Source organism: Myiozetetes cayanensis, unplaced genomic scaffold, assembly GCF_022539395.1.
Source record: "Myiozetetes cayanensis isolate MyiCay16 unplaced genomic scaffold, myiCay2020 scf7, whole genome shotgun sequence".
NCBI lineage: Eukaryota > Metazoa > Chordata > Aves > Passeriformes > Tyrannidae > Myiozetetes > Myiozetetes cayanensis.
The window spans coordinates 44298391-44436369 of NW_026087964.1; the positions used below are offsets into that span (position 1 = coordinate 44298391).

At 39.0% G+C, this 137979-nt stretch overlaps 5 protein-coding genes across 10 annotated transcripts; 1 reads left to right on the top strand and 4 right to left on the bottom strand.

Moving 5' to 3' along the window:
- Positions 1–10214: 10214 nt before the first annotated feature.
- On the bottom strand, positions 10215–67970 carry EGF (epidermal growth factor). 2 transcript variants are annotated; one of them, XM_050337646.1, is made up of 25 exons: positions 67344–67970; positions 58327–58458; positions 55151–55350; positions 53992–54173; positions 50517–50747; positions 48719–48921; positions 45377–45502; positions 44244–44366; positions 42499–42621; positions 41195–41320; positions 40142–40278; positions 38070–38218; positions 36391–36495; positions 34451–34674; positions 31287–31454; positions 30409–30558; positions 29851–29997; positions 29077–29193; positions 27959–28084; positions 25921–26040; positions 24017–24167; positions 21141–21305; positions 17491–17593; positions 14427–14529; positions 10215–12935 (listed from the first exon to the last, which is right to left on the bottom strand). In XM_050337646.1, the coding sequence occupies exons 1-25, from the start codon at positions 67468–67470 to the stop codon at positions 12712–12714; spliced, it is 3762 nt and encodes a 1253-aa protein (XP_050193603.1). In that variant the 5' UTR covers positions 67471–67970; the 3' UTR covers positions 10215–12711. The 2 variants fall into 2 exon arrangements, with proteins under 2 accessions (XP_050193603.1, XP_050193604.1); XM_050337647.1 differs by lacking the exon at positions 14427–14529 and having other exon boundaries at positions 12776–12935.
- A 17872-nt stretch (positions 67971–85842) lies between these two features.
- Positions 85843–98040, bottom strand: LRIT3 (leucine rich repeat, Ig-like and transmembrane domains 3). Its single transcript, XM_050338544.1, has 4 exons — positions 97925–98040; positions 96233–96711; positions 87977–88282; positions 85843–86919 (listed from the first exon to the last, which is right to left on the bottom strand). Exons 1-4 carry the CDS (start codon positions 98038–98040, stop codon positions 85850–85852), a joined length of 1971 nt encoding a protein of 656 aa, XP_050194501.1. The 3' UTR covers positions 85843–85849.
- A 1279-nt stretch (positions 98041–99319) lies between these two features.
- Positions 99320–111064, bottom strand: RRH (retinal pigment epithelium-derived rhodopsin homolog). Its single transcript, XM_050338267.1, has 7 exons — positions 110864–111064; positions 105864–106054; positions 104143–104242; positions 103259–103412; positions 102723–102891; positions 100462–100640; positions 99320–99570 (listed from the first exon to the last, which is right to left on the bottom strand). The coding sequence occupies exons 1-7, from the start codon at positions 110967–110969 to the stop codon at positions 99465–99467; spliced, it is 1005 nt and encodes a 334-aa protein (XP_050194224.1). The 5' UTR covers positions 110970–111064; the 3' UTR covers positions 99320–99464.
- A 3648-nt stretch (positions 111065–114712) lies between these two features.
- GAR1 (GAR1 ribonucleoprotein) lies at positions 114713–122972 on the bottom strand. Of its 4 annotated transcripts, none has more exons than XM_050337866.1 (7): positions 122269–122972; positions 121262–121455; positions 121027–121181; positions 119512–119571; positions 118966–119101; positions 117470–117586; positions 114713–117118 (listed from the first exon to the last, which is right to left on the bottom strand). In XM_050337866.1, exons 2-7 carry the CDS (start codon positions 121440–121442, stop codon positions 117105–117107), a joined length of 663 nt encoding a protein of 220 aa, XP_050193823.1. In that variant the 5' UTR covers positions 121443–121455; positions 122269–122972; the 3' UTR covers positions 114713–117104. The 4 variants fall into 4 exon arrangements, with proteins under 4 accessions (XP_050193823.1, XP_050193825.1, XP_050193824.1 ...); XM_050337868.1 differs by lacking the exon at positions 122269–122972 and adding an exon at positions 122159–122243; XM_050337867.1 differs by lacking the exon at positions 122269–122972 and adding an exon at positions 121656–122033.
- On the top strand, positions 122785–137700 carry CFI (complement factor I). Of its 2 annotated transcripts, none has more exons than XM_050337862.1 (12): positions 122785–122951; positions 124566–124884; positions 126169–126313; positions 127531–127709; positions 128688–128798; positions 130364–130495; positions 131702–131740; positions 132240–132343; positions 132964–133079; positions 133833–134110; positions 135229–135330; positions 137254–137700. In XM_050337862.1, the coding sequence occupies exons 1-12, from the start codon at positions 122892–122894 to the stop codon at positions 137469–137471; spliced, it is 1803 nt and encodes a 600-aa protein (XP_050193819.1). In that variant the 5' UTR covers positions 122785–122891; the 3' UTR covers positions 137472–137700. The 2 variants fall into 2 exon arrangements, with proteins under 2 accessions (XP_050193819.1, XP_050193820.1); XM_050337863.1 differs by having other exon boundaries at positions 130364–130480.
- The last annotated feature ends 279 nt before the right edge of the window (positions 137701–137979 follow it).

The window sequence follows — 137979 nt, forward strand, 5'->3', positions numbered from 1 at the left end:
CTCAGAATGCCATCACTTTCTACTGCTGAGAGCAATGATTTGACAGCCTATATACTAATAAAAATATGTTGGACCTGACACTCACTGAATTATATTAATGTCTAACATTAGAATTTGCAAAATGACTACTGAGCTGGTGCAAATCATCATGCAGAAAAGTAATTTTTGTAGGTCTTTCAGTGGTACACTTTTTCCCTACCAAGAACATATCTGCCACTTTCAGCAGAAGATGAGTTGAAAAAACCCCACGTTCTACTTTCTACATAGACACTAGTGCTACATCCTACAGCAATACTGTACCTTGTATTTTTATTATTACTATTTGTGCATCATTGTGGGCATTATTAAGCCACACCATGCTGCAGCAGCATCCAGACTCTTCTGCTCTGCTTCCAGCCCAGCAATGGCATCATCCAGCCTCATGCCCAGCCTGCCAGAATAAATGAGTGATCTTGCTCTGGCCCTGACTTGAGTAGACACGGGCAAGTCTCTGGGCACAAGACTGCAGGGCATGGCATAAGCAGGCTTTGCAAGTAGGGATGTCTCATGTGTCCAAAGAGCTGATTGTCTGTCTCAAGAGATACAAAGCAGAGACACAGAAATAAAGCACCGCACTGACCAGCCTCAAAGAGCAGTTAAGTGGTGAAGCTTGAATCAGAACAAAAAGTTGCTACATTGCATTGATTCATGCAGTCCCTCAGGTCATATTTAATCTGAAAAGATCAAAGTCAGAAAGAGTCTGACTGAACATGAAGATCCTCTCCTTGAGGTTCTTCTCTAACCAGAACCCCAGCTTGATACCTGGATGCAGGACCCTCAAAGAGCCAAGAGTGGTACATGTTTAAGGTAATGAAAAAGGGCTGCTTTAAGTTACTAGGAAGAGAGATTCAATAGCCCTGGAGACTTGGCAAAATTAATGAGATGGGGGAGCAATGATTTTTTTTTTTTCAATTAAAAAGAGAAAAAGAAGGAGAGAGACCAATCCTTGGAATTTCAGCATGTGAGAAGAGATCATTTGCAAGAGTCACATTCAATCTCTGTGCCTAGCTGAAGGGGATTTGTGGTTTCATTTCAGGCCCTTTTGGACTGTTTTTCATGTCAAAATTACATATTTGCTATATTTTGTCGCTCTTTCAGGATTTACTGAAACAAAGGAAACATTTGAATGAGATTTGAGACAACTTCTTTCTCACCCGTCAGGAAGGTAATCCCCAACCTTCAGATAAATGCAGGCATGTGGTTTCCAGTATTCTCACTCCATACATCTTCACAAACACCAAATAGATCTAAAGTAAAAGGACGTGTTTTTCCCCATAGATCAGAAGGTTATAGTGATGGACCTTGCTCAGGATGATCCAGACTTTCATCCATATAATGCCTTCATTTGCACTCCCTGTGGAAATACAGACACCCTGGCACAGAAATCAGGAGAAAGATTGAAGATACCAACCCATTCGAGCACTACCAATCTCAGCCATACCAGCAGTAACTGGAACAAAAACATAATGCCTTTTTAGGAATTGCTCTTCACAGGTGAACCACTGCAACAATTTGACCACTGTAACTGTGAAATGAGGTAAACACTCCATGGTGGTGTTTTGTCCTGACTCTCATTCCTAAAGAAAAATGCTGTTTAATGTTTTGTGACAGCTCTTTTCCTCCAATATTTTGGAGGAAGCACTGTAGAAAAAAACACTGTAGCTCTAATATCTGCTACTTAATGAAACCTTTTGTGTTTGAAATCTGCCTTCTTGGGTTCATGTTCATGCTGGATTTGGGGAAATATCAATGAAAGCAGAGGGAGTGAATCCAGCAAAAGAGAAAAAAAACCAAAGGTGAACATAGAAAGCCAGCACCACACCACACCTCCAACCCCATTAAAGGACAGTTTAATCTGTGTATATGCATTCACATGAGGAATTTTTGTTAGTACAGCTGTTTCAGACACAAATCACACCTCAGTATTCTGGCCTCTGTCTGTACAGTAGGTCCAAACCTTGCCTTACTCCAGAGGCAACAGTTTCCTCTGCTATAAAATGTAATATAGGGTGAAAACTTGGGGCACCAAGCTCGAGTAGACGTAACACCGACCAAAGCCTCCTTATTTCCTATATGAGCTATTGGGTCTGGCACTGTCATGAACGGGTCTGTGGTACTGGTACTAACAAATCAGGCAGGGGAAACAACAACTGGAATGACAGCTGCCCACTTGGCTCCACCACTTACTGGCCCAGGAGAGCCAGTACTTTTGCTTTTCTTGCTACATGGCTGGATACCTTCCCAGGGCAAAGAGTCAGAGAGGGGCAGGAGGGGGGAAGAAAGGGAAAAAAATGCTTTACATGGGATTTTTCCAATGGAGAAGGATGTGGATGTGCAATTAATTCTTTCCAGGAACGCAAACATTGAGCTAGACAAGATTATCTTCGAAATCCCATTGACACACCAATACATTTAGTATGTAATATAGGAAAGTCTGTATGACACACTGTGATGTTTCTTTCTGACATAAATGGACAGAAGTTATGCATAATGCAAAGCCCTAAATGCTCACAGACATTTGCAAGAATGTTTACATTTATTTTTCATAGCCTCAAGAAATCGATCTGTAAAGACCTCCCATGAGAGACTGCATTTGGCCCTGAAATATTGTCCTGAGAGACTGTGTTTCTATCTTCCATCTGACAGATTTTACAGAGGGTATCAGCATATGGATTTGCACCTCAGCTGTGTCATGAGCAAAGAATTGCTATTGTTTTATTATACTATGCTGGGACATTTAAACATTGATATTGTGAGGTACTACTTTACAATTCCCATTAGATTTGTTGTAAAGCACACATTTATGAAACAAAATATTGCTGTATTCACCCATAAAACTCTGTGTTATAACAGTGCTGAGCATCTGGTTTTAATCAGAAGTCAGGAAATTCACTGTTCTAGCTGGAACTCCATCCTTTCCTAAACTCACTGAGTTTAACTTCTGCATGCATCTCAGATGTGAACAGGTTTCATTAAAGTCTTGCTGCCCCTACTGAAAGATAAGCACAACAGGTATGTGGGTTTGGAGTTAAGTGACATCATCAGGGGCATTTCAACTTTTTGAGTCTTTCTGATGGAACAGCTTGAACATGAACAGTAGTAGTGAAGTAGGACAAAGAGACAACACAAAACATCATTGCTAATAGTCTATACAATGGTGTTAGTGCTGTGAACCAGGCACGTTTGAACACAACTTTCAAATTTAAGCTCTATCTGAAAATGATTCAATACTTTGGGGATTCTGTTTAAATGAATTTAATGCTTCCTCTCTCTAAAACCACATTAGGGATTTTGCCAACAAACTACAATCAGGATTGAGCACCAGAATTATTTTTTTAGTGTAAATCTTTTCTAAATAATTTTGTTCTTGATTAAAGCAGAAATCCATAGGAGGAAAGAAAATAAATGAGTGTAATGCACATAAACAAAGTGCTTGAATTAATGTTGTACAAACAGTTTTGAATATACTATTTAATAATTTTCAATTGGTCAGCTTTGCTAGTAAATAAGTGGATTTTCATTTATGGAGGTTTTGTAGGAGTTCTACAATATATCTAGTATTCTCTTGTTCATTTCAACCTTTGTTTTTGAGGTTTTTCTCTGCTTCTCCAGCTAAGTCATGCCCTCAGCTACAAGTCTGATCAAAAATTGGGCCCCAAAGCCCTTCCCAAGAAAATAAGTGGAGTATGAAAATATAAGAAGGAAGCTGAATGAATGCAAACATTCTTAAAATCTAAAAACAAATTGAGAGTTCTACAATACCAGGTGCTCCAGCAGCATTCACCAGATAGGTGAAAGGTTCCTTTCACCTGTGATCCTGTACATTCACATGACTCCTCTGAAGCTTATGCAAACTCTTGTGATCTGCAAAGTTCTGCAAGAAAAAAACAGAAAGGCTTGAAGGGAAAAAAACCCCCACAAAAAAATAAATAAAAAAAACACATTAAAACAAACAGTCCCCAAACAAACAAAACAACAACAAAACCAAAACTAAAACAAACAAAAACCCAAAACACCAAAACAAACACAAACAAACAAAACCAAAAAAACAAAAACAAAACCGAAACAAACCCAAACAACTTACCACACAAAAAAACCCCAAACCTAAATATCTCATGACCTGCAGGATTTAAGCTGTGATGGGACATCTTGCAGGGAATTATCCAGCCTCTCCGTTTTCTCAACACTGATTATAGATGTTCATCAGTAGGGAGATGCTACCTCAAGCTCACAATTCCTTTTTTATCCGGCAACCAAGAAGGCAAATCATACGCTCACAGTTATATTTACCTCTTAGATTTTTAAAGAAAAATATGCCATACTGCTCAGAGTATCAGTAGATGGATGTCACTTTCATCCAACATCTGAAACACTGAAGCAATTCACTGTTGTGTCCCTTTCACCTGACAGAACGGAAAATTTTAAGCTACACATTTCCAGGAATATCTAAATTCCTTTTTGATGAAGTGTCAATGGACATTGCTTCTTAGCTGTGGTGGTGAAGAAGACAAATGGTTTTCCTGCACAAATCCGTGTGTTTCAATGGGGCTAGGTGGTCACTCAGTAAGACACACAGTGTGTGATAAGTCAATAGTTCAGTGAGGTAATCAACAAAATGGTGTTGGTATTTGATCCAGATTCCTTTTAGCTTGAGTGCAACAGTGGGTATGTATGTAAAGCACAATCCAGTGTGAATAGATGTTGCAGATTAGCTCTATCACCTCTCCACCCAGAACCTCACCCACAGAGGTAGCTCAGACCTCATTCATCCACAGGCTGGGGCAAAAGCGAGGCTTTGTACCCTTGGAAAGAGTTTTGTTCCTCTGAACACTGCATTCAGCTTTGAGGTATTCCTTTTGTATACTCATTGTTCATTAGTTTAATAACATAATCTCTTCTATTAGATTTTAATTCAAAATATGCTAGTGTAAAGATGGAAACACAGCAACATGCATACAGAAGAGCCTCAAAACACTGCACTAGAAATGGTAGTTTCACATGTGGAAGTAATAGGAGGAGAAATGCGTGAGGAAGACCTTACATTAATTTATGTCATATGAGCCATGATCTAAATTTGTCTTCAGGAAAGGCTATTCTGATGAACCATTGCCTTTAACCACTGTTTCTTCATTCCCTCTGTCTCTTCTAGACCATTTACAGGATAAATAAACTCCCATTTCATCTTTATGATGAGGAGATTCAAAATGTGCCAGCCATTTCTTAAATCATCATTTAAGATGCTTCCTGTCCTTGTGGGCATTTGTTTGGCTTTTATGTATTTGAAGAAGCAGACTGTGGATGCTTGTTAGCTATGCACAGCATGCAGGATAAATGCAAATGCTTGATGGTGTACCAAATATGGCCCTTTGATTTTGCAGATGTGAAGCAGAGGGATACTACCCAGGTTACAAAGCTTTCTAAATGTAAGGCTGAATGACCTGTAATAGAACAATAGATGGGGGGGAAAAAAGTAGCCAAAATGAAACCAGAAATAAAAATACACATTAAACTGGGAAAAGGTGAAATGTGAAATCTATCCCTTTTCTATAAACACATGTGGAAAGAATAACACCTAGGCTTTTTATTGTTGGCTTCCCCCCTTCCACCTCCTTTACATTCCAAGAGAAGATCTGCCAACTTTTGGCTGTATCCGTTTCTCTTCTGTTGTTTGCCAGTATTAGTGCTCTCTAGCACGCATTCTTTCCTAAGACTTCAAAACGAGTCATTTGTTAGGTCTAAGTGTTTAAAGAACCCTTCCCTCCTTTGCCTGGAGCCAGCTGGGTGGTACACAGCGCATTCGCACACCCCAGCTCACACACCACCAGCTTGGCTGAAATCTTTAATTGCAAAGGCTCTTGAACCAGACTTCACACTGCATGCCCTGTGTTATTGTAGATCAGAAGACCCCACACCAATACATTCTAGTGCTTTTAACACTCCCTTTGTCCTAAAACACACAGTGAAACAAATATACCTATGTTTTGCTTGTTGAAGCTGCTGATGCAGAGCTTCAGTACCTCTGGCCTGTAAAGCATTTCTAAAATCTTAGATCTGGGTCTGCTTATCCTTACACATATAAACAGAGGGAGAATTCACCTCTGCACAAAAAGATTAGCACAGTTTAACTGTTTTAAGATTTAAGATGGACTCTATGGTGAAGAGGTTCTAGACAAAGGGCTGAGTTTTACAAAACGAAAGATGAATTAACATAATTAAAAATTAAATATTGAATAATTTAGGGTGTACAATACTCACTTTTTGAGTACAATAATGTGATAATGGGGTAAGATTCAGATCTGATGTAAAATACGCCAACACGTTGCTAAAGCTGCATCCACTTCAAACAGGTCTTAGTCTGTCTCTGGAGCAGAAAGAAATATAAATCTCAATCAGCTTGATTCCAAGTCCACTGATTTTAATGTTAGCTTTGTTCGTAAGAGTAACCCTTCTATGTTTATTTCTTTCAAAGATCAAAAAAACCCGGTCACGCCAAGAGCTATTAGAATATATGTAACAATTCTACACCCTGCTCCCTCTTTCCCTGTCTCTATTTCTTTCCTTCTCTTTTTTTCCTCTTGTGGAGAGAGTGGAAAAGCTTGCAAGGCCCTGCTGAGTTATTTGCCTTATGTAATCCTGTGAGTAGTGGAGTGAGGAAGCTCCTGAGTGCTCGCTACCACTCTCTAAGGTAACAGCGTCCTCAGCCACAACGCCCTGAAACTGCATTTTGGGTAAATGTTATATGGGATGCAGAAGAAGAGTAGTGAACCACTGGCTGGCTGTGAAGACTTTAGGTTTGGTTTATTATTATATTCAGCCACAAGGTAGGTCAGATCCAGATCCAACTGCCTTAACATTTGATAGTGTTCAGTTCTAGGATCACGGTCACCTCTCTATTACAAAATTGGTCTCACAATGTGTTTTGATACACTTCCTACAATTCATACAGATTAGCAGGTATGAGAAAAGGGAAAAGTACTACTGTGATTACAACATATAGTAAGCAGTAGTGGGTGCCATACATCTGTCTTCTGAAGGTGGTGTTAAGCACATCTCTGCATTCAGGCAAACAAAACTTTCTTAGAGGTCAAAAATCATTGTACAATGATTAAAGATACTGACAAAGCCAAAAAACGGGCATTTAATACCATGTTTAGGCTCTCATTTAGGAGATTTTGTGGAGAAGAGTGTTACTTAAAACTAACTGCTGTTGACCATTGGAGAAATGAGGAAAGATAATATAATCTTAAGCAATCCCAGTTTTGGTCTGTTCCCTTGACCTGGATTAACCTTTTTCCTTTTATCTGTATTTTAATTCCAAACACCTCGCTTGAATGCGACTGTATCCAGGTCTCTGCTAAAAGCTTTAATGAGCAACACTAAGGTCAGAGGAAATGTTTGAACTTTATTATTATTTCATACAAATGCTGTAGGGATCCTTGAATCTCCCATAATTATTAGTGGTTTTGGTCTCCAGTGAGATGTTCAGCATCTGGCTGTATTAGTTTATTGATTTCTTTTTTAAATGGTTATCTTTCAAGAGCCATTTAAAATACATGTTTCTTCTTAACTTGCTATTTACAGGCACACACACTGAACAAAGGCTGCACAGAGCTGGGTCCAACTTTCTTTTGCAAACAAGAAGTAAACAGTAAAATGGCCTTTATAATCTTAATGTAAATATTTCTATTTCTTTCTTGAGTGAAAAAATGATAATTTTATACATAGCACACTTTCACTACTCTTACTATATTGTGGTTAACTACTGTTAATAGACCAAGGAAAAATCAACTAGGCATTCTTTCCATTTATTACATTACAATAAAATGTATTGTTTTGTGCAATTAATATTAACAAAACTCATGTCTATTTAAATGTGCACATTACTGTAGTCAGTGTAGACTGAATAGAGCACATAAAACTTGTTGGCTTTAATCAATAGAAAGCCTAGAGCAGCTAATTATTTTATAAATTATTAAGTATTCTTTTCATTGTTTGCATCCTATTAATACCTCGGGAACTTATTAATGGACCAGGACTCCAGCTATTCTGTTTCCAGTAGCTGCTCACAAAAAAGTGAGTAATTCCCTTACATGGTGTCTCTGATTTACTTGTAAAACCAGTCCAAATTGGTTTGGATAAAGACCACATGGGTGAGGCCAATATTGCTACATGGACTGAAAATTGACAGGATCCCAAAACCTTTAATGAGCGTATGGTGGGGGTCAGCCTGATAGGGACAGATTAGGGGCAACATGGACAGTACTATCTGTGAACTGAAGCTCCTGGAATGTATGTGGTATAATACTGGATACTGGAAAGGTAACAGTGTCATGCAGCAGTGAGTGCAAGCAAAAAAACACGGGTCTAGGACTCAGGCATTCTTAAAGTTAAACTTGAGATTACATCCTAACTTCTTACCTGGAAAACAGACAGCTGCCAGACTACGAGTTCTTGATCTATGAAGTGTAGAAATTCCTTCTCAGCTTTGGTTTAGCTTCAGCTTGCCTCTTATAGAACGGAAGAGCCATAAACATCCCCTCCAAAAAGAAAGTGGGCAGGGAGAAGACATTTTGGTTGTAAAACCTAGGCTTGAGGAGGAAGATGTGATTGTGGCCAGAGTCCTGGTACAAAAGGGCTTCTGCATCTTTATACATGACTATTGCAGCAGTTTCCTCAAAAGTCAAGTTCCAAAGTCTTGAAATTGCAGGATATTAAGGATCCCTAAGGCTGGTAAAAAGGGACTAAGGCTTTTCACTGGCCTGAATCCAGTCCACCTTAGTACTGAGGAGTGCCTGAAAGTTAATCCCATGATGAATGGTCTTCACAAAGTTGGCTGGTTCTGGTCCACATCAAAATTGGCATTAAACAGCAGTCTCAGTAAAAGATCAGAGCCAACTTAGGCTATCACCCTTGCAGATTGTGTTTGGGGTGCATTCCTGAGGCTCTGGGGGAGGCTTCTAGTGCCACTAACTTCTTTCCTTTTCACATGCACAGAGATAAAGATGGCAAGTTATCAGAGAATGAAGCAATAACACCAAGTGTGTCCTGAAGACTAATGAAACAGTGTAAGCATCACCCTGAAAAAACATGAGATAAAATTACTCTCAATAAGGCAAAACCACAATATATATTAAGAAAGCATGGGCTTCTCCCAATTAATCCCATTCTGAATAACTTTTTTTTTCCATAAATTTTTTTAATTTTTTTGATTCTGAGAGAGGTTACCTAGATGAAAAATTTTTGCCTGAACCAATAAACCTCTTCAAAGTTGCAAGTTTCTGCAAAAGGGACTTAAAATTAGATATATCATGCAGTTTTATGACTAGAGAACATTGCATCACCTGTGTCCATTATGAATTCGCATGAATCATTCCTCACTTGCTTACAATAAAAATATGGCTTTAGAGAATTGAAATGTGAACTTCAATAAAGTCAAGATTTACTAAGCTAAACAAACTCATAGTTGCCCATAGTTTTCTTACTTTGGACTTGTCAAGCTTTTCTCCCACTATGTTTCTAAATTCCTTTTACAGCTTAATACAACACAAATTAATTTAATTTTTAGAAGTCAGAGTACACCAGTTTAAGGTCAATATTAAGTTTGATACATATCCAGAAATTCTAATAATTTTAAAACATTTTGGAGAAGAAAGTTTAGCCTAAAAAACCTCAAGGATTCAACTACTTTACTTCAACAGACCTGCATGTAAAGCCTGAGAATGACATCTTGGCATCCAATTTAAAAACATGTTGAAGCCATGGTTAATATTTCTATACAAACAAGCAACAACCTTCATAACAGTCATTTAAATGTGCACATTTAAATGCACACAAAAAGGAGTATGTGGCTTTTACTTGTTTATGGGAATGTATAACTAAAAGAATACATAAAAACTTACCATATTCGAGCTTGGATCTATCTGTGAGCTACAGCAGATAATCCTCATTAGAATAGATTCTGTGAGTGGAGAATGGGAACCCCATGATATCTGCAATGCTGCACCAACACCTTATACACTGTGGCTTCATGAAACCAGTGAATCTATCAACATTCATGGCATGGGTTACCTGAAACCAGAACTGTGCATTCTCTTCTCTTAAAAAAAAAGAGGGACACCAGGGATTTTTTTGTTTGTTTGTTTTATTTTATAAATCAATAGCTTTATAAACATACAAATAAACCAAATATATTATATTTGTGTTGAAATATCATTTCAAGGTTTTAGACTAAAGATTATTTTGAAGTTTAGAGCTCAGTTTAGGAAACACTGTAAAAGTCCAAACACTGTAATTAACAAAAAATAGGTTTCCCTATCTTATTCTTTAAAGAATACTATCTAACTTAAAATTAGATCCTTGGACTGAAGGAAAGCAAAGTAAACAAAAACCCTGGATAGAATAGTAAACTAATTTTTAAGGAATCTGAAACATCTTTATTTAGCCAAGGTTCAAAGTTACAAATCTTTATTTCCTTTGATCAGGGAGAACTTCCACCTAAATGTTGACTGTCATTCAACACACTACTTGGATTTTAAGCTCACAAACATACTTCACCAGAGAAACTCAAAGTGCAGGGATCAAAGTCTTTTTACTGTGTAGCTCTTATGGAAAAAAAATGCTTTTCTGAATTGGGGCCTTTACAGCAGGACTCTCTTCCCATCAAAATACACAAGATCAGTAATGAACTGAAGGACCAGGGAATCCAAACTAGATGCTTTTAACAATGCTAATTAAATTAAACTATACTGAACTTAAAATCAAATCTGCCGAATACTAATGATTCAACAAAGTGGTTGCCTGCTCCTGAACACAGTTTAGTATGCCAACACTTCTATACCACTTCTCTTTCTGTGAAAGTACCCTTGTTGCTATTCACACAGGAGAATGAGTCTTCATAGCTGTTAGTTCCAATTAACGACTGGAAATGCTTATTTTACAGATTTATTCTGAATTCAGAATGAATGTGATTAGGAAACAGACTCAACAATTCAAAACCACCTGCAAAAACCACTTTAGAAGATAAATGACAACCATCTACACAACAGAGCATTATAATTTTTGTAATTCTGACACCTTAGACTCAATCTTCTTACTGTTTACACCAACAAAAATCAGAACTGACTTCACAAAGTTACTCAAGTGTGTAACTGTTATAGATAAGGGGTAAGAGCCTTTCAATACTCTTTCCCATATTGGCCTACAGAGCTGGTAGAAAAATTACAACATTCCATACCTTTCTGGTAGGATTCAAAAAAACCAAGAAAAGCAGGATAGCAAACACACAAATTATTAACATTTTACACAATTATCCAGCTAATGAATTACAAGGTAACACTAGTGGTAGGCACTGTAGTAGAGTTTAAAGGAGGTGTCCCATAGTTACAGTAGTAGTCGTCAAAGACAGAGGACTGAGAGATCCCCTACAAATAATAAAAACATGATTAGTAATTTAGCTGATTTCCTGATATCTTCCAAAATGTTCTGAAAATGGCACTAGGAAGTCAAGATAAGTGCTGAAAATCACTCAACATCACAGTATGTGATATTCTGAGTTGGAAAGGACTTACAATGATCATAGAGTCCAACTTTTATGTGAATGGCCCGTAACGGGATCAAAACCACAACCTTGGCATTCTTAGCACCATCCTCTGACCAACTGAGCTAATCTTATGTTAAACAATTAAGCTACAACTCTGTATACAACAGAGCTTTATAAGAGAGTTAGTAAATAACTGGAAGGGAACTGTAGCTGTTAGAAAGCCAGTTACAAGAAAAATTGGTTTAGTTTTCCAATCGTTCCCTTGAATTTAACAGATAGCAAAAAGTCGTATATAATGGACCAGGTTTTGGTGCCAGACACGCTTCTTTGAGGCCAGGACAGCTCCAGGACATTCCTCTTCACAGGGCTGAAAGCGGCCACAGGCCCACCTCCTCAGGCCAGAGATAATCCTGTTATGCTCTGAAGGACCACCATATACATGGAAATAAAATGGAAGAATCACCTTTTCCCTCAAATGTCACCCACCATTAATAACATATGCCCACAAATCATCCTTCAGCACACCAAACTTGAGGAATGCAAGATCCCATTTGGTGCTTGCTCACGGAAGCAGATACAAGAACATCTCCAGTGAAGTCCAAGAAGTTACACTGGCCTGTCAGCTGCACTGGGGAGAGGCATATAGTGTCCACATATTTTAATAAAATATTTTAATAAAAACAATATTTTAATAAAAACATTCATTCTGAACTAATTTTTCTGCATCATCTTCCATTCTTGTTTCTCTGCAGTTGTCCTTGTGACCCATTTTCTAGGCAGTTTCTAGGCTCTGTGTATGTAAAGACCACTACTCACAACAAGCTCCATTTGAAAATATTTATCACTCATAAATCACCCACTTGTCTATTTCCCCTCAGCGTCCTTTCAGCAGGCAGTTAATGAAGTTAGCAGCAGTGATATTTATAGAGTACTCATGGCCAACACGTTGCTCATAGTAACTCTTCCAAGCAAAGATGACAGGGAAGGAGTGGCAAGGACTTCTCTGGTTTGTTTTGATTTGTGGGGTTTTTTCCAAAGCAAATTTTAATGAAAAAATGAGTGTTGTTTCAGTGTTTTGTGAGTTCCCATTCTCTGCTGACTTCCTTCTTTTCCCACTCACATCCAGGCTGCTTCTAGTCTGGTTGCATCAGCAGACTGGCTGGGGCAAGACTGTAGCACTCCCTTTCCAGCAGGGGCTTGGGATGGATGCTCCAGGGAACCTGGGGAGGGCCCTTCGTCGCTCCCAGGGACTGGCACAATTTCTCACCAACAGGAAGCTCTTTCTGATGTCCTTGTTCTTTCTTCTCTTCTGTCAAAGTCTCTGCTGCTTTGTCGTATGTTATAGGCTGTTCTTCCGCTGGAGAAAAAACGGATATGTGTTACTGAAAGCCATTTGAGAAGATTCACCACAATTAAGCTAAAAGAAAAGTAGTAGCAGCTTTGGGAGAAGAAAGCTATGAAAGAAAGCACAGAATCAGGTTCAGAAAATTGCAATACCAACTCATGTCAAAGTACAAAAAAAATGGGCAAAGTCGAGAATTTGCTTCAGATTTTAAGAAATTACTTGTCCCAGGAAAATTTCCTGGTTTTCTCTTTTAGTATATAAGAGGGAAAAGCATGCCCATAACAGGGAGACTACCCACCTGGCACAATTAAAGTCCCCACTTCAAAGTCAAAAGATCTTAGAATTATTCTCTGGCATGGTATAAGAACCTTCTTTAGCATGTTAGAAAAAATATCAGATTATTCACCAGTCTATTTGTCTAAGATGGTTGAACCACCTTTGCTAAAATTTTCAGGTAAAAATCAGACACCTGTCATGGGAAATTTCTGTTCCAATAGCTGCATGTGATAAAACTGTAAATGAAAACATTCCCTAAAGGGAAACATCAGTCTTCCTGTGCTGGACAGTACAGTTATAAACATGTTCACAACATTAGTCCAACTAAGTAAATGTGACGCGTATTTTCTACTGATGAATAAAGTGACTACCCAATGTTTAAGGACGGGACTGGGAATTTTGAAAATCTTGCAAGATACCTGCCCATTCCAGTATCCTCAAACATTTGTCTTTGCGTATTTCTAAGTGACTGAGGCAAACTGGCTTCTCTGGTAACTTCTGCACTTAGGAGGTGCATATGGTAAATAAGACAAATGGTTAAGGATATCAGTCTTTCTCCATCAGTTCTCACCATTTGAACATTAAGTGATTCAGTTGCCATCTATAAGGCAATATTTCCTAAAATTCAGAATGGTCCAGCTGGTAACTTGTGGGCCATGGAAGCCTGTTGGGTGCTTCATGCTACCTGCTGTCTCTGAATCAGGGATGGGAGGCACATCTTGTTCATTCATCTCATCTTTGTTTAAGCACCAAACACACCCCAAGCAGTCAAACATCTGTTTAACACAAGAAGCAGAACTGCAGTTGCTGCCACAGGAGTCAACCTGGACTCCTCATACATTTTCAGTTATCCTCTTTGAATGAATAAGGACTGTCAAAGTATACTGTTGCACAGATATACATTACCCAACAGCAAAATGGGCATAACTTCACTTGCAAACCTGTGAAGGTCTATATAGATGAAAAAATCCAATATTATTCTATCAAAAGAAGCATCTGGCTTCTTCTGAGTGTGAAAGCACTATTGTAGTGTAGTTTCTCATGACTAATCTGCAAAGTGAAGGACTGAATGGTCTCTTAGCAACAATAGAAACATGGCATCTGCTGTGCACAGCAGCTTTAAACAGGCCAGAAATAAAATTTTGATTTCTCCATCTCCTTTGTCAACCACTGCTCCTGCTGGTACAAGGTGAGGAGAGATCTAATAAGGTAGGTAATCCTACTCACCAGATTCTGAAGGACAGGCAGGATGAGGATCTGCTGTCTCACACTCAATTAGATCAACCCCTTTAGTCTCCAGAGAACTGTTACACTCCTTAACAACCGCAAACTGCAAATACATACAATATGCACAAAATACGCAGAGCCCAAATTAATATAAGATGACTTGGTTTTCTGAAACCCAAGAGGCAAACTGGAAGGGCCACACACTCCAGCCACAGAACAGGGAAAAAGGTCATCCTGGCTTCAGGGATGGCCCTTCCCCTGCAGATAATTAAACATTTGAGTTGATGACAGCCCATCTTTCTTTGGAGAACACACAGTCCCAGTCCAGTAAAGAACTATCAACTCTCTTGCCTTGCAAATCAACATTTCCAGGTACAAGAAGAAAAGTTACCAAAAATCAACACTCTCCATAGTACTGAGGGCCATTTTTAAAGTGTTAAAGAGATCCACAGGAATCCAGACAGCAGGAAACCATCAAACAGAGGGAAAGAAGTGAATCTCCCTTTCTGGCTCTCAGCACCACCTCAGGTGGTTCCATCACCCCACAGTGACAGTGAAGTCAGAAGATGAGACCCTCTGGTGAAATGTGCTGAAAAGACCACGTGGGAAACAGGAAAAATAGAGGTAGAGGAAAGCCATGTGAAGCTCTGTGCTGAAATTGTACAGGGTAAAAGAGGGAAATCCAGTAAAGGGGTGCAGTTTAAAGAGCAGAGACAGGAAAGAAGAGAAAATGTCTGTAAATAAGATGTTCCAACAGAAGGACTGACAGATTTGGGGGTTCTGATGGATAACTGGTGGATTTATGTGGATAGAGCACAGATGTAGTAGGTATGCCTGTTTAGGCATCAGTTAATTTACATAAAATCTGTAGGCTTACAGCTGCTAACCCACACATGACAGACCCCCAGAGGAGATTCAGCTACACTGAGATCTGCAAAATATCTTTGGCTGTGCAAAGCAAAGGATGAAAAGTCTCAGAATAGCCAAAATCCAGGCACATGCTGAAGTTTACCGAGGTTTACATATCAGTAGGACTACCCTGACTTGTGGAACTTTAATATGAACGTGGAAAATATATGTAGGCATACTCCTAGCTAAATGTACTCTCAGCTGGCAGAACAGAAGTGAATGGAAAAGTGAATGACACTTGGACAATTTATAGGCATAGTTTCAGTATCATGGTACCGAACACTTGATGTGTGTGATAGCACGAAAGTTTGTTATGGTCTACATTAACCTAGATGGGCAAGAACAAGAAAGTCTTTGCACTCTCTCTCACCAGTCTCACAAAGGAGCAGTAGCACTGTGGAGTACCAAATGAGTGAAATTCATGAGTTCTTTACAATTACTGCATACACATCATCCAGTCCCAGTATGAAGTCCTCTGTTAAGATCATTAATGTTGAGTAGATCAACAGCACCCAAAAAACTGTTCCAGCACCTTAAGAGTTGAGGAGATACAGAGTTTTCTGTCTCCAGTGTAGTATAATCTCTTTTTTTTACATAAAGCTCTCCAATAATCCACTTGAAGTGAACATTAGAAATGGACAACTTCCCTGCTTCCACTGCTTTTTGGCAAATCTACAGTTTCTAACCTGAGTGCATTCATGCATGAAGCCCTGGTGAACTTAACAATTAATGGCAACATCAGCACAGAGAAAATCACATGCATGAAACCAGAGGAATCCATTACTGTGTAAGCAGGAATAATCAGCAAAGGGTCAGTGATTTCCTCTTCCAATCTGACACAAGCCATTTGCAATAAATTACTTTATTAATGGATTTGATATCTCCCAGTGCATGCTGAAATATAACACGAGTGTGTAATAGATGAGTAGGTTGGATTTGTTTTTGTTGATTCAGTCCATTGCTTAGCTGTTTAATTACCCCTATATTCAGCAAAAATGTCATTGGCAACTTGGATTAACTATAGGGTCAACAGCAGGTGGCAACAGAGCTGATGGGCAGCAGGCCTCCTAAAGCATGGCTCCTAGGCAATGAGCTGTTCTCAGAGCCAGCAAATGTTTCTGATTTTCCCAACCTTATGTATTTTGCAAGCTGTGGATATTGCCTCTGCTGTGAACAAATGATGACATTGCCATGATTCAGCACATTTGCTATCCAGTACCTGGAGGAAAAATACTGATAATAAAAGGTCCACCAGGGTATACAGTTGACCAGCTAAAGAACATTATGTCATAATCAGGGTCAACTCAATTCAGCACTCCCAACATATGTTGTTGGTACCACAGTGTATATGTTGAATACCACGGTGTCTTTCAGTGACTACCCAATCACAGTTCCTGCCAGACACTACCTAAACCATTTGTGAGGCCATTCTGAGAAACAAGTCTCAGACTGGGCACAGAAGTGGCCACAGATGCCAGTTATGTCACTTGTCAACTTCAAGTTCCAGTTGCAATCACCCAGAAGCGTAATGTCATTCTAATGCCAGTGAGAATCAGGTCCTTAGACCAGATTTTATGGGGCCAAATGCAGCTGAAAAAATGACAAAAGAAAAGGCCTGTACAACCAGAGCATGGTGGCATTTTTACCTACACCAGTGTAAAATTAGTATTTCATATATCCTCCCAAACTACCCGGTAAAATCCCGGTTGTTTTTCTCTACAAGGCAGCAGCTTCTAATACAGAACATTTGATTTCATCAACCCCCAAAATAAAGTTCAACATCTCAGGAAGCACAAACAATACTTGGCTTCCAAGAAGCCTTTTTTACGGAGGGCATACTTTCCTGTGAAAATAACTCTGTGATATGCCATGTCATCACATTGCCATTTCCTTAATTTAGAACACAGTTCCCCAACTGTTGTATTCAAAGCTAACAATAACACTGGCTAATGGTTGCAATACATCCAGGCAGCTGTGAACTTTGAGGGATAACAATGAGGTAAGATGAACTAGGGTTCACAGCAAAGCACTTGATGACTCTAGCAGTTATTTAATGTATTTAAGATGTGAATTATTTGATGGATAATCTCAAGTGGATCCCTAACACTCTTTGATCCTTCCTGATTCCCTTTCCACTCCACATTAATATAGTTACCAGAGACTTGTTGCTAGTAGGTGTCACGTTCTCATTGTCAGCACGGCTGTTGGCATCTCTTATCGCTTCTGCATAGAGATTCTTCTTATACAAATTTTGACTTCTGCAACAGAACAAAAGATGAAACAAATTGTTTTGCTTTAGGAGGAACAGATGATGCTTTTTGTCACCTGTTATCCTATCAGTATTTACAGAAGGGACATATATTTTGTTTTCTTTTATTAGTTTAAAGAGTGCATTACTCTTACCACAATTTCAAGTATCACACAGTGGTTAAAACAAACAGCTTGTCAAAAACAAAAGTCAGCAAGAAGTGAACAAATACTTGTTCTTTTGTGCCATTTGTAAAGGATCATTCATTAGAATGAACAATAGGCTTCATAATTTTAACTAAACCCTTCAATTTTCTTATATTATTCTATTTATAATACATTCTTATCATAAAGATTTGTTTCAGTCAATACAATGAAGAGCATTTGTGGGCGAAGCTCAGAAATAAAAGACTGACTGTATTTTTGTACACTAATGGTAGTTACAGTTATGAAAGTTGCTTCTGTATTCATCTGCACCATTTATGAAAAGCAACAGTTTCAGATGTTACTGTGAAATAAACAAATTGAAAGTCTTGAAGTTTGGGACTAAAACCTTCCAGGAAAAATGCATGACCAACAGAATTAGAGCAAAGGAAAGCATGAGTAAAATTTGGAGTTGGAAAGGCTGAGAATAATCAGCTCTAAGTGGCTAGTTCCATAAATTCAAAAATTTTTATTTTTCCGGTTAAATAGCAATCACTTATAAGGTGGTATTGAAAGCCTCATATAGGCCCAAAAGTAAAATTTTGGTTTACACTGCTTGAGATCCAAATCACTACATCGTTACTCAGTTTGCAAACAGGTTTTTTATCCTCCTAAGAATCAACTACAAAAATGAATGTTACACTCTTCAGACTCTGGAAGTCTTAGGTTATAACATCCTAACTTGGTCTATTTTAAATAAAATTTCATAGACATGTACCAAAGAAAATAGGAATTTTCCTTTTCTTTAGGAATTTTCCTTTTCTGTCTACTTAACTTTCGTATACTAACTGGGAAAGGCCATATGTCATAATCATCATATGTTGCTCCCTTCCTGAAAATACCATGTAAATACATTTTGCTTTTTTACTGGGAATATGAAAGGCCTGTGTTTCCACCCTTGATATTCTCCCAGATTCTCTATAACATATTTCTGTGTATTCAAACATTAAAAAAAAAGGTAACTGTCTCCAGTAGAGGATAAGACAGGGACTGTTAATATGAAATCAAACAGGTGTCAGAGCTGAGGGTGTATCTACAGAGCAGAATGCTGAGAAATAAGGCAAATTAGTCCATTTTGACTTTTCCTGACATCCTGAACATGCTGCTCATATTTTAGCTCTTGGATTCTGCATTGCAGCTCGCAGTGCTTACAAATCTTGAGCCTGTTACTCAAGAGCTGTAAAATCCATTGCACAGAGCTCACACACAGGCACAGTCCTTGGCAGGGTGCTAGGCTCAAGAGGATCACTAATTCTGCATCCTACTGTAGTGTCCAGAGTAATAGATGCCAGATAGACTTGGTGGGCAGGGGTGTCTTTGGGTTCAACTGAGCACAAGCAGATGGGGCAGTGAAATCTAGTTGACTGAGCATTGGCAAGAGGCAGAGAACTTCTCAGTCCTAATCCCAGTCCTACTGCTGATTTTTGTGTGGCCCTGGCCAACTGAGGTGGAGAGATTGTCAGTGTTAAATCTGTGATTCAGAGTGGGGGTTTTTGGTTTTGTTTGGTTTTTTTGGTGGTTTTGGTTTTGTTTCTGATTTTGGTTTTTGTTTTGTTTGTTTGCGGGTTTTTTGGTGGAAAAGGGTTGTTTCCTTGCTTCCCAAAGAAGATAAGAAACTTAGCATATTAAGAATAACACAATGCTGTTCTGCAGACAATAGTCATTGAACAAACCAACACAATACTTCAGTAATGTTCAGCCTTCAGTTCACACATTTTTCAGATTGGCAGGTGCAGACCTCCGGCTTCATTTCCTTCAATTAAAAGGAGATAGGCATCTCCATTTTACAGGGGAAGGAACAGGACTATTACAGACTTAATCAGCACATTTCAAAATACAGTAGATTATGTCAAAAAAAGTGGTATAGCAATTTCAACCCAAATACTGGTTTCCAGACTCCAGTTAAATAGGGATTTTAGATCAGCGGTCTAATTACGATCTAGTTATGCTAGTAATAGCTGCAGTTCAAATTCAGTCGAGCGTGTAATTAAAAAGTTGTTGCTGTGGTAAATAGTTATATTGATCAAAAGCATTTGGCAAGAAAGAGACATAAATCAGGGAGAAAGGACAAAAGAGAGAGGAAGGAAGAAATTTAATATCCTCACACCTTAAAATGAGTCATATTCTGGCTATTTTTCATGATGGAATATACGAAATATATGGGAAATATTAGAATCTCACAATTTTTCTGTTCGGTATATATCCACTGATTAAAATGTTGAATCCCAGGTTATGAGAACCAACCAGGCTGCACTTAGCTTTAATTCTGGACCTCTATCACTAGTTAATAGCAAATAAGAAACATTGGCAGCTTCTCTACTTTTATGGACTAAATATGCCAAGAAGCATTAAATAAGAACAAAAATATTAGCTTCCATAGTTAACTTCTTTTGTCACTTAACTTTTTATGTCTAGGAAAGTCTAATTTTAAAATTGATCTAAACCACAAACAAAAGTCCTGCAATGGATGGCAGGTCAGCATGCAGCAGGAGACTCTTGATTTGGTTGTTGTCTGGCTTTTTGTGTGTTTACTTTTAAATATAAATATGCATTTAAACAAGCCTCAGAGAACAGCTGTCTGCCAAGGTCATGGTCAAAAGACTGTAACTTATTAGATACTTAATACTTTCCAGTCTAAGGGACATCGATGACATTTAATTTCACATCAGACTGCGTTCTTAAATAGTGACTGTAGGGATTCTTTTATCAGAAGAAGAATCCCAAACCTGCACAATTCATTAGAGTCATGGAAAATGCCAGGGAGTACTTTTACAACAGATGTGTTTAGGCTCTCATCCCTGATTTTACTCTTTCTACTGCCAGGAAAACTGCTTTCATGTTCATTGGTGGAATCATCATTGGTGGAAGTTTGCTTTGCAAGCTTAATAAGCTATTTTTCTCAATGGCAGGAAACTTTCAGGTGCCACTCTACACTGAAAATGAAACAAAAGCACAGTAATGGCATAGGTAACAGTTAAGAGCCAAACCCTATCATGACAGTTTCAGAAATCTGGAGCTCTTAAGGGAAATGAAGGAAGAAGCAAATTGCATGCTCCTGAACTCTCTCATCAATGTAAGTTACAGCTCCTCTGCAAACATAAGGTCTATTCCTCTTCCCTCAAGACACATGTTGCTCACTAACATCAATGTGGGTTCTGCAGGAAAGGGACACGCCAGAAATTTCTGCATTATTCATACAACCAGTAACTGCAAAGCAAAATAATAGCAAGGATGATATGGTGATTTCCACCAGCCAAGGAACAGCTCACGTTCTTCACCACGAGCACTCTGTGAAAGTCAGCAGCAACTCAGCCCCTGTGCTGCACAGTCACAGCACACGTTTGGAAGCACTACCTGTGGCAGTAGGCAGCCAGGAACCCCAGCAGGAGCAGAAGGACCAGCACTGCTACACACACTGTGATGGTGATATTCCGCATCTTCACCCGCTCGGCATGCTGCTGCTCCCACCACTCCAGGTCACTGAACTGGCACCGCTCCCCAACGTAGCCTGTCACACAGCTGCCAAAGGAAATGAGCACAGTCTGTAACTGGTGGCAGTGGAAAAACTCCACGCCATCCCTTCAGTCACCTTGCATATTGATTTACCATTAGTAACTGCTACAGAAATATCCAGCTGAATTCAGTAGTGGAAAAGACAAAAAGACACTGAAGGAAGGATGTCAAAACCAGTATAATTCAATACTAAAGGTATTTTTCTTTTTTTTCTTTTACTGTTATTGAATCACCTACAGAATTATACAGAGAAATTACAATTTCCAGATTCCAATGGATAAAAAAAAAAAAAAAAGAAAAAAAATCATTTTCTCTTAAATCCTGACGCGTGGATAGCTTTTCCCTAAGATTTTCCATTTCACTGCTTCCAGCATCAAGCTCTCTTCTCTTTCAAGTAGGTAATATAGGAATTACTCATATTTTCAGAGTGATGTGGTTAAGGGAATCGAATTTTAATCTGAATCTTTAAAATGAAAGACGAATTAAAGTGTTTTCAAAAACCCCTCATATGGGTTAGAAATATCCTTGAAATTTAGTTTTACTACAAGATTCTTCTGTGGGCAGTTTTTGTTTATTTGTTTGGTTTTAACATTGTAAAACGCAACATAGAAGTGGCTTATCAATGCATGAAACCCTCGAATCAAAATTACTATAAAGTAGAAATACATCAAAAAGAATTCCAACCTAGGTTTACTATGGAAGATGAGACAATAAATAATAAATGCAAAAACAATGAAAAGTCTACTAAATTCATAACAATCTCTCAGCAACATGAGCTCAACTCCTTCTCACGATTCTTACTGGTCTTGTTTTGCTTAAGTCCAAGGGCTAGTCAAACAAGCAAAAGAAGCAGGATTTGACCAGCATCAGATTTTACCTAATGTTCTGAAATCATTGTATCTACATTCATTATTAAATCAGGCACAAGTACTCTAATTCTGTCACAATTTAGAACACATACATGCTGGAAGGCAGAAAAAATGCTAAGTTTTAACATTAGATCACAGTGAATTTCAAATATGTAGGAAGATCTACTTGCTAGTGTAAGATCTTTTATTAATTAAAATACAAATCACATTTGGTATGTGATTTCTGCTAGATATTTTACTAGATAACATTTTTCCATTACTTCCTTTTGCTAGTTAATATATTGGAGCCTACACGTATGAATGCTGCCATCTAGTGAGAATTCAGCAAGGTCAGAAGCCAGAAAGGTCCACATACAAAGCCTTGCCCCCAAGAGTGTGGCTAAGCATGGTTGCTCCTTAATTTTTTTAACCACTTCTACTTCTAGAACTGAATAATATGTGCATTTGGATTCTTATTATGAACTAGTACCTAACAAATAAAAGAAAAAAAAATGTGATCCAGTTTGAAAGTCCTGTGGGTTTGGACTCCTTAGTCTCAGTAGGAGAAATGAGGTGAAAAAAAGAAATCGTTTTCAATGCCTCTAAAATTTACACTAAAAACTCACAACAGATACTAGCAATGACCATGAGTCCATCTCATGTAATGTCTTTGGTAAGCTTAGGAAATCCATGGCACAAAACATCTACTTCATTCCCTTGTATGCATATGAGATATATTCTTCTCATATTTTTGAAGATACTGTTTGTAGGCAGGGGAGACTACTCATATTTAAAAATAGGAAATCCTAGGATGTCACACTGCTTGCAGGAATGGACTGGCACAGGGGTTCCCGCAGAGCAGTACAAGGAAGACCCAGGGGAACAGTGGGTCAAAGAAACCCTTCAGCACAAAGCTTGCTCTCCTCGCTCCAGAGTTATACCGGGACCACCTGAATTACTGAGACACAGAGGGAGATTTGCCTACTATGGAACAGCATCCATCCCCTGAGTAGGTCCTCACTTACCAGCTGAGAGCTGAGGGGAGGAGGCAGGCATTGGATTTGTCCCACTGTAAACAGGTTTATGCTTGATTTTGAAGAAAGATAACAGCACAGATTCAAATATAGTCAAGTTACAGACATGAATACCAGCATTAAAGGTTTTGAATAAATTATTAGCCAGTAGGACCAGGCTGCCACATGGAACAGGCCGAGGCTGATTTCTGGAGAGATGAGATGATTCTCCTTGCTTTTATCAGTACCTGCAGTTGGGGAACCCAGACTTAGGCTTCACAAAAATATTGAGGGAAGAAGTGGGTCTCATTTTTGAGGCCTCATTGCTACTCTCCCTGATTTTAAGAGGGTTGTTATGTTGTATGCTTTCTGCCAAGGGCCAAGACTCTTCAAACTGTAAGGGAAGATGCTGACACCACTTCTGGTCCCTGATCTCAATCAGAGAAGACAAGACAGAGATGTCCTCTTCCACCCCACCAAATGCTACACATGAACAGCAAGACCAACACGGAGGTACAAGCCAGCACAATATGTACAGGAGAGACAGCAAGCACCTCTTTTATAAGACCATGAGTATCAAGTCATTTAACAGCTTACCTCCCATTTCCAAAGCAAAGAATCAAGTCCTTAGGGAACAAATCCAATCCTACTGTTAATTGCAATGGGTGTGAACAGAATGGCCCCATACTGAAACTCACAGTGATCACTTACAGAAAAGAGGAGAGTCTAATTCTAATTGCTAGAATGGGTGATGAACAAATAATATGGACAATCTCTTCACTGTCTGCACTTAATTAAGGGTAGCACAGTAAGGGTGCCATTCATTAGAACAGAAAACACAAATATCTGTACTTACTTGCAGGCATAGTCTTGTAGATCAGAAACATAATTGCACACTCCACCATGAAGGCAATATGACTCGTACGAAGGAGGGCATCCTACAATATCACCTTGCACGGCGTGTGTAGAGTATTCATTGCTGACAACAGTTGGGGGAACGGTAGATTCTGAAACAGAGGATTTCACAAGGATGTTTCAAGCTTTTGGCCACATTGGCAATGTGATCTTACAAAAGAGTTCCAGAACTTCAAGGTGCAAATGTAGGTAAAAATATCTAATTTCAAGTAATTACTTGTGTCTTAACTATTTGCTTATGTTGTTATCAAATTTAGGCACATGGAAATTGAGATCAAATTACTAAATATGTTTGGTTTTAGATTTGCAATGAAAGAGCCACAGACTGAATTCTGTCTATTTAGGTGTGTGAGTCCAGCTCTGAGGAGAAATTGCATCAACTTGTCTAGGTGCTTTTACTTAAGTGATTTTTACTACTTACGCAGCTGTGGGGTATGGTAAATCTCCACCATGCATAAAGTACCAGTCAGAGGGCTAGCTCAGCTACAGATAGCGATATCACTGGGGAAGCAGGGAGCCCTAGGGACCCAGTTCTCCAAAGGGTTCTGTCGCCTGCTCTGAATCACAAATGCTGTCACCTACACAGCTATCCAAAATAACTGGTTTGAAAAGTAGCACTAAGATCTCTGCACAGCATGACCTACAGTGCAGACATACTCTTACAGAAAAGTAGTGTTTTCTTGCCTACACTGATAATACATCGAATCTATAGGTCAGAACAAAACAGTCACATGGCAAAGAATTTCTGTCGGTATGGCTTAGAAGAAACATGCCTAATGGCTTTCATACTATTATGGGATCAGTTTTATGCCACACACTGTTTTTATTGCAACATGACCTTCAATGACATTTGTTTTTTAAAATTTAATTTGCAGGGGAACTGCCATGGAAAAGAGCCTGAATAGAAAAGGGATGAGTAAACCCCAGGTGTGTGTGGATTCTGCAAAGAAAATTGCATCTTGCTAAAATTTCTAAAAGAGCAAAACCCATGAAGACATGTGATCAGGCTGACAGATGAGGGACCTCGAAAGCATTACTTCCAAGTCATGCATCATTTTAAATCATCATTTTCTGAGTGACACCTGAAACTACTGAAAGCTTAAGTAACTGAAAAGATGTTCTATTTAAGAAAGATATAATTTCCTTCTGTTTTTCTGCAGAAATAGATTTGTGACAACCACACAGTGTCCCTCCATCATCAGACAGTCACTTCATTTGAAGTAAAATTCACCCTGGCTAACAGGGTTAACACAGAGTAAGGCAATGAGTCACTTAGCTCCACATTTCCCAAGAATGCTGCTGCCACACGGAGGCACCGAAATGAGGGTCAGATAGTCACTAGTGCTGAACCTTCAGCAGCTCCCTGCAGCAAATAGGTAATCAGATTTTCTGAAGAGTTTTAGAGCCCTTTTGAAAAATTAGTGACTGGATCTGAAAGACACGCTTTTTCTGAAGAATCAAGTGGGACTTGAATAATATGCAGTTTCTGTGCTAGACTTCTGCGGAGTGAAGGAAGGTACAGGGCATTTGAAAAATGACTCAGAAATTACCTTCAAAAATGTTATTTCCAAGGAATTTCTGCTGTTGATTGTAAAGGCCATTAGATAGATTGGTTGTTACATTCAGACACTGAACGCTAATGTAGATATTTCCAAACTAAACTCAGATCTAGTCTCCTTAGTCCACCTCAAAACAGCCTCCTAAAGCAATGCTAGATGCATTCACCATCTGATTGGTACATCACTATACATGGATACCCTTAGTTTCCAGGTAGAACAATGTATCCACAAACACAGTTCTTAATGTAGGGCCATTTCATTTTATTTGCTCACTCCATTTACTCACTGCAGCTGATGCCAGTTCCAGAAGCAGGATCAGCACACGAGCAAGTGAAGTTTCCTTCTGTATTTATGCAGGTCATGTTCTCTCCACAGGTGTGGGACCCCGTCTTGCACTCATCAATATCTGTCACCCAAACAGTCTGCAGTTAGAAGAATGAAATGACTCAGAGCATCAGTTAAAGGGGCAGCAGAAGGGTCTGGGAGTGGGGAGCTGCCCACCCCTGTACCATCCACTTAGTTCAGCCTAAACAAAAAGTTTAGGCAGAAGGAAAGGGTCTAGAAACCTACAGGTTTATTCAGTTTGTGTAAACACTTCAATGAGTGAGGATCTGAATTACTGTGAAAAGGCTCACTGATTACAAGACTCAGGCTCAGACCCAGTGTTAGGCTCATATATACCTCTCACCTCCATCCTACTGCACACCCTCACCCTGCCTCCATGCCTTCTCTAGCAAAGCCCATGGCAGTAGCTCCTGCCAGGCTGCCACCTGCATGTTCCTAAGTGCCTAAGCACGCCCCTCAAAGGTGGGACCTTTGAAAGGGTTCACATACCAGAGTCTGGCAGCCTCAGATTCATTTTATGAACTGTCAGCAGAATACATGTGCCAGATCTACTTCGGGGAATCACAGATCTACCAGCCCAGTTTTTGTGAAATGATTGCTTAAACCACTGGGACTTTTTCTACAGTAAAATTAACGGGATATGGCTAAAAACAGTATAGAAATGGAACGTAGGAATGCAGGAATGCACTGAGAATGCAGGAAAGCATCTAAAAGTACCAAGCCACTTAACAGTTTCTGGGTTTCATAGTACATTTCAAGTCATCAAACACAAAATAAGTTCCAGTTCTGCTTACATCATAATAATATTGTATCTTTTATAAAATGCTGTGAATTTTACTATTTTCTGGATTTAAAGACTTCAGGAAGATAATAGATTGTTTTTCAATAATAGTGGAAGGTAACACAATCCTTCTAGCTGTGCTACTATACCACAGACAGAAAGGGTCCAGGGCTGCCTGAGGGCATGCCTTCTATAGGATGCTGGGACAGAAAGAGGAGTTTGTCTCTTCTGTGTACACTTTCATCTCCACTTCCAAACATCCTCAAAGACATGACCTCTGTCTCTGACCATTGTAGGCAAAAGACCTTCTCGAATCTTCTGCCTCTGATACTTTCCAAACCCTGCCCATAATAATGATATTGTTCCTAATTTTTTAGCCATCCTAACCAGTGTCGAAGAACCAAAGTCCAGTAAAGATTATATAAGAATTGGTTCAAATTTAATGGTTTTGAATTAGGCCATAAGGGAAAAAAGGAAAAAGGAAAGGACAGAAGAGAAGCCAAGACTCTCATAAAGCTCTGAACAAACTGTGTGCTAATCAAATACTGGAGTGATAAAGCTTCCTGTTCATATTTACTGCTAAAATGGATTAAGAATTTAAGAGATGTAAAGGAATGAACTAGAGATCTGGCATTAGAGCTGGATGGGAAAATCAGTGGGTCTGATTATTAACAAGACTCTAAATGTACTCAAGTTGTCAGTGTCACACCTTGAACCTCATGCCTATTAAACAGACCTGGAATTATTTGATGAGTATTATGACACACTCAATACCTGCTTTCGTTTATATTCATGGCAACGATTTCCAATAAAGCTCTACTGCTTCACCTCCACTTCCCTCCTCCCCTTCACTCTTCCTCTCTCTCTCCTTCTATAGCTACTAAAAAGAGTGCAAACAATGAGAGAAGATATTCACTGACAACTACAGGCTTTGCATATTGATCAGTTGCTGAGGTTACCACACTTCAAACAGGGAGGAAAAAAATCAAAAAGGCAGAAATGATAAATGTCAGCTGTCTAAAGAAGCCACTGTTAGTATCCATGCCCCTACCAGATTATTCAAAATGAACCAGAACAGCTCAGACGACAAGCTTCACAGCTTGTTGGAAGGCTAGCCCTTATCATAAGATAACACCTCTTGCTCACTCATCCTGTCCCAGCCTTCCAGACACAGCAGAGCCCTCACACATGCCCATACCGTAGCAATGGATTCCATCCCCAGTGTAGCCCTCCAGGCATTTACAGACATAGCTCCCTTCCGTATTGATGCAGCCCGACACGTTTCGATCGCAGCGGTCCATATTTACAGCACACTCATCAACATCTGTGAGACAAAACAAGGGGGCAGGACACGTGGGTCATGAAACCATCAAGGAAATCAATTAAAAGAAACATCTGCATCATGAATCTCCCTCAGACTCTGCTGTCGCTTGTCGTTTATGCATCTGAGGCAAAATCAAAAGAGAATGACTTTGTGGTCTTTTTTGGTATGAAATTTGAGGGGTATGTTCTAAAGAACCTAAGACAGTCAACTGGAGACCTAGAGGCCCCACAAATACCACTTTCTTAAAAAAAAAAAACTATTTGAAGGAAATGAACCAATTCAAAACAAAGTCTTACATTAAAGAATCCTTTACAATGAAAAAGACATGTAAGATCACTGAGAAACTTTGTTTTGTGAAAGAACACATAAGCTTACATTTTTTTTCCTTTCTATAGCAACATAAATGCCTTTTGTCTTCATGCTTAGCCACCAAGTGGGTTTTTTTTTTTCCCTTCCCAATACCTTCTTCTCCTGCCCTTTATGAGAGGACTAAGTTCTTTCATTTATGTTGCATGCAAGTCCCAAAATTTAAAGACCACCCTAAGCAATGTGTTGTATGGTTGTTAATCCCTTTCTAGTGCTAGAAAAAAAAAAAAAAGGGCAGCACTTTTATATAAACATTACATCAGGAATACTAATTTTATAAGAGATTCCTTAATACAAACTTCTAAATTGTACATCATCTATCATGTCTATGGAGTGAGCTTTTATAATTGCGTAATTTTTACAAATGAATACATGATGTTTTTATTCCTATTATCCCCATTATTTCGTGTTAATATCATTAGGATTAACTTCCATGACTCAGGGGAAAACCAGGCATGTGGCAATTAGCCATTTCAACTCATGCTCTCTGCTCATCATCCCTTTCCATACTATTGACCTTTCTGTCATGGCTCACACAGCAGAGCTGCCAATGTGAAAGAAGATAGATTTTCTTCCTCTCCCACAGCCGACAGTTTTCCAAAAGTTATATTAATGTCTTTTGTTACCATAGCATGAGTTCCCCTTCCTGGTAAATCCTTTCAAACACTGGCACACAGCACCATCTTCCAGCAAAACGCACTCTGCATTGACGTAACATTCTAGTGCAGTGCAGTCATCTTGATCTATAGCATAAACAAAGAAAAAAAAAAAGGCACTAGATCAAAATAGGTACTGTATATATATCAAAGAAAACCAAAAACAACCTCCCCCCCAACTAAACAAACAAAAACCTAAGAAAACCAGAACATACAATCAAAGTTTGAAACTTAGCTCTCCAGGATTATTGATGACAAGCCAATACAATCATTAGGGCTGTTCTCTTTGTCTAGATGGAGTTGATGTATCATTTAGTATAAGGATTTCTGAATAACGTATTCAAAACCCAGCAAGTTTAATGATCTAGTGTCATCAAACGTAGGTAGAATTCAATGGTTTTACTTCAGTTTTGTTCAGAGGTGCTTAATAGACTTTAAAAATCTAAGGGAGAGACTTTCCCAAGTGTTCCAAATTAGAAATGTTTGTTCTCTAGACAGGATAGTATTATCCTTTTTTTTTTTTTTTGACATAGCAAAGGAACATGGAGACAAACAAACAAAAAAAGCAGTCCTACCTGGCATAGCTGCATAGACCCAACTTCTTGTAAGAAGGTTAAGAGGCATGAATGCCACCAGTCTTGACACTGAGCTTTTCTTCATTTAAGGTCTATGATTTCTTTCTATTCTATAAAACTGTTCAGAGCCTCACAGTAAATATAAGGAAGGCAGTCAATCAGACTCTACCTGATACCATGATTTCAGCCATCAAAAAAATGGTTTCCTGCTTTTGCCCACTGTCCATATCCTTAAAAATCCCATTACTCTGTGTGTTCTGGAGCGTGATCTCTGGTGGTAGCATTGGAACTACCTCCTTGTGCACAGAGACACTTCCTGAAAAGGACAAGAAAAAAATCACACAGACTATTTAAATCTACTGAACTAACCTTCTGGTTTTCTAACCTCCTGTCTACTTTCCAATAATCATGGTGGTTTCCTTTTAAAATAAACATCTGTATCCTCTCAGACTAGCCTGTTTCTGACCTCAAGTAATTCCTGAAACCACTCACTGGTGGGTTTCCTCAAATACAAAAGAGAAGGAACATGACATACCGCTCACAACAGCTGTCAGCACTCCACACTTCTCTTTCACTGCTAAAATACCAAGGGTAAAAATTACCATGGTCAGACGTGTCCCAGGACAACACCCCACCATTCCTTATGTTAGAGCAAGGTGAATTTTTTCAGTGCTATCTGTCAGGATCCTCAAAGATTTGAGGAGGGTCTTTTTGGAACTTTTTGTACCTTCCGTTGAGTTGGAAGAATCCAGAGCATGACAGGCTTTTCCGTCTTGACTTTTCCCAAATCCTGGATGGCACTTGCAATGCACAATTCCAAAATTGTTTTCACAGATCTGATCACAGCCTCCGTTCTGATAAAGGCAAGGATTCGCACCTAATGCAGAAAAACAGGAAACCTAAGAATCTACTTCTCTAGTCAGCATCTCCATTTAGTGCAAAGCTGGGAAAAGGACTAAGGACTGACAAAAACTAGAACACTTTTTAAAATTCTTTATTTAACAACAGATGCATATAGTAAAGCATAGATATTATCAGCCTCTGGCAGGAAATCAGATTCATATACTCTGTATCTAATATATGTGCCACATTTTTTATTATTTTATTCACTTTATTATTTCTCCTTTAATATTTAGAGTCCTAACATTCCCTGAAAGAACATTACAAGAGCATAGGGAACCTGTGATTACCTTCTCTAAATCCTGGTCTACTAAACTACTTTTTTCGCTTACAGGGGAATTGTTCCAAACAGAAAATCAAATTATTTGATCCAAAACTAATAGATCTTACAAAATCTTTCTCCATGTCGTTTGTTATTATTTGTGTGTGAGAGGAGTGCTAATAAACTAGGACAAATAGGAATTTAAAGACTGTGTAGCCTCGTGGCAATTGACCAGCATCTATTCTTGAGCATGAACACAAACTTATAAAATCCATCAGCATTCCTGGGACACGTGCCCAGATGATGCTTTCAGTAAGTGCCAGTCTGGCCATGCAAGGCTGATTTCTGAGAAGACAGTCATCTCCCCAAGGACATCTATTCTACTGACATCAGTGAACAAGAGGAGGCTGGAAGGGAATGACTGCTTAGCTTTTGCAGTGTACCTGGTTTCGCCAAAGGTTGCACTACAACCATTGATGAGGGTCTCAGCATGCTGCCTCGAAGACGTACCCTGTTTTGGCCGGTCTTCTTATCCACCCTCATTAGTGATGGCCTAGCCCAGTCAGAAAACCAAAGGTGGTCCTCAAACACTGCTACAGCAAAAGGGTGGCCTACAAAGACATTAGATTTATCATTTCCACATTTGCAGAACATAAACAAGAAACCGTGTAAACAAAAGTACTGTCTGCATACAGGTCGGCTTATAACACAGGGGAATAGCCACAGTAGTTCTTCACTTTGTTTGCCCTTGGGCAGGGATAAGTGTCTGTGAATGATGGACCATGGGCACATGTTACTTATGCTCTTAGCAAAGGAGGTTATGACAATTGCCTGGCTCAGTACAGTCTCTATACTTCTGGTGACCTCCAGTAAGATCAAGTTCACAAAATCCTTCTACCTCAGACACCATCATTTCTTGAGGCAGCATTGGACCAGCCTTTCACAATTGAAGTAACTCCCTCCTCTGCCAGTAAGTGGCCCAGCACAGCTGCTGAGGTACAGAGCTCCTTTTTCAATCTTCACACAACAAGGAGAGGAATTCACGTCATCTGTCATCTTGCATAAGTGTACTCATACAGGGCAGCCTGGGAGCCACAGACACTGTATCCACAGACCCACAGTTGGACCCCAAACCCAGTGTGTGGTCTCTGCAAGTGCCAAAAGCACACACAAGTGCAACACAGTGGGCCACATGTGCATGTAGCCAGCTAACAAACAGAAACAGCTAACACAAACCACAGGAGGCAATGGATCATCCAAGTAGCTTCCTCTCTTTTCACTGATGACAACAGGATGCTAAACAACAGCTCCAACCAGGCATCTAACACGACTAGCAGTAGGTGTGAGAAATTCCACCCCAAGTTCAGAGTATAGGATCTTTTCCTTGGTAGCACATTATCTGCACTAGGAAAACTCAAATCCCCAATTTGACTTCCAGAGATAAGTTCAGCAATTCAGAATCCAAAGGACACTTTCATGTATAAGGGCAGACACAAAGACCTTTACAAAATGATTCTGACTCTTTTTAATGTCTCTCTCATGATAGGAAATTGTCATTAGTCCATATGGGACTATACACTCTTTCTGTACACTTAGAAATCTCCAGTTTTCAGATTAGCCTTTGGGGAAGCTTTTTGCAATGGAAGGTAAGAGCATATACTATTCTTCCATGGATATCCACTAGGTTTCAGTGGGTGCTTCCTGGCTTAAGCAGGTTTGATTTGTGCTGGCCCTTCCTCACAGCTTGCATGTGCACCACACCATAGTGTTGCAGTCTGAGCCCCCTGAAAGGTATGTATTTGTAGGCACGTGATTTTTATGATCTGTGTTTTTGCTTTTTGATGTAGACCTCAACTAGGTGATGTTTAATTTCAGTAATGAAACTGGGACCCCAAAATGTATTAGTTTAAAAAAAATAAAAAGGCAAAATCAAAGCTAAGCAAACAGGAAAACAAAACAAAAGATAAATTAGAACCTTGGAAAAGGAGTATGTGTTGGTATATCTTAAAAACACCTTGCAAATAAACTGAAAAAAACCACTCTTATATAAAAAAAAATCTCTAAGACACTGTTTAAGTGTTCTTATGTGTTAAGTTGAAGAGCATACTGTTGGCACTTCATTACCTCCACGGAACCATGCCTAATCACTGGTCTTGGTTCTTAGCTTTTCTTTCCATTAAATTTGAGCAACTAGCCCAAGACCTAGATACTGTCCCCACCCAAATATTTGCTCATAGTTTCAGGATCTATACCTTGCACTTTCCACAAACAGCACTGTGCTTTGATCAGCAATTCCTTAACCTCTTAATTTACAAATACATTAAAGATTAAAATTAGAAGCATGGTGTCAATCGACAGAGATAGCAAGAACAAAAAAACAAACAAACAAAAACCCCAAAAAACAAACAAACAAACAAACCAAAAACAAAAACAAAACCAAAAAAAAAAAAATCTCATGAACCTTTTCCAGAGCAGTGCAAACCCAAATTGTTGCATAAACAAAAGGAATGGTTGTATTGTTTGTTGCCTTGGGCAGGTGCTTACAGGCTGTTTTACTTACAGCTGAAAACGGCGTTAGCAGAAGAGCAGAACTAATTTACCTATTTTGCATCCCGCAGTGCTGAATGAGCTCTCAGTACCGGAGCACTAGAGGGAGCTGCTGTAATAAAAATTCGCATTACAGCAGAAACGCCTATGAAGAGGTGCCACCTTCCCATCCTCCAGTGTATAGCCGTCCAAGAACAAAAGTTGAATTCTAGTCTCACTAAAAGCATTATCAAAAATTCCTTTTCTCCCACCTCAAAACCAGCTGTATCACTGCTCCAAGCCTATCTCTTTTGTCACAGTCCATGTTTCTACAGTGCTCCTAACTCTCCTTCTCTCTTTTCTCCTTGTGGAGGAATGAAGTGAAACTTCGTTGAGGCTTCAAAGCCCTTCTTTGCAGATCAGTTGCAAGGCAGAGCACACAGCAGACCATGCGCAGCAGAGGAAAGAGAGGAAGGCTGTAAAGTCACTCTGCTGAGGCCTTTTGAGGTCTTCTGAACTGAAGAACAGTGATTCGTCCAAGACCTCACTCTGCTCAAGCCATAACAACTACCAGCAAACTGTATTAATCATTTTTCCATTTGATATCTATTTTGTGTTTAGAATCTTTCCAGTGTTCAACATTGCAGATGCAGGTTTGCTGCTCTAGAACCTTAAAAATAATGATTAATTATCTTTCAGTTGATGTCAAAATAAATAACTCACTGATACAATAAACACAGCAAAACCTAAATTAAACTAAGCAGCCATGCATGAAACAAGCAAACCACATTTTTAACTTTTTTCCTTATTTTCATTTTTCTGTGAAGGCACAGAAATCCTCTGCGCAATGCAAAGCAACTGATTAGTAAAAGCAGAGAGTGTTAGAAAGACATACTTTTGCTAAAATGGATAGAAGTCAGCTGGGTAACAGAATGAAGAACAAAAGTGAGGCCATAAACCTCAACACAGAGTTGTATGGGAAATACAGCACAGCTTCTGGCCTATAATTTGCATGCACATATGCAGGTACACACATAGACTGACAAGCAGCAGTAGGTAATTATCAATGCCAAAACCTCACCTACATCATTCTGTGCAAGAATTTGACGACCAGAACCATCCAGATTTGCGCTCTCAACCACTGACTGCTTAGCATCACACCAGTACACTTTGCCTGCTAAGTAGTCAAGAGCTATTCCACTGGGCCACACCAGACCAGTGCTGGCTATAACCCGACGATCGATGCCTTCTAATGAAGAGCTGTCAATCCGGGGATTGACCCCCATGTCAGTCCAGTATAATCTCCTTTGGAAAACAAAATGAATACGGGAAGTCAGTAAGCAAATGTTTGTCCTCCTCTCCATGGAGTTCTTTCAAAGCAGAAAGGTCAGATCAGAGCAACGCAGCCCTGAGTCACAGGAGGAAAAGTGCGCGCATCAAGCAAACATATTGGCTTCTGGTCATTTCACACTTGCCATGAGACTCCAGGTGATTACATTGGGACTTATGCAGAATCCTCTGTTCACTGGCACAAAACCTTTGAAAAACAACACCCACCTATGCTAATTGCCAGATCTTTATAGCTGCTTTTTGATTTTCCACATGACAGCTGATAGTGGTTTAGCAAACCCAGACAATAGAAGACAATGCATTAGCCAGCATCTTGTCTAAACAATGGTGTAATAATACACAAATGCAACCAAAATTATCCACTACCCGTGGAAAACAAGCAAGAGTACACCAGTTATTTTGGTTTTAAAAAATAAACCACTATATTTTCTTCTTTTAATAAAATCATGACTGTCAGAATCTCCCTCTAAAGTCCTGTGTGTTACTCACTGAGTGCTTACTGTTTTTCAACAAACAGAGAGTGCTAGATGGCAACTTAAAAATGGGGATACCAAAACTGCAAATTACTTCTGAAGTTTGAGCTCTAGTCTTCCCAGGCATAAGTTGCCTCTGTCGGGTTTACTGAAATAACCCACAGATTCATTCAGCTTTACTTAACAAAGTAGTTTCACTGTAGCCAACACAGGTATCAGTATTTTCAATAGTCTTAATTATGTTTCAGATCTCTCTTCAATATTTACAACTATTGACATTGGCATAATTTCTGTTCATCCTTTCACCATTAACTTTCTAAAAATGAAGATTTTAGTGATGTTTCTTCTTCCCTTTCCCCTTGTACCCTTTGCATCTACCAATAATTCTAATAAACAATCCCCCAGAACCTACTCATTCTACAAAGTTTTCCTGCAAAATGTCTCTATCATGTTCAACCTCTATCAAAAAATTCTTTCAGGTCTTTTATGTCCAAAGGAAAACTAACAAAACACCCTCTCCAACTTTGCTTCATTCCTTGATTTGTGGGTACTTAGTTATAGCAGGACATGAACATTAAAAAAAAAAAATTTTAAAAAAATCTACAGATTTAAAATGCTCCTACTACAGACAAATGGAGTGAAATCCATGGACTTTGCCATTGATTAAAATGGATGGAATTTCATCAAGAGTTTAAACAGCCAAATCTCCTGTGATCAGCTCAACATTAGTTAAGAAGATATAAGGTGCATTTAAATCAACAAACCTCCACAACAGTAGATAAGGTTTAGTTTCCTAAGAAACTGAACTGTGGCCAAAAAACTACTTTGTAAGTACTACTGGTTAAAAGTGACTACCTTCTTTGCACTAATTGATGTGGAACCATCAAAGTTTGTAGTGTGGTGCTTACAAACTGTCAGAGTGACTCCAGTTGCTCATGCAACTTTAGCTTAAACTGCATACAATATCATTAAAGCTTCTGTTTTTTTCTTTTAAATCTGTATGAGCAATGAACATGTCCCAGCTCAGAAAAAGAAATCCAGCAATGAAACAATGCAGTTCACAGAACTCTGCAAGGCAATGACTAACCTAGCAGGAGACTAATGCACGTCTTGACTGCCAAAAGGGCAAGACTGGCATGGTCATTTTTAAAAACCCTCCCCAAGTATTACATGATTAACTGCATTTTTCATTCCTTACTTAGCAAATGGGTGAATGGCAATCCCTCGGGGCTGGGAGATATCCTCCCAGATGATCATTTTTCTCTGCATTCCATTCAGATTGCTCCTTTCGATGAGTGCCTTCCTGCAATACACAGGGCATGGTTAAGTCCTCCCTGCTATCTTTTTAATTACCTTCTCAGGCAGAATGTACTGAGATTTTGCATCACTTTAGTTTAGCTGTAATAAATAAATTTACAATGACAGAAAATAATCCTGCTGATAGGGGGAGTGCACTTGTTTTATCAACCAGTAATTTAAGTTACAGACTCATTATTTGGTCCAGGGTATGATAAAATACCTGCTGTTCTGCAGGAGACATTAAGTTCTCCTTCTCTGGGCAAATAATGAGTTGGAAGTATGATCACTAATAGATAAATGTTAGTTCTAAAGGGAGCCAGGAGGAAAACCAGCTCCTAACCAAATGCCATTATCAAATGTATAAAGAATTTTTTTAAATGCAGCATTTTTCATCCAGAAATCCCCAATCATTTCACATCTATTTTGCAGGAAAGAATGAGGCTAAGGTTCTTAAGATCACTTCGTAAAATCCATGGTCAAGTATAGAATCTATTTTGCTGGTCTTCCAACTCACCCTTTTTCCAGAAAACTGATTTTATTGCTGCAACCTTCACTTTGCCAGACAAATACCAACCTCTACCTGAAAGCAAGCCTACAGCCTTCCGTGCCTATCTAAAGCTTCAAAGAAAGGCCACACAGAGATGGAAGGAGAAATATATTCCTTCAAATATGCAATACAAACAGGTAAATGCAGTGAGTGAAAAGGAAGCTACCAATTCCATTTCTCAGATTCCCCCTGGACTGTTGTCTTACAGAGACAAACACTATAAATTTCTATTTCACAAGAAATATTGGCATATTTCTACAGGAACACAGTCATGTAGACAAGACTGCACCTATTAGCAAGGAAGTGGACTAGCAGCATATTTATAAGGGAGGAGGAGGGTGATCTGAACATTCAAAATTACTTTCTATTGACTAATGAATTATGGATCATACTGAAACATCATGACTGCTCTTCAAGGAGTCTTCATTGTGTGTTTTGATCCGGCACTGCCTTTTCAGCAAAGGTCAGTTTTGTTTCTCTCGGCATACAATTTTAGGTGTCAGCTGAAATTAAAGTCATACTGTCATTCCTCTTTTAGCAGAGATAATTGACAAAGACTCTCCAATAGCTTAAAGGGGCATGATTCTAGCTGCCAGTAACACTGACTTCTGCCCAAGACATACTTGATACAGTAATATTCTTTTTTATATATAAAGATATACCTATATATGCACACACACATACACAGAGTGTATATATATAAATAAGACTGTAAACATATATTCACATGCACATGTGCACATACATATATGTATATATGCAGTACATGCTTTAGATTCCTTGCAACTGAATCCAAACCCTTGCTTCTTGGAAAGACAAAGATAAAAATACAATAGCAGACTCAAAGGGAACTTCCAGCATTTCAGTTTTAAAGAACCTTCCAACTGTATATACTTGAGATTAAAACTACCCAGTCAGAATGTGAAGCACTACTGAATTAGAGTGATATCTCAGCTATTTCTGTATCACCAGTCATTTATTCCAAATATTTTATGGCATGCTTCAACATAAATGCACTGTGGAGCGTGTACCCTCTGTCTGTCCAATACAATTTACGGTTAATCCAGTCCACAGCAAGGCCTTCGGGTGTGTCTATAGCTTCATGAACAACTTTTTCACGGTTTGAGCCATCCAGATTAGCTCGTTCTATCCATTTCAAGGCGGTGTGAGCAAAGTAAATCTGTAAATAAAAAACAGGTGAGGTGTTATTAGTTTCCATCTCACTTTCTACTCTACTCCCCTTGTCTAGTAGTTCCACTTCTAAAACAACTTCTTCATCTTGAAAGCTTCCTAAACTGTTTATTCACAAAAAGCTGCACAGGTAACCTGTGATCCCTGACCGAATAAAAAGGCATTTGTCCTTCAACCAGAATGACTTCTACAGGCAGCTTGTGCTTAGCTGTAAATCCTAGCTGCCCTATATACAGCCCTCTGAATAGCCTGTGGGTTTGTTTCAGCAAGGAGCTACCTCACATGAAGCACAGCTGAGGAAGCAAAAAGAAATGTGTTGTTATTTCCCTGGCTGCTCATGTTGAAAAGGGAGAAGCAGAGAGAAGGTAGTAACAGTCTATATGTGTCAAGGAGCTGGGAAGGGGAAAAGGAGTTATATAATTTGCTTCTATTTTTTTATCTCTTTCAGCCTGCAGCTACTTTAATTTTTTACCAGGTGTCTATTCTGTAAGGCTCTAAAATTTCCAGAAGAGGCTTCTTAGTTTTGGGTTGAAAGAAAGGTTCTCTGCTGGTGGGGAAACCAGGCTTGTGGTTTCCAAGGATGAGGAAAGAAAATTTGTCTTGTATTCAATACCCAGAGGGAGTTATACACTGTATGGCAGAACCATATTAAAAAACAATGCTGAGGCTTTCCTTGGAAATGGTAACAGCAAAACAAATAACTTTGTTTTGATGCTAATTACAAGGTCAAACAAAACAGGAAGGAGCCTCTAGCATTAAACCAGCTAGTTTAATACCATGGGAGCACAAAGGGATGCTTCCTTGCTGCTCTGCTCTTCACTGACCAGACCAGGCTGCTGCAGCCTGGCAGCCCCCCTGCATGTCCCCTCACCTCTGTACTGCCCACCCCAATGCCACGCTGAGCTCCCCACAGGAGGAGAACACGGGTGCACACCCAGTGTCACCGGGGCAGCTGATTTACATTTGGCACAGCACAGAACAACTGCCAGTGCTCCAGCAGGGCCCTATTTCAGGAACAAGTGGCGATGTTCCAGAAGTGCCTGAAAGGCTCCTCCTGTAAATGCAGATCTGGTAACATTTACATTTGTTTAGTTGTGTCCATCTGGGCCTTGAGATGCTTCCAACAACTTATCAGAGCTCATCATCAACTTTCACTGTACCAAGCAGTATTTCTTTGCAACACTTTTACATGTAAATAAATCTTATCACAGGCAAATATAACTATCTGCCAGAGAAGGTTTAGCAAAGCCCAGCTGAACTCTTGTTATTCCCAACTCCAAAGGCAAGGAGTAGGGTGGAAAGGTACAGCCACACAGACAAACAGCTCTTTCTGCAGGGAAGAGTCCTGTTTCCCAACAATATCTTTCAGCAATATCTTACACATGAGGAGTATATTTTGTAAGAGCAATAAACTCAGTGAGCATACAGTAGTTTTGCTGAATAATGTCAGGACATGGGAAGTAATTTGCGTTAAGATTACTCCTACATTTAGTAGGGATCAAGGTATTTACCTGTACAGAAAAAAAGATACTATTGCTTTTACCGCTACACAGCAAAAAAAATCCCACAATGTATTTCCAGAAAACAACACTGCAATCTTAATGGAGAGAACTTATCAATCACACAGTAGTTCTTTGAAGTTGAAATCTTGCCCAAAGCGAATTTAGAAATCCAAATTCTCTGTGAATTATCATTGTCAATGTACAAAGCACATTCAATAAGTGTGTAAAAGATGAAATTGTTCAGCTAGTGTTTGGCAGCTTGTACCAATTGTGCTCCTAGACAGGCAACAGAACAACTAGCAGTGCAACGTGTAATCCAGATCACTGACAGCAGAAAGGTTAAGGCACATAAAAGCTCAATCCATTTGTCCTTGCAACACTTCAAAATCCTCTCATTTTTAATGCCTTACCTTATTTTCCACTGGGTCAGAGTCCAGTGCTAAGACTATTCCCATCTGCCAGTCAAGTAAACTTGTATAATCTGTTCCATCAAAACTGATCTGGCGGATATCTTGGCCATTTGCGAATAACAAAAATGGCTTAGGACCTGTTGATGAAAATTTGCCAGTATGTTAATTGCACTAGTTTCAAAGTAATGGTAAAAAACAAAATGAGGAACTGAATCACAAAGAAATTATGGCAATTTTCTTCCATTCCACTTGCCTCAGAAATTGAAGATAAATGTGAATATAAATTTTCAGCATCAGCCTCAAAATTTTTGATAAAGGCAGTCACTAGCCCCACTGTGTTTCACACTGAGTGACTAAGCCTCAAAATCATCTCTCTGCATTTCACATCATCACCATAAATGCCAGAACACTTGACTTTTGCACATGGGAATCTTTCCCACTAAAAGCAAGAAAAATGCTGTCCTCCAAAATATAAAGCTCTTCCCTTATTCCTGAAACAAATCACAAACTTCTTTTTCCTCCTCTCTCTTGGACAATTGCTTATACCTTGCTGCTCACCAGGTTCTTAGAAGGAACAGAAGGGTCTGAAACCCAAATGTGCACAGCAAATACCTGGGCTTCCTGGGGCTAGTGGAGGAGAAATATCCTTGTAGGAAAAGTCCTTCAGCAGACTATTTCCCATCCTCTTTTCCAAATGTAGGGACCTCAGCCCGAGTTCTGTAAAACTTGGCAGAAACTATGCCCATATTTATTTAAAGGCACAAAAATCTGCACATTCAGGATGGACCTCTGCTGTAAGGGGGCCCACAGCGAAATGCTGAAGCTTGATCATAGATTGAACCTTTTGTAAGGGAGACTGAACCATATACTGGCGCTTACTCTGCTTTATTTCCAAAACAGGTTATCTTTCCTAAAAACTAATACTTCCCAAGTTTCACAAAGTAACCTAAAACCAGTGTAAAAAGGGATCCTTGTTTTGCCATCTGCTTTAAAGGACTCAAAAATGGGTTTGCTTTTATTGGTAGAAATATGCAGGCACACCGAGACACCAACCTATAGCTGTGCAGTGCTTTCTGTCTCGCTGAAGCTTATATCCAGGAAAACAAGCACACTCCCGGGAGAATGGGCTTAAAGAAGAGCATATCTGACTGCAGCCACCATTATCTGGAGATGTACAACCTTAAACAGAGCATTTGTAAAATTTTACTGTGCCGTTCTAAAAAAAAATAAAATACAACACAATCAGAGGTATAAGAGAATGAGTCACTCTGCTCAGGATTTCTACAGTCCAAATCATCTATCTCAGTGACTGGTGGATTTACCAAAAGGCCTCCTGCTGAAAGCAGAAGTCCAGTGAGGTGAAAACAAATTAGTAGTAACTTGTCACTGAGTTTTTCCTGAAAATTTACAACACAAGATAGGGGATGGGAGGGTGGAACACATGAAGACATCTTCCATGTGTTCATTGTTTCATTCTTCTCCCATGCAAATCTCATCCCATCTACAGCAGAGTAATAAATTTTATCAGACTGGGCACTGCATGCAAAGAAACAGCAAATTAATGAAATTCTCTCCCTGGCAGTTAATTAGGCTAGAATGGAAAACTGATACTTTCTGATACAGTAAACCAAGATTTCGAATAAAAAGAAACTATTTCTTTCTTATTTTTTTCTATTATATTCTCAATGCCAACCTGAGCTTACTCAGCAGAGTGTCCCTAGCAAAACAGCAATAATGACTGAAACTTTGCATATAGAACTGTCCATGTATGAAAGGGATTAAAGGGGAAAGAGAGGTTTTTTTCTAGGCTGGAGGCTGGCAGTAATAGAACCATCCTGATCCCTAAGACTAAAAAGATACAATTGAAAAGCTACAGTCCCCTGAATTTGGAAAATTGCTGGAATGGGGAATGACAGATTAGTGAACATAGCAGCTTCAAGTATTCTGACTACAAAAATTCCATTTTTGGGTGACTGTGAACCTGGGCTGCGTGATTTCAAAAAGTCATCTTCAGATTTCACCCAAGCCTTTATTTTGTACATATATTTCCCTTCAAATATAAATTTTAGATGTCTCTTGCAATAATAATCTGTAACATGCCTTGATCTGTGCTGACAACAAAGGAATTTGGCCTGCAAACACTGGATGTTGCTGCTAATAAAAATCTATTAAAAAATGAAGATTAATATTGTTCATCTCAGCACTCAGAGCACCTGACATTCTATTGCCTCCTATCTTGTACAATCATTTTCAGCTGTGCAAAATGAATGTAAAATGCCTTCATTCACTTCTGGCTCTCAGTGCTAAGAATAAACAGAGTCTGGCAGTCACTCCAGCTAGAAAAAAGTGTTACTTACCCGTGCATGCTTTGCCATCCGCTTTGAGTACAGATCCTTCCGGACAAAAGCAAACGGGGCCTTTAGACGTTTGAAGGCAACCGTGGCTACATTCAGTGTCATTACTGGTACAGGAAATTAGCTCTACAGTAATTTAAAGAGGGGAAAAAAAATCTAAAATTATGATAAAAATTTTTACTAAGCCCCCAAAGAGGGATATTAACTCTTTCTTAAATAACAAAAGGGGGGGGGGGGAACTAAATAAATAAAAGTGTTGTGTTGTGAGTACAACACCTCTGTGGTGTTTCTGAGGTTTGTTTTCCTTCGTTTCTCTTTTTTTCCAATATTTTTTTCCACACTGTCTCCTAATTATAGCACAGGAGAAAGCCAAAATTGCTGAGTCCTGAAGCCATTATACTTATCAGCCTTACATTTTCCAAAATTCTGTGATGAGGTGTTATCAAAATAGAAGTAATTTTGAAAACTTCCTTTCTTACATTTCATCAAAAATAGATCAGGTTTCGAAAACTACAAGGAATTTATACTGAAAGAATAAGTATAAAACACAAAGAAATGAGGACAAACTACTTTTCTACTACTCCAGGTGAAACAGAGCTAGAATCAATGAAAACAGAAGATGAACCTTCCTGAAACAAAACTCTGTTCCTCAGTGTCAATTTTAGAAGCTGTAAGGGCAAAACCATCTGAGGACCTGGCAATAGCTTTTCTTTACTTTCCATTAGAATTGTTGCAGTGCCAACATTTTTTTGAGTATTTCTTCCATGCAATTTCACAGGATATGCTCCTTCCACCTTCTATATTGCAGTGCTCCATCTCATTATTCCAGTTCTGGTGCCATATGGCAACACCCACTGGAAGACTGGAACTAATGAAAGTTTCCCACAGCTGCTTCTTTGAACCAGTTGCTTACACTGGCTTCAGTGGTGCATAACTGTTGCAAATACTGCTTCTCCAGGGCAACTTCAATCTGGACTGGACTATTGTAACTGCTTAAGCACAGAGAATATGGTCAAGAAATTATCTTGGGTTTCTTTTTGACCAGAGCTTGTGGCTTCTGCTATGGTCCAGAATGAACTCACTGGTGTGCACTGGCACTCCTACTTGGAGCTTATACCAGTATTTTATTTCCAAGGAAACAAGGTAGAAGGACCTTTGTCCGTGCATAAGTTTCACTTCAAAAGTGACTGGGAATATCCCAAGACCTCAAAACTTGGATGCTTTTCACACTTGGTGTTCTAGACTTAATTTAGAAAGGCTTAATTCATTTGTAGGCTGAGTATATGCATTTAATTCCACTAATGTCATACACATTAGCAATGCTATTGGCCCTGAGCTGCAAAGAAAAAAACTGATGATACAAGCTGCTCATGCAGAGAGCGGGAAAATTCTCATGCAGGATAACCACAGTGAGTCAAATTCGGATACCACATTTAAAAGGATATAACTGCTTATGCACCTGGAATGTGTCACAGAGCCTAACATGAGCAAAGAGATCTCTCTGGAGATATGACTTTTTATTTCCCCTCCCCCCCCCCGAGGAGGCCTATATGATTACTCACGTGTAACTTATACTTCCTTAAACATGACATCTGAAACTGGTTCACCCAGTTTAAGCTGATCCTACTTTACATAATAAGGGATCAGGAGTGAGCAACACAACCCACAAAACTTTCAGCAGTTCCAGTGTTAAATGAGGACTCTCTCTAGTGTGATGCTTCGAGTGTTTACATATTATGGCTCCTTACCGTGACATGTTTTCCTGTCAGGCAGCAGAACAAAACCTCTCGGGCAGGTGCAGTAATAGGAACCAGGGACGTTCACACAGCCCAAAGTACAGCCATGATTCCAGAAGCCACATTCATTAATATCTGCCAAAAGAAACACTTGTTGCATCCAAGTAACACCAAGCTGTGTCAGGGAGTCGATTAATGAAACAAAGAAACAGTCTGCAAGAAGTACCTCTTTTTTTTTGCATTCATTTTCCAAAGTATGTTTTTCTTTATATATTACAACGAAGCAAGTTTGCAGACCTCATTCAAATCAGCATTAAAAAACTTCTAGCAAAACTTACTCAGGCTGCACGTGTCCAGCATAGGTGCCTAGAAAACTTTCAAAAGTTCTGCCTTTCCATACAGATTTTAGTGCCATTTAAATCCTGTGGTGCATCCAAAAAAATTACATTAGGTACCTTCTTCAGACAAAAATTCTTTTAAGAAATTGGGCTTAAATATGACTTTAGTAGAAATCTCAAAACACAGAAGTGTATTAGAAGTCAAAATTCAGAAAGCAATCCTGGTGAATTTCCTGAGAACTGGAATGCTGCTGCTCAGGTAGGTTTGTAAATCCTGTAAGCTAGGAATTTTGATGCCTTTGTGTCTTATTAAATCTGGTCACGTAGTGAAAAAGATGCTTCCATAAGTATTATTTTGTCTACTATAAATAGTAAATTTAGATTTTTAATAATACAATCCAGATTAAAACATTGAGAAGTATGTTAAGAATTTCTGTCCTTTTTGGAAGTCGTAATAATCTTGTTGCAGGATTGTTCAATGTTTCACCTTTGGTGATATATTTGTTTTCATTTTTATTTAAAAATTAAATTAGCACACAGAAGCACATCTACTTATCTGAAGCTGTTTTACCTACTCAGGCTAAGATCAAAGTTTCTCAAAAGAATGGCACCTGTGACACATTCATAAGTTTCTTTTTCGACTATTTAAGAACCTGGAAGGACACAAAACTTAAATGATGAACTGAAATTTTTAAAATCTTGTAGTGTTTTTTCATACTCAAGACAAAGTAAAAGAACAGAAGAATTTTCTTTCATCATAAACCCATGACATGACGGAATAAAGCTGATGAGAGAATCACATATTACCTTCACAAAACTGTTTATTTCTACTTAAAATAAAGCCACTAGGGCATTTACACCGATGAGTCCTTGAGTCTGGCCTGCAGATTCTTCTTCTGCACTTTTCTTTATTCAAATCACAGGTTCCTCTTTCTGGAAGAACAAATACAGTGTAAGCATAATGGAGTTCTTACCATACCAACCTTCAAGTAGAAGGATGATCATAGATGTATTTTCTTCTCAACATCTGCTTGCTCAACCCGAGGAACTTCTTATTAACAGGCCAAAAAAATCACCGTAAAAAAGAAAGTACTTGGAAGACTAAGAGTAGGTCTGTGCACATGATCATTTCCAGCTCTACATCAGCACAAGCAGATCTAGACAGAGCCTGAAGTAAGGAATGGTTTGGTTTGGGTGCATACCTATGGTGACTGTGAAAAGGAAAACTGTGTAGCAGGTTTCATGGACCACCTATTCCTGCACAGTAGTATATTATTACTCCGTAAAACACTCAGAAATTAGAGAATGACAGAGAGAGCACCCACATGCAAAAGAAAAGAGAGAGGAGATAGATATAGCATATAACAAAGATATAGCATATGAAGACTGAGAATTATTACCACATCATTTAACAAAAAGAATAGCTGGACAGATCATAATGGCCATATGTTTCATGTGGACAAAAAATAATAGCATGGTCTAGAGAATCTTTGTACTGGAATGGATCTGTGAGAAATACAAGTGTTATAAATGTTGAGTTCAGATTTTAAACTCAGAATCCTTCTGATTTCCAAGAAGATATGTTCAAAGTTTCTTCAAAGAAAGCAGAAAAAAGTGCCCAATAGATCCCCCATAAGCTCCCTACTCCTGCTTCACAAAAAAAGCTGCTCAAGTATCCTTTTTCATGGGAAGGAAGTGTACTGAATATCATTAATTTGTTAGAAAAGATACTTAAAAGAATTCCAGAGGCAGTCTTTGAGATTTTGAGGCAATTAAGATATTTTATTAGTCATTAATAAAAATGTGATGCTGCCATACCAAAGTTGTTCTGTGGGGTTACAGCAAACCCATAGCTCAATTCATGCTCTTCTCTGTACTTATCAGCCCTGACCAATCCAGGGAAATCATTTGAAATAGAAAGGGAAGAGGATACATGAGGAATTTAGGTACCAAAGTAAATAATTCAAATTGAAGTAAAAAAAAAATCACATCATGTCATTTGCACACTTCTCATCAGTTCCCTTTTCATCTGAAGGAACACACTAGTCATCTGCTTTAAAGAAGTCTTGATAATTCACAGCAGACGCTACATTTCAACATACATTTTCTTAGCTTGTACAGAGCATCCAATTAGTCTAGGTATGCTTTTATCTCCAGGTTTCTCTGTTGTAAGATCAGCTATAAATCTCATTTGAACTCCAGGCTCATTAGTCCTCCTTTCATCCCCGTTCTTGCGCTGGATAAGCCAAGCAACGTACATGCAAAGTCCAAAAGGTTCATCTGGATTCAGCCTGTTAAGCTTCTTTCTACTCCATCACTTTTCAAACATTTTTACAAGAAGTTATTTGGAATTTAAAGAAAGGTCTACTGTCGACAACGCTTACTGTTGCACAAAAATTTACTGAACATTGGAAATATAGGGGTATCTACTGCAAGGCATTTGAAAACACTGGTATATATTTTATATATATGTATATATATGTGGTTTATATATAAATAAAAGTGGGGAAAGCCTTTTTGCAGTGGAAAGATAAACATCAGACCGCAGAATGCTCTGGTGGAAGAAGTGGAGTTAATCTTCTGAGAGAAGAATAGAAGCTAAGTGCCCACAGTCAGTGAAAACTTTCAATGAAATTATGCTGCACATTCTTGTGGAGAGGACACGTAACACAACCAACAGTCCATGAGGTTCAAGAGACCACTACCAAGAACTACCTTTCTTGGTCGTGGTTTCTTCCTCTCTATCTTCCTGCACAGGGAAACATTGTGTTAGACACCCAAAGAGACCTCATAAGACCTTCTGAATCTCAGTGTGACAACCCTGAGATGTGTGGAGATGCTCCTGTCTGCACCACAAACATATCCTGCCCTAGTTACTCTGTATGAGAGCCCCAAATGTCAAGTGTCAAAGAAAGTGCTTCCATTTGCCAGGATGACCATTTTCCTCAAAGTAAGCACATAACAGATATTGTCTCTGAATAGATGCTCCCTGTGCTTACAAGTGTAAGCTTGATTTCCAGCAATACTTTATCTTCTGCATCTCAACAGCTCTTTGCACTGAAAACAAAGCATTTGAAAGGGAAAATTCCTTTAGAGAATTTGATTTTTCTGCTCAGATCAGTCTTCAAAATGAGAGATGGCATGGTACCATATGAAGTTGTTGGTTGGCATGCAAAAAGACAAAGCCTATTTTATAGTAGATATTCAAAAATAGTTCAAGAGAAATATTTACAGTTTCATTTTTGCTCATACAAACAGAAACAAACACTACATTCTCCTCATGTCTTTATATCACTTAAGCCTCTGGGAACCCCTGGAAACCTCTATGCCTCTATGCTGTTTTCTTGTCTTTCTTATCCAAGCAAACTGGTGACAAAAGCTATTCCATTAAAGCAAGAATGCTCTGTCTGCTTTCCAGAGACCAGACAACAAGACATTATTTCCCCTGGACATCCCTCACTTCTTACTGTCTTAGCAGGAATCCTCAAGGAAGGTGAGCTCTTGATAGTCAACTACCTCCATTTTTGGATCCACAATGGAAGGCAGCAAGACAACCAACTCATACTGCCATCGATATCAATTAAAGAGACTTGAGACTCTTATTCTAGAGTTATTATAGCAACTTCAAGTCTTTCTAAGACAGGCTGACTCTTAATTGAGCCATTTCACAGCCAAGCTGAGACATCCACAGTATCACCTATAGGACATTCTTAGTTCTTAAAATCCTTCAACCTCATAATAATAAGAGGTGTTTAAATGCACACTAGACTAAAACTTCCAGAATTAAGCAGACATTTGATGAAGATAATGTAGGTGGAGGATTAAAAAGCTGTACGCTTTGTGCATCTAGCAGGACAGTATAAAAACACCTTTGTGCAAACAAAGGGGTGAGAAGGAGAAAGTCACTTTATCTGCTTATGTATTTAGAATAATGAAATGAGCAGTTCATGCTTGGCACACCTCCAGCCTGGTACTCAGCTGGATTTGCACACACCAAGCGGAACTGTGGACCACTGAAGTTAAAGGAAACTTTTTCCTTTACTTCACTGAAGCATGGAATTTTGCCAAAGAAAATTATTACTGTAGAGAATCAGAGTGTATGACATTATTATTCTCATGCGTACAACTGTACCATTTCATTTTACTTACCCAAATCCTGAGAATCAGTTCTTGCACCTGGCTGTTTAAAAGGATGTACTATTTTTATCTCCACTGGTGGAAAAAATGATGGCTTCAGGCCAATTGTGACTACAACTTTTCCAGTATATTTGTTGGCTCTCCATATCATGCCAGATTTCAACTCTGAGTAATAGAGGTGCTCAGCGAAGAGAGACATTCCAAGCAATTGATGTCTACAACAAGAGAAGATAACATAAAGTGGCACATTACCTATATATTTACTCATTCCAACATTTTCTGAGCATCTAGTTCAGTCTAATTCACTGTAAATAACCTTTCTCTGTATTCTTACATATATATAATATATTGTATTATGGTCTACATATGAGAATCAGATGAGGTGTGGAGACATTCCCAAAATAATTCAGCACTCATAATCCTGTAAATTTGCAAAAAAATAAACCACAAAATGGATAATCTGCATTTCTCACAGGTTTTATGAGCTATTGTTCAGGACTGACTCAATTGGAAGAGAAAGTTTAGGTATCACCCCACTTCTGGTGAATCCAGCAACTAAAATAGACACCTGCTTTGTTGAAGAATGTAGGTCAGATAAGTTCCACCATTTCCCAATACCCAGGGCCTGCTCTGACAATTCTGACTGTCCAAGGAAATCAAGGTGGAGATGGAGAGGTAAGATTAGGGTGTTCTGAAATCCATCTCCTGCTGCTTTTCCTATTGCAGGAATGTAGTTTCCACTCACTGGTCAGTTATAGCAGCTAGCAGGAACCACAAAAGGGCCCAGTTTTAAATAAGAGAGAGAGCAGAAAAGATACTTAAAGAAGTAATTCTGTCTTCCACTTTCCAACACATAATCCAGGTTGAAAACTGAGAATCCATATCATCCAGGCTAAAGGGAAAGTGTCGGTGCCCTAGTGAACAACAACCAATTCGAGGAAGAAAAGGGAAGAGGGTAAGGAAAAATCCAGTGTGATTGCTGGCAGTGTAGGGAGAAACCAGCTGTGTGTTCCTCATACATAGAGTGCTGCATATTTAAATCAGCTGGCAGTGAAACCATGTATTTTTCTCATTCTGCTGTTGGCAATCCCTCTTACACGTGTGCCTGTTACACCCAGCGGTACAGACAGATACCGCAGTGACACAGGGTAACCTTTCCCGAGCACCTCACTGACCAGCACAGGTCACCTGTACCCCTCCATGCACAGCATGAAGCTCAAAAGCACATGGTCTAAAAGCCCCCTCAGCTGTTAGACCCAGTTCCTTAGCCTTGGCATTGGGGAACAGAGGGGGACAATTCTCTTGCACAGGACAGTTTTCAACACATCTGCTGATGCTTGCTGGAGAGTCTGAGCACAGAGCTGAGCCTCCCCACCCAGCAGCTAAGGACAACAACAGGCTCAGAGGAGGGAGAGAAAGACCTGAACTAGTTCAGTTTCTTGAGCACAGCTCAGACACCTGAGCTCACCCACTGTGACCTTGGATAAATCATTTAATCTCTCCTTTTGGCTCTCCTATCTGCAGAAAAAGGCCACTAATAAACACTTAGAGAGGATTTCTAAGGATTAAGTAGTTATCATTTGCAGAAAGCTTGGAAGATAGAGAGTACTGAGTGGCAGTGTTGTCCTTACAACTGCGACATTTTTCATTTTCCTATCATTAGTTTTATATTTATAGTTACAGGCCATCTGCACTACACTTCATACTCCTCATGTTATGAACTGACACAATAAAAGGGAGAAAAAGGAAGATAATTTAACAACACCCCTGAAATGAGTGTTTTATTTCTGACAAGCTGAGGAAAACTCACCGAACAGAACTTTTGAGCAAACGAACAGCTCCGCCCTCATAGTCGCATGATCCAATATGGGAAATCTCTTTCCGGTGGTCGTGTTGGATCCAGTAGAGCCTTGTGTCAACCAAATCTAGTGAGATGGCCTTTATTTTTTCTGTGGTTCTTAAAACATTTATCCTATCATTTCCACTGAGGGACACTCTGTGTATGCTGGAAACTGTACCATCTGAAGACCAAAATAACAGCCTGCAGGCAAGACAGGCATGTTAAGAAAACAAAAAACAAAACCACAAAACCCCACAACAAACAAACCTACATTTGCACAACCACATCACTGCTACACATTCCTTGTTTAGCTGCTCCTGTGTACAAAATTTCTCAGTGTGGTACTACAACTACTAGTGCTGCTAGAGATACTAGAATTCTCTCATGTAGGTCAAGCAGGAATCAGCCCAGCTTAACCACTATTGTCTGTCTCTCTGCTTTGTTCAGCCATGCAGTCAGACAAGGAAACTGGAATAACCTCTCAAGTCCATGGGGAACACCTGCAAACTTGAGGACAGGGAGTTCTTTGAGGTAGATCTGCATTGCCCTCTGCCCCAGGGAAGGAATCTACCTCTGGAATTTCTAGTTGAACACACCACTTAAGTGCTTAACTCAAAACCAATTTCTATTATTGTTCTTATTTCTGTCTTCCTGCTGGTTATAGCAGACAGACTATGCTCTTATTAAATGCAGACACAGTCAAAATACAGCTCCAATACTCAAACCAGTTATGCACTGAAGCTAATTGTATGTCAAGATATTCATAGATCAGAACTTAGATTTATTGATGAGATTAAGGGTAACAGTAGTTCTTCCAAAATAGCAACTTATCCCTAATTCATGTTTATTTTATTTTTTCATGTTTGGATTTAGATTCTTTCCTTGCGTTTCTTGTGGACAAAAATTCCAAGAAACATCATTGGTTTGACCTATCCTCATAAAATTCCAGGATTTATATGTACAAAACCATGTAGTATAAAACTATCTTTACTGTGTTCATGTTAATGGTTTGTTAAGGACCCCAAATGTATTAGATCTGGCAAAGAACTATACTAAACCAGTAGAAAGAGTTAATCTCTGCCTCACAGCTTTTCCTCACTGTCACATAGTCTATAGTAATGACAGGTATCGGTGTATAAGCAAAAACACTTTTCCAGAAAGACAGCCCAATTTTATTCTGCCATTTTTAAACAGTTTTTCTAGCACCTGTCATTTAAGAAATGTCACTACTCTGACACAAATGTGAGGATTCACTTTTTATAGATAAGAAACTAAGAAACAAAGGAAGTTAAAGTCTCTGCACACAGCTTTTGCAAAGCAGTGTAGGGATAGGATATGCTAAGAACAAATAGACAGGAGAAAAACTGAGATTAGAAATCAACTTGAGTAGTTGCCAGCCTTTATTGCATTTGCCCTCTATTTTTCTTTAGACTTAATTCTTATTTTTTGGCATTTCTAAACACCATTAAAAATGTAAAACAATCTACAGCAATAATTGTATTATTGCTTCTAAAAAAAATCCTATCACTGCTAAAATCCAGACACATATTTTAAGAAAAATTCTGTTATTAGGGTATCACATTGACCTTCATTACTTGAGAGTTGCACATGTTTGGAGAAAGACATTGCTAATGTAAGATTTAGTCCATGTTTAGGCCTGTGCATGTAAACATACTGGGGGTTTTCTTTCACTTCTTAATAAAAACAGAGTCCTCAATAGTTTTCATACAAGCAAATTGCCATAGGGCATAAAAATTATGTTAGACTTCTTGGAGTCTACTTTCTTTACAGTTTGTTACTGTCTCAGTGGCCTCCCTGTTTGTACATGAGGACAACTTTTATGCACAGTGAATCACACCTAGGTGAATATCCACACTTGAGTCTCCCCAAACTTCCACATACATTCAGCAAATACATCCCTGTAATTCCATTTGCAACATGTGTTTCAGTGGTGTTTGAGAGTGGGTGTGAGGACTTGTGAATATTTCCAACACTGATAAATGCTATGTTGAAAAGTAAATCGGGGGTGGGGGTGAAATACACAGGCTGATGTCCAGGCCTTAAATCCCACTCAAATAGCAAGACTCTGAAGAATATAGGCAATGCTGTCACCATGGGTGCACACCTGCAGGGCTGTGATATTGGCATCACAGAGATATGGTGGGATGGCTCCTGTGACTGGAGCATTGGAATGCAAGGATACAGGACCTTTAGGAAGGACAGGCAGGGGAGACATACTCTGTGTCAGTGAGTAGCTGGAGCACATGGAGCTAGAACTGGGGATGGATGAGGAACCAATGCAGAGCTTACGGGTCAGGATTTAAAGGCGTAGAGAGTCAGGTGACATTACAGCTACAAGCTACCTGACTGGGAAGGCTGAGTGGATGTGGTCCTCTCTAAGCAAATAGGGGCAGCCTCACATTCACAAGCCCTGGTCCTCACAGGGGACTTCAGCCACCCTGATATCTGTTGGACAATGTCGGTGTAATGGACAGTGGGATTGAGTGCACCCTCAGACAGTTTGCTGACAACACCAAGCTGTGCGGTGCAGTTGGCATGCAGGAGGGAACGGATACCATCCAGAGGGACCTTGACAGTCTTGAGAGGTGGGCTTGTGTGAACCTGATGAAGTTGAACAAGGCCAAGTGCAAGGTCTTACACCTGTGTCAGGGCAATCCCAAGCACAAATACAGTTTGGGTGGAGAATGTGTAGAGAGCAGCCCTGAGGAGAAGGACTTGGGATGCTGGCGGATGAGAAGCTTGACAAGACTTGGTAATGTGCACTTACAACCCTGAAAGCCAACCGTGTCCTGGGCTGTATGAAAAGAAGTGTGACCAGGAGGTCGAGTGACATCATTTTCCCCCTCTACTCTGGTATTTTGAGACCCCACCTAAGAAGAACATAGATCTGTTGCACTGATCCCAGAGGAGGGCCACAAAGATGATCAGAGGGATGATCAGAGGTCTCTTATGCGAAAAGGCTGCGAGATTTTGGGTTGTTCAGCCTGGAAAAGAGAAGGCTCAAGGCAAACCTTGTAGCATCCTTCCAGTACCTAAAGGGGGTTTACAGGCAAGATAGAGAGGGACTTTTAGCAGGGACATGTTGTGACAGGACAAGAGAGAGTGGCTTTAAACTGAAAGAGGTTGGGTTTAGATTGAATATTAGGAAGAGGTTATTTACTGAGAGGGTGGCAAGGCACTGGAACATGTTGTCCGGAGAACCTGTGGATGCTCATTCCTGGAAGTGTTCCAAGATCAGGCTGTATGGGACTTTGAGCAACCTGGTCTAGTGAAGGGTTTCTCATGGCAGAGGGGTTGAACTAGATGATCACATGATCTTTTTGTCCCCTTACAATCCATTTCTGCAATTCCATGAAACTGCAATCACAGTACTTTACATATTTGGAATCTATTTTGATGAAATTACTAATCCATTTAAAATTACCTTTGTTCAGCATCAATGATAATCCTTGTGGGATGACCAACATCTCTTAAAAGAACTCGGCGCTTCTTCCCATTCATGTCTGTCACTTCTATGGTTCCTTTCTGTCTGTTGGCCCAGAGAATGTCTTGATTTATCCAGTCAATAGCAAATCCTGAAATGCCTTTGTCTATGTAGCATAGTCTCTGTAAACAACAACAACAAAAAAAGAGTTGACAACAAGAGTCATCCTAAGGACTACTCCAAACTTGGCTATCATTATAGGGAATAAAATGCCAGACTGAAACTTTCATTCCCTTGCTTGCTTCATTTTCTTTCAGACCTGTAGCTATTTCTCTTTCTTATTCTTTCATCACTTTCATTAGGTCTTTGTACTAAAATACACCCCCTCTGAACAGAGCTACCCCCTGCAAAAGGAGAAACTGTCCTGCCCAAGAAATACACTGGAATAATCTTTTTGCTACAACTTATTGCATTTGGCACATTATGGAGCACCCAGACCTGTACTGTTACAGATGGAAGACTTCCTAACACACTGTTGCTGGTTTCTGGTCCTTGAAAGTCAGTGAAAATATATCAATGAAGACTCCACATGGGTACACGAACACTGGCAATCTCTCTCAAACAAAGGAAGGCCCTTACAGCATTAAAGTTCAGCCACAACAGCTTGTCTGCCCTTCTTAATCAGATGCAATGAACTGCACAGCTTTTTCTGAACAAAGGATGAAGTGCCAAAAGAAGTATTTATGCAACCATAGTAACCAATGAAAGGTTTGAGAAAAAAATGACCAGGAATTGAAGCACATTCTTCTCATAGCATTTGTGTCAGCTTTGTTACAATAATCTGGAAGACAAAGTTCTGTAATGCCAGAGATTAATTTAAAACTGATAGAAACATTAACGTCTACAAAGCCTTAGTTTGTCTGAATTTTCTTTCCTTCATTTTTAACTGTCCTTCACTTGATCCACAGAAAATACTGAATGCACTAAGTGTGAATGCCAGTAAAACAGCCTAGACTCAGGAGCAGAACTACTGCAACAGGAAAAATAAAGTGCTAATCAGTGAACAGCAAAGGTAGAATTGTACCTAAAGAGTAGGTAGTTTCCATAGAGGGTTTTACGCCCATTAACTCCGAGAATTCCAGAGAACTGAGTACTCTACCTCTCGTTTTGTGCCATTCAGGTGAATTCTTTCAAGTAGTCTCCTTTCAGAGTCTACCCAATACACTTTCTCTTCTATATAATGAAAATCCATAAGTGTTGATGGACCAGTATCAGCAACCAATCTTTCGTGATTGGTCCCTTCAGTGTCAATTCTAAAGATGGCATTTCCATGGCTAAAAAGTAGGAATGGTGCAGGGTCTGGTGTGGAGAAAACAAAAAGAGACCAATTAATTAATAAGAATTGCAATTTTGCTGCATTAAGTTCTCATCAGTAATATACTAGTCAAAGAGAAAGTTCAGGATCTACCTATCTCATATTTTAATAACAGTTTTCTAGGCCTATCACAGAGAACCAATAAGATATAAATGTAATGATCTTTTCATATGTAATACTGAAATTAGGTCAAAAATCTGAGTTAGGAAACTGAAACTGCAATGGTTGTTACCACTAATCCCAAACCCTACAGCCTAGTCAGATGTCAGAACAATCACTGCATGCTTGCCAGCTGAGGTTGGAAGAATTTTGCCATGCATGTGTCTCCAAGTGGAAGACCACTTCAAGTTATTGTGCTATAGCAAGAATTCATGACATAGAGGTGGCCTGGAGTCTCACTTTTACCTATCCAAGAAGGGAAATTAAAGATTCCAAGACAGGGAAAAGGAAGAAGCTAAAGACTGTAGATGTTTCTTATGCTGCAGAGGGCTGAAGGAAAGCAAGAGACCTATACTCAAAACTCAACAGCATCAACTCCTTCCACACAAAAACTGTATTCATACTGAGTGAAGGGTAACTTAAAATACATTAAAACCAAACCAACTAGGATGGTCACTATACCCTTGACACATCCTTAAACCAGGTGATATGTATAGAAATACAACTAATAGTGCGTAATGATTGGGGCTGCTGATTACACCACTCCAAGTTTTGTCAAGTCCTTTCTTATTTTTAGTGTATCACCACAGAGCACCATATCAGCAAGACTGCCCTATCACCAGCTTTCTTGCACATAAATTTTTGAAAATGAAATTGGTTTTATCGACCAGGTTCACATCTTTTTTAACTAAATATCTTTACTGTTAGCATGAAACCCGATGCTTTAAACTCAACAAGCAGCACTTTACAAATATTAGACAGATGCTCCACCTTCATCATAGTTGCAAGGTTGTTTGACTCAACTCCTTTCAAAGCAGAAGAATTAGACCGATTTTGATTTCTTCAAGTGAACTAAGTTCTGATGAGCACCCAAGATGTAATTTTCTTTTTTGTTTCCAAAGGGGAACCCAGGGAAGATAATCAGCACATTGTTTCTGTACTAACAGTGGTTTGTATCTCAAGTTTAAAGCTATCACCCAATTATAGCAGCTGCTCCTAGGATTTTAATGACTCCCTTTTTCTGCTGCTATTTACATTGAGAAACCCTATGTGAGCATATCTGAATTATGAAGATTTGCTTCATGTAAATGGTAAATGAACTGTGAAGTGTAGTGAGGCTGATTTATCTAAGGAATTTAGCAGCGGCAGTACCTGCATTTTTGCCAATTAGTTGATCAAGAGCATTCATACACTCCAGTTTTGTCCTTTCCATTCTCTGAATTTCCTATCAGGTGCCTATGAATGAGGGCTATAAGTGGAATGGGAACTGAAACAAATTTTTTTTATTGCAGAGGCAGCAGTCAGATTTGGAACCTAATTTTATCAGGGGTTTAATGATCAGGTAAACAATATCTGCACCAAAGAGTTTCCTATCTTTAAAACATGACAGTATTTCACTTGGTGCATCCCCCAGAAGGGTTTATAGCTAGCATAAGGGCTCCTTATCCATCACCATATTTCTATCAGTTACTTTCTATTGTTGCTATGAATATTAGTAATAATGTGTTGAAAAGTTGAAGTCCTCCAATATGAAGGTAGGATTGTTCTTTGAAAGATATCTGTGCACAAATAGTGCAGTTAAGTAACATATTTGCTTTCACTTCAGTTCAGAAGTGAAGAGTTCATGAAAGAGCTGATTTTTAAAAATAGGAAAAATCTATTTAAGGGACCAGAGATGTTTAGGCAGGACTATAAAAAATCCAGTTTTGGTTTTTGCAAGTCAGATGTAGCTGATAATTATGAAGATTCTAGACGTAACTGAAGTAATTGCATTGGTGGCAATTTGGGAGCTATATGGAATACTTTTGGTTATGTTCATGGTCCCAAAGGCTACAGGCATAGAGACTCAAGTCTATCTTCTACTTCTTGGGTCAGAAACGTGCCTTATCATATCCCATCTCTGCATTAGCAGGAGTCCCAGGTAAATATTAGTCAAAAAAACCCAAAACCCTGAGGTTCTGGATCAGAAGGGAGCTTGTGGCGTATCGCAGACATGAATCAAAGCCAGGCGTTCAGGAAACCAAAGTGGAGAGGTGAGAAGTGTACTCCAGAGCACTCCCACCTCATACTCTAGATGCAAATATAGGGTTAAACCAATCAGTAAAATCCAACTAAATTTTTTTTCCCAGGGTAGCATCAGTTGAGTGCAAAATGAAAGTTATTCAAAGGCCATAACTGTGAATATTTTCCTCTTAGAAGAGCTAAAAACTTTTAAATTAAAATGCATCTCCCACATTTAAAAATAAATTTATTCTTAAATAATTAAGGACAGAGCAAGGGAGAAAAATAACTCAAAGTAGCATTCATGTTTTTTAAGACACTGCTGATGGATGAAACCAAAAATAAGGGCTTCCTGCTTACAGTTTCACAGCACTGTCCCTAAAACCTACACACACTGGAAAGGCATCAACACCACTAGACTGAGAGGCAAAGGCAGCAAAATCTTTTGTACTGCCATGTCTTCCTGGAACTAGTTAGGATGGGCTAAGAGAGTTTACAGCTCTGAGCATGCAGAGAAGGCTAAACAGGAAGTAATTGTTTAGGTTTTTTTGTTTCCATATTTTTATATTTTCATTCCTCTTTTCACCACCATACTTTCCATTCTTCACCATCACTCTTCTGCAGCACCCATTTTGGCCTTGCCACTTACCCACAGAGTAGAAGAGACAGTTTTTATCAGTGAACCAGAGCACCCCCGTCGCTGTCTGGCAGTGACCAGCAGGCTTGGTTCACTTTGAAAAATAAAGCTAACTAAATCTCTAAAGCTCTTTTTCAGTCATCAAAAAAGAAAATGACCTTACCATTCACATAGCAAGACCGTTTGTCAATATCCAAAGAGTAGCCAGGCAAACAGGTGCAGATGTAGGATCCTGGAATATTGATACAGGTTTGGCCGCAGGTTCCCAAACCACCTTCAAGGCACTCATCAATATCTGAAACAGGCGTTTGAAAAAGATTAGGAAAATTCAGCTTGCAAAAGTAGCATGAGCAAGGAGAAAGAGTGCCTTTGACATAGTTATCTAATAATAAATTGGTCACAAAATTTAATATCCCATCATTAAAAAAACAAGATGAGGATGGCTGTATTGCTTCATGCATTGGCTTCTGAGTTATTGTTTTGTCCATCATCATGCTCACAGTGATTCTGGAGGGCGCTGGGGTTTTTTGAGTTTTCTTTGACTGTCTAGGGAAAATACCCTTCTCCCTTGTGTCTGGGAACTCTGGTCTCTAAGTGCCCAAACACAGGGAACAGACTTGTCTTGATTTGTGTTCTTATTTGCTATGCAAATGCTGCTTGCAGCTGCTTCCTTCAATCTTTATCCCTTTATCAACAATAATAATTTTGCCAACAAATTAACAGACTTTGCAAAACAGCAAAGTAGCAGACTGCCACAGCATTGAGTTCAACGTTGAGCTTGTTGTGGTTTCAATCAAATCTCAAACACACGTACAAAACACTAAAACTCCCACTATATTCTGACAGCAACAAGCCAAAACCAAAGCAACAAGGAAACTAATTAGAAAACTGGACTTTTAACTGGCAGATTAGGCTATAGCACTCAGAAATTAAAAGATATTTGGCATATTTTTGGTGTTTTATCAGGGTTGAAGAAGTAACTATTAATTGAGTCCTAAATTAAGGAATTTTTTTTTTTAAAAAAGATATTACTACTGAGGAGCATGGTTTACAGGGGAAAAGAAATTAATTCCTTTGGCAGTACCATGGATAATTGTCCCACAAAATTGAGATAAATTTTAGTGCCTACTGAAAACAGATGCAACTTCCCAAGGTACTTGACATCTGGCAGTACCATATGCTGGCATATTTCTTGTATACTTTCTTCAACTATTGTGAAGGTTGCTATAAGGAGCAGCTTTTTTCTTGCCCAAGTTCTATTAGATGTCAGTGGATTTTGTGCTGGTTATCAGCTGACTTTGCTTATGCAGGAATAAAAGAATCAACAAATTCTGTTTTAAAGAGATGCATTTGATTAAGTCACTAAAAGAGGTGGATTCATAACTCAAACTAGGACTGTGAGTGTTATATGAGAATTTGCTTAGTTTAAAGAAGGGCAGAAATAGCACCTTAACTACAAGGAACAGCAATTTAACCAACTTAGCAAACTTTAAAAGAAACGTCCTCACTAACCTAGAGAGAGCTAAGCAACTAGATCTCTGATATGCCATGGTTATGGGTCCTGTATCCTTTAACTGCTTTAAGAAACTATATGTAGCTGAAGTGCTTAGAGGTTTCTTCTCTGTCAGGTATCAAAGTTATTAAAAAATACCGTAAATTCTTTACGGTCACCTAATGTGTCTGCACAGACTAGGGAAAGTTTCATATTATTTTTAGAGTTTTCCCACAACTTTATGTTCCAGATAGCAGATTAACTAATTTGGCAATGCATGAAATGTTGTCAGAGCACATGCAACTGATTTCTGTTTAACTGATTACAAAGGTAAAGCAGAAACATTTTCAGCAATGTAATTCCACAAAGTACCCTAACTCTAACCCACAATTTTCTTCAAACAATCAGCTTTCAGGAGAATATTTTCCCTCATGTACTAGGATTGTACATTCCATTCTCCACAGTATTAAAGGAGTAACTCCTCCAAATCCCCTCTAGAAAGGTTTGACTGGCTTAGAAGTGTTAATGGGCTACAGAAACCACGAGCTCCAGGTCACCATTTTAAAACCACATACTCCAAGATAACATTGCCTGGATGGCATTAAAACTAAAGGGCTCTCTGATAGCCCACATGGGAGGGCTTTGGTGACCTCAGCTCATTATCCAGCTGCTCTGGGTGTTAGACATGAAGACTGTTTGTCTCTCTCTCCCCGAGCATTGTTTTTCAAACCATGTACCTGACTGATTAAGCCATGGAGTTAACCTGGTCGAGTCACCAGTGCTGCAGTGGGTGCAGGACTGTGTTGATAAAGGCTGTAGTGTAGTTTATGTTAGTCAAAATACTTTTATGACAATAGTAGCTTTCAAATGAACTTGATGCTATTCCTCTGTGGAAATGACAAGTACGGGTGATAAAGGCAACTGTGTAAATGTAAAATTGCTAAAGAGAGAGGTTGTTTGATTAAGCAATGAGAAACACTGCTGAGCTATTATTCAATCACAATAAAGAGCACATTAAATGAGAATAAAAAAAGATAGGCCTGACCTACAGATTATATGAGGAACTGCTTTTCCAAAAGATTTATGTTCATACTGGATAGAAAGCTGACCTCTTAGCATGTTACTGGGCACAAAAATTCAAATCACAACACATATAAACACAGCAAAAAATACTGACTGTGGGGAAAAAAAAATTACTTCTGTGTATGGCAGTGGTCGGACTATACTGTCATGCTCTTTGTGTTTCTCAGATATAGGTTATTAAAGGATCAAAAAAAAATTAGAAGGTGTATACAACAAGGATAAAAATCCTGATTTTAATGTATGCAAAAGTGTTTTTCTGTGAGACACTTAAAGAGCTCAGAATGCTTAGAATATCAGAAAGAAATTTGGAAGAAGATCGATCGCCATAAATAAATACCTTCACACAGAAAAAGTTGCATATTTTCTAAAAGATACTATAATCAGGAACCATTTAACAAGGACTGATGGCTCAGAACTGAAGCCAGGGAATTCAAATTCAGACATTACTCACATTTTAACAGGAAGAGTGATTCACTAAGGGAACTAGTTACCCAGAAAAACCCTGAAGGCATGGAAAACATCACGGGATATTCTAAAGTCAAGATCAGACTGGGAAGACATGCTTTAACCAAGCACAGGTTACTGAGCTACATACCAAGGTAACAGGACAATGACCTTTTATTTACAGGATGGATTTTCAGCTTTATATGAGTGTACAAAACAGGAAAGAGCATGCTCATTGATCAGGCTACAACAATTTACACTGTCTCCCCAGTAACTGCACTTGAAGAGAAGATTTCAGGGTTACTGAGCTGTCCATTTTCATCATCACCAACACTCACATAATAAAGCAAATCCCACACATACTGAAAAGCAAGCCATCCCTCCAGCTGAAGAACAGCTATCATGGAAGAATAATAACTGCCCAACAAAAGGCCAGGGACACAGTGGCAGGTCGGCCACCAGAGAATGCCCCTCCCAGTGGTAAACAGGAGGAACCAAGAGACAGTGCTATTGTGAAACACGCAGCAGTATTGTGAATGTTTGGTTTTTATGGAATTAACAACAGAAGGGGATCCTATACTTAACACACTCTCTTATTTGCTTAAAGTACAAACAAACAAAAAACCCCCAACCCAATCAACCAAAAACACCAACCCCAAAACAACAACAACAACAACAACAACAAAACACCACTGAAACAAAACAAAGCTGTTTCTTAAGATTTAGGAGAACTCCATCACAAAACAATCCATCAGGTGTAACTAGCAGTGCTTTCATCTGCACTTTTAGTGCCAAAGGAAAGCATGGAGTTGCATCCTGCTGTAGCTGTTTTACGTGTCCTGGCAACCACATCCCCCAGTGGGAACTTTACCCTGTGAAAGAAATCGGCTTAGCGAACACAAAAGCTGTCTGCAGTGCCCTGACAGCCAGCCCTGAAAGGAAGAATGAGGTTCTGCTCAGTTCTCAAAGGCTTCTTTATGCAAAAAATGCCTTGAGAATCAGCAAAAACGATGAATCATGTCATCACGATGTTGGCAGCTCTCAATGACTTTGCATACAAATATACTACTTTATTGAGAGTCCTGAGAAAGGCTCTGGTTGCAGAAGGTTGAAGCATTAGTATGCCTGGCAGGGATACAGAGAAACCCCAGTGAGCTAGAACTTGCATTTCATTATGGCCCCAAATACATACATTATATACATATATATGTGCAGATATATCTACTCAAATAACCTCACACAAATTTAGTTCCTGTCGAGTTGGACTGGGGGTTAATTCAATCCACTGTATCTAGCCCCACCATAACCTTTTCAACAAAGTTGAACATGAAATTTCATCTGGGTGACAAAAAAAGCAGCCCATCCCTTTTATCTATTTTGTTTAAAGCATACAGCTCAAAGAACAGAAAATAGCTAGAAATGGAAAAAGATACTCCAGCTATCAGCGGACCACAATAAAACAGATGATGCATAGCTAAGTATCTTCTCTCTCCACTTTTAAATGAGGCTTAAAATACAACCTTATCACTCACAATTTTTGAGAGGATAGAGGTGGTGAAGTGCTCCCATACTATGGTAAAAAATACAATATGAATACAATAAGGTGGTTATCAACTCCTGGACTCTTCCAGCCCAGAGCCACAGAAATGATCATATCACAGATATGACAGCAAGAGCAAGCTTATTATTTATCAAGTATAAAATAGAATCAAATTTAGAATTGCAATAGAATTTAGAAACCACTTGTAGACATCTCAAAGAGAAAGGGCAAAAAAGATCTCCAGGAACTACAATATCTTCAAAATAAATTCTATTTGTAAATTAGTAACTACAATACAGACCTTCACTTCCTGGATCATGCAACTTTCAACATATTATTATTGGCTTGCCTTTCAAAGACCAAGTTCATGAGGCATCCATGAAATGCTGCCATCCAGCTCTCTTTAAAATCAGATTTCAAATTAGATACTAGAAAGTAATCAGTTATAATAATATAATAATAGAATAACTCCTATTTTCCCCTGAGGAAAACAATGAGTCTTGTAGTACTAGTTATTGGTCCTGGGGTCTGCCCCTTAGCCCTTTTCAGTATTAAGCATCATGTGATGTATGATGCTACTTCTGTCTTTTCTTGTAACATATTTGTCTCTTTCCTATTTTGATCTGAGCTTTTACAGCTGAAGACAGTATTTTTCCACATTCAGATGGGTCCAATTCCCAGATAATTCAGTGTGAATCTTCTTGTGAATTGGTCTCTGGGTTCAGACCCATGCTCAAGAATTCCTGAATACTATTTGCTAAAAATACAAGCATCTTTCCGCAAAGCTATATTATGTGAAGTGAGCTAGCTGGAAGACAGCTACTGAAAACAAGGAAACAAACATCCCTTGACTGCAGGTCTTCTGAAATACAGAGGGAAACAATGGCTTCTTATCAGGTTTATCCCTGTCACGACAGGGGGAGAAAAAGCAGTTCCCCATTTCATTGGTTCTTACTGCTCCTTATGAGATGCTTGCAAAGAAAGGAGAGCTGTGAAATAATAAGGATTTGGCATTTCATATTTCAGTTTTAACAGCATGTCTTCATCTTCAAAGATGTAAAACAAAGAGTAAAAACTTAGTACTCCTCATCTCCAGTGCTCCGTGGTAGGAGAGAGGTGAACAGTAAGAAAGAAAAGAGGAAAACTTGAGACACAGAATGAAGTATCTGACCAAAAGAGTTGACCTAGATAGCTGCAGTTGTCACCTTCAATTGCAGGCTCTAGCTCTGTTGGAATGTGCAGCATGTTAGCCCTGAAGAAGTGACAAGAGCTGAGCAGTTAATGTCAGGATCTGGTAGAGATGTGCAGAGAACCTATGATTAGGCATAACTTCAATACTGTGGGTTTTGGTTTGTCTTCTTCCAAGACTTTTTTCAATACCGTTGGGTTTTTTTAAAAATAACTTTCTTCACTTTTAAAACTTAATAAGTAAATATTTAATATCAGCCCTGAAACCAAAGTATACCTCTAGTGTTGCAGTATCTAGAGGATAATTTATTTACCTAAGGTAGCCCAAGAGTAACAGGCATCAGTATCTACTCTAAAATTGATAACGCAAGGGGCTGTTCTAGGGTCTTCTTAAGATAAACAGTGCCATGTGGAGAACTTTTTTGGTCTTGAGTAGGGGAAGCATCTATACACCATGAGAGAATAAAAAATACTGCTGTTAAAGTAGTATTTCAGGAGTACACAGGCAACAGATTCCAGCAGGTACAGGCCCATCCCCTGGTGTACCATGTATGCTTACATTGTCAAATATGTTGGAAATCAAAGCTCTCATGAAACCAACTATGCACATGTTTTTTTTCTTTGTAGGATCCTTTGTAGGCCAGACATTTTTTCTTCAGCAGTAGAAGGTTCTATGTTTTTGCCTTGAGTTCCTGATATCAGCCTAAAATAAATTATTAATTCAAAATGGGAATGTCATAAAATGCAGAAATTCTTCCAATTCTACCCTAACTTGTCAAAAATCGATGCGTTCATTCACCAGACTAGTTTTGATCTGACCTTGTGATCTCTTCTCCCATACTTTCTCTCCTGTAAACTTTGCTGTTGTAGGACACAGACCCTCTGAAAAGTCTCTCCTCTCTTGACATACGAAGTCAGGATTCAAATAATCTCTCTTAAAATAACTGTATAAAATTATGTGACATTTAGAGTTATATTTCGCTATACTTCCACAGGATGAGTAGGTCTTTGATCTTTGAATATTCAGGGAAATAAAAGGAACTAATTAAGAAGTGAGCTATGCAGCAATATAAGAAGAGCCCAGCCTAGACCTTTGTCTGTAGTGGCAGTGTGGAAAACAAATCTAGAAAAGCCTACACACTTCCTAGTAAGTCACCCGTAACAGAGAGCAGACACCTCCTCAGTTCAGGGTAGTCCCTATGGCTGGCAGGTTGCCACCACAGTCACAGATGATTAAGAATATTTTACAATTGGGGTATCTATTACAGCTCACCCAGAACGGTCACCAAGCCACGATTCAGCTTGCTGTCATTGTTCAGAAGTCAGTGGTATGAGTCACATCTCCCACTCACCACTTTTATCCCCAGTATTACCTTCAAAGCCTGCCTCCAGCTTCCTCCCACTTGCTTTCACTGCACCCTCTGTCTCACATAGTTACTGAACTAGAATGTCATACGTCCGGTCTTCTGGTCAGAACACCAGTTGTGTATCCAGTACACAGAGGAAAGAGCCAGGGAAACCCCTTACACCAAGGCATCCTTCAGTCTTACATTTCACGTCAAAATTTCACCTCTGCTTAATCCCCTGTAATGCAGTGGTCTGTAACTGAAAAATTACCTTAACACATCTCATTTTTCACTTATTCTGTGTCATGGAATTGCTCTGAGTATGCCACAGTAATATTAGCTTTTATGCAGAAGATTTCTTCTATTGCTATTTCTTGGAGAATTTGCTGAGCTATTGGCCAATCTGTTTTGGTGCTTCACCTAGAGTCTTCCATTTATACAGCAGCTAATTTTCAATAGAAAAGACATGCAGGACAGGTTATGTCTTCATTAATGAAATGGCAATGTGCATCAATATGCAAAATATGTTCACTGAGATAAAAAAATATGTCTTTGCAGCACTTTGCATGTTAATATTTAGAGTCCTTTTTTGACTCTAAACAATAGCCAAGCAATACCCTTCATCTCAGTAGGATTGTCCCATTATACATGAGCTCTTAATTCAGTAATGTAGATGTCATGAACTAATGAATATCCTAATTACCTTGTGGAAACGAAGCACATATTAGTATCATCTGTGGAAGAGGCTGTGTACAGAGCAACAGCTGCTAAGGATGTGGTATACACACTGCATATATTTCAGACTGAGGTCTCAGACAACCAGGTCTGGTCTGGCCCCATGGACTGAACAGCCATTAACAGCAGAGAGGGTGGATGCTGTTCTTCAGGAACATCCCCTGGTTTAGGTTTGCCTAAAGAGAATCAAATCTGTGTATTTTGAGTGCTTTTCAATGTGAAGCAAGCATAGTAAGAGGTGGTAATATGGAGATCAATTTCAGAAGTATCCTTCTTATTTGAATTGAAGCATCAGTGTAGAAGCACCCTAGGTGTGTTTGGCTCTCAGATAAACCTTCAGTCAGGTTTATAATTCATACACAAAAAATTCCTAGCTCCTCCCCTCTCAATATGGCATCATTTAACATGCATACTTCTATTTTCTGCTTACAAGATGGTATTTCTTGGCAGAACGCACAGAGGAGGCACCTGTTATTACATCACGAGAATCACGACAAGTACTGAGTCAGAGCCCAAGAGCCAAGAGAAGCCCAGGGAATCTGAAGCAAAAGCATTAACTCCAAGTATTATTTCTGTTTGCTTGAATCCTTACAGAGCATTTCCTTACCTCCTTACTGCAAAACCCACTTCATTGGCTATGGATTTCTTAAAAAAATTGGACGTCAAGATAGAAGGGAAGGGAGAAGGGTTCTGTCATTCTTTGTCTTGAACTTTGTAAAGAATAGGAACCTGCATTTTACATGCTCCAGATCCCTGGAGGTGATTATAGTAATATCAGTGTCATACATTTCATCCAGACTTCAGTACTACAGCATCAAGCACATCTGCAATTCATGTATTATATGAGACGTATTAATATGAACACATCTACGTGCACCAATAAGCATAGAAAGAATAGTTTTTAAAGTTATTTAACCCACATCTAAGTATACTTGCATATAATCAGATATACTAATACATAATCAATAAAATACTCTTTTTATAGACATATAGAAATTAAAAAGCACACATGTACACATATATATATAGAGAGAGAAGCATGAATACATGCATGTCAGTGTACTGAAACTACAGAGACACTAAAGCTACAGCAAGGAGTTTTGACCACTAGAGAACAGTTCAGATTTTTTAATGATCATATGAAAACGTATCCTGATTTCTAATACTTAAACTGACAGACAAGTGCTGATTTCTGGGAAAAAAAATGAGCTCTGTTCATTTTGAGAAGCAGATTTACCAGTTCTGCCAGCACAACACACAAGCAGTCTGTAAAAAACTCTTTGAAAATTACAATGCTAAATTGAGAGAATACAAATGCAGTTTTCTTTATCTGGGAATGTTCAGCAACTTACCTATACAAGCAGAGTTTTCAGGCTTTAATCTGTATCCATTAGGACAGTTCCAGTGCTGCAGAGCTGAGAGGTTGACAAAACCAATTTTAAAAACCACTGGCAAAAAAGCAACAAGGAAGGGAAACATAATCTTGAGGATTTTTTTGAGCTGTCACTAGAGAAAAACTCGCTTGTATTCAGTCATATCCAGGACAGGATGAACATGTGCAATCCCAAAAGGTTTCTGCAATCTCCCACTTTACACTCAGACATCTTATCACAATTCCAAGTTTTATCTTTGCCTTGCTTTTCTTGTCACTTTAGACCTTACTGTGTCTGACTACAACCTTGAAGAAATTCCTGGGAGATTTCTTCGGTGCACACATCAGGGCTTTTTTTCTCTGTCTCTTTCTTTTTTTTTTTTTTTCTCTTTTGGAAGCCAAGTATGAAATGCCTGACCCTCCTGCCACAAATTTAACACAGCTTAAAAGCAACGCTCGCAGGGATCACTGAAAATTTCCGTGCAACAAGCAAAGCTGCTGTTTAAGTCCTAAAAATTAGAAAACACCACAGCTCTAAGTGGAGCGCAGGGAGCAAGGTCTCCAGGTACTGTCCTTCTCGGAAACGCAGTTGCTTTTTACATTCAAACTTGGACGGACTCCTCTTTTCTTTTTAAAGCTCTGCTTGCCCCACCTCTTCTCTTTTTAGTACCACTTGAGTGAACCCTGTGTTTGCAAATAGTAATGTGGTCAGTTCCTTACTACAGGGAACCGAGCCAGCAAGCAGATATCCAGCCACCCGTTATAAATACAGTCTCTTTAGAAAAGCAGCCCCTCCTGCTTGAGAAGTACCTGTGACTTTCAGCTAAGTTTTTTTCCTCAGAGACTGTAGAGAGGTTTATATGGTTCCTGTTCAGTCATGATTAGTTGCATTCATTTTAATATCACCATGTGTTTTACCACCAGAAACAATTTTTGTCATTGAAATATTTAATGCAAAAAGGAAGGGGGGGAGGGGTGGGGAAGAATCCCTCTGGTTTCTCTGATAGATTTCAACTGGAAATTCAAATCAGCTTAAGGTCAGGTTCAAATCTAGGGTATGTGTTTGTAATTCCAAAATCGAAACCACCTCTCTCAGGTCCCAATTTGGCCTTTGTGTATTTCCAGGGAAATACCTGCTGTCAGAGACCTGGGTAAGATGTTCTGACCCTGCATATCTCATGGATGTTGCAGTCATTTGTATGTACACTAATGCTGCATAAGGCTACCGTTGGGATGCAGTGCTCTTTCACATCTGTTCCACTGAGGTTTAAAAACTAGACAAATTCCAGGTGCATTAAGCTCATAATTCTTCAGTACTGCAAAAAAAATCTCCTTTTCCCCAGTCCATCAACCTAGACCAGCAAAGCTCTGAAGCACAAGCATAGGTTTGTGCTTCTAAGATTTGCTGAATTTCCAATGTCCTGAGATTTAAGCAGGTGTTTAAATGGTTGACCGAGCCAGGCTTTGTTGAGCTAACTACTGTGAGGTATTCTGGGTTTGTCACTTTTTTCTTTCCTTCAATTTTTAAAATTTTATTTCTGCAGTGTTGTTCTAGAATAAATACTAACACAACAACTGGATACAGTAGCAGCATCAAATGGTAACCTACAGCTATGTGAGTTCCATCTCCAGGAATTCTTCCCCTTCCCTCCCTTCCTCTCCCCATATTTATCTGAATCGATAAGAGTCCAGACTTGCACTGTCAGAAAATAGGAAGGATGAAACCTGTTATAAATTGGGCCACTCTCCAGAAAAGTAACTGTTTCTTGATGTTTCTGTCTGCATGCAGGCACATCCAGGTCTCTCAGCCTTCACTGCTTCTGCTAATGCAACTAGTTAAATCTGGACTGACAAATGGCAGTCACATTTCCATATACTCTGTTCAGAACCTAATCTCTACCCACATGCTATAAAATACAATAACAGTAATGTAAATTATGCAGAGCCAGACTCATGCCAAACACCATTTGCTTCTCCAAATAGTCCCCTGGAATACAAAAGGGCAAACAATGCGAAAGCGCAGTATAATGCCATCCCATCTAAGATTACAGGGCCCTGCCCAAGAAATGTGTTATGTTCCACATGAACGTCTTTTACTAATTGTGCAGCAATTGGTTCCTCCTCACACAATTTTCGTCACTGTTCAAGCTGGGAGCAGGCAACCTAACCAGTTTAAAAGGAATGTGTCACTTCTTTGTGAGCAGCCACCAGCAGAGAGTTTGCCAGACCATGAGAGTGGCCGTCCAAGCACATCCCTGACCTCTTTTAGGGCAGACTCAGACAAACTCACTGAAGGAGACAAAATGAGTAAGCTCTGCCTTTCCTTTTAAAACCCAGAAACAATTTATGTCTGACTCACTTTCTTTTAGCCTCTCATTTACAAACATTGTCTTTTCTGAACATCTCCCTCAATTCTCCCCCTGCTCCATTTCCACTTTTTGCCTTTACACAAAATACAGCAAAAGGCACATCCCAGAATTTCTTTTTCTTTTTTTTCTCTAAAATAAAAGTGAATACAGAACTGTCTGACACAGCAATACCACAGTGATCTTTTCTGGAAGAAGAGATCCCTTCACTTCAGTCAGGTAAAGAGTACTTAATAAAGTCATTAATTTTGCCACCCTTGAACTAAAAGAATAGCTAAAAACAGGAAGAAAAATCTCTTGATAGTGGGAATACTTTTTTACCCTTAAAAACCAAATATAACTCAGACCAGAACAAGCTACCAGATAAACAATATATTTTATTATGATCTAGGACTATGTATATAAATATCCATTCAAAAGTGGAGGGAAGAGATCATCTCCCCTTACATCAAACCATAAAGTTCTCAATAAAGTATGAAATGCATCAGGTTGTACCACACCTACACTTTTCAAACTATTTTTCACCAAGTCATTTAGCATACCACACAGAATAATTCCTTTAAACCTCAAGTCATTTAGCATTTGAGAAGTTGTTCAAATGAGTTTCTACAAAGCAGACTGTTGTGCTCACCTACAGATATTAAGTACAGTAATTTACATTAATCTAGCACTCGTATGATAAATTAGACAAAAATAGCACAGCAGTCTTATTTGTAGAGCTCACTGCCAAATCAGCCCAAAAAAATTATACCAGTTCATCCAATGTGAAGAACTTAGTTGAATTTGACCTGCTGAATTGACAGACTGATGAACTAACAACAAATCAGCATTTTATTCCTTTCTCTTGGGTTTACCACTGTCTTGGCTAGCTTTGGAAGGCTTTCTTTGCCAAAGTTGGTAAAGAACAGCGAGTGATTCAAATGGAGGGAGTCTTCCTCTCTACCTTGGCATTCAGCTGCTGTCATCTAGTTCAAGGATAGTATATTCTGGTGCTTTCTAAATTTTGAAGGAAATAGAGCCCTCTCATAGTTTCCCATGGCTTTCAGTATCTACATTGTATTGATTAGCACAGTTTAAATCATGTTTTTGTTTTTATTCTTCCTTGCTACACATTACACTAGCTTGTCAGTACTTGGCCTTCTTTTTCTGTCAGCCTCTGAAAATCTGATTCTGGCCTTAGGCATGTTCTTCTCTGGTTAAAGTTATATTTATAGTCATCATAATCCAAATTACCACCAACACAGGTTAATTATTAAATGTGAGAGTTCACTAATACAGCCAAGGGAATGTGTAGTGGCTATCTCTAGTACAAATAGCACAGAGCAGCGAGGAACACTCAGATCCCACAAAACAGCTTCCAGAACCTCTCCAACGGCCCAATGGAATCTGCCAGCCCCTGGGAATTCATGCTGACGTACACGTCATTCTGACAGAAAAGGTAGAGCAGTAGCTGATTGACACAAGCAGCTTTTGAGATGATCCTGAGGATTTCTGACAGCCTCTGGGAAAAAACACCCGGCATTGGTGAACGCTGTGCCTCACACCTACTTGCTGAAGCCTGATCTGAGGGTCAGTGTGGGGATAACTGACTGATCACCACACTTTCCGTGACAGGACAGTGCTTGATTCAGTACTGTTAATATCGTTTCAGCAGGTTCAGCATGCATCGTCTGTAATTCTGATGAAAGAGACATTATGCAATACTAAATTGCCTGTCAGACAGAGCAGGGGGAGGTACAGCATGAGAGAGTGGCATATTCCAGTGATCTCTCAAAGCCGAGAATGCCTGAAATCTCCTCCTGAGGAACGATGGCCATTCTGGCTTTGTCCTCAAGCATGTTGATCATCACTTCAACAGTTTGGAGATGATACTTGGCTAATAGAATGTTTTAATTTAATTTAATAGTGAAAATAATCAAAAAGTGGGGATTTAAATCATGCAAGCTTTTTGAAAACCAAGTGTTATGGTAGGTAATCTCTTTCCACTTGATTGTTTCACAGCAGCAATTACAACAAACATCCATTGGGGGATTTTTTTGGTAGTCTAAGTCCCATGTTTTTTTCTGCAACAGTTAGGTTTTTTTCCTACTGCAAACTGATCTTAAGTAAAAGAAGAAGACAAAACCATCCATGATTAAGCCATACTTTTAACCATACCTGATACTTTCTTAAGCAATGCTTTTTTAAGCAATCTTTTTACATTTAACATTTTTAACAGGCATCTTTCACCAGCTGCTATACAGTGAACACATATTTCATCAGCTGGACCACACTGCAGTCCACAGAAGGATTCAGAAAGAAAGTTAGATATGCTCTCCCTTGTATCCAGACAGCCAGAACAAGAGCAAAACATTCTGGGGAAGCCACATAGCACATTTCTGACTTATGACATTTATCAATGTTAGATGACTACATTAAGCCTCTATGTTAACAGACATAAAGGAGTAGCTAAAATAGCACGTTGAAACAGTCAGTTGGCTCTCTGAAGTTGAGATAAAACTGGGGATAAAGCAAGTAATTTGTTACCATTAATAAGGTCTATGTAGCTTTCTATGTGAGAACATTTAAGAAAGGACCTTAGTAACATTTCTTCACTGTCAGGGTCAAAAAAGGTATGCTCCCCGTCTTTTTTCACTGTTTCCATCCCGAGAGTAGCTCTGTTTCCCTCACAACAAAATGATTTCTAGTACATGTTCTAGAACAGCTGCTCTAGCAGATCTCTCAGAACAAAGGCTGAAATCTGATTTCAATGATTTTTGGAGTTCCTGAGCACTCACATTTACACTGATATCAGTAAAAGATTAGGATTTTAACTGTCGGTCCATAGGTTCTTATTTGAAGCCCATCTATCATAGATACTGCAATTTTTACCTTTTTTTATCAAGGTAGTTTTTTTCTAGGAAGGCAAATAATTAAAATTACTTTTTCAGTCAACTTTTTTCTCCTCATTACAGACCTTTTCAGATTCCATTCTTCTTGTGACCATGATGCTCTTTAGAAAACAAACACCAAGAAAAACATTTTATGGTTTTTGTTTTATGGCTGTTTTGCTGGCTATACGGAAGAGAATCACTGCATTTACCAATTCAATTCACTTTGTCCAGTTAACCCCATTTCACCTGATGCATGTAATCCACCAGTTTGGCATACCTACAGAAACACATATCTGCATAAGCTTATCTCAAAGGCAGAATCAAACCAGATGGATAATAAATAGAAGAAGAAGAAACAGACATTATTAGAGTCAGCTTTCCACAGCAAAAGCACCTAAGGTGAACTCAAAAATCTGGATTTACCAGAGATTATGTCAGTGCCCAGTACTGAGCTCCTGCAAGCAGGCTGCAGGATGCTCCCAGTTGCTGCCAGGCTCTGAGGGAGGTGATGATCTCCTGAGCACGTTGCAAGCCACGTTTTCTTTGTGGAAGTTTGTTATTTTCCTGTACATGGCCATGCAGCTGGTGCCAGAGGGATTTGTCAGTGAACTGCTGGGCAACCAAGAGCAGGTGTAATAAAATACACTGCTAACTGATGGGAATGTTCATTTTCCTACAAGTTGTAGAACAGATTCAAGAGACCTCCAGAATCAACTTTGTCCTGATTAATATGTATCTGAGCATCAAGGATCTCCTGAAGAATTTGATCAGAGCCCTCTGAAAGTAAGCTTGCACTGGAAGTGCAAGATTTTGATGTCATGTCATTTCCAGTGTGAGGCAATTTTACAGGTGCAGTACAGAACTGAAGAAAAACAATATATGCAGGTCAGACCCCACCCACACTGGCCATGAGAGTCCTGTGTGTGGATTTCTTACACCGTATCAGGAAGCATTTGGCACAGAAAGCGGCAAGTGATCAGCAAGGGGCTCTGCCATGGAGGAGGCAGCTTGACCTGACACCACCTCAGAGAGCCTCACAGCTGCAGGCAGTGCAATGCCAGGGCCTATCACAGACCCAAATGCCGCTGTGAGTGATATCCCAGAACTTGGCATTCAAATCTTGCAGCTACCAAACACACCCTGCTTGAGGCCACAGCTGTCAATTCTCCATCTAAACAGGGACAAGGAGAGAAGAGCAGAAGAGAAAAAAGCAGGCGTACTAAGCACAAGCAACAGCCCACATTATATTTAGCTTTTAGGTAATGCTTCAAAGCTTCAAATTGATCCCATATTGCTGGTGAATACAGAGGCTCAGGTCAGACTCAGCTGATAGTGGTTATTTCAGAAAGGGGAGAAACAGTTCCTTGCAGTAATCATTTTGCCTCTGGAGCACTGTAAAACACTAATGCTCTACAGGAATCCCCTGAGATTACCTGAAACAGTATTATTCCTACGGTAGTTTGGAAGAAAACAGAATGACCTAACAAAGGGTTGTTCCCAGGGACTGATCAAGCAAGTGCATTAAGCACTAAAGGCGAGGGAAAACCACTTTGTAACAGAGCAGCATATAAGTGATTGTATAACCAACAAACAAATAGCAAGTAAAGTGCTCACTAATGCTCACATACATTCTCACAAAATGTCTCCTTGGCTGCTCGCAGCAAGTAATGTCTGCCCAGCCGAAGGGTGAATTCCAGGGAGATTTCTGGAAGCTACAGCTACCTCCTTCGGAGGTTCCAGCATGTGTTGGTGGGCATAGCCTTTGCCTTACACTAAGCTAGGAAAAGCAACAGTGATTAGACTCATAAAACAAAATGTCTGTGAATGCACAGACAAATTCTGTGGGTGCTATAGCCCAGTGTATTAGAAGATTCCTTCATTCCATCTACATCCCTGGTACAGGTCTCCTGCATGACCTTGGCATACAGTGCAAAAGGGCCAATAGTTCCTATTGCATAAAGGAGGGTCATTTAATTTAATAGCTGTTATAAAGTGTGCCGAGACTCTTGGAGGTAAGGTCATATTCAAAACTGCAAAGTAATTGTTAATTTATTCCCACTAAGATCACACAGAGAGAACAAATTAAGCCACAAACGAGAAGGAAAAAAGAAAATTATCTGGAATTATACACTGGCTGCACTGGAAATAAAAACCCAATCTTCTTCCCACGTGGTGTTGCAAAGCACTAAAACTTTTAAATATCATTTGTTATTCTCAAAATGCAATATATGTTTATTTCTATACAGGAAATCACAGTAAAAATATGTTTCCTTCAAAAGAGATATGTTAATATTGCATTGCTTTCATGCCAAAACTCATTGCACTATACTGTAGAAACTTTTATTTTTCCAAGTGCAAGCTAAGTTATTTATAATAAAATTCCTATTAGTGGTAGGTGATAAAATATACAGTAGGCTTCCATGACTTTACTAGAACTAACATACAACATCAGTAGGAATACACCAGCTAGCTTAAAGTAATAAGAGAGCATTTCTGAGGCTCACTGTCCCATACACCATATAAAAAATGATGCACACTCTCAAGTCACTTCACAAGTTACCAAACTAAAATCACAATAATAATGAACACAATAGATAATCCAAAATCACCACCTATAAGATGCACACACACACACACCGCCACTACAGCATCTTTATTTAAAAATAGAGTATTTCAGGGCCATTCTGTATAATATTACAACTGGGCATTAGGACAAAATTCTAAAAAGGAGCATCCACCCAAATCCTCCTCAGCAGTGCCCGTGGGAGAGGGTTTGATGTACCTTTTGGGCAGTGCTTTGAAAATTAGCCAGAGGTACCCTGTTTTCCAAAATGAAATAAGACTCTAGTAAGTGGAGAGGGGCACAGGAAATCTATTCTGAGAGTCTGCATGTGTTTCCCAATGGTAAAGAGACTTCTCCATTTGCATGTTTGCGTTTGACTGCCTTATTTAGAATCGGGCTGGCAGGCAAGGCAGAACGTGTCATAAGAATAAACCTAACTATCTAAAATATCTGGGGCAAACAGTAAAATTCTAACACCATCTATATATCTCTAGAGAGACCTACAGAAGGACCTACCTCATGTATGTTGGCACAGAAGTCAAAGACACTCCTTCCTGCATACCTTCTCAGTGCTCACAGTCATTAATTGTTGCAAAACCAAGGGCAGGGACTCTCCTCAAATGTTGCTAGATCACAGGCTTATCTTGACATTCCAGGATGAAATACCCAGAGTAATAACTCTTTGCTTCCGTACATGAAGAAGAAACCAAACCCGAATTCACTGAAGTCAGAATTAAACTCCCATGGACTACATGGAAAACACTGGACTAAGCCTATCTTAAGGAAATGACAGATTCTTGTCTTAACAATCAACACAGCTTAAATAAGTACATTTCTCTTTTATCTCACAGAAATCAAAAGAGATTAGGTCTTTTGCTAAGAGAATATCTCTATCATATGCTCTCCAGAGTCCACTTAAGTATTTTTTTAAAACACATATAATTTAACTTAGGCTTGATACTAAGAAATAAGAGAAAAAATGAAAAATATTTCTAAGATTTTAGAAAACATTAGTAAACACAACAGCAAAATAAGAGGACAATCTGATTAAGTCTTCAGGATATTGTTTTCATGCCATGCACTTCTACACGTTCCCAAACACAAGTTGCCACTGCGTGAGCATACAACATGGTCATTTCTTTTCCCAATCTAAAGCCTACCAGAGGTTCCAGCAGCAAACATTACCTGGCAATTGACATTAGCTTTCCTTCTCCTCTACTGCCAAAACCAGGTACCTGTTCACTACTATCAATAAGGAAATGATACCTTCAAAAATTATCAGTTATTAAAGGTTCTTCAAGTCATAGTGTTCTGTGGATCAAGTATTCAGCTACTACTAATGCTTTTGTAATAAGATGAAAAACAATCTATTAAGTGCAGAACAATTCAAGAGAGGAAAGTGTTATAAGCATTTAAGGCTGAATGGTTTGCCTATACTGCTACAGGGCTATTGAGAATTCTTGCTACAGCTGCACCCACTACGAATAAATGACAACATTCACCTTTCACATCACTCTGGTTTTACCAGGATCCATCGGATTAAACATATTGTTTAATTCAGACAAACTTGCAGACATGAAAATACTGCCGTATCTTAGCTTCATGTGTTTAATATGGATTGATTTACTATGAGGACTTACCTACAAAGACGTCAGGATTTCTCCTGACTAACCCACTGAAGTTTTCATAGAAGTGATATAGTCACTATTCTGTAGCTTATGAAAAAAAAAAAAGTCTTTTTGATACAGCAAAGCTCTTGGCAGTCAGTGCTCAGGTAATGTGCTTAGGGCTTGATGTAACACTTGAGACTGGAGTGCTGAACCCAAAGCAATTTTCTGTGACCAGCTGAATTGTAGTGTTACCAAGAAGCAGCATTTCTACAAAACTAGAAAAAGGAGTCAGCCAGTACCAAAGAAGAAGTTGTTATGCTACACTGTGAATGGCAGTCACTTTTCCTTTCTGCAGCATCATTACTTAGGCAGTGTATATGTTAAGTTCTGTGACTGGCAACTTTATGGCAGCTGTCAGGGCTGTTTCTCGTAAGCTGCTGAACTTTGAGGATGGTGGAACTGCTATGAAACTCCTGCACACAGACAAAAAGCTCCTCTCTCTTACAGAAAAGTGCTAGGCAGAACACAAGTCCCTGATGGCTACTGAGGCCAATTCAAAAAATCACAGGTGGTTTTCATTTGTCTGTGGTCATCAGTGGTTAGGTATACACACCTGATTCATACAGTGACAAAAGGAGACCATTGTGTTGCATCTCCACAGGCTCCTTTACTATGCTGAAAATCCCAGTCATCTGTGGTTTCCTGAATACACAGTCAGTCATCCTTACAGACTTCTCTGGTATAATATTTTTGGGGATAGATTCAAAATATGAATAAAGGGCACTTTGTCTATTGCTATTTTATCAATACGACAAGTGGCTTATGATCTACCTGTCACATTGCTGAAAATTACCAAGATGTGGAAGCATCTTCTGAATCTCTTGCATTTCCAATCTCTCACCAGACACTCCCGCTATTTATGCAAACTTATTCTTGGTGTCTGAACACTGCCTGAAACGATGTGTGACAGGATTCATCTCACTGTAACTGGAGTACCACCCCACTAAATCTTGAGCTATTGGCATTTGCTGAAATGGCTGTGGGCTCAGAAACACTGCCAAATGTCAGTTCCCAAGATGTGGTCAATAAATCATTTAGAGCATCTTTTCAGAACCTACTCCTATGTTTTATCCCCAGCCCACACAAGGTTGGCATCATACAGTTCATAAAGAGTATGGCCTTTTGTGGAATTTACTCCAGACATTCAGAGGAAGAAATCTCATCATTTCAGTTATATTTTTAGGTGGTGACATTTGACTTCAACTTCCTCCAGGCCTGTCCCCCTGCCCTTTTGATGAATCACAAGTTATTTGTACTGTAATGGGCTTCCTATAGCTCGAGTTTTGTCAAGTCATTCTGCCCAGAGCTCACTATAACTGGGAAGCGTCAGAAAGATATGCAAGGATATGTTTTGAGTATAACAGATCCAATAAAAGTACATCACCTACACATCTTATTTCTTTCTTCTGTTTCAGTATCCTACTCGGTAAGACTGAAAATCATTTAGGCAGTGCTGTCCAAGTTCACTCCAAGTATCTTTCTAGCTGGCACCTGTCATCAAATACTGTTCTAGCTATTCCCACTTAACATGTGGCCCATCTAACTTTTACAGTTCAGTTAGCGTCTCTTAATGGCAAAGGTGTCAATCTCATGGTTTCTTTCCTGTGTAGGCTCATCAGCCTCAGAAAGCCAACCTTCTTCCTTCCTTCAAGCCTAAGTCTAGGTTTCTCCCATCCACAGCTCTTGTTGCAAAGCAGTTATCTCAGCTTCTGAATTAATATCAAATACAATGGGAAAAATCGTGTACAACAATACATTCTTTTGTCCCCCAGACCAGATTTCTCTAAACTCTACTGAAGATCTTTCCTGGATCCATTATTGGAACTGGTGAATTGTAACTATTCTTTCTGCTTGCATTTCTTACCCATGATTTTTTGAGCCCAAGGACAGTGAATGAGATCCCTCACTCAGGGAACTGTGTACTGTTCAGCAGAGTGTTTTTATCCTTTACTTAATCTTACTTGTATGTTTTCTGTAGGAATTTCTCCTTTGCTCCTTCTGCATTCTCCTCCACCACAGCCTTTTTCTTAGTTTGGAACCTGTGTTTGATCAGGTGCCAAGTCAGTGCTCTCTTTCAAGGCAGACTTGCACACAGACAGTTACACTAAAAGTTATTCTTATGTGCTCCAGCCACCAAATTATCATTTATGTTGTGCTTGTAGCAACCACCTTTCTAAATGTTCATCTGCTGATTCTGTGCTTCTCCAGTCTTTTATTTTAAAAAGAGCAATTGTTTAACCCTTATTCCTTTTTTTGGCATATTTTTTGGCTAATCACCCCTTAAAAGAACTTTCATGACCATTCTTCTAGTTTCTTTACTATGGTGAACGAGCTCTAGGAATCACTATTTTTTCTCTCATACCATTTGATTCAGATTTCATTTGTACATGGATCTTCAGTAGTGAGAAATTGAAAATCTAACCACCCTGTGACAGGCCAAACTTTTATCTATATCAATTCACATTCAGGCAATCTCTAGAGTTAAGTCATTGTCAAAGACACAAGAAAAATGTCACTTTTTTCTATCAACAAGCAAGGGACTTTATTAGTTACCTCTCCTCATGAAGTCCCTGTTACAGTTTGAAAGAAATAGTTCATATAGCCAGTGGACATAATGTCTATTCAATCACTGCGCCTGAGCAGAACAAAGGCTGTTATTTTTCTGGCTTGAGAAAAACGTTGCTTGCATTGTTTCTGCTTCCGATTACCCGATCCAAAGGGAATGTCTGCCCCTCTGTCAAAGAGTAGAGAATGCTCAAGCAAGCTAAGGAACAAATAAGCAGCACTTTTGTGCATGAAAATATGCCTATGCCATTCTAGAGAGTTCCTCTCCTAACGCTGAGAAGTAATTTAGCACAATCTTCTACTGAAAAATTCTACGCTCAGATTTTTGGCTAAACTCAGAATGACAGACATAGAATTCCAGGAATGGAGTGCTTTGGGAATACTGATGCAATCCAGAGACAATGGCAAACACCACAACCGTGAGGTGCAGTGCTTAAGTTCATGTGGAAGTTAAATCACAGAGGGAGAAAGAGGACAGTATAAGAGTATGGCAAGCAGTTAGCTATGGAGCATGGCAAATTAAATTCAGAATATTACTTTCTCTGATCCTCAGCTATGAAGCACGATGCTCAGAACAAGCAGGAGTGTTATGATTCCTGTTTTCACCTTCCTGCTTCACCAAGAAGGAAATCACTCCACCATGTCACTTCTATGCTAGAGAACAACAGACACCAAGTAGTGCTCCTTTTTAAACCAATCAATGAGAAACCAGGACAGGTCACTCAAGATCTGAGAGCATGCTCTGGAAAAATATCCACAGATAATGTTACTCATGTGCAATCTGAAGCTAGCAGTATACTGCAAGATTAGTTTAACACTTAAGTCAAGTAAGGATAAAATTAAAATAAAAAGAGAAAAGTAATATTAAAAGAGAAAGTAATATTATTTTGAATTTAGTTTGCCATGCTCCATATAGATGGCTGATGTTAAACACAAGGGACTGGGCTATGAAACAAAAAATATAATTTGTACAAGTTATTTTTGGAGGCTCGTACCTTTGGCCAAATATTAGCATGATAACATTCAAGACACATGGCTCAGAAGTCCATCTGACCCATGGCATTAGTATTCAGCATTATTAATTAAATCATTAATTAAATTAATCATTAATTAAATCAGGTTCTTAGAGGAAAAGGTACTTACAAGCATTGGATTTAATTTCCTTTTCCTTCAACAAGGGTGTCATTGTTTTAGAGACTGGAAAACAATACAAAGGAAACTATACATATTGTTCCTGTTTTCCAAAACAATATTGAACTGGAAAGAGGAAGTGAGAAAGAGTAAAGTAAGAACATCATCTGGAGATTTGCTTAGAAATTTACTTTTTGAAGTATTAGAAAATTTGTTGGAGGACACCAAAGGTTTCCTACAACTGTGTATCTAAATGAATGAAAAGACTAAAATTATATCAACAGTGCATTCATTTACTTGACTAACAAGCAAGAAATTATAGTTGCATTGAGTCTACTAGTAATTGTCATTTTGGATTGTTCTTGCATTCCATCAAGTCCAGCAGCATTCTCAAGTACCAGCTGTCCATACCAAAAGCCTCAGAAGAAACTGCTTGAATTCTGTCTGAGGCAACAACCCTGGAATACTCTATTCTTGCCCTCAATACACATACACACACACACAGACACACATAAAGCTCCTTTCTCTGTATTAAAAGACAATTAGAAAACATATTCCATGTTAGGATTTTCTAGGCATAAAAATTCCAGTAAGTCCTCTCTCAGTCACCTGAGTCACCTCCATAAAAGAACATAATTAAAACCAAAACAAAACACACCACTATCAAACTCCTTTGACACCTCCTTAAAAAACAATGTGCCGAATATTTGATTGTTCATCATGTTTTAGAATAAAGTATTTTCTTGTCAGAGCATCTTCTGCAAAATGTAGATATTCACACATCGTCAGTAAATTGGTATTCCACTAGTGAGGCTGGTTGTAGATGTTTGTACAGTCAGCCTTTCATAATACTCTTAAGCCAATCAAGTGTCTTTCAAAAATACCAGACCTGAAGTTAGAACAAATATACTTAAAATATATATCTGACAGGTGCTACTGAGCTTGCTGCAATAATTTGAGCAATGCCTCATTCTTTCCAAACACAAGGTTAGGATGTTACTTCATAAAAAAACAGACAATTGGGGAAAAGTGCAGGTTTTTTACTTCTATATTGGGAAATATTATATCCTTTTGTTCATAGCTGCTTTCCAGTTTTTTGATTGAAAAGATTCCTGTCTTGAATACTGATTATTAATACAGCTTTGTTAAAAACAAACAAACAAACAAACAAAAACACCATAAATCTCTCCTTGCTACAGGATATTTCAGACTGATATTTCTGCTTGATTTTCTCACTGTTTAGCAAGGGAGTCTTTTAGAGATATAAAAACGACACAATAATCATGCCTCCACTCTGAAGGGAACATTGATCCTTCGAAATTCAGAGGAAAAAAAATTTCAGTGATTTATAAAGAAAAGATAAATTATCTATTCTACTGAAAATTTCTCATATTCAACAAAGGAAAGTGACAGTGCTAACCTGAAGCTTCTGTGGCTTTCTATACCTAGAACAATGCATGAATCCTGCGAGAGAAGGCATCCAGGTCAGCATGTTTCCAGTCTATGCCCAGTAAAATAATTTGAAAAAGGTTAATTTTGAAATCTTACCTGTGACCATGAAGGAAATTCAAATTGGTCTACCTCCTAGACACAATCTAACAAATTGGTTATTTTTAAAAGAAAATCATAGATCACAATGGATGATAGTATAGTATATCTGAGTTTCACAGCCTAGCCAAAATTGTTGCTGATGCATGCCCCTCTCTTTCTTGCAGTACCTTCATAAGCTACTTGCTTCCCCTTTTTCAGTTTAAAGGCAATGTCCTCCAAAAACCTCTCACAGCTTTCACTGGGACTCAGGTAGACTTTAAGACCAGCTTCAGGTACATTTTTTCAAATTCCCTGGTACCTTTGTTCCACACTCCAATTTTATAGCTGCCCCCACCTTGTCAAAACTGGGCACATGTAGAGCTCCAATCATTGCAATAAGCTGCCAGTATCTTCATCCATCCTTTTACAGCCACCTGTCTGCAGATGCCCCAGCACCCTTACCATGTACACAGCAGATTTGCAAGCAAAAGACTTTGTGGCACACAGTCCCAGCGCTCTCTAGGATATTACCCTTCTGTTGTTTCTCAGCTTTCTTTTTGTATTCTCATTTCTTCTCACATTTCTTCTTGTCCCCATATCTACACTCATCACATATTTTCTAAAGCTATAAACAAAGACAAAAGGGTCAGGCAAACACAGTGTCTCGTATAAAAACAATTTTTTATTTTCACATCAAAACAGCTTCTATTTTAATTACTTCTTCGAAAAGGTAATGAGTTTAAAATGTCATTTGTTCAGCCTCTTTGATTTAGTCCAAGTCCAAATGGTTTTGCTTTTACAGACATTTTCATGGTATACATGAGTTTTCTCTTAATTTCCTGCCTGAGAAAATTATGAGAATCTGATGACAGTGCAAGGAATACAAAATCCACTGTGAGCAATGGCAAGGACTAAAATAGATGCATGGATGCCTTAAGTTTGGCTTAGTAAGTGCACGTTGAAGCCAAGATTATGGATAAGTATGCTAAGTCCCACTAAAGCTCTAAGTAAAAGTGAGCTCTATTTAGAATTCAGCTCCATTACTCAGTTATTTCATTAGCTGTCCAATTTTGACACACTCATTGTAGATAATGTATAAAAAGAGGTCTAACCTTTTTGGTGAAAAGCAGGATGAACTGAGCTGACAAAGTGCAAAATATACGAAAGGCGATACATAAACATTGATTAAATCCTCTACAAATTCTCCTACCAGGCAAATATAGATTATAGTAATCATTATTCATGATGATGATTGACTCAGTATTGCATTTCAGAAGATATACAAACTATTATGGGTTACAAAACCTATCTCACATCAATAACAATTGACAATATAAAAAATTGCATCTGTTAGCAAAAATATTTCTTCAGCTCTCAATTAAACCAATCCTGGGTGATGCAGTGCACGTCTTTGTTGTGTGATTTGGCCTTTGTATCAAATTTCTGCCAAAAATCCCCAGCAAATTTTCTGTTTTGACATGAGGTACAGAAGCATATCTGGGTTATGTAACTCTTCTCTCTCAGGAACTGTGGAAAAACCATGTATCTCATGTTTTCTTCAAAGAACATGCCCTTTATAATAAACTCCATCTGTGATATAATGATAGCCCATGATTAATTTCTAACTTTAGGACATGTTAATTCCCCTAGGATTAGTCAAACCAAAAGGTTTACATTCACAAGTATGCTCTCTCAAACAAACTGTGCACCACCTCAGTTCTATATACTGATGTATCACCTACAAGTCAGGTGAATAGCACTTTTGAACTCCAGAACTAGATTCAGGTTTCTTGCAGAGCTTTGAAACCTGAAATCAAATATTCTCCAGGAATTAAAAAGTAAATGTTAATACAATTGCTCTCCTTAATGACAAACATGGTGTTTTTAATTGGAAACATCTTCAACAACAACTACCAGCTATACTATCTATAAGGAAGAGAGAAGGCAAATATTTAAATACTTCAGGTCCTATTAAAATCTCAGTTTATCATTAACTGCTTGTCAGACGAACTTTGATTTTGACACAAACAGAATCTGCTTTTCCCTAAAAAAATCCTAATTATAGAAAAAAAAAAAAAAGGTAAAATGTTCCACTTAAAAAACTAAAACCATTTTCACTGCAGTCAAAATCATCCATTGAAAACAACGGAAGATTGATTTTTAACCACACATACTAGTACCACAGAAGGGAGCACCAAGGTGAAATCTAAGCAGGTAAGCTAATTTTTTTCCTACAGCTCCCAAAGTCTCCAATACTCATTCTGCTAGTCCTGGTCATTGAACACCATTGTGTAGATACCATGGACGTTTTTCAGTGTGTTCATTTCCTGCCATGATTTTATGTTTGAGGCTTTTTTACAAAGTGTTTTCCTCTCACTAATCTATGCCTTACAAGATAAGCTCATCAGCATTCCAGCAGGCAAAATTTAATCCTACACCAGCGACACTGAAAAATGCCACTGTTTTGAAGTTAAAAACTAAGCTTTGGTTTGTAGCTTTGAGTAATATTTCTCCCTCTGGAAAATGACAATTCCCAATTTTCTAGCAAAACAAACAGTTCCTCTAGGCATAGAAAGGTCCAAGAAAACAACACAGTTGTGATTTTTAGGAAAAAAAATTGTGGTTCACAATTCATACATACTTCTAACCGTAATATCTGAACCTAAAAGAATAAAAGTTCTGTTATTTACTTCAGGCATCAAAGCAGCAGCCTCAGAATAGACAATTAATTGTTATCATTAATAGGCAACTCTGAATTCATCATTACTGTTAATTCCTGATTTTTTAAACATTAGGAAGCACGCTCACAATTAACTTTCACTGTGCTCATTGAACCTCACACCCAGCATGACATAAGGATAAAAACTCTGCTTACTATATCTCAAAATGTATTATATTACTAAAGTGTAGGACATAATACTGTACAACATCTGTGTAATATACAGTCCTGTAAGAATGCATTACACAGTACCACAAAATGTTCTGTACAGATTTCTGAAATTGAGGTATAAAGACAGATGCATCCAAGAAAATTCTAAGGCTGAGATTTTGTGATAAGATCATTTGATGTAAAATAACACTATTGTCTAATGTTCCTCTCAGAGTTACTCACAATATCTTACCTGAGCTTCAAAATACCAAAGAAGTTTCTTTGCCCTTTGCAACATCATCTGCAAAATGACAACATGATGTGTACTGTACCTCCCAAGAGCCCATAGACTGTGGCTACCTATCTTCAGTCTTTGCTGACCTGAGAACACTTTCTATCCAAGATACTTTACAAACAGAACTGTATGACACCTCAAAGCACAAGCTGATGTCAGAAAAAAACTTGTACTTTCAAATAATGTTTTGACCACAATAGGAGTAGTTTAAATTATTTTCCTCCCGTTTTTAAGTACATCATTTTCATGAAGATTGTGATTAGTGTTTGATACATGCAACGTATCATATTGCATGTGGTATGGTAAAATGAGAGAAAACAGAACATTTTAATAAAAACAAGAAATAGAATATATTTAACCAGGAAACCATTTCAAAATTGTATTTATCTTTTGAAGAACAGCATGCCTTCACATCTAAAGTCACAAACATAAAAAAAGAAAATAAACAGGCAATGTTTTTCTTCTATTCTCCCTCCTGCCCACCACCCTACACATCCAGCAGACTGTATTTTATCAGATAATATATTCTGACCATGACTTAGCATCAACCTGCTTCCAGGTGCAGTATCATAATTTTGGAATAATTTTACCTATTGTTTATTCCATTTCCACCCTCACCCATGTTCAGCACAGATACTCTGACCTAGAGCCCTCACTTTTGAAGGTCATTTGAGAATCCATGCTTGACCTAGAGCAAAGGAGAAGTCTTTCCGACTCATCGGTGTACCTTCGTGCCCAGAGCTGCTCTCCTGCACTCACTGTTCGAGGTTTCAGAGACAGTGTTTCAAATTTCACATAGGTCTCTTTTGCAAGGTCAGCTTCCTTTGCACTTTTTGGTTTCATATGAAGTTTTAAAACTTTGTAGAGTAAAAAAAATATCAAAGGTAAAACAACCACGCATGCTGCACTGCTGGCCACTATCAGAATAGAAAACTCAGAGCTGCTTTCATCGTTTAACCCATCAGTGGAGAAAACAACACACTGTTCTTTTGTAGGTGGCACGCCTTTGGGTGAGACGCATGCCATATATTGAGTACTAGGTTGCAAACCATCAATGGTGACTCTGTTTTTGTTAGAATCAGTGCTCAGAGGCAACATGTCTTTCTCGCCGTACTTGGAGTACAGCACAGTCACTGCGGAGTTGCCTGTGGCATTGACAGTTTTCCAAGTTAAGGTGACCCTTTCATCAGTTTCACTGATCACTCTTAGATTCTTCACAGTAATGTTTTGCTCAGGTATACCTGCTGTATTCAGTGGAATGTCCTCACCTTTCTTGCTCATCTCCCCAGTCTGCTTTTTGTTTCCATTTGTCACAGCCTTTGAATTTTTCTTTCCATCAAACATAGGCCTGGGTTGCTTCTTGTCAGCAAACGTGATGCTCGTGGATCTTTCAGTGCTAACCAGGGCTGTGGTCGTGGTAGTCGGTGTGGTGACAAGAGGTGTGGTTGTCACCTCGGGTTCCTGCTTGGATTCCTCCTGAGTTGTATTCTGTCTCTCAGCCTCTTGCTTCCTTCCATACTTCTGTGGTGACACAGTTGTAGTAACTACACCAACCACTGTGACGGTAACAGCAGCTTCTGACATTCCTGCCAAGTTCTTGGCTTTACATCTGTATTCTCCTGCGTCCTTGTAAGAAATTCCTGTCAAGCTTATTATGGACCATCTGACACCCTCTCCAGGAGTTTCTTGAATTACTACAGGGAAATGCAAAGAGTAAAACATTATGAATGGGAGCTAAAGAGAAAGTAAACATTATTAGACTACTTCTTCCCTTAAGTTATTTCAGCCAAAAGGAATCACATACATTAAACTTTTCAAAACAAAACACAACCAACAAAAAACCCCAGCACCAACAACAAAAGGCCCAAACCAAACCAAACCAAACCAAACCAAACTCCCAACACAAACTATGGAATTCCCTGTCATATTATATTATTAAATAAAAGTGATCAGCTTGGGTCAAAATGAAGATGAATGTCTGGAGTAATTGCAACACAATTTGCAGTTTCACTAAGTAAAACAAAAGTACATAAAGCAAAATCAAATGTCCTAAAACTGCTATTGACTCTTAAATACAAGTTTCACTGACCTCAAATGACAATGACCACACTGGCCATTTCTACTACTGGAAATTACCTTTGCCTTAAGATATTTCAGTACTCTGGAGTGTTAACTTCTTCAAACCTATGATAACTACTAATCACTTAACCACTTGGCATTAGCAAGAAATATTTTTTAACATTTAAGTTACTAAATAAATATCTGTCACAGCAGCTAGATGGTATCAGACAATGACAGCCTTGCAAAATTTGCAAATAACATAGAAAACGTGAATTTCAAAAATCCTATCTTTACAAAGCTGAGATTTAAGTGGCTCAGTTATGGATTTTTTAACAAGAACATTTTGAAACAAAACAGAAATTCCAGCAACAAATTCCCCTTTCTGCTTTTCAGCTTCTGAGTTAGGGCCTAACTAACCCAACATCAATTTTCCTTTATCCTTCCCCTGTTTCATGCATTTCTCCCTTCCATACACATTGTTCTTATTATGCACCACATCCAGAATCAAAACAGTCTGATGGACCTGTTAAGACCAAGAACTAGACAAAGAATTTCATAACAGCTGTTGCACAGATATGATTGCCAACTTGATGCAATGCAAGGTCCATTGTTATTCATTACAATGATCTCAAAGCACAAGCAACCCAACAATTTTTGGCTCTCCCATTTCCGATAAAAGAGCAGTTATACCTGTGTAGTTCACTGGTATATTGTCTGACCTAGTCCAGGTAAGCTGTGGTGTTGGGTACCCAGTCGCATCACAGCGCAGCAGAACGTTGCTTCCCAGAGGGGAAGTGATTTTTGTTGCTGACGTCATCACAGATGGTTTAAGACACTGCTCTAACTCAGCTCTCTGGAACAAGATTCCTGCCAGGCTCTCGGGTCCACTACACGATATCAGTGGATCAAGAAGTACAACTGAGCTGTCCACAATTTTGGAAAATTCAATCAGCTTTGAAATGCGACAGTCACAGAACCACGGGTTGTCCTGAAAACCTGAAGTGGGGAGGAAAGAGGGGAAAGAAAAAAATGTTGTCAGGCAATACACGGATATTGTGATTACAGTATGATGCATGACTACCACAAAGTACAATCGAGGATGACTGTGGACCTATTCTGAGTTAATCTTTTCTCTTTCAATTTGTCTTTTTTGTTCAGCTGAGCAGTGGGGGAGTATTTTCAGAGGTGAGGGAGAACAGCGTGAATGTTTATTAAGCTAGACTTTTTCTTCACAGAAGTTTACAAGAGCCCAGTTATGTAGCAGCTCTACCTTTGCTTAACTTCACTATTTATCTAAGAAAAAACACTTTGAAAAGATGTCTTAAGACTGACAATACATTTTAACCTGCCCGTGCCTTCTGGAAAGGCAGCTTCTCAGGAGTATTGTTTCCTGTCACTCTCTTCTGCTCTTGGTCCTTGTTTGGGCTTTTACAGCTTGATCTTCTATGACCCTTTTTTCAATGCTTGCAGAGAACATGATGATTTAAGGGTTTTAGAGCTTATACCAACATCTCTGTCCCTTGAAAAAAGAAAGGATAAAGGCTAAAGTTTTAGGCCAATAAAATTCTATCTGGCTCTGAACTATATAACAATATTGTTAAAAGTCTGGCTTCAATTTAGTACAGCCCCTGCAATACATTCAAAAAGAATAGCAGAGGAGTAGAAAATAGGAAGGACCACAAATACCCCTGATGACTACAATATTTTTATGAGGGCACACAAGAACGCGCTCTCTCTTCTGTAAGAGGCCATAACATTTGCTTCTTGATTTCAGTCTTCAAATGAGAGTCTTCTCCAGCTTTGTGAACATACTATGTTGAAAAGAAAATACCCATTCCTGAGGAATATCAGTCTAAATCCTCAGCTGGTATTTATTAGTCTACTATGTTGACCTTCATAGAGCAACAGTGACTTCACCAGGTAAAATACCACACAGCATGTATTCAAATATTTTCTCATTTGACTTACACTTTTGGGCATACTTTTTTCATCTTTTTTGAGTACTATTAATAAAAAACCTCACAATCTGAAACAAGGGATTGTATGTAAGAACCCCTTGCTATTTAATTTACTGATGAGCACAACAGAAAAGTCAAACCAATATTAAAAGAAGGAAAAAAAAAAGCCTGAAACACTTGTTAATATTGTTTGGTGTGTATTGTTAAGAATTATCAAAACAGCAAATGGAAAAACCCTTTGTTTCGTTGTGAAAAAACCCACAGATGAAAGAATATGTGAGTAATTAACTACTGCTTCCTTTTATCATCGGACCAAGATTAGGTTATTTTAAGCACAATGGTAGTGATTGGTTAAAACTGTGGTAAAGCCCAATTAATCCCCACTCTTTAAAACAAGACTTGACCTGAAGAGATTCCATGACTTTGACATCACAATCCAATTTCACCCCTTGCAGACAGAAGAGATTTTACATCTATTCACTACTTATTGCTTGCTAGAACAGAGAAGGAGAAGTCAAGGAAACTGTATCAGGACTGCTTTTCCTCTGGAGGAGGGGGAGTGTGGAATCTCCAAAATATAAAAATTTTGCCAGTTAACTTCACACATAAATTCACAAGGAAAAGAGATCCCATCCAAGTGTGTTTTCCACAAATAGGCACATCAGCTGTCTGTGCTTATAAAAATTCTGCTCAATCAAGCACATGCATGTAATTAGTTTTGCTCATCTTTTCAATTAGGGAAGCTTTGTAGTTAGAGACAATACTCTTGTAATTTTTTTTTTTTCATTCTCACTTGCTTATAAGGGGTCAATTTTCCTTACTCTGTTTAGAAATAATAGACTATATGAGCATTTGAAAACTGAATTCCCCTAAGGTATGAGAGGGAAAGAGGATTCCCTTGAAACAAGGCCTCAACTGCCAAAGTTCCTCCATAGCAAACACTGCATGTGAAAAATGCTTGTGAACTCCTGGCATGGCCCCTGTGCTATCTGGACAACAGAAGCAGGGGTCAGCTGTGCTACAAGCAGGGAGCCAGGCAGGAACTCTGGGCCCACAGCATTAATCAGGACAGATCTGCAGCATCAGCAGAGCTCCCATCCCACATACTAGGCAGCAGATTCTCCCTTACACTGAACACTAGAGAAAATATTTCTTCTGCCACCTTTCTGCATCCTACAAACTTTACTTCAGGAAAGGAAGGGGTTTATCACTGTTTCTAACCTACTCAAAGCACTCAAAAGTCATTATTGAAATAGAATCATGGAATGATTTATGTTAGAAAAGACCTTTAAGACCATTAAGTCCAACGTTAACCCACTGCTGCCAAGTCCAGCACTAAACCATGTCTTTAAGTGCCACATTTACATGTCTTTTAAATACCTCCAGGGCTGGTGACTCCACCACTCCCCTGACCAACCTTTCAGTGAAGGAACTTTTCCTAATATTTATACAGATGGCTTTCATATTCTCCCATTCATATGTCCTGTAGAAAACCTGAAGTTGTTAAAGAAATTGACAAAATAAAAAGAATGATGAAGGAAAGACAAACAGTCCTTAGACTGGATGGTTGGTTAGTCCAGTCTGGGACACAGGTTTGACCATCTCAGGTCATTCTGAATTCCTGGTTTTAACTTCAGAGTAAAGCTGTAGTCCCAGAAGACTCTACTTCTGTGTGTAGTGCAAAGAGAGAGTTGTATCAGTTAGCCAGCTCATCTCCCCCATCCATCGTGCTTCCCAGTGGAACTGGCTAAAGAATCAGGACTTACGTAAATACAGATAATACATACAGCTACAGGAGTTCCTTCCTTGCCTCCACAGCACATCCCTTCTACTTACCTATGTCTTGCCAATATCTGACACTATTCACATTATTTTTGGCCATTGTAAATCATCAAGTCATGTGAATTCCCAAAATGAAAATATGAAAGCACTATTGAGTTGGAATCAAATATAAACACTGAATTTGACTATATTTCAGTTAGATACTGAAGAGAACAGAAATGTGGATGTAAACCTAGTTTCCAAACTAAAAGGGGCATTCTGAAATTTAACAGCTTGTGTTTACAAGATGTTAAAAGTGGGGACAAACACACGAGAGAATAAAGTTTAAAAAGGGGGGAAAATAAGAAAATGGAAAAGAATAGGGAACTTTAATAAAGGTATAAGTTAGAATTCCCTTAATTACTTAAGAAGCAAAAAAAAAAGTCTCCAATGGTATGTGTTTCTGAGGAAAGTCTTTATAAATGCTGAATACTTTTGTAGAAATATTAAGGCAGCTTGTTGATCTGAGAAAGAAATACTAGCCAAGGCAAAACAAACGTTGATAAATATGTAGGCATTGCAATATACCAATGCAGCGTTATTTTAACATTAAATATTAATTATAAATTGCTCTAAAAACCTTTCTCTTTCTAGATTTAGCATATTTTATATTTACTCTCACACATTTATAAGTATGCTTTATATGTACAATGGCAAATATATGTATATGTGAATGCACATTTTTGTGGTCTTCTCAGTAAGCAGTGTTTCCCCGTGCTGTGTCAATATGGACTTTAGCATTTGAAATAGCTATGAGCAAAACTTCCTTTGTAAATCAGTAACCAGAGTCAGACCTTAACTTGTGTAACTGCTTTTCAGTTGCTGCAAAATGGCAAGATGTAAAATATTCAAGCTTTGCAATATTTGAGCTCATAGACATTTTCACCACAGCTTGGGCCAACCTAATCAAGGCTCTTTCCCACTGAAGATACAAACAACACTGTGTTGCAGTGTTTTCTGCACAGGGTAATTGCTAGGGAGTATATTCAGGAAGAGAAGTATCTATCCAATGGCCCAGCTGGGAGCCTGAGGGACCTGCAGCATTCCAAACTTTTGGCACCTCTACATGCAACAGAGGCAAGATCTCATCTAACTGACACTCTGTCAAAGCCTGGACTCCTCTGTTCCTCTCAGTGACTCATTAGAGTACACAATATGCAAAATGCCACTGCCATCATTCAAGCCAGAAATGTCAATCTCTGTACAGCAGCCAGTGCTGAAATTTATTTGTGATTTGGATCAAAGTATTAGGTCATGGCTCCAGAGGTAACCAAGAAAGGGCCAGAAGAACTCACACACCGGTCCCTCCATCAATTGCACTGCTTAATTGTCGGCTCACTCCATAGTTTTGTTTTGAGCTGTTCTAAAGGGCGTTTTCCAAGACAAAGCCAGACCTGGCTCCAGGGACAGTTTGCACTCCAAGGATTGCTCCCTGAAAGGCTTATGGATGAGACCACACCAAGGATGTGCTCTGTGTCTCTGTCCTGTTGTTGCCCCCAATGTAAGTGCAGCAGGTTTTGCACCTCCTAAGTATTCTGTCACCCTATCATCCCATAAGGCATACAACATACCCCTGCTATTTTATATTACAAGAGCACAGCTGTATGGTTTGAATGCAATTCCCACATTACTTCAGGCAGGTTAGAGTGAAGGAAAAGCACCCACAACTCACAGAATTAAGGCCAGGCCATAAGGCCAGGAATCATTCCCTAACCTCTTTTATTTAGCACAGTGCACACACAGAGGAACATCACACACAGGGAGGTAGTTAAAAAATCCGAACCTCTTAGTGCAGAGATTATGAACTGGAATAAGGAGATGCAAACATGTCAGTCCCCTGGCAATAGTCTTTGGCTCCTCCAAGAGTCCTTGAAGAAAACATGAGGAACCTGAGCTTTTTCTTACCTGCAACCTTTCTTGATGCTCAGTGAAGACACTGGAGATAAAATTGCCTGCTGGTGTTAAAAAATTCATATGCACAAACATTTAAATTTGGGTTTTTGCTGGTTTTGATGTTGTTAATGAAGTATAAGAGAACCAGGAGAGATAACAGCTCAAGCCACAATTGCTTACACTAATTAGAATCTGACTGCTGCTTCCCTGACTAGACAAAAACAGTATTTATTTGTTCTGGGTTCCATCTTCTAGCAGAATTCTGGCTGCAGTTACCATTCCACGTAGGTACATAGCTCAGGCTGAATGCTCTCACTGAGAATAGCTGAAGTACAGAGGGCAGTCTTGAGCATCAAAGCATGAAAGCATGTAATTGTGGGCATCACATTTTAGGAGACACCTTTTTTTAAAATCTAAAGCAATCCAAAGGGAGCCAATAGTTATGGTAGAAAATGAGAAACACACCTCACCTCCTCCTCCAAAAAAAAAGAAAAAAAAAAGAGGAAAAAAAAAAAAAAAAAAAAAAAAAAAAGAAAAAAAAGGAAACCCCCCCCCCCCAAAAAAAAAACCCACACCCCCAAAAAAACACCAATCAAGAAAAGCCTTCACATTATATTAATTATTTTAGAAGTTGGTGAAAAAAAATTGTGTGATTAGTTAGGATGACAAACAGGGAAGGAAAACATGAAAGATTACTATACGAGTTGGTAATTAGTTTTTCTGTATGTCCATCTCCTGTAGGACAAGAGGTAATCAGCTTAGTTTGCAGTAAGGGAGATTGAGGTTAGATATTAAGAGGAACTTTCTCACTATCCTGATCGATCAGCACTGGAGGAGGTTACCACAGAGGCTCTGAGGGTGGTCTGGATGCAGGCTTTAAGAACAGCTCTGACTTTACCAGAAGGGCTCAGTTTCTCTGGATTTGCATCCTAGCAAGTTAGATCCTTCCTGATCACATACCTCCATGATCTTTATCTCCAACTCAGAGGAGGCGGAGAGTATCTACAGGATATATTTCTTCTCCCTCAGGCTCCAAAAAGCCCCGTAGAGACAGGAGTGTCAGAGAAAAAGCCAATATCTCCTTAGAGATGGTTGGAGCATTACAGAGACATCTCAGCTCCTAAGTGATCTTTCTAGCCTGATATTTTCTATCAACCATTCATTCCTGAAAAACAACTGCTTTGTAAAATCCATCAACAGTGCCAGTGAGAGTGAGTGCTGTAACTACAACTTGCAGTGCACATAACAAAACTAACGCTCAGTGAAGAGTAAGTAAATTTGTCAAAATAACCCATGACATAAAGACTGTTGCACTTTCCAATCTCCAGAGGAAGAGGATCGTCTTCTTCACTACAGAGTTTCTTATGTAGCAAGCACTGTCTGTCTTCACTAGGATATACTCATCAGAAAGCTATGACAAGAAAAAAATCAGCTAATTAATTCACAGCTTACATAAGGTAGATTTGTTCAACACAACACAATAAAAGTACTAGCTGGCATTTTGCATTCTCAGATACAAATCTGTAATGGCTGCACAGCACCTTCCTTAGCACCTAACATTAAAAAATAAAAGATCCCCTCTGGAGATCTGTGTTAAAACCCATTTGTAGTTCATAAGAGAAAATGGTCCAAAGGTCACATCCCAGGTCTCTAGAGAACTCAGTGCTGGCACCAGAGGGTTTTCCAGGACTAGACAAGACTGGCAATGTGCCTGCACCAAAAAAGCCTGCAGATGGTTGCCAGGGGTGAGGGGAAGAGAGAAGTGTGTGTATGTGGTTTGAGGATTTTTTGGTGTTTATTCTTCGGGTTGGTTTGTTGGTTTTTCTTTTTTTTTTGGGGGGGGGGAAGGGGATGCTAGGAGGGTGTGGTGTTTTGGGTTTTTTTAGTTTCTTTTGGTTTATTTTTTAAGTGGTGAGGGCTGGGTAAGACAAGGAAACCAATTAACCCCTGGGACTCCCTCATGAGATCATGAGGAGGATTAGGTCTAGCACAGTCAGCTCTTACTTTACTGCCTCTCTGTAGCCTTCAGTGTGGGGACAGGGAAAGGAGTACTCAGATGGACTTACTTTTACAGCTTTCTCTCTCTTTTTTTTTTTTTAATCCTGAAAAAACAAAGATCCTTTTAATGCCACAAACCTGCAATTTCCATGCAGATTAAGTTGTTCAGCCTACTTGCATCTATTAAGTCACATATATAAAATCTGATTTAAATGAGAGTTTCAAACTGCAACTTCTGCTGTGAAACAAAACAGATGAACAAATGAACACTCAAGAGTGTGACTTTCAATCAAGAAACTGGAAATACTAGGCAGTGCAACTCAGAGCTGATCTTTACCAGTGCCTATGGAAGTGCTGCAGTACAGACAGCCAGCTGGTTTTCCTCCCTTCCACTTGCTACACTACAAAAATAAGTCAAAACAAGCTCTTATATGTGAACAGTGACAGAAAAGAACACTGTTCATAGAACTGTTTCAGCTAAGTTCTGAGACTGCAGAAGAGAAAGGGGGTACCTGCAAGACTAGGAAGTGGAGAGAAAATGTAAGATACAGCACAAAGCCACAAACAGAAATTATATAATTGTATTCTAGAGAGATGGATAAAATTATCAAAAAGTCTGACCAAATTATTCTTATATACTTGCCTTAAACATTCTAAAAAGTACTGTGAAGTTGTAGGGATCAGTTTCCTACTCTCTCATATTCAACATGTAAATTGGGAAAAACTTCAGGATAATCAGTTACCTTTAAAACAAGGCAAGGTCAACGGGGGTCCTGGAGAGAGCAGAGTTGCCCTTTTTTGAGCCACCAACACTACCTGCAGCATTGTGTCACAGGACAGGCTTTATATGAGCATCAGCTCTAGCTGCCTGCTTGGCTTGTGAGCCAAGGCTTGTGAGGGGAAAAAACAATGGCAAATGGACATGCTCGCAGTTGAGAACACATACAGAGATGACAGAAGTGTCACCAGAAACACAGTGTAAGAAGTCCTACATTTATATGGCTACTGAATACTCCATATGGCCTGTATTCCTGTAGACTAGATTCTCTCAAGTTTTATAATCTTGAGATATCAATATAGAGGGAGGTCATTACCTTAGTTTTATGGTTTTCTGTCACCAACAAAAAATAAGTAAGTAATCACAGAGCAAACCAGAAGAACTGACCAGGATAAAACCTACTCTCCTGAATCCCAGGCTGGTCCCCTGCCTGCTGTCACTTGCAGTTTAACATTTAGGTACATTTTAATAAGGAATAAGAGAGGCTCTTTAACATACCCAGAATGACTCTCTGTGTCACCAGAATGTCTGTGTTCTTGGACAGGACAGTTCCTGAGAAGGGGGGCCAGATGTCCATCAGGTCTGATGGCAAGGTGGTTAGCTTGTTGCTGGATATGTCCAGGTAGGTGAGGTTTCTCAGGTACCGGCCAGCATCAGCGGGAATGCTGGTCACTTTATTGTTGTGTAAATCAAGAGTCCGTAAGTTGGGCATCTCTGCCAGTGATTCCCAAGGGAAAGTCGAGAGCAGATTACCATCCAGCCGTAACTCATGCAGTAGTTTCAAGTTATAAAAGCTGCTGATATCAATGTTGGCTACGCAGTTGTAAGTTACCCACAGGTACTTGAGATCTACTAGGTAGTAAAAGGCTTCAGTTGGAATCCTTCGTATGACAGTTTTCTCTATTCGAAGTTTTACAGTGTCCACAGGAACATTCACAGGGATTTCATACATGTCAGGATCATTACAGAGTACAGACCTAGCACGAGGGGAAAATAAAAAGGAAAAGGAGAGAGATTTTGGCATTTATTTATCAGAAATTTGAATTTCAGAGTTAAATGCAAATGCTATTGCTCTCTCAACACTACTACCAGAATAAAAAGCACAGAAATGAAGGACAAGACTCTGCATTTAAAAGCTGGAGTCTCTAAAGAGAAAAAAGAACACAAACCAGAAAAGATCCTTCTTTCACATGAAATCTAGATCTGCTTTATTCTAAAGCATGTAAGCACCATCCTCTGTGCATCCCTTCCTCTACTGACAGCTGAAAACCAGAAGCCATTGTATAAGGAATAATGCATGCACGTGTCTCAGGTGGGAACTGCATGCCATCTAATTTACTAGAATTCAAAATATAGGATTACTAATCTAATTTTTCTTTTAATAAAGATTAAAAGCATTTTCTATACTTACCTTTCAGAATAGACTGATAATTCAAAATACACCAAAGCATATTTGAGTAAAGAAGAGCTTTCTTGCCCTCTTTCTGATGTCTGTATACTAATTACTTGCTTTGTAGAGATGCTAAGAACTTTCTGTTACCTATTGATTTCAGTGAAATGGATTTCTCAGCATTTTCAGGTATCAGTCTATTTTCATTTCTTTGGGGTATATTGTTTGCACATACTAGCTTAAATATTCCCTTCCCCTCAGTAAGTCTAATTTTCTCCCTTTTCTCTAGATTCTGCCTCTATTTTAGTTTTTCCTCATGCAGCTTTGTACCAGATAGGCTGTGACAGTAAGTGGCAATGAAAAAGAGTGTCTCCTGAAATTAACATAATACCAGGTCACCACACTTCAATTTAACCTCCTTATTATCAAAAATTACATTATTTACTCCAGATTAAAAAAAAACAAAACCAAACAAACTCTTGTATTTTATTTAAATCAGAACCACAGTAGTTAAGTAGTTTGTACAAGAAATGGAAAGAACAACACAACAGTAAGAAAATCATGGAGCAGAAAGAAATTGCCTTCTGCAAAAAATGAAGATTTAGAGTAGCTACTTGCCAAGCACAAAGCCATAATCACCATCTGCTCCTATTCAGGAATGCTGCTAGCCATAGAACATCAGTGTAAAATAGGTGTTTATTTCAACTATTCTAGAATTACTTGGCAATGTATGTTATCTCCAATTTCTTTGACCCTTTCTCTTATAAATTGCCCTATATAACAAATAATAAAATATATACCTTGTTCCAGTGCCATCACTTCTGCCATGGTAAACGCAATTGCATTGTGAAGGACAGAAACCAAGAACTTCTTCAAAAAAGCTCATTAGGAGGTAGAAGTAAATAAACAGATACATGGCTTCCTCCCAGCAGAACTGACATGAAAAAATTTAAAAACTTTGTTCCTAGGCACTCGTGTGCAGTGTGCTACGAACGTGCATGTAGACATCCATTTAGTAACAGCAGATTACAACAGATTAGCCGAGATCTGTAGTTGCTTAACCTTCAAATGTATCCTGAATGGGATCAGTTAAACCAGCTCGTTCTTCACTCTGTCAGAACACACTCTGCTTCAAATCACATGCAGCGTGTTTTAAGGCTATTTTAATATGTAGCTTGTAGAGCTAGTGTGTAATAAAATAACTCTTTTCTTCTTCTAAGAGGCAGTGCATTAGTTACTGTCTATAAAGCGTTCCCAGGTTCCTGAAGGAAGTCTAGCACACCACGAGGATATTGTGTGGCATTGTCTTTAATACTAAAAATTACAAATTAATAGGAAGCCTAAATTCCAGAGCTTTTAAAAAATCCTGTAAAAACAGGTTTTTGCCAAAAATACACGTATATTTTAAATAAGTTGCACACTGCAAAGCCAAACTTGAGACGCACACATACATAATACAAGCTAGATCTATACAGTCATCTTCATCCTGAATAAATCCATTGCTCATATTGCCAAAGGTATTTCTTGAAAATTACACATCAGACCTATATAACCAAAAGATTGACTTAAGAGTGATGAGAAATTATCATAAACATTCACTCAGTTTTATGTGCTTCCAAAATGTGGAGCTTTAGGGTATATTTTGTCTCATTTTCAGGATTTGCTGTACAGTCACAAGCACTAGAAACATGTTACTAACAAAACAAAAAAACAACCAAAAACAAAACAACAAGAAAAAAAAAGCTGTCTTTCCTACAAATTAATTTGGTTCTATGAGTCAAAATTTTAAAAGTACTTTAAATATCCTGAAACTCCTTCGAAATCCTAAAAGCTGGTAAAAGATTCTATAGAGTTTGGCTAGGTATTTTGACATCCTAACATATTCACAGAACTTTGCAAAGCATAACAACATGGATACTTGGTATAGAAATATACAGCCATAGGGAGAATCCAGAATATTTCAAGTCTGGAAAACTTTCAAGGAAAGTTGGTGGAAAGTAATTCATGAAAGGAATTACAAATGTAAAAATCTAAGGTTACTGAACCTAAGCACCTCCTGCTTCAGTCTCTCCCTGCCCTTTTGTCACCTTGCCCAACTCTGCAAAAGTCACAGAGGCCTTTTTTGTCTGGGTGAATAAACCTCACTCTCAAAAACTAAAGTCTTAGCAGGTTTTGTCTTTCTGTCTTCTTAACTTATCTAAAAAGATTACTGTGACTAACAAAAAACAGCTGGCTGGGGCAGATTATTATTCCAAAAGATTAATTGTCCAAAAGATTAATTAGCTTTAACCCAGATTTCACTCCTTTCCACGTAATTTATGCAGGCAAATGACAGGAGCTCTACGATGTCAATGCACTTTGCGATACACTCATGGGCAAAGCATTGTTTATAGTTATCTCTTGTCTTGTCTGACATCGCACCATTGCCAGGATCGCCCTCCGAAACCTGTGAAGGACAAGAAAGGGAAAACAGAAATATCATTAGCTGGAGAACCAAATGCAAAGGAAAGCTGGGTAAGATAGCCCTAATTATTACAATATACAATTTTCAAACTCACTTAATAAAAAATGTGTATTTGGAATTCAAAAGGATATGGGTCTTTTTCACTTCCATGTACAGGAATGTGCAGTTAATTTCAGTGTTTCTTCTTCAACAGGGATCACAGCAGCTTTTGCTTATCCCAGGAGAGGGTACAGCCATGACAAAGAAGAACTTACAGAATGGGGAAAAACCCAGATGTTTTTTCATTGATTCAGCATGGTCAGGTAAGTTCACCCAGACAGAGATCACAGGCTCTGCTTGAAGGTTGGTAGCAGAGAAAGGAAGGATGCCTCTTTGCAAAACCCACCACTCAGTCAGAGGCACTGGCTTGATTAGAGCATGCATTATGCTTGCTCAAATTAGAATAGGCTTAACCTATTTAATTTAATGAAAAGGGTCAATCCATCTTAATAACTCTCAATATGATACATTTAAAATCAAACAAGAAAATCTACACAAGTAACATGGCACTAAGCCACACAGATTTTGGCCACAGTCATTGAAACCAGTCTACCAACCCAAATTCCACATGAATCCTCTTGAGAAAAGACAAAGGGATTTTCAAAACTATTATAAAAGCTATGTTAATGTTTTCTGAAAAATATTTATTAATTCAGTATATTCTGATGATGATCAAAACAATTTATTTTAGACCAAAAGGTCATCTTTGGCAAATTAACAGTGGCTTACCCTTTGCTCTTTACCAGTTAGTCATATTTTACAGGTGATCCTTCTATAGTCAGATCGATATGCTAAAATCATGACGTAGATTGGTACTATTTTAGGAACACTTACTTTTTGTTTGCAATGACATAAATACAGGGATTATAGAATGTGGAAGATTTTGCAAAAAGAGGAGCTATTATGGCCATTGCAGGAGAAATTTTCTTTGGGTCTCCAAAGGAAGACCATAAACACACAATAGCATATGGAGACCAGGCCATCAAGAACATTAGAATCATCACAACAGACATCTGCAAAACAAGAGGAACAATAACGATTATTACCTCAAGGTGAAGACCCCATAACATAACTGCATAACAAAAGCATATGCACCTGTGTGAAAATAGATCTATCCTGAATGAAATAATATATGAACAAGCACACCTGACACATTTTGACAGGTTACAATGAAATCTCACTTTAATAGCAGGAGATTTAATAGTACACTTCACTGACATGTATCTGGCATCCTGTCATTTCATTACATACAATCTTCCTTTAAAGTCAGTGCTACTGATTATGTTGAATTTCTCCATCAGGAGTTTAGATGACGAGAGAGGACTTCACACACGAATTATGACCCCCATAACAGGTCACTCTGGGATGCTATTACAAACAATAAATATGAACAGAGAGAAAAATATAAGCCAAATGTTTAATTAGGCTGTTAATGAAAATATTTCATAAAGCTTAATTATGGTACAGTTAAATAAAAGAAAGTAAATGTTCTAGGACATATACTGAAAGAACCCAGAAGTGTCTGCTTGGTTTAATGAAAAATTCTAGCCATGTTTAAGTATCATACTGAGGAGACATCTGATATTCATTGCCTGCCTGTCAGAGAGAACAATCAGGGCATGGTGGGGCTCACACACCAGGACACAACATACCATAGATAAACCTGAACGGTGACAAACTGTGGTAGTGGAGGAGAGGTATCAACTGAGACAGACTTTTCTGGCTTTTGTTACGGACATGAATCAATAATAGAAACTGGAATGGAAATCTCAAATCAAGAGGACAAAACAAACCACTAGAAAACCAAACAAGACTGCAGGGCTCTTTTTATGTACAGGATTCCCTAGTGCTGTTTACCTCTACCTTATTCAGTCTTTCAGTGATGAACAAAATGAGAAACAAGAAGTAAACAGCTAGTTTGTATGAGCTGTTCTAGAGTACAGCCAACAAATAAGCAGTGACTCTCTCACAGAAGATTCCTATTTAAATACAGATGCAATACCCATTGATAATAATGTTAGACAGAACCCTTTTATTTAGAATTTTGGTGCATAGAAAGCTTAGAAGATGCTCATTTGTGAAAAGCAAGCAGTCCACGTCAAAAGAAGGATACTGCTTAACTCCAAAGCTTCAATCTGTTTTTCTTTCTAAACATAAGTTCATGTCTTCAAATGCAAACCTGGAAAAATGCATTTTCTTCACAAACATGAGTCTAAATTTTTAACTGAATCATCCGTTTCAAGCTTTCTTCATAAAAATTCTTCATAAAAGAAAATTTTCTTTCTTCAAAAATTCTTCATAAAAGAAAAATGCTCAATTTATTCTTTTTAGGTAAAAATAATATTTTCAGAATTTAGCAATGAGAAAGTTTTCTAAAGAATGTTAAGTTTGCATTGATAAGGAACTCAAAAACATAGGTACATACTCTTCTGTCCCGTTCTCTCTCACTTTTTCATCATGCCCAACCATCAATCACATCTTTGCACAAAATCAAAGGAGCTAGTGAACTTCAAGATTTCTCAAGGACTTTTGTACATTAAAAGAATGTCCACCTTCCAGGCAGGATACCTCATTTCATGTCATAACTCCCATTTGCTACTGTTTACATAAGAAAGAGATAAGCTCAATAGACTGAAAAGAACAAGGGATTGGAATCACACAGCTTGAGTGCTAGAAATGCACTTTCATTCCTAGGTCACCAGTTCAAATCAGAGTTGACCAATCCATTTCAGACCAAATACAACTGTGAACTGAGCAGAAAGCTTAAGGACTCTGCAGACACAGAGAGTAAAAATTCTTCTAGGGCACCTCTGAGGTACGTTTCTGGGGAATGGCAGAGGGCAGAGGCAAGAAAAATTCATAATGTTCCCAGCCTTCAAAGTAGCTATTCATCTGGAAAGAGTATTAGACCAGAAGTAAAGAACCTAATATTAAAAGTCAAGAGTTTTCCCCAAGGCTCAATTTCAGTTATTATTTAGTATGACAGAAAAGGGAGAATGTAGGAAACAGAAATGCTTAAAAGGCTGCACTGTTCCTTTGCCCCCAAGACTTTAACACAGAAGAAAGCATTTAAAGAAACTCACACACTCATTTACCTTTGTCACATCTACTTGGTCAGACCAATCTATGTTAATGCTCTCCAGGCAGTTACTGCTGGCATATTGTTTCATTGTCCGGGAAACATTGTAATAACAGTAAAACATGACTGTTAAGGGCACAACAAAATTAACAGCAATTACACTCATTGTGTAGGAAACAAAGGACCTGATAAGACAGAAAAACAAAACAGAGTAACTTACAAATAGCCATCCAGGAAAAGTTGCTGAAGAATTTGGTATTTTCATTGGATTAGGAAATTTTGTAACAAGCTTTTAAATAATAAGGGAATTTGTCTCTAGCTTTAATGTTTTTATTAGCAACTACAAGTCTTGCAGTTTTGAAGCATGGCTCAATTGCTATGGTTTCTCTTTTTTTCTAGACTTGCTCTATGTTATTTCCATTGTTTTAAATTATTTTTAAAAATTAGGTTTCATACTTCAGAGAGAAGTTATCCTCATATAGTGGTGGATTAAATAATCTTAGACTTAATAAGACAGCAAAGTTAAAAAAAAAGAGTGAGGGGGAATCTTACACATCATTGTTCCTCCAATTTACTGTGCACGTTGCTCCAGTTGGATCCGGAGCGTAGCTAGCCCAGCCTAGAACGGGCATGGAAGCCCATAAGACTGCATTTATCCAAGCAGCAAGGATTAGAGCCGTGTAGCTACGGGTAGTCATTCTTCTTCCTGTGGCCAAGCACATACAATCACAAACAGCTGTCACCTATTGCTTCTTTCCAGTGTCAAACTAGACTGATAAGTGGTTCCCAGTAAGCACATAATGGGTTAATAATGACCCTTTCAAAGGTTTACGCTCCCAAACACTGTAGCATACCTGTTTCACACTGCTGACTATCTCAATCTTTCCAGCCTTTAAAGCCACTTAAATACCATTACCCATTCCAACTCTCAGCATACAGGCAATACCTGATCCTGACCCCACGCCAAAAAGCTTATTATGCAACAGTGCATTCAAGTACATCCTTAGAAGTACAATCTTAGAAGATTGCAGAGGCAGGAATTAACTGTTGCAATACAGCTGCGGCAGAGCAGAGAAAAACACTCCCTGTGGTGTTAACACAACAGTAGAGGCACAGGACAGCTTGCCAGACATCAAAACCTCCCAAAGCTAGAGGCTTTTTGTGCGCCTCTGTATGAGGATGTAGCCCTCTAAAGACTGAAAACAGCCGTGAAAATATAACTTACAAACAGAGTAACAGCCTAATTGTGAATTTTTTGCTTTCTCAAGCAGTACCATCCACGCCAATTGGATAACTTACTTAACCAAGTACTGCAGGTTCAAATTATGCCCAGCGCTGTAATTATGGAGTCATTAATGAGAAAATAATAAAATCAAATCAGACTTTTCTTTCTTAGAAGACCAACAGTGAATGATTTTTGACTGTAAGTACAGTACCTATATCGGGCCTGCAGATTGTCAGGTAACGGTCAACTGCAACAACAGTGAGCAAACCAATACTCGCCATCCCAAAAAAGATATTTAAGGCAGCATAGATCTGGAATTAAAAGAAACAAACAAGAAAGTCCTTCCTGAGAAATCTTTCAAAAGTAAAAGCACAAATTTGTGTACTGAATCAAAGGCATTACAGCACATCACATTCAGCCAGAGTTCTCTTCCATAAGCAATGTCTTGAAGGAATTAATTCTATGCAGGCAATTCGAAGCTGGCCCATTCAAAAGTAAACATTTCAAAAGCAACCTGCTTGTGTGCACATCATAAATCCTAAAGGCAGAAGTCTCAAAATCAAAGAAACACCATACTTCAGTAAGTACATTTTGAGATTCAGAGTGTGGAAGTGTTCACTTTGTGTTTTCAATACATGTTAAAGAAACCTAAAAACCTCTCGGTTCACCAAAAAGAGTTACAGCTTTAGCAGATGGGAGGTTCTGAATTATTAGTCTTTCATCTGTTGTATAACTACACTTATTTCACAGAAATGGCACACTGATTTACCCCCTCAGCCCCCATTTCTGTGTGTGTCAGATCTACTGCAGTGACACATGCTTCAATCCCAGCATGCTCCATATACATCTGCCCCATCATCCCATGGGAAGCCTGACCAAGAAGGATGACAGGGAGGGCTCTGTTACCACTGGCACCCCAGAAACACAGAGCCCTGAGCCAGACTACATGCCACCAGCAGCTATAATAGGATCACATGACATTCAGCCATCTCAGATCATCAGATTCATTTGGTTTAGGTTGACATGAGCTGTGCTTCAAGTGATCTTAACTCTCAAAGCATTGGCAGTGAGATTTCACATCAGCATGAACACACTACAAGTCAGTCCCGATCCAAATATGTTGCAATTGAAGTTTCCTGTCAAAAACAGTGACTGAATTTTGAGCTTGAAGCAACCGTCTACAGAGGCAAGTGATGTCAGATTGTTATAAGCATCCACTATATAAATGTCCAAAATGTATAGTCTTGCTAATGTTTGCCTTGAGACATATTTTCAGCATATGCCTTCACATTATTACTCATCTTCCTGGGCACTTAGGCCAAACAGCTTATCAATAATGTAAATTTAAATCCCAATACACAGTGAGCGAAGGGCATCATCTCTCTGCTATGAAAGTATAATTTTCCCAGTCAGTCTGTTCTTAAAAATAGATGGCTATTAAAACTAGGCTAAGTCTTTAATGGAGACTAATAGACTTGCAGGCCTTCATTTTGGATATCCTAATAGTCCTATCCAAAAGAACACATATTTGCCAAAGAGAACTCATTAGACTGTTAAGATCATCACTGAAACATTAGCTACATTCAAAGTCTTTTAACTATCAAGTAAGTCATCAAATGTGCATGTGCTACTATAACTGCCTTCATTTTCGGATTTGATTTTGTAAGCCTTCTTAAAGCTAATTTAAAATCTTTAGTTGATAGATACAAGGTCCCTACTTTAATGTGTACAGATTATAAGTTTAAAGTAAAATTCATATGAAACACTGTCTCCAGAAACTGTTGACATTACAGAACATTGCCTTGAGGTCTACAGTCAAATTCTGCATCTCCATTTTATCTCTTTAAAGAGCTAACACCAAGTAGAGCTACTACTTATTTGTCAGTTTGCTTTTAAGTGCCCAAAATTTTCTCTCTCACTGAACTGCAATACCTGGCATCCAGTATATCCAAATTTCCAGCTTCCGTGCAGGTCTGAGGCAGCAGACATGGGGTAACCAATGCTACTAACACCAATGTCAGTAAAAGCCAAGTTGATAATAATTGCATTGGTTGCTGTCCGAAGCTCTCTGTACTTAACAAAGATGCCTAACACCACGATGTTACTGAAAATGCTTATCACTCCTGTGAAAACAGAAAAAGGGAAACTTTACAAAAGATACACACCAGCCAGTAATACACATGCAGAAGAAAATGCAGCCTATTGTAATATATAGGTCCCAAATAAGCAAGTCAGTCAGGTGCAATTTTGCAAGGAGGATAGACACCTGAAAAGGAGAGAAAAGCTTTTCCAATCAGGCAACTTTCACTTGGATTCAGTAAGTGCCAACAGTGAAGCATTTGCCAGACTTGGGACTTTCAAAGCAATGACAAAAACCACAGCAGAAATTCAAATGCATCAGGGGCAACCAAGCATAGATGCTGGCTTGCATGATAGATAATAATACATGGTGATTGGAAAAAAATGGGGGAAAGAAATGGTACACCTAATCTAGCAAAAGGCCCCTGCCAACACCTGAGGTCTTCCATTCTCAGCAGGTAGTTTCCACTTGCATTCAGACAATAATCCTGGGCAAAAGGGATGTAGAAGGTTTGACTTTGGTATCACTATTCTAGCCAGACTAACTCCTCTCTCTGCTCATGAGGTCCCAAAGCTTTGCCAGCCTCAGAGTTGGCTCAGGTTGCTGCAAACTGTATTTTCTAAGCTTTGTCAAGCGGTCTAGGTGATTCGCGCAGTCTGCCACAGTGCCATGGCTGGGCCTGCACCAGAGCTATTTCCTCTACCTGACAAGCTCTAGGGCTGTGTCATAGCCATGGGAAAAGTCCACCTCAGGACTGAACTTGCTTCTGCTTCACTGACCTCTGCATTTTTAAACCTTTTTGGTCTGGCTTGACTCAAACTGTGTCTGAAATTTATTATTAGATAACACCACGAATGGCCAGAAGTCAAAGAGTTGTAACAAAGTACTAAAACAGTACTAAAGCTAAAATGTACATTCTCGTCCCTTCACATTCAATCCCTATGAAATTTGCCTTGTACATAATGCTCTTCAAGGATATTCTTCAGGATTCCATGCACCAGGAAGCTTTTTCTGATCCTGGTGATCCTATATTAAAGTGTCCACAACCTCCTTTTCTCCTGCCATTCCCCCTTCCCAGTCAAATCCTACTGCATGACTCTTGGAGCAGTTTACATGGCATTTCCACAAAACATTTTTTTTTATGGTTGTGGTTTTATTCTTTTCAGACTCCAGCCAGTTTTAGAGATATCCAGAGCAAATTCTCATCCTCTAAATTTTTACCAACCCAATATTAATACAAGCTTTAATAAACAGTAAGGTTAAATACTCTACCTTGCACCTCAGCAGAGACAGACTCACAGCCCTTACCAATACAATGAGAATTCAAACATGTTCAAGCAAAGACAGACATTAAAAAAATAACTGGCAAACAATAAGAGGAATTTGTAAGTTGTTCACAGATTCCCTAGACTGGCACAGCTTCTACCATATCACTGAAGCAAATACTAAACTTACAAAAGTTTTTATAGCCTGGGCACCTTAAATTGCCAAGTGAATGTTGGAATGTTATATTGGTAAAAATCTAATAACACATAATTCATGGCAATGCCTCTCAGAATTTTTGTTTTGGTTTAGTATTTTGTTTGGTTTGGTTTGTTTTTATCTTAAAAGTTTCATCTATGTATTGAAACACTATAGTTTTCATCATCATTGATCTGAGGCATAATTCTGTAAGGAGCTTGAGTGAGTGGCTGTCATACTGAATGAGGACTTCCACAAGCAGATCCATCTTCTTTCACATTTACCTTGGTACCTTTTTTATTACACCTGAAACTCATATAAGAATTTTCAGTGCAACATTTTATTAATCAGTATCTATCTCCTACATTAAATAAATTCTCTCATCAGATTCAGTAATTTTAAAATCAAATGAGGCAAAATTAAAATTAACTCTTGGCTATCCCTTTTAAAACTACCAAGCATGTCTGTTCTCAGGTGCAAGGCCTCCTGTTGGAGGTCTAACATCTATTGACCACACAGATGCCATCAGCTATCATATTCATATATCCACACATTTTGGGAATGACACTGTGATGCCATGTGCTCCTAAAATTAACAAAAACAAGATGCTGAGGATCTGATCTGAAATGAACACCACAGTAAAAAACACTCACAGTGCCAGTTCAGGCAGCTCTTCTGTTGACAGATAGTATGTCGTCTCTTGGGAGAGAGGTAGCAAAAGGGAATTGCAAGATCATAAAATAGTACAGGCTTCTTATGAGGTATGCTTTAACAGATATGACAGCTATCAAGAATGAAATCAGACATACAAGAAGACTGTAAGCTTATATCCTCAGGGTGAAGGAAAGATCCTGCTAGACACACTTAAATTTAGTGATTCAGAGTCCAGTCTTAATTTTAAGGAGGGAGAGGGAATCAAAACAAATCAAAATAGGGAAGAAAAAGTGGAAATTACTAAGCCTATATTAATTTAAAATGTTAGTGTCACTTAAATTATTAATATGAAAAAAATGCCTTGAGGAGTAAAATTTAAGGCTGAGGATGGATTCAACTGGAACAAAATGAGAAAAAAACCTCTAGATATAAGAAATGCTCTCTTCTCTGTTTCTGAGAATCAGGTCAAGTAACTGAACAAAGTTTCAACAATTCCAGCAGTTAAGCAGTGCCCATTAGAAGGGCAGTAAAGGTGGTGAAAGGACCAGAGAAGAAGTCTTATGAGGAGTGGCTGAGGGAGCTGGGGGTGTTCAGTCTGGAGAAGAGGAGGCTCAGGAGGGACCTTAGTGCTCTGTACAACTACCCGAAGGGAGGGTGTAGTGAGGTGGGGGTTGATCTCTTCTCCCAAATAACAAATGATAGGGTGAGAGGAAATGGCCTCAAGTTGCATCAGGGAAGAGTTATTTTGGATATTAGGAAAAAATTCTCCACTGAAAGGGTTATCAAGCATTGGAACTGGCTGCCAAGGGAAGTGGTTGAGTCACCAGCCCTTGGAGGTATTTGAAAGATGTGTAGATGTGGTGCTTAGGGACATGGTTTAGCGTTGGACTTGGCAATGCCACGGAGTAGCATCAAAACAACGAAGGTTAAGTCCACGTTTAACATGGAATTTACCAGTTAGCATTTTTAAATGATACCAGAGCATTTCAGCACTACATGTAGAAAGATAATCCATGAGGAAGTATTGCTTCCAGTATCCCTGTTGTCATCACAAAAATTAATGTACTAACCACTGTAGAGTGCAATACTTAACAATTACTTCCTTCTTAGAACACAAAAGAGAGGCATTCAAACCCTTTAAAAAGCAGCATAATGATGAACACTGGATCTGGACTTCATCCTTATTCTTAGAATCTGCTTATTAACACGGTTTAAATTTTCCAGATGTGAGATTTGCTGAGGTAAGGCATTTGCAAAGCAATCAATCATACTTTCAAATATGTTATAGACCTTACTGTCAAAAACACTTCTCATTAAGAAAGTAAAGTGAAAGATTTGCTAGACTATCCCAACTATAATAATAAAAAAAAAATTAAAACAACCCAAAACCACAAAGTAATCCAATTTTTTTTTTCTAAGATATTTAATTACCATGCAACATTAAGAAAGAAGAGCTGGGTTGGCTAATTCCATTGACACCCTATGATCACCTATGATAACTTTGATCCCTAACACCAGGTGGTCAAAACTATCTGAAAAGATCATCTTGTCACATACAATATAATCAATTTTAATCAAAATATAACAAGCATCATACTTATTTGCAGCACCTGATAGAGCGTTATCTGCAAATAGTGTGACAGTGTTGCAGAGTATATTTAGCCTTCCAATAATTGATAGTTATTCATCTCTACAGCTTCTTAAAAATGTCTACTGATTTGTATACTGTTCTATAAATTTCTCTAAAGACCTGAAATAAATTATTGTCTTTGCATCCAAAAATATCCTCCTTACCAGAACAGCAATTTTATACTCACCACTTCAGACATATATGCTAAATAAAATGTGACCATCAGCAATATTATTTCATATAAATGTAAATTAATAAGTATTTTAAAATCTAACTATAACATACAAAATTTATGGTAGTCTAATAATAAAATATTGGTAAACTGCCTTGATTTGCTGTAATAAAGGTACAGAAGGCCTGTTTTTAAACACAGTAGGTTTCAGGTTTTGGTTAGGTGGATATTTCATTGCTATAGCACTCAATGCTTCATAAAAGCACTACTGAAGCAGTTGTAGTTACACAATGAGAAAGTTTTCAAGGTGGGGGGGGGAATAATTCTATAATCATTTAGCCAAAGACCACTGAAGTCACAGGCCCTAAAGTGTGTTTTTCTAACATATGTCATTGGTGAAAAATACAGCTGCAACTGGAGTCTGCTCTTCCCTGATTAATGACCAGCTCCCTCCCTCTAAGTCACATTCCAACCCTTCCCCTTACATCCCCCTAACAGACACCCGCTCACATGCTCAGACTGCACATATATTACTACGAACATGTGGCCCAGGAGAAATCTCAAGATAGCTTCAAGCACATCGCAGAAAAATGCAAGATGTGACAGCTATGCCCTATTTTTATCTCTTTTGCAAGCTGGCAGAAATTAATTCTCACTCTCTTCTATAATTACATATCAACAAAATATACTTTTTGAGACACAACACTGCCTTCAAATATAGAGCAGAAAACTTAAGATGTTTCTGCGGACTTCAGATGTTTCTGCATATTTCAGTCAGGCAGCTGATTGCTAACTTGTCAGTAAATACGGAGAAAAGCCATCAGAGAGTTGTCTAATACAAAATGAAATACCATCGCTGTTACTATACAAAATGAGCATTCAGATACACAAGTTCTACTTTAAAAAGTTACACAACAATTTGCCAATGCCCATACCTGCTGTTATTAAGTAAGCTGCAACTATGTTGTGCTCAGTCTGTGTAAAGGCTGAATGAGCTTCATTGTCACTTTCTGAGGAATTGGATGAGTCATTCCAATACATTTTCGACAAAAGTCTGTCGCTTATCCTCTGCAATAATTCATCAAGACGAGGGAACACTACAACCCTGTCAGGCAAATTCTTTCATTATTCAACAGACTCATTGAACAATTAAAAGAAGGGGGGTAGGGCGGAGTTCTCCCCACCACTGACAGCTTCCAAGCACGATTTAATTGGACTAAAGTGGAAAGAACTTTACGCTCCCAATCTAAGCAGGAGATTGTTATTTAAAACAAAGAGCAGCACAGAACTGAGCACATTTCCAACAGTGTGCTTAAACTTCATTCTTACTGCTAAAGAGATTAACTGTCACATGCCCCCAAACTTTTTCCCTCAAACCTCTTGTGCAATGCTTTGGAAATCTCAACAAAAGTTGACTCAGTTCAGTTGATCATCAGCCTGGTTTGGAACTAATTCCCATCATTACAGAATGCACAAAAAACTGCAGTACAACACGAAGACACAAATGTCAGTTTCTTTAAAGAGTAGGAGGTGTTTACTCTAAAGCCCATCCCTTTAAATGTTTAAAGACCTACTTCTTCAAAATGCTTTGTTTGAGTTAAGCTCTCAAGCTGACACAGACACAAGAAAAACACATTCCAGTATTTTCTAAAGTGAAGCATGACTTTCAGAAAATTCAATCGCTACACTTCTAAAATAGCCTGGTCTGCAGAAAATGATTGTTGAATGTGCCTTACAAGCCAGAACACCCTCCCCTCTCCTAAACAAAATGCATGTACGCTTACTTTGGGCAAATTTTCCAAGGCATGTTACCGGGCAGAAATTTACTGGGCATTTTCCAAACACCTAAGCAGCAGAAGGTCACGTTTTTTTCTCTTCAGTGATGAGGTACCAGCACACCAAAGAAAAGACCTTTTAGAAAATCCTGCATAAATATTAGCTGCAATAAATCTCTGCCCAAAGAGTTCATATGCAGTATCAGAACCAGCTGTTTCCCATCAGTCCCACTTCACACAGTTTTTACCTCCAGTTAGTATTCATACTGGGCATAAAAGTGACAAGGATGAGCAACCACTTGTATGTTGTTCACAGGCAGTTCAAGCAGGTCCCAGGCTAGAGCTGTATCTTCTGAGCAGCAACAAGGATGCAGTGATACTGGCAGTACTGAGGAATACAGTCATCCTATAGGAAGGAAGTATACCTGAAGAACTCTCCCTTCCCTAACCTGTCAAACACTCATAGAGCATTCCCTCCCACTCCTCAGCTCTCCAAAACAGACATCCTGCATCTTTCACCCATTTGAATATAAAAGAATATTCTTAGATAAAACTTGTGCAGTCACAACATCTAGTCATCATTACTACACACAATCATGTGTCATAGTTCTACCAGCAAACATTTTCTTAAATGCCCCAGATCTACACTCACTCTTACAGCTCTCAGGCTACTTGTATTATTAGAGTATTTTTCCTGTCACAAGAGGATTAGGCAGGAACAGGGTGGGAGAGATCTAAATGGAAAGACGATCTGTTTGGCAATGAAACCACTTCCCTTGTGCACCACAGTCCTGCCTCAAAAGATAAAAGCATAGTGATAATTCAATATCTTTGCTTTCCTCCTCTGACACTTTGAGTTTCAAAAGCACCTCAGATCTTGCAGCTTCCACAGAAGTCAGAGTTTGCAATGCTGAATGTCTCAGGAAAGCAAAGCATCACTATTTTTATTCAGACAGGATTCCAGACATAGAGTAGCACTTAATGAGACCATAGAAATTTTATACTTGTTGATTAAAACACAACTTTCTGATATGTGCAGTCCATCCTATGTACCATCACATTGTCACCATCTCTTCTTAAATTTGAATAACTTTACAGCAACTGGAATTGAGAGAAAAGTCAAAATTAAAGGCAGACATCATTGACCTAAAAGTACATTTTTTCTACAAAACTGCAGTTCATGAAACAAAGCAAAAAAGATTAAAAAAAAAGGAATTAAATACTGAAGTATACAAATAATCCAGAAAGCTGGAACCACAGTTCCTAAGCCAGTTAAAATATGTCTTACCACACTGCTTATTTATACTGGTACAAGAAAATAAAATCCAAAACCTCAGGGTTGTTTCTATCCTCCAATAACAGATAGATAGTATTACTGGTGTTAGAGGGGCACTTTATAAACTCAGGTGATTCTTTTCCTTCCCAGTTGTTCCAGATCAATAGCAAAACACAACTTCTATTTAAGACCATTCTTCAGTTTCTAGGTATCTCTCTCTATATATGTAAAACTCATCACAGGGTTTAGCAAGCTGCTTTCAGTTATGTGTAAAATGTATTTCAATCCATGAGTGATGAGAGTGGAGAAACATAACTTCTGCATTTAAAAAAAAAAAAAAAAAAAAATTAGAAACCTAAACCAACCCCAACCCTTTCTTATTTTCACCGATAACGAGACTACGAATCCACCCCAAACCCAACCCCTCCCACGTTTATTAAGCAACTACCGCTAGATGGCTCTCTAAGGCAGAACGTCCCTTTTCTTACAGGTGCAAATAGTTAATTCCCATGGAAAACAAATTAGTAACTTGCTTTTTCCCCTCACTCACTGATTTTTACTAGACTTAAACTTTTGTCCAGAAAAGCTTGATTCAAAAGAGATTTTCAGCTGACAGAAGAAAACACTCTCAAAAATACATGACTCCACAAAGCTTTTTACTTGCCCTACTTCACACAGTAGCTCTGCCTCTTTTTTTCTTAGAGACACTACTGGTTTTTGCCAAGACGATGCTTTGCACAACTGCAAATAACTTCGCATCAGTATGTGTGTGACAGTCCAGTACTGCTTCAGGCAAATGTCCATAGCTGTGAGTCAGTGCCAGGGAGAATCCTTTCTGTTCTACACGGGCCAATGCTGCAACATCAATATATCCCAATTATTTTCTGCACTTCATCAAATTTCTCTGACAAAGTAAGACAGCAAATCTTATGAATGACATTGAACCATCCTATCCCAGCAACCGTAGAAAACACAGGGTGAGTAAACATCCCTCCAAGACAGAAAAAAATATAAACCCAGAATTTTGGTGTGGCAAGGACAAAAGGCTCCAGGTCTTCTGAATACCTTTAAACAATCAGATCCTAGTGATTTACCAGCTGTTATTTTCAAAATCAGCCGAAAGCCAGACCCTATGCCTGGGTGGCCAACACATTCATTTGCGGCCACATTTTGAACACAGGACTTGGTCACTGAATGCTCTGGCCCTGCCAACAGCGAGCACGTGCAGACACTGACAAATGGAGGAGACAGGCAGGTGACACAACTACTGCTGTGTCCTGGGTGGGCAGCCAAGCACTGCAACCTACCTGAATTTCAGAGGAATACTGCAGGACAGCAACCTTCTTTGCCCTGCTGGAGCAGGTGTCACGTGAGCTCTTTAGATGACCCAAGTACTTTGTCCCAAATGCTGCCAGTGAGGGAAAATCCAGGGAATACCCGCCATGAAGAGCCTACACTACCAGTAACACCTTACCCCACTCTGCTCACTTCAGATTGCACTGTGACTTTTCCTCCCCAGACACCACAGCTACTTGAAACTTCCCACTTTTGCAACACACTAACTTCTGTTCAGGTACTGGTGAGATTCCCCCTTTCCTATTCTCTGCAGATGCAGCCTAGGATAACAGTAAGCACTGACATAAAAGTGGAACATTCCACTTACTAGGATTAGGAGCACAAAATGACCACATCGTTGGATAGAATTTGAATAAAAATTCAAGACAGAGAGAAGGTGTCATATAAAATTAGAGAACCTGTATTTTAGTTCATTACAGTATTACACTGCAGGGAAGGCCTGTCTTTTAAGAGACTGAATTTTCATCCTTTACAGTTAGCACCTTACATTAGGAGGGCAGGCACAGATGTCATGGCACAGAGAAGACAAGGCAGAAGAGGGACCAGATAAACCTGGCAAACACCATCCTTCCCCACAATGGAGAAGAAAACAAAACAAAACAAAAAAGGGCATCATACGACAAACACAACAGTTAGTTTCCTCATATTCACACCCAATCACTGAGGACATTCTTATATCCTAACACCCTACAACCTCCCAAAAGATCTAAGATTATAAATTTTCTCCGTGTATTATATATAAAATTCATCCAATACTGTATGAACAGGCCATACTGTAACGATCCTCATGTATTTCTCAGTTGGGACTGCAATCTGCCCCTATAACCAGGAGGCCAACCTTCCCTCTAGAGCTGCAATGGATATTGTTCTTTAGCCCCTCTGCACACAGATGTCAAAGCCTTTGCTTCGGCCTCGCAATGCTTCAAGCTGACTCACTGCTCCATCTGCTGAGAGAGTCAAAGCATACACATCTTGTCCTGACCTGCAGGAGGGTGGCACTGACTGTAACCAAACCATCAGCTGTCACACCATGCAATTCAAAAGGGATGGCAGGAGTCTTCTGACACCCCAGGAAAAAGCGTGTCCCTAAAGCATGCAGTGAGAATAGCAAAGCAGAGTATGAATTTGGGTGTAAGAGTGAGGATTGTGTTAAGTTAGCCTTCCAAAGTCAGATGAATAAGGAAAGACAATCATAGTCAGCTACCCAAAACGAGCTACTGAAGCATCAGTGAACACAGCACAGCAGATGCAGCTGCAAATGACAGAAGTACTGACAATTGCAGCTGCACTTGGTCCCTACTGTTCAACTGCAATGTGGTGCGCCTGAAATGCAACAGCTAACTCCTGACGTAGGAATTCACACTTAAGTGAATTCTTTAATACTTTTTTTCCAGCTTGTTTCAAGTTTTGTTCCAGAGATTACTAAAACTAACAGTCACATTTGTTAAAATGACCAGTAACTGTCCTGTCCCAGTGCTGAAAAATTACCTGTTTCTTTTTGTTAAACAGAAGGCTAATATAATTCATCTGCCTGGTACTGCATTCATCAATCAAAAAGTGTAACAGTACGATCAATCCTGAAATGTATTTCTTTTCACATGGAAAAAGATGTTCAGAATACTTGCACGTACATTATTCTCTAGATCCCTTTTCAAAAGTGCTTGGTAGGAGAGTCTGTGAAGAGACTTCTGGCTTCGGATGAAGTTCAGAGAGATTCTACTTTCTACCCCTTACTTTGTTTCTGAAGTCCAAGAGTAGAGAGGTACCCTGGTCTCCTCTGTTCATAAGGAGAGACAGTCACTAGCTTTTCAAAAATCCTCATAATGCATCCATTTAAAGAGTCCAAAGACTCGTGCCAACTTTTTCATGCCTTTTTTAAGCAATACATAATTGCATATTGCAATACATACTGTTTTTTTAAGCAATACATAACCAGAAGTGCTGTGTGCAGAGGAGCCCAATGATGGGCTATTTAATCTTAGCCCTACACAAGCTCAGAGCACCACAGAGGTGCAGTGCCAGGATATAAAAACCTCAAAAGAAACAAGCTAAGGGAGTATGCAGGGACAGTTAAAAACCCTTAGCGTTTTAATATACAATTAGGTGACTCAAGTATAGTACTAGCCTGTCCTGTTCATTAGACAGCAGCTGCTAACAAGAACGTGTCTTAATGCTTTTGGCTTTCATTGAGATTTATATAGAAAAATTCACAAAATATACTTTACTATCTTCCTTTTCTTTTATACATTATGTATTTTTTAAAAAATCTATCAACACAAAATATTTAAGTTTAGTTTATAAAAAAAGGTTCACAAAGGTTGTTTAAAACAGCACGTCCATTTCAGAGCAACCCAGAAGATTCTACGTAAAAGGAGGATGAGAACCAGGGATCAGTCACGCACAGGTAACAGGTTCACACTGATGAATGTGAATGTAGTGACCCATTTCAATTGACTGTTTACACCAAATTCCATCACGAAGTCAAGCATTGGCTGCTGCTTGTCAGAAACAAACAGTTTAAGAATAACATTGAATCCTGGCTTAGTTAGCAAAGTGTCCGTACATTCTGAGTGGTCTTCAGCTCTTCATCTGGGGCTACACTCCTCATGCGTTGATCACTAGTCATTAGCTGTAAAAATATTCATCATCTTACAGCTTCAAGTTCTTTATAAAAATAACTTTTTCAGAGTCCTTTACAAAATTTTTGCTGGTTCTTCCCTTCTGTAGATGACATGGTAAGACAGCGGGGAGATACTCATGGCTCCGCTTTTAATGTCCTCTTCCTATTTTAAGAGGAAAGAAAAAATACACCAAACAGTTCACATCTTAGTTGCAGTTAAAGCAGATTAGTTATGTACGTAACACTGAATGAGCTGATAGAATAAAATAATTTATCACTGTTATCTGTTCTCACAGCCCTTTCCAAATGCAAAAATCTAACATGTTCTTATACATACATCAACAAATGCAGAATACTGTGCTTTGGTTTAAGCTACTGGGATGCACCAAAACATTTAACGTAAACCCATAAATATCTACAATACATTAAAAATTACAACATTCTGTTTAGTGTTTATAAGCTTTAGAAATCACGAGCCATTCTTATTATTCAACACTAAAAACCACACACTCACCCCGAAAGCCTCCTCCTCCACCTCTGCCTCCTCTGAATCCTCCTCCTCCACCTCTGCCTCCTCTGAATCCTCCTCCTCCTCCTCCTCTTCCTCCACCTCGTCCTCCTCCAAATCCTCCTGCACGTAAGAAAGAAATTACCCTTGAAGAAGCATATAAATTCTTTATTATGCATAACAATTTATTTCACTGACAGCTTCTGAAAGGGAATGAACAACAACAAAAACCCAGAAACTGTCAGTTGCTGGACAGTTACCAGCTCAATTGTCTTTTCTAGGGACCATCTGCAGCACTTTAGGTATTGTTTGATATCTGATATACCATGTCCAAAATACTAAAGACACTAACAAAACTTCACAATTAACTTCTTTCACAAGAGCACAAAACTAATTACATATATTAACCGGTAATTGATTACAATTATTAATAATTATTATTTATTAGTTCAAACAAACAAACCAAACCACTTTGAAATACTTGTGCCTTGCTGCAGAGGGGCAGGGTAGGGTGAACAGGCAAGAAACTGTGATGTAAGAAAAAATGACCTCCAGCTTTAACTGCAGAGTCAGTACATGGCAGATGACGTCTCATCCTCAAAAAGCAGAGGATGAGATTCATCAGGTCATTCACCTCTCTCTCAAACACTGCATTTCAAGTATTTTCATACCCTGACTGGATTTTTAGAACATAAAGATATAAAGCTGTTAGACAGTGTCCAAAGGAGGGCAACGAAAACGGTGAAGGGCCTTGAGGGGAAGCCATATGAGAGCAGCTGAGGGCACTTGGTCTATTCAGCCTGGAGGAGACCTCATTGCAGGCTACAACTTCCTCAGAAAGAGAAGTGGAGGGGCAGGCACCTTCTGTGGTGACCAGTGACAGGACTCAAGGGGATCATCTGAAGCTATGTCAGGAGAGATTTAGGTTGGATAATAGAAAAAGGTTCTTCACGCAGAGGGTTGTTGGGCACTGGAACAGGCTCCCCAGGGAAGTGGCCACAGCACCAAGCCTGACAGAGGTCAAGCACTTGGACAACATTCTCAGGCACATTGTGTGATTCTTGGTGCTGTCCTGTGTAGGGTCAGGACTTTGATGATCCTTGTGGGTGCCTTCCAAAGCAGGATATTCTGTGATTCTATGACTCTAAACATACTAAAAGTATAGATTTCACTGACAGTTTTGAGTGTGCATTATCTACAACCTTTTACTGCAAGTTTGCTTAGTAGTCACACTTTCTGTCTTTGATATAAATCAGCGTTCTCTCCTCCCTATGCATTGGAGCTGTTATTTAGCCATTGGTCTTGCCATTGAAAAGATATCACTGTCTTTTCTATTGAGTCAAACAGAAACACGAGTAACATTTTTCTTTGCAATACAGCTGTTGATATTCAAGCACTCAACAGCAGCTTTAAAAAACAAAACAACACAAATACCCCACAAAACAAACAAACAAAACAAGCTATGCCACCCCAAATAACTCCAGCATTTCTTGGGATCTTACCTCTACCACCACCTCTTCCTCCCCCACGTCCACCACCACGTCCTCCCCTACCACCTCCTCTGGGAGCACCTTTTTCTCCAGGGGGCCTTGGCAAGAATCTCTGAAGAGGCAGTAGCTTTGCTGGATCAATGTAAAACTGCAGGAAGAGAGTTACATTAGGCTTTCAAAATACCAAGACCAGAAAGCACATTAAGATCTCCCTTTACAAATACCGACAATTTCTCTTACCCCTTCATGTCAAACTGTCCTCTGCAAATAGCCAAATACAGAAAGCACGCAAGAAATAAATCACAGTGTTAGAAAGTTACTAAAATATAGATATTTGTGTGATTTTCATTTGTTACATCTTTTCTTCTGGGGCAGGGAAGAGGAAGAACAAGATAGATACAAAACTGGAAAGGAGGAGGAAATAAAAGACTGTTTACAAAGGCCAATCAGCTTTCAAAGCTATTAAAAACTTCAAAAAGCTTTTATTATTTGCTGACATAAAATAGATTTATCTAACTGATGACATACAGTAAAATGCTGTTATTGAGATTGGCTCACCTTTTGCATTTTTTTAAATGAAGAAGCTTTCATGTTCTCAGACAGTTTCACTGAAAAATACTGTTAGTTTCTTTAAGGAGTACAGCAGTAATAAAACATTAGAAATTCTGAATTTGATTATTATGCAAAGGCATATTCAGACATTTTCTAAATTAGTATTTTATAAATTAAGCTAAAAATCATCACAATTGCAACTGAAAGATGAGGAGAAACTGTTATCAATTTCTCTCAAATTTTTGCATAGTTACAAATAGGTGTTTTGTGGTAAAGTAATTTTTTCCTTCCATGTATTAAGGCATAAGGAAGAACACAACAGTGCAAAGAGTAAAAACATAATTTTAAAAAAACAACTTAGCATAACAAGTGATGAACCCCTAAGCCCCAGGGTGACCTCAAGGCTTATCTAGAATAATTCACATGCTGCAGGGGCTCTTCTAATGCTGCTGCTGGATGCCTGACTGTGGGAAGGTAAGAGCCAGCAGGAACTGCTGGACCAACCACATGCCCAGCCTCATCCTACAGGGAACTGACAGACTCTCTGCAATCCCACAAGCACTCTTCTCCAAATCCTTTGGCTCTCCAATATGCAGGAACTTAGGGATGCAGTTCCCAAGATCAAAAAGAGCTGCTGGCCAACTCTGCTTAATTAAAAGTCAGGATTAAATGGGGAAGCAAGGAGCTGCAAAATCCAGCAACATACTTGCTTCATATGTTACTGTAGGAAGAAAACAAGTCTTTGCAATTCATGTAATTCTGATACAAAAAGTAAATCTGATAGTTAATACATTCAGAGCATGACAGTGCTTTAAAACCTGTATGTTTTACTTCACTTTTCATGTGGGAGAGGAAAATGCACGTAGCTAGTGACTGATGCTCAACAAACCAACACAGGCTAAGTCTTACTGCCACGTTACAGGGTTACTCCCCCAAGCATCCCACTTTTGTCATGGACTCTGTCAATCTGAACGGCCCCAGGGCCTGTGTCAACAAGCTTGCTTTGCCAGAGGACATCCCAGCACAAGCCCACTTTTAGTAATAAACTGGACAATGAGCAACACCACATCCTAGCAAAAACTCGCTTTATAATTAAATAACGAGCTGGAGTATGGCCAAGGTCCCTCTAATGCACACGGAAAAATCCCCATACCCTTGATCCAACTCTGTTAGGGGTGAGTAACCTATAGCGGAAAATTTTGTCAGTTAGCTAGGAAAAGTAATAACCTGAACCACCTTGGATCCAAAACCAGTAACCACCCATAACCCCAGTGCTGGTACAGAGTGAAAACCTCTGCCTGACTGAAAGAACTCTGTCATATCAAAAAGGCTTTAAGATGGGCACTTAATGTGAAGGAAGCACCTACTGACATCAACATTTGCAGCCAGACTTGTGTCTGTCCACATATAACTGGTAGCCAAGTCTTGAACTATTTTAAAATCCCACAGAAATCCCATTTAACATCCAATCCACTTTAAAAAAACCAAATGCTGCACATCACACGTTTTTTTGAAGGATACAAAATCTCTCAGCTGTCCAAAGATCTCATCCACTTTGCCAATCTGTTCTTTATTGTCCAAGTACACTGGTGCATTGAAATAAGGCACCTTGTTTTCTTCTGTTTTGCATTTGCAAACAATGTCGTCTTCACAGGGGTGCATGAACTCTCCCAACACTGAAATAGAGAACAAACAAGCTAAAGATTCGGACCAGTCATTCTAAATTGAACAAATACAATGCCTCCATGTAACTTACAAACTACCCTTTCGGGAGGGCCCTGGTCGTATCCGCCTCTGTTGAAGCCTCCTCTTCCGCCTCCCCGTCCAAAGCCACCTCGTCCGCCTCGATTAAAGCCACCTCTGTCACCACCGCCTCCTCCACGGCCGAAGCCTCCACCTCCTCTTCCTCCTCCACCTCCTCTGCCACGAAAAGACATCCTCTACTCCCTCCTAAATCGTGGACAAAAATCAGCTGTTTAAGAGGCAAAAGATATCTCGCATTTGTTTCGCTGTACAAACTCAAGTCTCCTCTCAGCCTTGTTTGTTAGTTTAGTGGTTGGTCCTTTCCAACGCTCACTGCAAACGTGCTATGGTTTTAGCCAGTGAAAAATCAAGTTTACAACTAAGATGTCATCCACTGCAACACCTACCTGCAAAAAGTGATTAGCCGTGATTAGCATGTTCTTCACTTATATGAGGGTTGAACGAGCCACTTTCCAGCCCCAGGAGAAAACTGTGCAGCTCTCCAGCCCCACAGAGGAGTGGCACAAAGTGAGAACATCACAAAATCACAGAATGGTTTGGCCTGGGGGGGACCTTCAAGATCATCCAGTTCCCAACCCCACCTTCCACTAGCCCACGTTGCTCAGGGTCCATCCAACCCGGCCTTGAACATATCCAGAGATGGGGCACCTACAGCTTCTCCGGGCAACACGTTCCAGTGCCTCACCACCCTCACAGCGAAGAATTTCTTCCCAATATCCCACCTAAACCTACCTGACTTCAGTTTACAGCCGTTTCCCCTTATCCCACCCCTACACGCCCTTGTAAAAAGCCCCTCTCCCTCCGTCCCTCCCCCAGCCGAGCGGCGCTACCGGGGTCGCCCCGGCCCTTCCCCTCGGCCCTCCTTAAACCCCGAGAGGTTCCCACGGGCCTGCAGCCGGGGCGCGGGGCCGCGCGGGTCCCTCCCGGGCGCCGTTCCCTGAGGAATGACGGACAGACACACGGACAGACGGACAGACGGACGGACGGACCGGGCCGTACCTGCACGTGCGCACCGCCCTCGCCGGGGAAACCGCCCGCGCTGCCGGAAACGGGGCTGCGGCCGTAAGTGAAACGGCACCGATCGAGCGACACTGTCGCAAGAGCCTCTGCCAAACCCTTGGAAAATTCTCAAGGCGAAGGGTGGAAAAGGAGCTTGGGACGCGGGTGAGCGTGGAGCGGGCACCGCACGGATAGGAGGGCTTTCCATGTGTACGTTGTACACAAAATCATCTGTCCTTCACAATGATAATAATAAATAATAAATACTACATAGTACACAATGCCTGCAATCAGGAGAAATCAGTGCAAGTGTTTCGATCAGACTCCTCTGGCCAAATAAAAGAAATGTGTCTCCTTAACAAGTGCTTCCTTTCAATCATTCACTTCAAGGGCTTTACTTCTGTTATCTCATCATGCTCTTACGATAAAACCAGTCAAGCCGGGGCGGGATCCTTTGGAGAGATCAGATTTATCAGTCAATAGTTGAGGCTCCTGTACTTTATTTCTAAGTGCACTTTAAAATATTTTACTAATGGTTAAAAATTAAACACAAATCTAACAGCTGATACTCTAAAGAATCCCAGCCAGAGGAATTTGACTACAAAGGTAGATAAAATTTCATCATGCGAGTGCTCCCAGTTTGCTTGGTTTTCTTGTCTCTCTTTTGTCTTTGTGGATCAGAGGTAAGATATGTTTTATTGTGGTACCAGTAATTTATTAAAAAGGTTTAAAAACAGTTTATTGTTACAAAAGCAAAAACTAGTTGATTTATTTTTTTTTTTTTAAGTTTCCTTTCATAGTCTTTGGGTTTCATACATTTGTTTTAGTCCAGCTTGAATGTTTGAAGCTTGCTGTTTCGCTTTCATGTATTGATTGTATCTGGGGCTTATGCTAACAGGCTTCTGGAAAAGATTTTAATCATGACCCTATCCTAAACCAATTTTGCAAGCATGGCTGGCCACATAAAGGTGCTGCTATTTCCCCTGCCTCCCCTCCTCTCCCCCCCTCCCCTTTTACTTGAGAAACAAGATTACAGTCTTGTCACAAGGCAGCGTGGTATATCCTACTGCCAGAAGGTTTGCTGAGGACTGTCTTCAGGCAGAAGCGTCCTGGAAAGCTGAGCTGAGCATTCAGCATGACCCAAGTATTTTAGAGAAATCCTGAGATAAAGATCAGCACCTGTTGTTCCTGTTCAGGAGAAACAACAAGCACAAATATGGGAGTTATGCCAAGTCGGATCTGTCTTGCACTTTGGATTCTACTGACCTGAGAACAGCAGGAAGAGTTTATTAAGATTATACAACCGTTAAAAGGAGGGTTGTTGGATTAAATTCTGCCCCTAACAACATCCTCACTGACTTTACTGTGGCCACGATTTCTTCATGAGAACTTTAAACTTCAGCTATATTGATTCAGTTGACACAGCCAAAGCTGATAAATCACATTTGAAGCCTAACTTTTCTCTCCTGATTTTACGCAGAGTCCATCCATATAAATTTTTCATGTCTCATCATTCAACCTACCCATAGATCTTAGTAAGCAAAAGCACTCGGCCAGCAATGAAGTCACAAGAGAGCTGCACAAATACAGTTGCAAAGCCACTCACCCAGAGGCTGTCAGAGGGAGGGTCAGAATCTGTGCTTGCAGTCCAGTGATGACCAGCAACCACACTGCAAACCCACTGCTGTGCCAGATACAGGGAAAAAACTGACAAGGAAGAGCATTTTATTTTCACATTTCTTTAAGATACTTGTTACTTGACCACTCACAGAGTAAAACAAATAATTAATTATACGTTTATTTGCTGCTAAATAGTTCATAAATATTTACAGGTGATACTTAAATCCAAGGTAAAACAAGCCAAAAAGTCTTAGAAAAAAACCAAATTTCTATTTTTTATATTTCTCTGGTGTTTAAGTCCTCCTATGTTTTGATCTGCTTATAGTCCCATTGCTGGGATGTGTTATAAACCAATGGCTTAAAAAATGTTTATAATCAGCTATGCACTTCAGCTGACGTTTGAAGAGAAAAGGGTATAAAGTTTGTGGGAGACCAGTAAGAGAGAAGATCACACCAGGTAAATGATCTGAAAAGAAAAAAACTGTTCAGAGAAACTGAGAAAGATGAGGTGGCCAAAGACAAAGAGGATAAACACTATAAATGATATTTAGCAACTTTGTCGTTGTTAGACAGGAAAAGGCTTATGAATGTACACTTTGTTGAGTGATCTGCAAAACTCTTGGCACAGTCCCTAATCTTACTCCCTTTTAAGTTTACTTTTTTTTTGTGCCTTGCAGAATGCAACATCTAATGCTGAAGAAAACCAGTTTCAGCAGGTTAAACCCACCCAGCCAGCTGAGCAAGACATGTACCTCATACGAGAATGCTTAAGCAACCAATACACCCACAAGTCCTGTAAGAAAGTTTTTTGTCAGCCATGGGAACGATGTGTGGAGGGAAAATGCCTCTGTAAGCTTCCCTACCAATGCCCAAGGAATGGCTCTTCAGTTTGTTCTACCCGTGGAAGGAACTTCCTCACTTACTGTCAGCTAAAGAGCTATGAGTGTCTGCATCCCGAAGCAAAGTTTCGGCACAAGGGAAAATGCATGCCTGCAGGTATTAACACCTCCTTTTCCAAAATTTATCAAACACTGTCGATTAAGGAGATGCTTGCTATTTACAGCTCAGAAAGTCTGTTCATTTTCTTGCACTAGCAACAACATGAAACGGAAAATGAAAAGTCATTGAAAATGGGCAGTATCTGTTGATTTTCATAAAAAATAAAGTGGTTGACAGGTCCTGGTCACCCTGCTGCTGGTTGGTTGCTCAAACCATCAGGTAGAAAGGGAAGAAATAGACACAGGAAAGAGCCCAAAGGTTTCTAGGCAGGGTGTTGACTATGGTGGGAGGCAGCAGGAGAGGGCCTGATGTGAACATTAGCAGAGAGGGTATCTTTTGAGAGGGACACACCTCACAGGACTAAGTGTCCAAGGAATGGAGTCAAGCTGCTGAGGTGTGTGTGGGAGTGTATGGGGGAAGGTAAGCCACATTCACCTCGGCCATCTTCACGCTGTGGATTCCATCGAGACAGAAAGCTGTTGTCCCTCAAACCAGCGACAGTTTGTGCGCTGACATGAAGTTGTTTGTTCTCACCTGCTTTTTATGCTGCACCAAGCTGCTTTGTTGGCTCAATACCTGTCTGAGTGCAGGGGCAAATGGCTGCTGTAAACTGGGCAGGTATCTCTTTTAGCAGAGGCAGATACAGTTCCTGCCTATCCTCCAGCCCCACCTCCACGAAACGTAGCAGGAGTAGCAAGCCAGGCCTAGTACTGTCCCAATACCATCACACCCTTTCCTCAGAGAAGCAGCAGCTCAGCCCATCACCTTCCAGGTGGCAAAATTCAGTTCTGTCTATTCCACTGAAATGGTCTGGAGAACCTCCATGTGATCCTGGTGCGCTCTCTGTATGGCTTCACTTTTTTAAGCTGAGGACTTTAGCTCCACTGCACACAGCAGATGTTTTGAAACACAGGTAGTAAAAGCAGGATCTGGCCATCTCACTTCAAGTGTTACTGGTTGGTTATCAAAAGTTCCCTAAAAAAGGTCTAATTTTATATTAAAATGAAGCCTGTCCTCAGCAGACCTCCAGGTACTCTTATGTGTCCATTATCCTCATTTGTCCTTAAACTGGTATATTTTGAAAAAGTAGCAGGCTCAAAGACACAAAGTCAATCCTCAGAAAATTTGCAAATAATACCTGAAGCTTCTGATTCCCAATCTACTGTTCTTTCCATATGAACCTTGGCTGTAAGTACAAAATAAGTCCCGATTTGGTTTTGTGCTGTCTTTCCACTAGATACTTCTATATAATACGATATTGCTTGGGGATTTTTTTTTTAGAAACATTTTTAGTCTCTCTGTATGATGGACATTCAAACTTGCTTCAAGTAAAACCTGTTAATCAAGAGGACAACAGTTTTGTATGTGCTACTGAGTGGACTATGAACGAAGCAAACGTGGCTTGCAAGGACCTTGGCTTTGAATTGTAAGTCTGGGGAATTTATCTCTGGATAACTGCAAGGGATCTGAAAATGTAGTGATGCTTACAGAATTGTCAGTCACATGCAGCCAGCAGTTAAGACAGAAAATGAGCAATGTATTGGCTCCAATATTCTAATAAGATTTCTTAAACTGACATCTCAGAGTGAAAGAAAAACACAGATTTCTGTGTTGTATTACAGGTTACAACTGTAGAAACCATAACTGGTTTACTTTTAAATAAAGCTGAAGACCAACGTGGAGGTGTTCTCTCAGGTCTGTGTAAGGGAAAGTGCATGGATCCCCAAGTAGCTCTGAGCAGTGATCTCTCTGCAGAGAACATGGTTTTTTTCCCTTCACCCCTCGCCCCGCTGCTACTGCTTGCTTTGGCCCCAGGTAGGGCTGAAGCCATGCACAGCTTATTCTTTTTCCTGTGAATATACTGATGACCCGAGTTGCGTATTCAGCTCCTTATAAAGAGTCAATTCTATATCCTGTAAAACTAATTTAATTTAGTCAGGTAGAGCTGCCTCCCCAACCCACTCAAACACTAAAAATGCTATTGAAATGCCCTAAATTGTCTGCTTTAGGTGAGAAGCAAGTATTTCCTAGTCCTGATTAGTATCTCTTTAGATAGCAGAGAAGTGTTTGCCCTGGGACAGAGCATTCAACCCTGGAGTCCTATTGAAAGCGTCTCAAGTTACCTATTTACTCAATCCATATTTCTGTAAGGAGGGGTGAACATACACTCTTGGGAGGATACTGCTCAGGTGAAACCAAGAAAGAGAAAATTTATTAATCCCAGCCTTGCAGTGGCATAAGCTTCCTTAAAATGCACTGGGTTTGATGATTCCATGCAGGATGGTTTCCAATCTATGGCTCCACTGTGTCCACACAGAGATAGAGAGCTGAGCTTACAACTTTTGCTACATAAGGAGACTTTTCTATCCATCATGATACACAGTGACTGTCATAGAGCTACATGTGCATTTGGGAACAGTTCTATGCAGCAACCTGCAGAAATTAGCGCTTTACTTTTTCTTCCAAAACAAACATTTCCTATTTACCTCTAGACAACTCCATGGGAAATATGGTCTTTTTCTTAGGCATGACCAAAATTCTTTAACAAAGAGGAAAATAACATGAATTCTAAACAATATCAGCAGTGGACAATCCATTGTGACATTATATAATTTGTTGTTATTATTATTTGTATCTCCACAGAGGTGCTGAATATTACCAAGCCACTTCCAGCATCACAGAATCTGCCTTAAATTCATTGCACTGTCTGCAAATAACTTGCAGGGGCCTAGAGACAAGTCTTGCTGAATGTCACATAGAGATGAAATCAAGAGATAATAATGAGGGACTTGTTAGCCTCCAGTGCCATGAAAATCTCAGAGGTTAGTAGTGGTTTTAGTTTAATATCTTTGTGAAGTCCTTCCATTTTGAGTTTATTTTATACAATGAGAACCCAGTTTGCTGAATTCTCAGCCACAGCAAACCTGCACTGAAAACTTTTGATTTATTTTTTTTTAATAATAATTTTGCAGTCTTTAAGACAATTGAGGCAATCTTGAGTCAAGATAGTCTTGAGTTTATGAGTTTGGAAAATCACTGTTGCTCCTTAAATATTTTTAAAGGTATTTCACCCATGGTTCTCTTTGTTCTCCCATCCCTTCCAAGGGTACCAAAGTATCCCACAGGTCTTATCTCTCCCAGCTTAACTGGTGAGGAGGCAGGTGACAACTTCCTAGTGACTGTTTCCTCTGTTAGGGAGATCAATTAGCACAGGAGTAGCACTGCAGCCAGACAAGCATGACTATAGTGGAACTGCTGGTGTCTTCTGGAGAGTTTCAGGACTCCTCAGTTTCTCACTGATAAAACGGGAATCAAGGTCCTGTTTTGAATTCTAACAGCTTTTCATTCTCTGTCGTGAGCTTTCTTTGGGACTGATAAGTATCAGCCTGAGATGCTGCTGGTTAGAAGGGCTATGACTCATCTCAGGTTTTTCTTACAAAAGCAGTTATTCACACACTCTTGATGAGTTCTTTCTACAGGGGGAACATCCATCATCTTAATCCCCTGACTGATTTACAGTAGGTTTGAACTGATCATTTCTTGTTTAGTCCTTGCCTAGAAGAAATGAAATTCCCTTTTGCCAGGCTACTGAAAGTTGGAGGAGGAAAATAAGTGGCCACGATGAGAAGGCAATCAAAACAATAAAAAAAGGTTCCTATTTAGGTGACTGGGCCCCAGCATGCCTACTGTTGATAGGCCAAACTGCTGACAGAATAAAATACGCAGGCAGAGTATTTCTCTAGGCAATTGTGAACCTGTGGTCAATGCCACACTAACTTCATTTCCATCTTGCTGCACAGCTTGTTCAGGTGATGAGTTTCAATGTGTCAACAAGAAGTGCATTCCTCTGAATAAAACCTGTGATGGAATCAATGACTGTGAAGACCTAAGTGATGAATTGTGCTGTAGAGGTAATAATTTCCTTTCTCAGGTGTTTCAAAATCATTTCAGCAGAAAACCACTGCCAAAGAATTTTTACACTGACAGTTAAAGTCTCTCTTCCAACAAGCCACTACATTAAAGCAATCAAATCACAGTTTTTGTATAGGCAAGTGCAAAAAAAAAGCAGGCATAATATATTTTTTTGAAGCAGGCAAGTGATCTCTAAGAGCCTAGATTTCCTCAGAGGATGAGGAAATACAATGAGAATATTTAGGAGGCTGTTAAATATTGATACAAAAAAAATGAGCCATGTTAGAATGAAAATGTATTTTTTGTTGGGAAAAATCAATAGTAATTAAACAAAGACACTGTTTTTCCAATGAACTGACAATAAATCAAAGTAAGATCTCTCTTAAGTTTATTATTAATGCAAGATTATCTTTAGAATATCTGTGAACAATTCCCATCACATTGCTTGTTCCTTGAACAGTCCTTCTTTCAGCATCTGCAATTCCAGCTGTAAAAATACTGACTAGAAACATGGAATGGATCTAGCATGGCCTGAATGCAGGAAAATACTTACAAAATTTGGATTTCATGTGCCAAATGGTAATGTGGTTTAGAAATCCCATCATTATCCCTCTCATAACCTTAATTTTGTAGTTTTACCATTTTAAGTAAATTTAATCTGATAATTGTGGAAACACATTCACAGGTATTTAGAAAAAAAGTAATAAATACCTGTGATTTCATATAGTTGAAGGACATTTATTTGGATTCCACGCGGCAAAAATAGTGCTGCTTCAGCTGAATGAGCAGAAAACAATTATTCCTGGAATCAGAAGAAATATTTCAACTGAGTTCAGTGGTCTTTGGATCATATGATCCATATCTAGATACATTTAGAGAATTACCTTATCTTCTATTAGACACATATATCCTTAAATAGTAGACTGACATAAGATTTTAAAGAAGCTCAAAATCCCCTGACATAAATTCAAGCACTGCTTTGCTTTTGATAACTTTTAAAGTGATCACAAAAATTAAAAGGAAGGGTGTTCTCAGGTTTATAATACCTTTTCATGTAACTGAGAATTTTAGAAGAACTAGAGTTACTACATTCAGTATCTTCATAATAGGATTCTTGATTCCTAACCCTGCATTTAGGCATTTAGGTCACTCAACCAAAAGTCAGCTTGGTCTCTGATTTGGCGCAAGCATCATCAGTTCCTAATTTGAGATGATCAGTAATCCTGGAAAAACTGGAAGTCCTTTGGCTGAGGTTGAGTGTGGGCATGTGTTATGGATGAAACTGGCATGGAGTGACACCAAGTCTAGAAGTACAGGACCAAAGCAGTAACAGAGATCCACATTTTTCAAGTTTTAAAACTTCAAGATTATAAAGTGAGGAAAGCCAAGTACTCATTTTGTTTACATGTACAGAGCCTGCTTTTGTGATCTATTTATGAGCTGCCAAGTCCCCTGCAACATGGGTATTATATTGTGTTTATATTTTAAAAAGCTCTCTGACTATGTGAGGTTGCTGAATCATATGATCCTGTGATTTACATTTGTAATTCTTCCTGTGTTACAGAGTGCAGAGACAATAGTTTCCACTGTCACTCAGATATCTGTATTCCAGAAAAAAATGTCTGCAACAAAGAAATTGATTGCCTCACAGGAGAGGATGAAGCTCGAGTTCGCTGTGCAGGTTTCCTTCTGAAAGGTGTTTTTGTTTCTTTTTTTAATTCTTCTCAATTATAACTAGAGACTACAAAATGCATATTCATTATTTATTACATTGGCAGAGCCAAAATGCATGCAAGAATTAGTCTTCCCAATGTTAAGTTATATATAGTAGGAAGAAAAGGTTATGCAATTTTCTTCCTTTTCCTTCTAGAAAATAGCAAGAAGACTAAAGGAAGGAAGAAATAGACGTTTTGGGAGGCTTAAGGCAGATTACATCTTTTGTTTACATGGCCATCTATCAAACTGGTATCCCTTATTCGTGAAGAAAGTGTAGAGAGGGGGAGTAGGAATATTTTCTTCACGGATGAGGAATTCAACTAGTTTGTCAATATAATAATTCTTCTGTGCTGTTCCCCTCTGTGTTGAAAAGATTTTGTGTCATTTTGAAATTAGGATGTTTTTCTTTGCTCTGATAAGAGACAAAGTCTAAAGCCAAAAAAGTAAACACTACCGGTAAATGGAAATTAGTACCGGTAAACTGAACTCCAAGTGTAAACATTATTGTCAGTGATATGAGAACAGACACAGGGCTCAGCCCCCATTTAGGAACCGAATTCAATGAGCACTTTTTTTGAATAAAACCTGACAAAACAGATTCAGGAAGCATTTAATTTACCTCTCATGTTGAATACCCTCCCTTACCCTCTTAAAGGAGGCACACAGTCCACAACAGCATAATCTAAACTGGGGGAAAAAAACCAAACCAAACCAAACCAAACCAACCAACCAACCAACAACAACAAAAACAAAACCAAAACAAACAAACAAAAAAAAAACCAAAACAAAAAACCCCAGACCTGTTATCTAATGCTCCTTTGGGCTTTAGAAAGCTTCATAAGGGGCAGGAGGATTTTCTGTTGTTTCCTGATGGAGGAGAATGGGATATCACTTTAGAGATCAAAAAAAAAAAAAAAAAAAAGGCTATTTCTCAGGGTTTCCTTGCAGAAGGGCTCCCTAAACTTGGCAAACAGAGTAGATGTCATGTAGTTACGAATGAGTATCTGCTATTGTAGGTCATTTGTAGGCTGAGGCAGCCAAACAGAAGGAAAGGAAACAGCAGGCACCAGGCTCAAGAGCATTGCTCTCCATATGCATTTAAAAAGTGTACCATGATTTTGGCACACAAACATATATTCAAGTAAATGTTTGCCAGTAATTTTAGTATTTTGTTATTCTACTGCAGGCAACGAAAAAGGGGCTGAAAATGACAGCATGGATGAAGGTAAGTGTAACTAGCCCTCCAAAAACAGCAGCATACCCTCTCATTAGTGACTTTCTAGCTACCAGCCAGCTGGTCAGATCCAGAACACTCAGATACTTGGACTTTGGGACTTTAGTAAGATGCACTCGGGGGCTTACTCTTTGTCTCACTTTTCACTAAATTCAAGAACGCTGTAATAATTCATCCTGGCTGAGGACCCACATCTGCATGTTTTGGCATCTGGCAGAGGTAAACTCCCAGCAAATCTAGGGAAATAGCTTTAAAATGATTTGCCTGAACGCAAGCAGCATTGGAAAATGAAGAGAAGTAATGTGATGCTACGACACAAGCAATTTTCAAAGCGAAAACAGATGCCAAAATTTTTGGTCTTTGCTTTTCTGCAATTTTCAGTTACTGGCATATTCACAGCACTCAAATTTTCAAGATAAAGATAAACCTGTCTCCAAATAGAGAGAATGTATATCTGAATTCTGAGGTACGTTTTTCCTTTTTGTTAAAGAAAGAAGAAAGATAAAGACGTTTCTTCCCCAAGTGCACTGTGGTGTTACAAATTACACATTAACTCGACGGAAAAGAATTGTAGGTGGAGAGATTGCAAGAAAGGTAAAAAAATAGCCTGACCGCATATGAGTTCCTTCAGCATTGATTTAAATGGGCATTATTTGCTTTCTGTTAAACTTAGGGAAATAAAAAAAATCAGCTATAACATTTATTTCTTGCTTTGCAGCAGTAGTGGCATCACAGTGAGTGAAAAGTGAAGAGAAGCACAAATTATAAAGTAAAATATGGAGTTGCAAAGTTGAGCATTGTGCACACTGAAAATTAATCAGAAAAACACTTAACACTATAGCTAGAAATAACAATTCTGGCAAAATGTCATTAAAATTTGCATCTTTGAAACAGAATACAGCAAAAATGTGGCACTTGGTCAAACCAGGTCAGATCCTACATATTTCTCTGGCTACAAGGAGTTTCATGACTGAAAGTTGGAGGGAAGGAGGCATCGCAAAAAGTCAGAAGATTGAATAAAATTACTGGATTTTATCATATATATCCTTTATATCTGATGTAGCCCAGTTCACAACTTCTGCACAGTAGATCTATAATTTACAATGAGACGTAGTCAAGAAGATGAGGTGATATCAGGAACTGTGTTTCCCTTTGTGCACTAAAATAGTACAAGTATAATGATTTCTCATTATTTGCGTTTGTTGTTTAAATAGGGTGAATTCCCCTGGCAAGTGGCAATTAAAGACACCAGCAAGGAAGCTACAACAGTGTACTGTGGAGGAGTTTATATTGGTGGCTGTTGGGTTCTGACTGCTGCACACTGTGTCAGGTAAAAACGACAAGCTATGAAATTATTTTCTTATTGCAAGGTAGAAAGATTGAATTGGGTATTATTGCCTTTCTCAGCTACCAGCTTGCTAATTTCTATTTGCCTGTTGAATAGAACAATTTAAAACACTGACTTACCCACATTAATGATGCAGAATATTCAGAGAAAACAAAGTATTTTGACAATAGAAAGATGAAAAAGTAATGATAAGTTTGAGAGACATAGCATGCTTCAGTTAGATGGCAAGCAGGCAGGAAAGGTTCAAGGTTACCATTCTGCCTGAAATGAAATACAAGGGACCTCCTGTCTTCCCCAGCTCTACCTTGGGGAAGTCCAGGATCTGGTTCCTGAGAATGTCCCTGGGGTCACATATTCCCCAGAACAAGCAAGAGTAGACAGGGAAGATTTTCCAGTCCCATCCACACCTGCTCACTCTTTTTTTAGAGCAGCGTGAAAACCTGGTTTCTCTTTGTCACAGCACTAAACACAGAGCCTGGGGTTTAACATTTTTTCTGTATTAGTTGCAGTACTCAGCATGGGTCATCTGTCTTGAATTTACTATAGTTCACACAAACCTGGACATCGAGTCCAGAAAGAAAATATACGCATATAACAAGAATTTTTATTCTACGGAAACTGTGATAAAATACGTAAGTTTACATCTTTAAATGATGACAAATGATGACACTGGCTGACAAATACAGTGCTTGTGTTAAGTACCAAATCATATTTTATTCGACTGTTTTTTTCCAGGGCAAATCGAGTCCATCTCTACCGTGTCTGGGTTGGAATGCTGAACTCAATAGTGTACAACAAAGAGACACATACTTTAGGAGTAAAACAAGTGATAATTCATGAAAATTACAATGCATCAACTTATGAAAATGACATTGCTCTGCTGGAGCTGAGTGGTTCTGAGAATCGAGAATGCTCCCTGGACCACAACAGCATACCTGCCTGTATCCCCTGGTCAGAGTATATGTTCAAGACCGGTGACAGATGCAAGATCTCTGGATGGGGACTAGAGAAAGGTACTTGCATTAGTGCTTGCTACAAGAATGTACTATTTGTATCACTCCTTTTCGAGTTGTGGTGAGCTTTCATTTTGAAAAGGCTGAAGAATAGTTGTGCACAAAGCACTCAGAAGAGGCTGAGTACAGAAAACATTGGCTGTGGTTTGGCATTCAGCTATCACTGTTGGTTCTCTTTTCTGTACTCCTTCCTCTGCTGTTTCAGCCACTTACTAAATTGATATGGAGGATACTCCTGGATGAAAACTATCCTAATGATAAGAAATTTTCCTTTTTCCCATCTAATATTTATATTAGCTGTGGAGACCTGTTAAAGATATGATCAAGCATTTGGTAGCTCACAGGGGCCCACAGCCTGTCCTCTGGCCCAAGAGGATCTGAGCTGCAACCAACAGTTATGAAACTCAGCACATCCTGTCTCAACCATGTCTGAGTTTAGCCCAGAGAAGCTGCACAGAGACACCAAGGCCAAATGCAATCACACTTTCAAAGATTTTGGAAGCATTTGTTTTGTATCACAGGGTTACAGCCTGGTATTGGAGCTACCACGTTCTGGTTGTCAGGTTTCTCCTGACAATACTCAGTAGCAGTCCACACAGCAAATGCCAATTTGGGAATTGCTAGCAAAGAGACAGAAAACAAAACAGAGCATCTCCTTAGACTTGTGAATACATAGTTCACCTGTACCTTCAATAACTGCTCCATTCACCCCAAAAAGACAGAAACTAATTGGAAAAAAGGTAACAAGGATTAATCACAGCCACATCTCCATTCCACAGAAAACAATATACCAGTTTCCAAGTGTCTGAAAACCTTAATATGGAAAACATAGGAAAAAATACCTGAGAAAGACATGGAAATGGAAAGGGCTGAAAATGTCACGAAATGAAACTACTGTAGTTAACTCTGCAATTGAACCACTCTGCTTTTATTTTTAAATATATGGCCAAGGTACTGCAATTCATATGGGGTAAATGTTACTGGCAGTTTAAAGTTTCTGGTTTATAATAATGAAGATAATATTCTGTAAATAATTAAATATGTAACTTTTAATTTATTATATTAATTTATATTTATTATATTAAATGTGTCTAAAATTATATTCTTTTTTTTCCTAGGTTATACCAAACAATTTATCCTCAAGTGGGGAAATGTTAATATATTTCAGAATTGTTCTGAATTGTATCCAGGACGATTTTTTAAAAAAATGGAATGTGCAGGCAAGCATCAATTTTCTTACTATAATCTCTCTACCATCAAACTCACAGTTTAGAAGGTCAGACATAATGGCTGGGAATATTCTAGACTTGGGAAAGACAAAAAAACAACTACCACAGTATCACTATTGGCAAAATGCTACAGCATCCACCATTATATATGTATTTATAAACAGGGTTCAGATGACAGTATGCCAAGTTTATATAATTATGTGGACAAATTTCTGCATGTAATTTGAGTTGTGTTTTCTAGACACACAAGCACTTTACAGTGCACTGACCTTCCCACCATTACTAGATTTGATTCTGATTCAGCAACATATTTAAGCAAATACCTGTCCTAGGGTACATTAGTAGCCCTATTGACTAGAATAAACTATTCATCTGCTTAGCCATTAACACACTGTAGCCTGGGAAAATACGATTAACTTTTCAAACTTAGATTAGTCTGGCCAGGAAACTAGTTGTCGCTCCTAGTATTAAAATGAGGATTTTGAATAGACATTTTTTGCTTCTCAAGTAATGGAAGGTATTGCCAAAGACATGACTAAAAGGGCAATGAGCGTTCAACTTATAGGGCAGATAGTTTCAAATGTTTGTTAAATCAAAAAATAAAGGTAATATTTAAACAAATTCCTTAATAAGAAAATAAAAACCCGATATGAAAGCCAAATAATTAATGATAAATTCAGCATGACACCTGTAAGATACTGGCAAGTTCTGTAATTTATCTTCTTTTTCTTCAGTGTATTTCAAGTGACCATACTTTACCAGGAGGTGACAAGGGCAGTATCACATGGAACAAATTCAGAACAGGGGTACCTGGGGTTAGCTTCCCCTTCCTGATGCGAATACAAACTTTGAAATTAAGGGCTAATATCCACATTAGTCAGTTATACAAGCAAATATTAATTAAACTGATTAAAGGCAGTAAAAACTTGTTTCATAGGATCAGTAATCCCAACTCTGTAGAGTTCATGTAACTCTTTCTCAGTAATACAGAGATTCAAGAAGGAGGTTACATTTTTAAAAACTTGGAGACTCATGCTTGATAAGGGCTCCTTCATACTAGGACAGTCTACCAAGCAGAAAAGTGTCATAAGAGAGTTAGAAATAAATAAACTTTTACTGAGTATATAGGAGAGATCATATTCTAGCTCTGTAGCAGCATTTCTGTTTATATCACATCTTTTAATTCATTTTTTCACAAGCACTGTATTTGCTGAATTGCAAACAAGTAGGTTTGTGAACACTGAAACATAAGGAGCATTGAATCCTACACACTTGTGCCTCAGGGCTGCTATCTGGTGCTGCAAAAGGTCCACGCTGAGACCGAGACCTCGCAGTGAGGGCACTGTATTACAGACAGCTGCTCTCTCCCTCCCTTCCCAGGATTCATGTGCTCTCCTTCTCCCTTTTGTACCTGCTCACCTATTTTCATAAAGCTGCTAAAGAAAATAATTGTACAGATGAAACAGCATAATGAGTGACTGAGCAGAGAGGACACCAAAGGCAGACACAGAGGCATACACATATTATGACATCTTCACTTCCGTGGGAATCAACCTACAAATCTTGTTACCTTTTCCCTCCACCTTTGTTCCATTTTTATGGGCTACTTATTACGACACAATAGGCAACGTGGCTGAATTCTTATCTTTTGCACAGGGTAAAACAAGACTCATGTGACTGACAACAAAGCAAATGAGGAGAACTTGGGTCAGCCACAAACATAAAGAGAGACCCAGCATTTAAAAAGAAATGAGAAATAATAGGCTGAAGAGGTTCAGAACCTCCTTTACTGGTGACCATTAGGCAAACATCCGTCAGGAAGTGACATGCACCTGAAAATTCTCCTGAGCTCTGCTTTGTGTTCTAGCTTGTATATGAACTAATTTTTGCTTTATATTTCCTCATTTTCTTCAGGTACTTATGATGGCTCCACAGACAGCTGCAAAGGTGACTCAGGAGGACCCTTGGTCTGTTTTGATGCAGAAAATGTGGCGTATGTCTGGGGTGTTGTGAGCTGGGGTGAGAACTGTGGGGAGGCTGGTCACCCTGGCGTGTACACAAAGGTTGCCAGCTATTATGACTGGATTAGCTACCATGTGACACGGAGTCTCATTGCACGGTACAACACCTGAGCTTATATTCAAGACTTCCTTCATATCACCCACACAAAACCAAACACCAGCCCTTTTCCCACAATCAGCAGTCATGTAACTTAGCAGCAATAACTACAAATCTTTAAAGAATGTATTTTGAAAATTCTTAACCCTCTGTGAATACTATAATTTTGTAGAGCCCGTAGGAAGAGAATTCTACAGACAAAAGTCCACAGCAACAGTCTCTAATAAAGCAAGGATGTTAAAATATCTTTTTCTTATTGTTATTTTGGGTTCTTTTCCACTTTTCACATTGCTTTTCAACTGCTGTTGTTTAATTAGCTGAAGTAGGCCATACTGGAAGCAGTGGTCGGAAAATGAGTGCGCTGGCCTTATGTGAACTTACAGAAAGGGCAGCAACCAGAGTACTTCAAAGGACTTACATCATACTGAGGTCTAGGTCACTAGAAACCCTTTGCCTTCCTTGGAAGTTGACTCTTTAAGCATATTGTGGAAGTGGACATCAGACCATCTATTAATCAACAGA

Excerpts from the sequence above, each read along its gene's own strand:
- EGF (XM_050337646.1), bottom strand. The coding sequence starts at position 67,470 with ATGTTTCCCTTCCTTGTTGCTTTTTTGCCAGTGGTTTTTAAAATTGGT. Across the intron at positions 55,351-58,326 it reads ACGGTCTTGCTATGTGAATG|ACCCTGCACCATTCCTACTT; the intron begins GTAAGGTCATTT and ends TCTCCACACCAG. Across the intron at positions 17,594-21,140 it reads CTGGCTGCCTACTGCCACAG|AAGTCAAAATTTGTATAAGA; the intron begins GTAGTGCTTCCA and ends GTTCTGTTGCAG.
- LRIT3 (XM_050338544.1), bottom strand. The coding sequence starts at position 98,040 with ATGTATCTGTTTATTTACTTCTACCTCCTAATGAGCTTTTTTGAAGAA. Across the intron at positions 96,712-97,924 it reads AGTGATGGCACTGGAACAAG|GTCTGTACTCTGTAATGATC; the intron begins GTATATATTTTA and ends CCCTCGTGCTAG. Across the intron at positions 86,920-87,976 it reads TATACCAGTGAACTACACAG|TAATTCAAGAAACTCCTGGA; the intron begins GTATAACTGCTC and ends ATTTCCCTGTAG.
- RRH (XM_050338267.1), bottom strand. The coding sequence starts at position 110,969 with ATGTATTGGAATGACTCATCCAATTCCTCAGAAAGTGACAATGAAGCT. Across the intron at positions 103,413-104,142 it reads AATCTGCAGGCCCGATATAG|GAAGAAGAATGACTACCCGT; the intron begins GTACTGTACTTA and ends GCTTGGCCACAG. Across the intron at positions 100,641-102,722 it reads ACCAAGTAGATGTGACAAAG|ATGTCTGTTGTGATGATTCT; the intron begins GTAAATGAGTGT and ends CTTGTTTTGCAG.
- GAR1 (XM_050337866.1), bottom strand. The coding sequence starts at position 121,442 with ATGTCTTTTCGTGGCAGAGGAGGTGGAGGAGGAAGAGGAGGTGGAGGC. Across the intron at positions 119,572-121,026 it reads TTGGACAGCTGAGAGATTTT|TATTTTTCAGTGAAACTGTC; the intron begins GTATCCTTCAAA and ends AGAAACTAACAG. Across the intron at positions 119,102-119,511 it reads CATTTAAAAAAATGCAAAAG|TTTTACATTGATCCAGCAAA; the intron begins GTGAGCCAATCT and ends CTCTTCCTGCAG.
- CFI (XM_050337862.1), top strand. The coding sequence starts at position 122,892 with ATGCGAGTGCTCCCAGTTTGCTTGGTTTTCTTGTCTCTCTTTTGTCTT. Across the intron at positions 122,952-124,565 it reads TTTGTCTTTGTGGATCAGAG|AATGCAACATCTAATGCTGA; the intron begins GTAAGATATGTT and ends TGTGCCTTGCAG. Across the intron at positions 134,111-135,228 it reads TGGATGGGGACTAGAGAAAG|GTTATACCAAACAATTTATC; the intron begins GTACTTGCATTA and ends TTTTTTTCCTAG.